The sequence below is a fragment of the Antedon mediterranea genome, chromosome 5 (assembly GCF_964355755.1).
Source record: "Antedon mediterranea chromosome 5, ecAntMedi1.1, whole genome shotgun sequence".
In the NCBI taxonomy this organism is placed as follows: Eukaryota; Metazoa; Echinodermata; class Crinoidea; order Comatulida; family Antedonidae; genus Antedon; species Antedon mediterranea.
Window position 1 is genome coordinate 25,778,143 of NC_092674.1, and position 136,727 is coordinate 25,914,869.

General features: G+C 33.3%; 5 protein-coding genes and 4 non-coding genes across 12 annotated transcripts; 7 read left to right on the top strand and 2 right to left on the bottom strand.

Annotated features, from left to right (window-relative positions):
- The first annotated feature begins 3,520 nt into the window (after positions 1-3,520).
- On the top strand, positions 3,521-19,802 carry LOC140050095 (uncharacterized). Its single transcript, XM_072095115.1, has 7 exons — positions 3,521-3,612; positions 14,137-14,320; positions 14,726-14,885; positions 15,433-15,583; positions 15,917-15,978; positions 16,319-16,387; positions 16,912-19,802. The coding sequence occupies exons 1-7, from the start codon at positions 3,606-3,608 to the stop codon at positions 17,014-17,016; spliced, it is 738 nt and encodes a 245-aa protein (XP_071951216.1). The 5' UTR covers positions 3,521-3,605; the 3' UTR covers positions 17,017-19,802.
- Positions 19,803-22,335: 2,533 nt separating this feature from the next.
- Positions 22,336-40,928, top strand: LOC140050096 (proteolipid protein DM beta-like). 2 transcript variants are annotated; one of them, XM_072095117.1, is made up of 7 exons: positions 22,336-22,682; positions 28,473-28,647; positions 32,299-32,458; positions 35,548-35,695; positions 35,978-36,048; positions 36,246-36,311; positions 38,354-40,928. In XM_072095117.1, exons 1-7 carry the CDS (start codon positions 22,676-22,678, stop codon positions 38,510-38,512), a joined length of 786 nt encoding a protein of 261 aa, XP_071951218.1. In that variant the 5' UTR covers positions 22,336-22,675; the 3' UTR covers positions 38,513-40,928. The 2 variants fall into 2 exon arrangements, with proteins under 2 accessions (XP_071951218.1, XP_071951217.1); XM_072095116.1 differs by lacking the exon at positions 22,336-22,682 and adding an exon at positions 26,848-27,138.
- A 1,859-nt stretch (positions 40,929-42,787) lies between these two features.
- LOC140050097 (centriole and centriolar satellite protein OFD1-like) lies at positions 42,788-60,392 on the bottom strand. Its single transcript, XM_072095118.1, has 25 exons — positions 60,243-60,392; positions 59,635-59,838; positions 59,453-59,521; positions 59,309-59,339; positions 59,072-59,170; positions 58,534-58,676; positions 58,129-58,218; positions 57,508-57,591; positions 56,789-56,895; positions 56,565-56,684; positions 55,447-55,520; positions 55,111-55,202; positions 53,897-54,042; positions 53,061-53,104; positions 52,525-52,688; positions 51,557-51,717; positions 50,662-50,911; positions 50,136-50,277; positions 49,615-49,771; positions 48,653-49,071; positions 48,039-48,356; positions 47,671-47,822; positions 47,210-47,377; positions 46,725-46,801; positions 42,788-44,116 (listed from the first exon to the last, which is right to left on the bottom strand). The coding sequence occupies exons 1-25, from the start codon at positions 60,327-60,329 to the stop codon at positions 44,071-44,073; spliced, it is 3,444 nt and encodes a 1,147-aa protein (XP_071951219.1). The 5' UTR covers positions 60,330-60,392; the 3' UTR covers positions 42,788-44,070.
- An 850-nt stretch (positions 60,393-61,242) lies between these two features.
- Positions 61,243-62,440, bottom strand: LOC140049227 (DNA-directed RNA polymerase III subunit RPC6-like). The gene has a single exon (XM_072094066.1). It carries the CDS (start codon positions 62,361-62,363, stop codon positions 61,419-61,421), a length of 945 nt encoding a protein of 314 aa, XP_071950167.1. The 5' UTR covers positions 62,364-62,440; the 3' UTR covers positions 61,243-61,418.
- Positions 62,441-63,255: 815 nt separating this feature from the next.
- Trnap-cgg (transfer RNA proline (anticodon CGG)) lies at positions 63,256-63,327 on the top strand. The gene has a single exon. It is a non-coding gene; the product is annotated as a tRNA-Pro (tRNA).
- Positions 63,328-63,675: 348 nt separating this feature from the next.
- Trnap-cgg (transfer RNA proline (anticodon CGG)) lies at positions 63,676-63,747 on the top strand. Its single transcript has one exon. It is a non-coding gene; the product is annotated as a tRNA-Pro (tRNA).
- A 3,749-nt stretch (positions 63,748-67,496) lies between these two features.
- Trnap-cgg (transfer RNA proline (anticodon CGG)) lies at positions 67,497-67,568 on the top strand. Its single transcript has one exon. It is a non-coding gene; the product is annotated as a tRNA-Pro (tRNA).
- A 4,969-nt stretch (positions 67,569-72,537) lies between these two features.
- Positions 72,538-72,609, top strand: Trnap-cgg (transfer RNA proline (anticodon CGG)). Its single transcript has one exon. It is a non-coding gene; the product is annotated as a tRNA-Pro (tRNA).
- Positions 72,610-102,784: 30,175 nt separating this feature from the next.
- LOC140050104 (prokineticin receptor 2-like) lies at positions 102,785-132,882 on the top strand. Of its 3 annotated transcripts, none has more exons than XM_072095137.1 (4): positions 102,785-102,860; positions 103,693-104,217; positions 123,811-123,831; positions 130,010-132,882. In XM_072095137.1, the coding sequence occupies exons 2-4, from the start codon at positions 103,736-103,738 to the stop codon at positions 130,767-130,769; spliced, it is 1,263 nt and encodes a 420-aa protein (XP_071951238.1). In that variant the 5' UTR covers positions 102,785-102,860; positions 103,693-103,735; the 3' UTR covers positions 130,770-132,882. The 3 variants fall into 3 exon arrangements, with proteins under 3 accessions (XP_071951238.1, XP_071951240.1, XP_071951239.1); XM_072095138.1 differs by having other exon boundaries at positions 102,846-102,864; XM_072095139.1 differs by lacking the exon at positions 123,811-123,831.
- The last annotated feature ends 3,845 nt before the right edge of the window (positions 132,883-136,727 follow it).

A 136,727-nucleotide genomic window follows, 5' to 3' on the forward strand; every position in this document is an offset into this window, starting at 1 on the left:
TATTATTTAAAGATATTGTCTACAAATGTGGAATACATAAATGTTTATGATTAAAAAAGAAATTAAATAGGTGCAAACTTGCAGACAGTACTGTATTGAATTAATACAATATAACAGGCAAATACCAAGATACAGGATCAAATATGAAACACATAGCTTAGGAAAATCAAAATGTGCACCATCATAAACGACGTGACTTTCGGTTATAAGGTTTTTGGAGTAGATATTTTCAAAGGTTGGTGAATATTAGAGGAATGCAGGGGCGCACTGGAATCCGGTTTAATCAATATCCATATAAAAATAACGTTAATTTTGCATTAACATTAATATTCATTGAGTGTGCAGTATACAACCAGTATTATTTTACTCTTTTCTATGAATATTCATGTCAATTATACCCTCTTTCATTGATCAAGCATCCTTGAATTTATATTGATATACCGACTAAACAGAATATTCATTCACTCGCGCACGCTTAGACACGGGGGATTCAATCCATGAGTTTTTTCAAAAACATTTTATTAAGCACCGGTGGTAAATAAAAATAATAATACAGTTGATCTCTCCTTTAGGACACCCTGTTTCGGAGCACCCCTAATAAGAAGGTACAGATACTTTCCGAACAAGGAAATATTATAAAATAACACTAAGTACTAGTCAACCATTAAGGGGACACCTTTTAGACCAAAATGTCTCTTTAATAAGAGTTCTACCATAACATTGGCTACTGCATGCAATAAGGCCTATACATTATATCCTATTCATTTAATAAATAATATAATACTTATATTGTCATTCTTCATGCATTAATAACAACGCATCCACGGAGCTGGAAAATCATCGTTTTTATTATGCATTTGTATACTATGACACTATTTATTACGGTGGTGATGTTGTGTCGTTGTTATTACTATTAGTCATGATAACTATACTCGGTTTGTTTTGATATACATGTTTCTTTCGAATAAAATAATTGAAACCTGCTGTGATGGAGCAGTTACAGGACTTTCACAAGAATCGTGCATTTTAGCTTACAAAGCATACAACCTGTACAGGCTTCACATGTGATACAGGTGTCACATATGACACTGTATTACAGAATTTGCCTATGATACTGGACAAATAATGCCATATACTCAGCCGCCACAAAATCGCCGTTTTTAATTCCATGATGGCTGCCCATAATCAATACGATACATACTAATGTTTTGGTATTGGTACTATAATGATCACTGTTTTATTATTTATTCGCTGATATACATAATTACACAGTTACAGAGACATCCATCATTACATATTAGGTCAAGTATCAAAGTTGAAGAAATATTGTCGTGTTTGGTATCAATTCAAAGCTTATTTCAAGAAGAATACAATTTCCAATACAATACGTCAATCGTCATAATATTTTAATCAACATGTTTGTATTTTTGTTAAATATTAGTCCTCTCCGATTCTGCAGCTGACACTAGATAATGTACATCTTAACTCAACATGTACACCATCTGGCGACAGAGGCAATATTATCTACTAAAATGATATAGGTATATTATACATCTATGCTTGTATCTTAATGAACTGCGATAGTCAGTTAAATTGTATCTAGTGACGGTTGAAGAATGGAGTGTATATTTATTCTTTTACCTTCGCATTACCAATCATTGACACTGGAAAATATTTAGGAAATAAACTGTATAAACATTATCATAACCGTAGCTTAGTTGTTGTTGTTGTTGTTGTTGTTGTAATTGATATTGGAGATGCAGGATGTAGGCGTACTTGTTACTTCTCATAAAGTGTCTATTACTGTTTCATCAAGGAACTTTACAATGAATTTGATAACATTAGGCATAATATTATAGTAACATTAATTAATAGTGAACAAGTTCAAAAATTGTACTTAGAATTAGCTCAAAACACAATGAGTATCATTGTTTTGTTATCATTTCATTCAGGCACAATTGCCATTATATAAAGTTATTATATTAAATTATGTAAAGTTTTTTTTCACTGGTGATAGGCCTAATCCATTCACATGACAAACATACGAAATTCATTACATAAAGCAAATTTTTAGAGTTGTTTTGTCATGAAAATAATAACATCTGACAACTTGAACCAAATTTTACTGCCTGCGATTGTGTTAAAATTTCCATTATTTCATGTAAAACAATGTGTGTACCAATGATATCAAAAATGTTGTTCTTTATGACGTATATGACGTATTGCTATATTATAATAAACATGGCCGTGCCATAGAATATCAAGAAATGAGAAAGAGCGAAATAATGAAATTTCTGAAAAATGTTCAATTGAATCAATAACAATGGCTTGAACAATATCTGATTCAAGCTTCCAAACTAAACTAGAAAAAAAAACATGATCGATCGACTGCGCCCATGATGGATAAATATCATATAATGATTGTTTTGATGCTGTTGTATCCATGGCAATTAAGAACGCTCCTTGTTGATACAGTTTCTATGGAAACGATATTGTAGCATTTTACCTTATTATTATTACTACACTAAATCCAGGAAATTTATTTAGTTTAGTTTTGTACGGTTCATTGTTACTGAGCTAAATATACATTTGAATATGATAATGCTGCAATGCCTGGTTTCAATAATCTATCAGGATAGTAACTCAGTGAATGTATTGATCTATGTAACAAATATATGCCTATCCGAAACTAAACACAATAAGACTCCTATTAGAGGACACCACCGGGACCAAAACAGTATCCCAGGTGTCCTTGATAGGGATTAGCTGTAAGTGTTTTTTTTCTCGTATATTTCGCCTCACTGGAAAATGTTCCCGAAGGAGAGTACCCTCAATACTATATTGTACCCTTAATAGGGGTGTAGGGGTGCGCTTAATAAGAGTGTACCCTTAATGAGATGTAGCCTTAATAGGGATGTACCCTTAATAGGGGTAGGCCTATAACCTTTATAGCGGTGTTCTACTTTAGTCTAGAAATATACGTCATTATTTTATGTACATCCAAACGATCAAATGGGCAGATCTAGGGATTTAATAAGGACCAAAGGGGAGGTCCGTGCCTGGAATTATTATTTTCAAGGTCTTACTAAAAGGAGGGTATCGGAAAGTGGGGATGGGGGTGGGGATGTAGGACGCTTTAGATTTGACGTTATTGCAATTATTTCATTAATTTTAATTAACGCCGAAATTTATTTAGACATTATTTGGATGGTTTTGATAATAATAATAATAATAATAAACGCAATACGCAGCGCTGACCTAATTTAACTACAATATGCGCGTTCGTAAACAAAATATGTATGACGATAATATATCCTGGTTCGATGTATATAATAGCAAAATAAGATATAACGCTGGGTGTGGTTTTAATATTATTATACCGTTTATAGATAATTTTCATTACAATAGAATGAGATTTCCATAAACAGAAAATGATTATTCGTTATGCGCAAACCAGTCTGAGTAGTTAAGTATTGCATGATGCGGGGTCGATGAAGCGTATAATGTATGCAACTGCGTCGCCGCACGGCCGATGCTTCCTACCCTCGCCTTTTACCTGTTGGTACCCGGATTGACCGTGCATACTATATCTAGCAGATAGAACCATGGGAGGTAAGTCTATAATTATTATTATTTTCTAGCGTTATAATTACTAAAATAATTTATACACACTATTATTCATTAGAGATCATGATTTGGATCAAAATATTAGTTTAGTACATCGAGTTGCATTTGGTCTTTAATCAATGTTATTGTTTAAACAGCGTTTCGTAGCAAGACTGTTTATGTTTGTTTTATATATTCTTTGGCAGCTCTATATGGCGTTGACATTTTGATCATTTCAGCGCGTCATTAAAATGATAAGTCATACATTAATGCGCTTTGTTTGCGTCTAAGTTTCTCCGCAATACCTTTCCGTGTATGCAGACTATCGGAATACTAGTTATTTATTATGCAGCGAAACGAATACACATCTGATGATTCACTTCACAATCGTAACTTTCAACTAAACCGATGTAAATGAAAGCATTTTAGTTTAAAGAGCCTCAGAGAATGTATAGGATTTGTTTATGTTTTTTAATAATTTCTTTTTTGATTCAAATAAATTCGTATAACCAAGGACTGATCTCTCTTGATATAACATTGCGTTCACTGCGTCTGTGTGCGATAGTAGGCCTATACGTACATTATTAGACATTGTGGTATATATAATACCGTATGCGAGTCAATTTGTTTTTCTATCATATATATAAGTTGAAACAAATTTGAAATTATGTGTAGGCCTACAAAGTTTACAAGGTCGAATTTTCGTTAGGTAGTGAGGAAGGGATGTTTAGGGTCATTACATTTTCTAACTAATTAATATTAATGAGTGCGAGTGACATCGTAACTTCAATACCATGACGTAGTACGCTAGGCGTTTGGGCATCTTAAGGTCTGTATTCACTATCAAACTTTATGCGACAAAAAAATGTGATGTGCCCATTATATGAACATGATGATTTCATATCACTACCATATTTGTGCATATCACTACCATATTTGTGCATATCACTATATTTGGCCACATCACACTTGCTTTTTGTCAAACTAGTTTGACAGAGCTTTACATATATTGTTATACAGTACGATATATATTGTACGTTCTTGGTTGCCAAAATAAATGTTAATGAAATGAATAATTATGAACGATCGATGGGGACTGTCAGCGCCAACACAACGCTGGCTCTGTAAGTCAGCTCTTTTAATTAAGGTATTTTATTTCCATTGGGTACGCATTCACTTAATGCAATAATGAAATGAGGTAACATTACAGAGGTGCCGATAACCAATGGCTCTCATGTAAATGCATGAAATGTAATTGGAACACGACTACTGTTAATTATCCGTTCAAATATCACGCCAGTCCGTGGCTTGTTGAGGGTTATCTGACAAGAGGCATAGGTGGAATCGAAGGGTCACTTCGTACCGTAGGCCTACAGTGTAGCCTACCAATGTTTTTAATTACTATACAAATTTTACAATAGTGTGACACAAAATTACTCTGGTAATATACTTATAATTTTCATATACTAAGCATATTAGAAAATAAAAATTCATATTATTAATAATATTCGTGATGATATGTGATAATATAACAACAGGAAATTATCGCTCATTATGCATAATCATACTTCAATTATGAAGAAACATTTAATTCATGTCAAAATACAATAAAAAAGAAGAATTATTATACAGTCCTTTTGGGAAGGGACGGGTCAACGAGCTAAATGACATACAATAATATAAATTCTCAGTTTAATACGATACATCTTGTAGGCCTCAATCATAGTTGTTATCAACGCTGGAACAAATACAAGCAACACTTCTACACATCGACATGATTGCTCCTGAATTAAAAAGAAAGTTTTACAGTATATTTAAATAAGCCTGTGGCATATTGGATGCTAATTGTTATTTTAATATTGAAAATCTGTATTCATAAAAGTCTATACTTATTGCGTTGAGTTATACTGTGTTCATACAGTGAATAATAATAATAATACATTACACATAAGTATACTACAAAACGTATAGTTTCCATTTATTTTTGTTGTTAGCCGAAACCGTTCAATTCATTTCAATGTAAATGTTTTTTATATAATTACAAATGACAATGAATTTATTTACTTACTGACTTACTTAAAACAATTCGCTTAATAATCTATTCAAATTCTACATCAATTGACATGGTATTTGTTCTAAACTAAAATTCAACTTAATTTACTCTTAAACAAACGATAACCGTCGCAATATTCAAATATGGTCTACGTACACCGTACGCTATTATAATAATTGTTATTATAATTATATTGATTCTGTTGTAGGTACTGTTATATTACAAGCATTATTCACACTTAGTACACAATGCATTATCAATAGCTTTCATTTGACAGTTTCCAAATAAAACCACCCGTCCGCTGGATCAAGGAGATTATAGTAAAAGTCCATTTATAACCATGATGAATTAGTTGGTAAACTAAACCTATGAGAGGCCAGTAACTAAATAAATATATTAACGCTATGATAACAATATGTTAATGTTTTATCAAATTGTTAACTGATTTGCAAGTTTTTTGTCAGTTTTTACGAAAAAAAATTGCCACTAAGAATTCTGAAATGCAAAGATATTTTATTTAGGCATATTAATTATTAATAGCATATGATAAATAGGCAAAAAGGCCTATGCATTATTTCGCCTGATTATAACCGACATGTAGGCCACTATATTGTTACGGTATTGTGAGACTAAAATATCATCTTTAAACCAGCCGAATGTCAGTACTGAATCTATTTCCGTATCATAGGAATATTTAGTAATACAACATCACATGTGTTTAACACCGCTGGATCAAGGAGATTATAGTAAAAGTCCATATATAACCATGATTAATTATTAATAGCATATCATGATAAATATGCAAAAAAGGCCTATGCATTATTTTGCCTGATTATAACCAACATGTAGGCCAATATATTGTTACGGTATTGTGATAGTTAAATATTCTCTTTTAACCAGCCGATTGTCAGTATCTAGTAGTAACTTAACTCTGAACTAACCGTACATGATACAGGAGGTCACATGTGATATAAATGAGATGCTGTATTACCAAATATTCCTTTTTGTTGTTATTTACATTAATTAATATAATAACTTTCGTATTCTCGTCTATGATATGTGAATGCATAGATTTAATGTGTCATTATTCTAAAGTTTGCGATCTCAAAAGACAGAATTAGCAGTGTAGCATTTTCATTACATAATCCTAAGACGCGGCCATTTTAGTAAGTAACGTCAATGCTGCCTTATGCAAAAACATCAATATGGACGGATACGATCGGTAATAGGTTTCTGCTGACGAAATGGTTTTGTATAAATAATTAAATAATGAATGAATAAAAAGATTAATTAATAACCACAACAAATAACTAACCATCATTTCGAGGCCACACTGTATGTATAATTTTTATGTGTTTGGTAATGCTCGTTAAACGTAAACGATACGATATTATGAGCATCGACCTACCAATGTTAGTCATAATATGCATACTTCAATCGAGCTATGTAATAATAATATATAATGTATTAATGTACTGATAAGTGCTATTATCTAGTATCGTATTTTATACATTATAGATAGCATATGCATCGTTGTCTACATCGGTTAGTGTTAAGTGTATTAAGAAGCTTTGCTACAGGGAACTGATGCAGTTGAGATGAGATTCCCTTGGGTGCGCACTGGGCCGGCTGGGGAAGATTAGAAATGTAACCCTGAAGCGTAGTTGGGTTTGGCCTATCATACCTATTTTTGGCCTATATAAGTAGGGGGCTCAGGTGAATTTAGTGTTAATGCGCTTGTTTTATGCCAAACGTTTTGTGTATGGGCATTTTGTATTATGGCGCAACACGTCTAAACTTCACCAAGCATTATTACATGCGTCAAAGCCGGTATCCCCAAAATGTTACCTATCTCTCAATGTGTAAATTACTACTAGGACTATGGTAATGTATGACCGACCAATATTCAGCTCAAAAGCTCAAAATGAAGGAGTAGAACCTATGACAATGTCAATACAAGTATTTATGACGGAACACGTCGATTTGACTCGCACCCATTATTGAAAAGGCATCATCAAACGATCCAGTCCTACGGAAAATACATAATTCAATTCCACAATTAACTTTCTGATGGCACAACAATTGCTGGCTTTCATGGTTGACATTTTGAATTTGCATTTCAATCTTTCGGAGCCTGATTGCTGGAATTTAATTAAGGAGTGCGTGTGTTTGTATTGAATTGATTTGCGTTTGGTTATAAGTTCAAACCTTAGTATTTGTATCAAACCGTTACTGTTGACTTATCATAATTAATTGGCGAGCTAATTTGCCCGTCTTTTGAACTCCAGTGATTATGAACATCACTTTAAACAACAACGACCATTATCGTGTATAAACATGTGGTACTATGTATTTATTTATTTTGTGCTATTTATCATGCCGTAAAAAATGTATAATCAACTTAAAGCAGTGGTATTGAATCCGCAACCATAAAATCACCACAGTTTCAATGCTCTCTTCGAATGGTGTTCGAACAAATCTTATCGGATATGGGGACTTCCCGGAGGTTCAGTACGCGTGCACTTTAAAGAACCTAGTGCAACTTTCGGATAGAAATGTACTGATCCATCTCACCTTCCGTCGTTTATAATAGGTGCTACCTTGTGGATCCGTGGGATCTATAGAGGACCAAATAAACCGCAAATGTCCTCAATTGATACAAGGCAACATCAACTGACTATTACGAGTCAAGGCGAGCTCAGTAAATGCAGTTCGGCATTCTCTCGGTTCTCTTACGTAGACTACTGTTTCTTAATTGTATTATTACGTATTTATTAGGATGGTTCTCTGATATAGTTTCTTTTTTATCTATTTGAAATATTAATTTTACCATTCCGTTTCGAAATTTTAACGAGTTATTATTATCCATACAACCCATTCACATGCACATTATAACCACTTCCAATTATGATCTTCGCATAATTTTATAAGCGTTATTAAATAGTTCATCGTCAAATAACTGAGAGATATACATACACACGGGTTCAACGTTTCTACAAATCGATTTATATTTTATTAGCTTCTACCAAGCTAGGCCTAGCCTATTGTTTTCTACCATTTGCAGTTCGTTGACAGGAAACGAGTTTTAAGTCGATCGTCAGGCCCGCCATGTTGTTTTTAACGCACAATTAGAAAATCGATGTGATTTCAAAGCTCACGGATTAGAACGATTGCAATTCAAACAAAACAATCATTTAGCTAAACCAAAAAAAAACAACACAATAATAAAACAGTTTAAATAATAGAACAGAAATTTTAAATGTAGATAAACTCAATCAGCGAAGCAATGACGTTTAAAAAAAAATTATAACAAATATACATTATAATAAGAAAAAAAAACCATAATTATAATACAACTATACATCAAAACAATCATGTTATGAATACAGTGTAATGGAATAGTGTGATTAAACTTCTTATTAATTACGTTGAAAATATTCATCGCCCTCCATGTAGTAGGCCTAGTCTTAAAGGCCAGTTGCGGGCAAAAAATTTCTATTGATCATACATTCCAATAATTATTGATCTATAGTTTCCCATATGTTTCATAATTTTTGAGATTTTGTTTGTGTTACACGAGCTTGTTGAAAATAAGCGCTTTCTTATCAGTGGAGGGATAGTTCAAATTACACAGTAAAATCTCTATTCTTTTATACACAAATTTTGTAAATAGAGAGGCATTTTAAAAAGCTATGAAAAATAAACGGTGTGGTAAAAAATGTTATCAGATGACTAACTATAGGTAATATAACTTGAATTTTACATTTCTAGTATTTTTATTCAACTTCAGATTTTTATTTTCATGCTAAAGCAAAATTATCCACCGTATATCCACCATCTTTTTTCACCTTCTAGGGAGTCACCAGACATGTTATTACATAGGTTAAACTACCTAACTACTGAAAAAAAGTCTTCTTGGTTCTTATGACAAATTTTTGCCAAATTTTGTATTTGACCATATTAAGGGAAATTCATGCTTTTTCGTCTTGATTTCTGTTACAAATATTTGATTTATGTACAATTAACCAGATATTATATTTAAAATTCATGCCTGTATCTGAGCTTTAAAGCTTGGTTTCTACTTGGAAGCAACACAATGACGTAGGCGCATGAAAGCAAGTGATATTGACCTATCACAAGCGACAGTTCGGATAATCCATCTCATCGTGATTGGTCAACTCACTTGCGTTGCGCTAACGCCATTGTGTTGCGTGGGAACCAAGCTTTAGCGCAGACAGCTGGGAAGATCTATCGCGTCGTGATTGGCCTAACGACATGCGTTTAGCTTACGTCGTTGTGTTGCGTGGGAACCAAGCTTTAGGGAGTAAACTGATCAATTTTATATAACAATATTATTCGATATGAGTATTATTGATGAAGATGTATAATATGACGGTGATGGATTATGATAGGCCTAGCAATGTTGATACAGATTGTTATTGATACCACATGCGTAGACAGACATTGTCTCTAAGTCGCGTCAACAACGAATTGCTAATATATAATCATAACAATGAATTTGGTAAATTATTGATATTTAACTGGCATACATTTCTAAATAATTTTTATATAAATTTCAATACAAATATTATATTACATTATAATTATTCCAAGGCAATTATTTCAATACTGTCATCTTTAAAAAATCAATTTACATTGCTTGTAATACAAATACAAATGCAAATATATGGTAGTGACTTAGAGTAAATAAGAAAGCATAAATCGATACTTTGTTGACTATACCACATATATCATCTGTTTGTTCCTACTATAGCTATACTGTTAAATGAAGTTAATGTTTTGTAATGTTATTTTGATGATCTGCTTTTTAAAATATATTTATATTTTACCTGTTTTTATTGTATATTTATATTTATAATGTACGACTACGGTTTCAGCCATCGGCTGTTTGTGTCATTTGACTTTTTTTGAATAAAGATATACCGATATATTGTCAATAGTACCTCAGAAATCAATACAACTTTGCTAAATAATGCATACGGTATTGCATATAATTATAGAGCACTTTGACATGAAGTGGCATGCGTTTTATAACAGGTAAGACCTATACACAATTATCGCATGTCATTACTTTCAACATTGGTGAAGCATAATCGTAATCGACTTGACTAAATCAAATTGAGTTATCGTTATTATTGTTATGATAAGTTTACAGAATTGCATTGGTAATTACTGTGCTGCCAACGACATAGCAATATGTACATACAAGATACAGTCGAGTCGGTACACCAATCGATCGAATATCTCGATCGTTGACGCTAAGAGAAAAACAGAATTGAACCAATAATGAATTCTAAACGGGAGACAGATCACTATGTCGGTCGGGTGATCGGTTGGTCGGTCGGTCAACACTAACTCAAATTTGAGCACGCGACTGCAGTCATGTATATGGCATTGGTAAAGACCGAAATCACCTCCTAATCAAATAGATCTGCAGGGCCTATCTAAGTAGTGGTTTCACTTATACTGAAGTCACGAGATAGAAAGTATTTGTTTTAAAACTAGTTCATTCTTATATAGGGCCTAAGCAAGCTCTCAATGCGCTGTACATAAATTAACATAGACGAGAAGTGGCAATAATCTAAATTATTAAAGATCTTGTTTGAAAATGGTCTTGAAGGAGTTTAGAGTTTTGAATGGAATCATTAATCAGTCATTCAATGGGGTATGCGGTACCTCGGGAACAATTTTATTTTTCGTACATAAGTTGGGGACTCAAATAAAGTAAAAAGAAGTTGCTCATGGGATTCAAACCCCATACATCGACATGTAAAGTCCATAGTCTCAATCCACTCGACTACACAGACGGCTCGACGGAAAGAGTTTGCATTAGCGAATTGTAGTTACGTCACACCTTATGGATATGAATAATGAATATTCATGTTTATTTTGTGACGTTTCATGAGGGGTCTCCAACTTATTACGAAAAGAAATATCGCACCCCGGGATTCGACAACACCCAATGGAAGACCCTCCCATCAATCCGAACCGATTCGCTGCTCACTTTTTAAAATCTAGCCCAGCTACATTCATCGCTGCGCGTCATTGTCACAGTCCTACAGGTTATAAAGACAACTCCCTGGTTAGAGCATCAATAACTCCATGCTTAAGTGATTTTTTGCGAATCCATTTCTAATTATTCATCATGCTCAAATAAATTACCCAAAATGAAATAATCAATAAGTACCGTGGAATTAAGACACGTTCCAGGTAAACAAAGGACTGCTCACGACGACCCGGGAGTTTAATGGTAAACACCAATCAAGTCCCTGCGCAAATCGCTAAGGTTATCAATATTCATAAGGTATTTAAGATTGAAGATAAATTACTGCGCAAAATCGTGTGCATGATACGACGACGATGAAAATCGCCCAGGGCTAGACAATTAGCGCGCATGCAATCTAACATACAATTTTGACAGAATACAATCGTGTTTTTACAAAATGAATTCTGTTTGAAGATGACGAAACTATATACGTTTTGAAGAAAAAATTGCAGACGGGCTCTGTGCTTAATTTTTACTAGTATTACAGCTCATAGAACTGAATAAATGAAAGAAATTTAAGTCATGGTCAATTTATTCTATCAACCGTTAACCTAGAGTCGTCTTATTATGAAACAGTATATTAAAAATATTTCTGTATCTCATTATTAATATTTCCATGGAACATATCTGCAACGTGATATACACGAACACATTATATTTCATTGTTTTATATTCCAATCGTAAGAGCAAAGCAAAATATAAATTGAAAATAAATTAAATAAAGAATTTGATTTTTACTTTGTATTCTTATAAACATTTGTTACTGAATAAATTGATTAAAAAATGATTCTGTAGGCCTGAATAAAATATGTTGTACTTGTATTAGCAAGTATTTACTATTTGTCATATCATCATTAGCATAATATAAACTAATTTTCGAAAATATAAACAGAGCATCATATTAGACAGCTGGAATTAAAATTAACTGTAATAATGGAAAAAGAAGCGCGTGTGCGTTTTTATTATTATCAGGTATGTCAGTTTACGAATCATCATGTAACTCGCTTCCCTCCCCTCCTATCCCACCATTATTAGGTTGGTCGGTCGGTTGGTCGTTCTGTTGGTCTGTAAACACTAGCTTGAGCACGCGACTGCAGCCATGTATATGGCCTTGTTATTATTATATACTTTTATTTTAAAAAATTGTAGCAACGTTACAACTTGTGGCCAATAGTCAGATTGCGTGTAACCTTTAATACAGGCTTTTAAAGATATAAAAAAAAACCACCAACATTTAAAATACATAAAAAGATGAAACTATAAATAAACTGATTCTATTAGTAATGCCACATCTAAGGTATTTTCAAAGAGTTTCCTCAAGTGTGAGTTACTCTCTAATAATATGCTGGGATATCAGTATGCATGTTTAGATTCAATCGATCCAATCCTAGTAATAATAACGATTGTGTTGTTGGTCTATGAAGAAGAACCTACAGATAAGAAGTGCATTTAATAGGCCTAATAAATCTGCTTGGCTCTCCCTTTATACATGCATCTGTCTCAGTTATCACGCAGGGAAGTACTCGTAAGATCTACTTCTAGATTTAAGTCTAATAGAATGGTACTATACCTCCTTGAAATAAGTGTGCTTTTACTGCACAAGTAGGCTTGTATAGAATAAGATAATTTCTTCCTGATAGAGAAGTGTTTATGCTTACCTAGTGATTTTACTTATTTTGAAAGAAGGAAATTCTTCACACAAACGATTTCCAAACAAAAGTACCACGTATGCCCTAATTCTGCAAACCAGAATTTATAATTGACATTTAAGTAAAACATGATATCAAGGCAAACCACATACCTCGTGATTTTACTTATTTATAAAAAAGGAAATACTTTACACGAATGATTTTGGCCTGCGTCGATTAGTCTGTTAAAGTAGGCCTTAATATAAATTTCTATAGAGTTGTCCGATCATTAATACACACGGCATTGCTAATATATTCCAGTTGAAAGGAGGCCAATGTTGTAAGATCTGCTGCAGGAGTTGCCAGAAAAGCATAAGAATGCCCGCTAAACTGCCTCACGGTCTGTGTAAACATGGTACCTAAACCTTCTCGAACTTAGTATCCTATGAGCCTGAAACTGTCCTGACTTTGTTTAACCTAGGCCAGTCTCTTAGGCCTTCTCTGTCGAGAGAAATTAAGATTTTGGATTTTTAGACCGAACTCACTATCCGATTCCCAGTGCTGTATCTCCATACTGTCTGTCTCCGAAGTAGCATAGGAATATTTTGTAAATACGTCAGCATCTCATTTATATCACATGTGGTGATAAGGGTTAGGTTACTACTAGATACACGTGAAACACATGTGGTGCTGTATTACCAAATATTCCTACGGAAATAGATACAGTTTCACTATATTTTACTTACTTTATTTTAATCTATATTGTTATCGTTATTTTACAGTTAACTGCGGTAGTTGTTGTCATTGTCTACGGAGGGTTCCGTACCTGTCGTTAATAGCTGGAATAATCTTTACTGCGGCTTCAATTTATCTTGGAATTAAAATCGACGGTGCGATTGATATTTACCGTAATGAGTTCAATATTTCAGACGATGAACCTGATTTGAAGGAGGATGTTACCAAAATGTAAGTAAAGATAAAGTCAGAGACAATTTAAACCATTGCTCATAAAGTTCACAAGACTTTGTAAAATCTAAAACAAGTCAATTAGAACAAGCGAAACAATCATCTTCACAAATAATTCCATATCTATTCATTTAAAACAGGACTATCTAAAAGTGTTTGACTTATACTTAGTTCATTGAGACTTTGATACTTTAATCCTGATTGTAATTGTAGGCTCTACCAGACATGTTTACCACTACGCTGAAAATAATATGTGCCACTATATTTTATGATTTTTAAACATTTTGTTTTTCCTATTGTGAAGTTTACACTGTTATTGTTTAATATTAAGTTTGAGTGATACACAAGGCAAATTGATGGTTACTTCCCTCATTGGTAACGTTTAAACTATTTTTACTACTACAGCCTTGATTACATCGAAGATGGAACATTATATCTAATCATTGTAACTGCCGTGTTTGTGGCAATTGGTATTGTTGTGGCGTTCCTTGAGACAGGACCTACCAGAATGAAGTATTGCATCGGCAAATGGAAAAAGTGCTGCGGATTATTCTGGACCGATGTGGTAATTAATTGGTTTTTTTATATTGAATAGAGATTTTAACTGGATAGTATTTGGCAGTTTCAATCCTAAAGAATATCAGTATCCCTTCAACTAATCTCTTCAATTATTCAATTATCAATCGAATCGACACAAATTAGAAACTTTACAAAAATAATTCAAAAAGACAGGTGCAAAAGGTCCTATAGTCCTTTTTGTCTTAATGTCTTTTTCTGAAAACAACACTTTCTAGTAAACCAAAACTTGTCTGGTTTAAGTGTATTTTAAATGTGTTTGGGGCGTTTCTTTTTTCTTTTGTGAGATGAATTTCATTTTATTTCCATTTCTATACATTTCATTACACTTCAAATCATTGTAATTGGAAGTTTCTATAGGAAACTGAAAACTTATTTGGCAATAAGAACACTATTGCCTTCATGTTGTATCAGTTTCTATATATTTCACCATACAAAAATAGCTAATCTTCTTTATTTCTATTCGAATTAATGTATAGGCTTAGTAATTACATTCACATTTCCTCCCTGATCACAGTATATGTTTTGATTTTTAGCTGATTGGAGCCACGTTTCTGATGTTTTTAATATGGCTGTGTGCGGCTGCATGTGGAACTTTTTATGCGGCTGGTGTTTACATGTTGGACCAGTATTGCCAATCGGAAAACGGAATGACTAAAGTAGCTGTTGTTGATCTAGATGTTTACGGTGAGTATAGTCGAATTTTCCACAACATTATACAATGAAATTAAGTATACTTGCCTAAAATGAATAGATTTTAACCATCTCTTTCCTTAGGATTTTCAATAAAGATAGAATAATTATAACCTTTTTCTAAAAGTTCCAAGTATGTTTTAATGTTGATAATCTTTCTGAGAAAAACTAAAACTTTAGTGTTCTACTAATCTAATGTAATTATTTTCTAATCTGTTCATTGTATTTGTTTGCTTTCTCTTTCATATACAACCTTCCTTCAACGTTTCTTGACAAACCTAGATATCTACCACAAACATTACCATTCTAAATACATTTATTTTGTAGGTGAAGTTATGGGATTTGCTCAAAATCCTGATGCCATGAGTGCTAGCAGACTCTGCGATTCGGTAACTATAATATTATAATCTAATTATGTATGTAAGTTGTGTTAAATTACAATTATTTCAAATGGGATTAAGATATTATAATAAGAAATTGTAATTATTGTGAAACGTTATGTTCATTTAAGTGTAGTACACTCATCATGTATTACAAAAGTAATTCTGAGCCCGGTCAAAAATATCGGAGGATACGCAGAATAGTTTCGTGTAGTCGCGTTGCGTTGCGTGAAAACAAAAGGTAGTAATAGTCTACCTCTAAGTGAAGAAGGTAGGATATTAGTGTTTACGCTATAAACAAAGAATTGTGTTACGTATTATTTTGTTTAATTTGTATTTTTCTTTAAAGATGAAAGATCTGTGGAATGATAACTTGATTTGTTGCTTGGTCTCAGCAGGTGCTATCGTTATTTCACAGGTAGGTTCCTACTCATTAAAGATTGTATACCGGTACACATCGTATGTGTGTGTATAGTCTAGGTCCTAGATCGAAATTACTAAAAGGATGAATAATTTGGCACATATATGGCGTTTCATACGTATAATACACGAGCTCGTATTTTCGTAGTATTCGGACAAAAATCGAAACGTCGACATAAAAAAGACAACCAAAACTACAGACTTGGGGCAATAGATGAGGTGTATAGTATGATGGAAGTTTTATTCGACGTAGACTTGCCATAAGTCTCGATTTATTGTTTCTTACCTAACGTTGAACACAAAAAAAGAAACCTGACAGACCGATCAACCGATTCTGTATTTCACTTGATACTGTTCTTGGGCAACATAACTTTTAAAGGAATTTGCAGAAATGACAAAACAGTGTTTTTAAACCAAACTATTTTAGCAGTAGAATTGGACACAGTGCCTGGGAGTATTATTGCAAATCTTTACTTTATTGTAATTTAATTAAAGTAATGTTTTTTTTATCAATGCTTCTAGGTGCTTTTCTTAGCAAGTCACGTGGCCAACCACAGCTACCTGAGACTTCTTAAGCCATCGGAAACACTAGAAGGTTTGGACGGTACTGCGATGTCTAAAATGTAAAGAAATGGTCAGAAGAAGCTCTACTTCAATCTTTATACGTTTCAAATTGTTTTTGCTGCTGTTGTAAATATTTTGTCGATTTACACAAGTGTGTTGTGCGCATGTGCACGGTTCGTTACGAATCTGTTTAAGATTGGTAGCTATGTTAGTAATTTGAAACACTTAAACTATTTTTTGGGATGAAACTCAGAAACATCGCAGAGTGGAAGAAAGTTTTTAAACTAAAACTTTGTAATGTTGGTAGAATCTATAATGAAGTATTACGAATTCGATTTAAAATATATTGATTCTATGTTGGTGGTATGCCTTAACTACCTTACCGGATCTTATAGCTTTGACTATTTGGTAAGATCTAGATAATTGAATTGAATTACGGTAGTTTTTCATTCAAGGTGCATGAATGCCACGGTTCATAAATTACGTCAATAGCAGGTCAACTGTTTTTATATTCGTATTTTCACTAAACGCTGGCCTCTGATAATGCTCTCGATGCTCAGTTGCTCAATTAAGGCCCAACAGCTTTAGACCTAACACACAGCAAACTTCTAATTCTAGCCCAACCCCATTCTAATGAGTTCTAATCGCCCAGTTCGCTTTAACATCCTGGTGGTGCTGCGATTATTATGCCTAGAGTGTATTTTAATGTTCACATTTATTGTTCATTAATTATTGCATGGATAGGCCTAAAACTTTACTCTTCGCTATAATCAATCTTTTAAAACTGTATTTACATTTTTACAATTTCTATATTGTTTATATTTAGATTTTTTAAGTGACAAGACGGTGATATTATTATTGATAAATATTCAGAATTTAATTGAAATTTCGAGCTTTAAAAAAAGTGCGCAATGACGGATTTCTATATATGAGATTGATTTTTTTAAATGCTGTTTTAATGTGCCAATTTTAAATGTTTGTTGCACTTATAATGAAAGTATAGCTTATTGTTTAGAAATCTGCACGGCAAAGTCAAAATGGAGCCAATTCTCTCGGTACTGTATGTATAATTTGTTATAGTATCAGGGCAAAATTCTGTATACAGCGTTGCATTTGTAACAGGATAACACACCTGTATCATACATAATACAGGCTCAACATGTAATATTGTGTACAGAATTTGCCCGTGATACTGGACATACAGTACAATAAGATAATCCCATGAAACTATATTAATTGTAAATATTAATGAATGTAGGCCTACTGTAAATCATGTAAGGGTCGTACTGATAAGTATATGTTAGTATCTCATTGGCTAACATCAGACAAAGAACAATCCACATCAGCAGCGCAATTAAGTATGCTACATGTTTTTCTTAACATCAATATGGTGTGTAATGAATAAATTATTGGCATACCAAATAAGGCTGTGCGTGTGCACGCACGCACTGTAACTCACTCATGCGCATCGGGCATTATCTTTAGCAAAATTTTGGCTATTTATACTTGCATCGTGTTAGTATTTGTAACGAGTATTGTACTACTGTCTTGGAATGAGAAGAATATTACAATTCAGGTTATATGTGACATAGTATTAAATTGCAGTATGTCTAATTTGAAAGGTGTGTGTTACACAATGTTGTATTAAATATTCAGCTATTTGCACGATTAGAATAATCCGTACATTACACTTTAATCGCATAAATATATATTATATATAACAATTAAATTTATAAATACAAAATCCTATATTGTTAGAATTATTGTATAATTAAATATTAACATTGTATTTGATTTAGCTAATCAATGACCACCCGGTAGTAGGGTAAAACTAAATTTAAATAGATTAATTAATCAAAATACATTAGTTATTAATAATTCTTATATTAGCACGTACGGGAAAAAAAAATTAGATTTATTATGCACTGTGGGTGTCCAGCGGGGTAGGGTGGAGGAAGATACAAACATAACAGGCGCTATATTGAAGTTGAATTTCTTCTGTTTTAAGATGTTACAAGCCTCGCATTTAAGATGATTTCCAAATTAAGGACCGTCCATAACAACTTATATAAATTAAAGTAATTCTGATGGGTCGAGTTGCTTCACAAACTACTTCATTGAAGTGTCTAGATATGACATTGAACTCGACTTTTAACTATTTTTTATCCTGCCAGTCACATCGTAGCCGAGATCTCTTCCACCTCTCCCTTGCTGGACACGCCTAGTATTTACAGTATTACAAATTGCTGGACAATGAAAACGGTTTTTAAAATGATAAATATTTTTGAATAAGGCAATACTAATTGTATTAGGGATTCTTTTATATTATAAGATAAACATTTTAATATCAAATTATATATTCATTCGACGAATCGAATTACACGGTACAATTTTTATAGGGAATTTATAGTAATAAACTTTTTAGGAAATGTAAAAGAAACAGATCGCCATGGAAATTCAGAAAACTAAAATAAAGTGTTTGTAAATATTTCATATAACAATGGCTGTATTCTTAATATTGTTATTAAAACTATTTATTGTTCAAAATGATGTTAGTTGCATGTATTTTGTTTGTTTTTTTGGTGACATCATGAAGATTAATGATTTGCCCGGTAATAAGCCGAACCTCTTTTTGTTTATTCATAAGGATATCAATTGAAATAGTTCACTATAATATATCTATGGTTTAAGACAATAATAGAGGTGTGATGGCGCTAGTTACAATCCGTTATGCGTGATCAATTAATAGAATTACGTACCCAGATATAAATACCGAAACGCGGGATTCATTGCAGGTACGGAAGACCAGTGTACGTTATGCTAATGGTAACAAGCCAGGTACTGTGTATGTTGTAAATAAAGTACGAATAAATTTAGCCAATTTTCGTTATTTTGTAGGCCTACTACTTGTCAGAAGCTTATTGATGCGATGGCTTCACTAACCATTGGTAAACGATCTTCCTATATCATTGTTTTGAGGATAGTGGCGAAAATTTTGAAATATAACTTGCGTTTGAAATATAAATAATTATACCTGGAAGAGCTTTTGCTATACATTGAGACGACACTGTTGCATAGGAAAAATGCAAGTTTTAACTCTGAGGTCTAAATTTGAAAGCACTATTTTGTGACGACGACGCCTATTCGATAGCGCGACCTATTTTGAAAGGGGGCGCTCGGTCGAAATTGTCTGTATTTTTGCAAACTGTTAGGAATAGCCTACTCGTAGAAATACTATGATACGATAATGATACTTTGTATTCTTGGTCTTAGTTTCCCTGTATAATTAGATACAGAGATCTACATTTGCATTTAGATTAAAAATGCAACATCAAGGTGCCTTCAGTCGACAGAAAATGACGTCAGTCAGAGTTAACGACTCGTTTCACAAAGAAAATCTGAATAGTTATAATTATTCATTAGATAAAAAAGCAATTAAACTATAATGACATTTCTTTGCATAATCTGTTTTAAATTGCTTGATTGTCGGCAAAATAACATAGGTGTAGGTCGATATAGGTAAGTCAACTCTTTGAACATTACATTGCGTCTATAAATATTATTATAATTATGAATATATATTATTCTTTTTTGACTTTAGAGAGGACAGTAGAACAAGGGGCCATCAATTCAAATTAAGAAAGCCAAGAGCCCGACTGAAAATCAGAAGCCACTCCTTTTCATGTAGAATCGTCAACACATGGAACAATCTATACCACACTACAGTACAAGCAGAAAACATAAATGCATTCAAGGATCAACTAAACAAAGACAGAGCAATGGGAGATAAATTTTGCTACCAATTCTAGATAAATACAGAAGAAATGGAGGACGTTTAAAAGGCATTTGCCTTAATCAAGAGCCCGAAGATTCAAGTAAGATTCAAGTAAGAAGATATTCCAATACGAGGGCCATGATTTTTTTATCCTTCGTTCATCTTATCATCATCTGTTTTTTTTTTAAATTCCCTTAATCCTACTTTTTACTGGGTTATGGAAGGGGAGTGGGTGGGTTTGGTGTTGGGGAACAATATGATAGTATATATCAATATGTTAGTGTTTACCGACCAACTGACCGACAGACCGACCAACCGATCGACCAACCGACCGACATAGTGAGCTGTAGAGTCGGGTTTGCACGCGAATAAAAAAAAACAAAAACAAATCGTTTTATTTTCTACTTTCACATCTAGGCCTAAATGCATATCCTCCAAATCTATATCCTATACCATTGCCACTGATAAATTCAACGAAATTATGTTCAAATATAGGCCTCTTCAAATGTAGAACGACGTGACATAAGATTCAAATCATCATATGTAATATTAAGTCCATGTAATTACTTTCGACTGCGATAATCAATCAACTAACCCTAGGCTAGTATTGAGATACGCTACTTTATGCTAAACTATATGCGCGTACATAATGAAAGATTCAACCTGGTAGAATCATGATTCTATCACGAAGAAACATTGAAGCTCTAGTGTCTCCACTATCAAACTAGTTTTGTGTGATGTGCTTAAATATGGTAGTGACGCATTTAGCCATTAGGGCATAACCTTTAACGCTGAACAGTGCATTACAGTATGATTAGCTGACAATCTAGAGTAGGGATGTTAACCACTTAATTAGCGAGTTTATTCAACTCAATTATTATATCACACCTAATAATACAGTTACCATGGGGATGGACAAATTATAACCTATTAATTAATAGGTAAACAAATTAATATGCACTATACCAATTCGTCAAGTCTTCCATATGACCTTATGCAAGACTATCATTAATGATAATGAATATTTCATTTTGATATAAATAATTATCATTGATAACTAAAATAGACTTATTGTTTGTAATTATTAATAGGCCTAAACATATGCTTTCTGTCAGTGTCAGACGAGCCGAATGACTCATTTCAAATTCTACATTGTGTTACGTATTAATATTTTATTCCATTTATTCCATTTATTCCATTCATTATTATTTATTCAATAAATATCGAAGATGAAGATACCAGCACGTTGGATTCTACCGCGCTTTTTCTCGTTGTCTGATTCGAAACATGCATATCGCAAAATATGGTTGTCACCAAATGGAAATGAATTATGCACTGCGTGATGGTGAATGTGCCACGGAGATAAAACGACACGATATTTCAGAGCACTGACAGTTGCCAGTGAATCTACACAATCCGACTCATTTAATATATATTGTGTATTCATTATACAGTTCGAGAACAATTTAGCAGAGTCGGATCAAATCGAACGGTTTAAGGTCACAAATGTATTATATATTTCCAAAAGGACTGATCATGCGCAAACAACAAGCAGACGACGTGTGCTGCAAAATTCATTGTTGATGTTCATTGAGCAGCTTCATCACCTACTGAATTTCTATTCAAGTATTACGATTAACAGATTGTACACAATAATATTATCGCATTATAAAATAGCGTTTGTAACGGGTTAAACATCAGACGCGGTTTGGGATGGATTACCCCTTCTGACAGCTCAGAAGATGACACAACCGCAAAATTATCCAAGCTGAACGGCTGTTATATTACCTTGGGATTTTACCGCATGACAATATAAGTTGACAGTGGTGGGACAAAAGTAGCCTATTTTACAGCACTCTACCGTATTAACTATACTATTTTAAATGTCAGGTCGTGTGCTTTCGGATTGAATATATTGTATAGTACCTAAACATTACACTAGCCAGAATGAGAGGTAAGTTTGCCACTTTTTACTACATTATTACTGACATTATTTTATATCGTGGATACAATTTACACCTCCTCGTTAGGTATGGGCCTCATCCCGTTTCCAGCAGTGTGTTATAGTTTGTGTGTAGGTCTTTTCGCAACATGGGGCATAGGCTACCCAGATCATAGGTGTTTGTATAAATTATGTTTTGGAACCACATGTGACTATTATGTATGGATACAGTGAATTGCATGACATGATAATAAAATAGGATAGAATATTGTAAATGGAAGAATGTTACTTTAATGAAGAAGTACTGTTATATTATACAACTTATGGTAAAATATAAATTATGAGTATACAACTCTAACAAAAACTTCCGTACACTAAATTGACTACTAGATGAATTATTTCAACTCACACACACCCCAGAAAGGAATACGGAAGCGCATATTATTATATGCAGGTTTTTAAACTATTTTAAAAGGTGATAAGACCATCACAATTCCTAAGTAGAATACTAAAGTGTGGTGGCCATGATTAGAAAATGTGACAATTGGAAAAAGCATGAGATAATATTAAAAAGGATGACAATCAGCTGTTAAGTGTGACATTCGCAGTGACCATGATATTATTCTCAGGACACAATCACAATATCCGAGTGACCATCATACAACGGAGTGACCATCAGAATGTATGTAAGAGTGACAATCTATACCGAAAATTGAATTGACTGAAATCGTTATAAATAGGAGTTTTAATCAAGATAAGAAGAAATTACAATAAGTACGTGTAATCATTTAAAAAATGAATGGATATTAATTAAAAAATATAATTAAATTGTCTTTTTCATTAGTTTACGTTTCTACGGGATTAATATAAAAAAAGATTAAATTGTATTCAATTAAGTGGCAGGATGGTAAAGGATGTAATTAATATTTTGGTAATAAAAGGTGTCTGTCAATGTGGGATCATTTCCTTCTGCATTTCCTGGATAGCCTACGAGACTCAATGAATAGTATACATTTGTCATAGTACGTTTTTATATTAATTATGAATCATTGTTGAGTTATTTCAGGTAGTTTCCCTTTCGAATTCCTCTTTTTACTATAAAGGTGTAATTCTTTAGTTTAAACGATGACGTAATGGTTGTTATCTCACTGATATACAACAATCAATTCTAAAGTTTCCATTGACCCGGTTTTATTAATAGGCCTACTTGCATCAGGACACCCATTAGGGCAATCTTTCCCATGAAACGAACGATTGGCGATATAAGCAATTAGTAGGCCTAATCAATGCCAGCCCCAAAACGACACTATTTTAAAGGTGTCCAGTGCCGGATCCAGGATTTTGAAATAGCTCGTGGGGAAAGGGCCTACAAATGGTGAAATTAAGTCCTTAAAAGGCCTCCTTGAATCCGCTCGTATGTCCCTTATTCTATTCTATACAGTATTAATTCTAAAGTTATTTAACAGATATGGAATGGGATTTAGAAATATACAATTTATATCCAATAGGCCTAATGATTCTAGAATTCGAAATAAGATGCGGTATTTTAAGATATCAAAATACAAATACACAATTTATTTGATAATATTCTAAAAAATTACTATCAAAAAAGTTAATTTTTAAATGAACATTTTTTACGCTAAAAATATGAATAATCTAAGTGGGAATCGTAAAGAGCAAATTATGCTCACTAATATTGACACATTCCCCGAGTATAGGCATCTTGTGTTATATTTACATTCCAATCCTCTCGTTACGGTGCTCCATGCCTACATAACCGATGAGATACACAGAAAACATTCATTTATAGCTCACCATGAAAGTGCATATTTATTATTTTGACCTTTTGTCACTTGAGACGTTTCATAGCAAGTTGTAGATTATTTTTATCGTGATATTTCTCAGTTTGCCACGCCTCCCATGTTTTATCGTATCTTAAAGGGTGACTCCGGGTTTAAACAATTTCACAACTCCCATTTAGCATATAGGCCTAGAAGATATTGATATATTTTGTAACAATAATTTGAATCGCCGTGCTCCATTAGCAAAACGATATTGTACCAATCGTCAGCATCTTGCGCGTAATAGGCCTATTAGGTTGGCCTAGGCCTATCTTAAAGCACTGAATGCATTGAAGCATTATTTGATGGCGAATTGCACATCACACAGCTGGATTTAAGTTTGCACCAGCTGCTATCTGACATTCTATAAAATTAGCGATATAAGACTCATTATAAATATTAATAATGAGACACCAGCTGGCTTTGTAAACATTATGGAAGGCGCGTCTATAGTAGGCCTACATCACATAAGTTATTATTTCGAGCACATTTCCACCAAGAAGAAATGTAAGGGCAATATAATGATCGTATAGACCCCCCTAATTAACGTTTAGGTTTTAAGTTTTATTTTATTTGTTGTCTTTTCATAAATAAATACAAAATTAGATAACATACGGTATTGACTTATGGCACGCCACGTGGGTAATAAGTACTGGCAACAAGGTTCACTTCTAGGAGCAAAAAGCAATCAGGATACTTTACCAATCAGGTTAGTTTTATTCATGACGTACTAAAAATGTAAAATAACAGAATTTTGAACATTTATTATCCCATCCCTGATTATAACAAAACACTTGTTTCCGATGGTTTCTATTCCTGTGTTTTCAATTATTATACCAGTTGGGAATATAGCAAATCTGCACTAGTCTGGTTCTGTTCTGATCATTGTCTGCAAACTCTCAAAAGGGCGGGATTAAGACGGTTAACATTGAGGATGAAAGGCCAAGTGCCCACATATTTCCGCCGTTGGGTTTAACGTCGGTAGATATAGACTTGAATCATTTTCAAACAAAACAAAGGGTACAGAACAGCAATAGTACTATAGGATGATCGTAGGTTAGTTTAGAAAAAAGGGGAACATATGCATTTTGGTTCCCTAGGTGGAAAAGGTGGAAAGCTCAGGTTGAAAACAATACCGTAGCAAACTTCATTTTCAAAATTAAAGCTCTCAGACAGACATAACAGGAAAAACAAGCCAAACTACGAAAAGCATAACTAGTAATTATATTGTAGGGGCCTACATAATTTGATGCGAATTGAACTTCTGTAAAGCTCTTTCCACACTTTATGTGACAACAACATAATGTGATATATTATATGGACGTGATTACGTCACTACTATATTTGGGCATATCACTCTACCATATTTGGCTGCATCATACTTTTTTGTCAGTGTAGACATGGGTTGTATGTAAACGGAATTTTAAACTATGTCTACACTGACAAAAAAGTCATCATCATTATTCATACGCCTAAATACCCATTAAATCGGTCATATAGTATGCCTATATAACCTGATCTAAACCTTACTAAATAAATACATTATAGTAAAACCCCTATTAAGGGGACATATTCAGTACCCCAAATCGTCTTCTTAATAAGGGTGTCCTCTAAAATAGGAATTTCCAAAACGAGGGGTTCTACTGTGTAATAATACATATACTGTATATATATTTCAAATTTATATATATAATTCAAAAATTCCATTTACAGAAACAGGCACTTAGCACTGAGCGTTAAGTGATGCGGTCGATGATAACACGTCGAGAGAACGACTTTTATACTTGATACCCATGATTTATGGATTGTTTTGACCTATATTGTATACAGTGTTTTAATTACTGCATAATATAACACTATACACAGATGTTGACATAAAAGCTATTAGCTTTAAACATTATATATTTTACGTTTTCCAACTGTAGTTTTCTCGGTGATACGATTTATATGAATATGAAATATTATGGTGAGTAACTCTATTAGCAGGATGTCGATTATGTGAGTAATTTAGAAATTATTATGATTTTAAACCAAATATGATATGATCTAGGTCATATATTAATATCTACGACGTGACGTAACTGTCAAGTAAACGCTACAAATGAACAAAAGAGACAGAAAACGGAACTAAATGCGTAATTCACAACCAGAAACGATACACTGAAAGTCGCAAAATACATATGTAGGCCCTCAATGATGCTTCACGTTCACACCGAAAGGTTTCCCTGAGGTCATGATGACTTTAAATAGAACGGCAGTATATGCTGTAATTAGATTATGAACGGCTTTCGGAATATTCAATATCTTCCCCCTGTTTTATGAATCGAATCAACCTTAGCTGCAGAGTACACACAAACGTGTTAGCTGACTCAACTGACTACTTTGCTTTGCAAACCGAAGGAAATAAGACTGTTGGTCGTCTGCAGAGCTCATTAACATATTAATTATTTACTAGTTTTTGGATATGACGAATTGAAGTTGTGGATTCTATTCTCTGAATTTTGACTGCGATTTGATTTTAGGATATTATTATTTGAAAAGTTGTGAGACTATTTAAGGGACTATAATGCCTCAAAAAGACAGTAGAAGATCGAAACATTACTATTATTATGATGCAGATGAAAAAGGTAAGAATCGATATCGGTTATTAGACAGGTCACATACAGAATGAGGTCAGGTGAAAAAGCACCCCCACTCTCATGAGTCTTCAGCACTTGTTACTTGTTATTGAAATACTCCAAAACAACCCCTCCCTTCACACAAACAACAACTCGCATGTGTATAAACTATCGTCATAATTGTAGGGCCTTATTAAGTTTTTAAATTTCTTACGACATGTGGTAGCATTGCATAAGAATTCACATGACAAAGGTACAATACTAATTTAGATAATAGGTCTAATGTCATTTCAATTACGGTAATGGCCGTTTTAACTGTTATTACAATACGTTAATGCGTTACGTTACGCTTATGATTTCGAACTTGAAATACGCTATTGGATGATCTTACGGTATCAAATGATATAGGCATAGGCCTATGTTTTTACAACATTGCAAACCGTGCAATTTGTAGTCTGTCGTCGTCGTTTATACAATACTGGTTTTCCGTTTATTACGTTACGTTACCGTCTACACTGGAATTATAACGTTTTACATTAATCTAACCTCACACATAACTTCAATTTAACGTTCTGTTAATTAAATAAGCGACGTATTCGATTCATATTGATTGTGTGTGATTTCTATACGATCGATGCGTCTGTTTCTTTGTCCTTTACCTAGGCCTATATAGTGACATGTGCTGGATCGTAGCCAGAGAGAACAACATGTTTGACAACAAACATAATAGACTGGCGTTTGTTTGTAATTTGATGAAATATATAATGTGAATAATATGAGTCAACAGTCTTCATGTTTCCTGCGTTTATGTTTTGTTTATTTTTAAATATCATGAATTTTTATATTGCAGTAAATATTTAACATTTGTTTTTGTTTTTATTTTGTTTTTGTTTCACGCCCCTCCCCACCCCTTTCTACGTCATGGAACAATCCCCCTTGGGCTTCACGAGGGTTCTTTTTGTATTGTTTTACCGAATAAACATTTTTTTTTAATTTGAACAAAATATTGAAATAATTGTAGTTTTGTTATCAAACGGTACCGTTATTGCATAGGAATGGGTTTTGGTCAAATAAAGAAATACTGTATTGTAGGCTTAATTGTTCTTTAATGTTTTAACTATACATTAGAAATATACGTCACATCAAGGCCTCAATATAAAAAGGACCTGCGGCCTCATTGACCGAACAACACATCTACAGCAATATTTAGAAACAAATAGTTGGTAGTAATTTGTGTATCAGATACTGTTATACATCAAATAAAAGATGTAGGGTTATCGTTTACGTTATATTTTTATATTTATGTTTAATGTATTTTAATTTAAATTATTTTTTGTTGGCAGGTTGTTCGAGTATTCGGTTCGCAAGATGTGTCCGTCGCATTCCGTTCGTCTCTGTGTTTGCCTTTTTATTGTACGTTGCTGGACTTGTTATATTTGTGAAAAGCTTACTTAACGTACTGGATGATTTCGAAGTAATGTTTAACGGAACAATAGCCAGTGAGGACATACAGACAGCGTAAGTATTAGCAGAAACACGTTTAGTTCTGCATGACTTTCTCAAGCAAAGAAGATTGGAAAATCCCAATCATTTCTGCTCCAAAGTAAAGACGCCAATTGGAGACTGGCTTTAAGCTGCACTCGATTCCCAGTGCTGTATCTCCACATACTATCTATATCAAAAGAATATTTTGTTAAGAGTTAGGTTACTACTAGATACATGTGGAACTCATGTGTATTACCAAATATTCCTATGATACTGGGGAAATAGATATAGTACCGAGAATCGGCTGGTTTAAGAAGACATTAATTGTGGAACTAATTACGTCTAGTTTATTGTGTTTACAATGATTCTAAAGAGAGACCGAAACTGATACAAGCAAAATAGTCAGATCCGGTTTTGATGAGTTATGTAAAACTGTAATTTTTCGGAAAATAGAGATTAATTGTTAATAGAGATATCGCTTTAAACTATCTTAATAGCGATATCCAAGATTTCCTACTTTAAAACTAAGATTATGTATGACAGATTGGCACGTCATAATAATAATAGACATAATATAATAATAATTACTGAATTAATGAGGATACAGGTATTATATTTATATGAACTGATCATCAATTGGAATAAGGTAATGTATTTGTTTTTGATGAATGGAAATTTTTGAAAACTTTTGATCTTTCCGTTAAACCGGACCTTTAAAGGTTATGCAATGTATGGTTTTAACATTACATTAATTAATCAATAGAAACATTATCGTAGAAGAGTGCAATATGAATAATTCACAATAGATTTGAATAGGAATTAGCAGTTTTTGATAAATTACTGTCCTTTTGACTCGACTCGCAGACACAGCGACAACGCTTGCTGTACTCTCTTCAATCAATAATGTTCTTACACGAATGCTACGCAGAAAGAAATTAATCAAAATAAATATAGGCATACACGTTAATGTGTTAAATAAGGATATATATTGTGAGAGTCTATTCTTCTAATGCTATAACATTTTGTACGATACAAATCAGCGCGCTCCTAATTTACATACGGTACACGCATGCGCACACAATTAACGATAGACTTTCCAAGAAAAGTTAAAATTATGATAATGTGTATACAGCATGTGTCTATACACTAGAAACTGAAACATTAATGTAGCCAATGTTCTTACATTATCCATGACGTCATTAGTTGACATACGCTGCTAATAAACTGAACAACAACTTTCAACAATGTCGATTAATTGCAATATTATTTATGACAAAAGATAAAAATTTGAACTGCAATAACAAGATTATTATCAAAACACACAATAAAACAAATCTAAACAAACACGAGCACACGACAATTAATCCTTATCACTACCAATTTTAAAATCTTCAGTTATTTTAAAGATTATCGTGTCTGTTTGCCGAGCGTTCAAAGAAAATATTGTTAATAAACTTTGTTGAAATGGTGCTATAAAAATGGACTATTGATTCATTCATGATGGATATTCCTTTGATTGTGGTGCTTTACTTAAACAATAAATCCTGTAAATTTCGGCAAGAATGGCATCTTAGAACAACATTGAGAGAGAGAGAAACATGTACAATGAGATAAAACAGGCATTAAGTCAATGCAGGTTATAGGTCTAAAGCAAAAAAAAAAGTTCGTTCACGTCCGGGATTTGATTTTTTTTTCTTTTGATTAGGGGATTTACTATTAACTACCGTGATTTACCAACATGAGTTAAAAGTTCAGCTGTCACTTTGAAGATCACAAACAGGACATTTTGATGAAAAATTAGTGATATCCTTCAATTTATTTTTTAACCATTAAAAAAGAATAGAAAATAGTTTTAAAAGGCCAACATTTAATCAGCTAAAATGTTTTACCTAATATCTTTTCTCCAGAATTTAATGAGGGAGGGGACGTTATCCTATTGTTTTTATTTGGCCTAATATCTTTTCCATTTTTGTACAAACATGCATTGGGTTTCTCCAAAATTTGACAAGAGACAGAATGTAGAACTTAACCCTTTCTTTAAAATCTGGCTAGATATCCTATCTTCTTTATACAAACCTACAATAGGGTTATTAGGAAAAATATTTACATTTTGTAGAGGAAGGGAACAAGGTTTTTTTTTAATTTAAATTAAAAATATTTTGTTCATTTCTTTACAAACATCCAAAAGGTTTCTACGAAAGCCGGTCGTGATACAAGTTGTCATTTTGATTTAATTAACATCACGTTCGTGACTGCAAATTCTGCAACTTTTTCCTGCAGACTTCCGTTACGATTTAAATGTTGATGGATAATAACTTAAATATGCCCATTTTGACTTCTAATATGTGATATTATAAGTACCATTAGACTACCGTATCAAAAGTAACATGGATATCATTAAACATGAAACTAATATTTTTTAATATAAACATCATGAAAGGAACAAAATATTTGTTTTTTTTTTCATTTAATTTAAAGTAAACGTTCATTTTCTTCTTTAGTATTAAACAGTACATAAGTAATTAATAATTAATACTTCAATAAGGCATACAGAAGGGACCAAAGGACCAAAACGGTGATGATGATAAGTTTGAGAATTTAAGCAATTGTTTCTAAAACTTGTAAATACTCCAGAAATATTTGAATAAAATACGATTACTTTTTATTATTCAATTCAATTCATTTTGCAAAGATAAAACACACACATCAAAAATTTACATTGAAATATCTGTAGAATAATATGTCTGGATTGTAGTAGAGTGTTCCAATCTTATTTGACATAATAGATTATAGAATATAGACAATTACTTCATTAATATCAATTTATGTTCCATAAAATTGAGTCGGCATTAGTCAAAAGAAAACCAAGTTATTGTTCGCCGTATTTTTAATTAAAAGCACATAAAAACCATTACAAGTTACTTTATTTGTACTATGCCGATTGAGGTCATGTACTCTTATATAGTGAAACTGTTCAAGCCAAATGTCTGTCTAATAGCATAATAACGGATGTTTAAGATACATTATCATGCAAAAACAGGAAAGAAATCAATATTTTTAGGAACTAAGTTTGTTATGCTGCAATGTTGGAAATTTCAAATGCAGTAAATGTAATGTATCGATGCAACTTACAGAGGTTAGAGTGGGGAGAGTAATCGGTGGGGAGGGTACGGTAGTCGGTGGGGAGGGTACGGTAGTCGGTGGGGAGGGTAATCTGTGGGGAGAGAAATCGGTGGGGAGGGTACGTTAATCGATGGGGAGGGTAATCAGTGGGGGAGAGTAATCAGTGGGGGAGAGTAATCAGTGGGGGAGGAGAGTAATCGGTGGGGGAGAGTAATCGATGGGGAAGGTACGGTAGTCGCTGAGGAGGGTAATCGGTGCAAAGGTTGAGATGTGATGATCATAGAAAATCCTGTCATCTTGTATTGTATTTAATATTGGTAAAGACTCATGGACATTTCCAAAAGAGTGCCTCAAGATTCGAACCCATGACCTCAAGAACATCAGGAACGATAATACTAAAATTGCACTTGTGCAGACATTCTTATTCTAAGTTATTACAACGTTTTTAATATATTCAAAAGGCTAGGCAGTTTCTATAAAATACAAACATTCTTCATGCCAATAAGTGCTATCCTTAATCCGAAACTGTCACGTATGTTTCTCTCTTTCTTTATCAAACAGAATTGATAGTGTAAATGACGTCATCATTTACGTCACAGCAGGAATGAGCGCATTTGGTTTGATACTGATAATAGTTTCAATCTTGGAAACAGGTCCGACAAGAAATCGAACGTGCAGGGGGAAGCTTTCAAGATACTGTGGCGTTGGAACAACAGGATTTGTAAGTTTTTAGTAAAACATGGATTGTTTCATTATTTGCGGAAAGTGGGATTAAACCATAAGGTGGATACAAAATGGAAAACTTTGGTGTAATTAAGAATTTAACTACAACTACCACTCAAATCTTATGATTGTCGGCAACGAAAGTGAACATTTTAAAATGAGCATGAGCAATTTCATTATCGATTAATATTTGGAAACAGAAAGTATTTAAACAGTTGAACAATTGCACGATTACAGAAAATGTTATGTCAAATAGCTATAATAAATCACATGACATTACATTTATATTTGCAGTCAATTCACGGTCACTTTTACAGTTACATTATTACATTTAGAGTCACATTATTACATTTTACAGTCACATTATTATATTTTACAGTCACCTTATTACATTTGACAGTCACATTATTACATTTTACAGTCACATTATTACATTTTACAGTCACATTATTACATTTAGAGTCACATATTACATTTTACAGTCACATTATTATATTTTACAGTCACCTTATTACATTTTACAGTCACCTTATTACATTTTACAGTCAAATAATTACATTTTACAGTCAAATAATTACATTTTACAGTCACATAATTACATTTTACAGTCACATAATTACATTTTACAGTCACATGATTACATTTTACAGTCACATGATTACATCTTACAGTCACATGATTACATTTTACAGTCACATGATTACATCTTACATTCACATTATTACATTTACAGTCACATGATTACATTTACAGTCACATTATTACATTTTACAGTCACATTATTACATTTACAGTCACATATTACATTTAGAGTCACATGATTACATTTACAGTTTATAATTACATTTACAGTTACATAATTTAATCACATTATTATTATTAAATTTACATTATTACATTTAAATTCACATTATTACATTTACATTATTACATTTAAAGTCACATTACTACATTTAAAGTCACATTATTAAATTTACATTATTACATGTAAAGTCACATTATTACAGTCACATTATTACATTTAAAGTCACATCATTACAGTCACATTATTACATTTACAGTCACATTACATTTACAGTCACATTATTACATTTACAGTCACATACATTTACAGTCACATTATTACATTTACAGTCACATTATTACATTTTACAGTCACATTATTACATATACAGTCACATTATTACATTTACAGTCACATTACATTTACAGTCACATTACATTTACAGTCACATACATTTACAGTCACATACATTTACAGTCACATACATTTACAGTCACATACATTTACAGTCACATTATTATATTTACAGTCACATTATTACATGTACAGTCACATTATTACATTTACAGTCACATATTACATTTACAGTCACATACACTTACAATCACATTATTACATTTACAGTCACATAGGCCTACAGCCTCACATATTTACAGTCGCATTTACAGTCACATTTGCAGTCTCAATCCCATTTACATTTAGGAACATATATTTACAATTAGAATCACATTTACATTACAGTCACATATCCAGACATATATATTGATAATTGGCTTATGTACTCATCTTTTAAAATCTCCTCGTGTCATTTACCTCAAATCTATGATTAGCATTCTCCAAATCAATAATGTTTAACTAGTACTTGGTTTTAATCTAGCCTATCATAATAACTTTACAGATTGCAAAGTCTAGTGAATATTTTCCTTAAAACGGCGGGAAAAATGTAACATAAATTAATGGTTACGCGTGCGGTTCATTGAAAAATCGAACTAATCTCTTTATCTTATTTATCATTTAGTAATAATGTTTATTTTAAACATAGTGTAAAGCTCTGTCTACACTATCAAACTAGTTAGACAAAAAAAAGTGGGATGTGCCTAAATATTGCAGTGATGTGCCCAAATATGGTAGTGGTATTACATCATTGTGTCCATATATGGGCACATTACATTGTGTTGATAGTGTAGACAGGGCTTTACATCGACTGTTTGTTACTTTGGTGAAAACGATATAATGTAGATTCCATCATTCGGGATACACCAACCCCCTCCTCCCCCTCCCCCCACATATTAAGAGGATACCTCCCCCCCACATATTAAGAGGATACTTTCCTTTGAAGCGAACTAACATGACCAACGCAATTCAGGCGAAACCCCTATTCAGGGAAACCCCCTATTTTAAGGGGACATTTATATTCGAACTCAATATAGTCGCATTACTAATAATATTCGATAAACCTTATTACAATTCAGTGTATGATTTTGATTGAAATTCATTATCGGAATCAAAGTTAATCCGTGTTATTACGCTATTCGTAATTTTCGTCTTTCGCCTTTCGTGTTGTTGTCCGGTAATTCATTATTTAAGCACATACTCGAGACACTTCGTGTCTAAAGCGATATAATTAATTGCGCTAATAAAAGTTGGTGTTTAATTCAATGCGACTTGCAGTACATGAACTTTTAAACATGAATCGCGTGCCTGGAAATGAATTATTGGCATACCCACAATGCATTTCATTAAACAAAAATATGGCATCGCTCGATGGCATTACAATCGACGCGCCGATAATTCGTTTGTCGATTTTGGCCTAGAACTTTAGCTAAAGTTACTCCCAATCCATGATCAAAGATTTAGGCACAATAATTCACCAGCCCAAACCACTCAATAGTGGTACAGTTTTAAGTAAGCAATTGTATTGTTCTAAATTTACAAATAGTATTATCAATTCAATCTAACAACATGAGTTCCAGAGATCAAAAGGTTTATCTGTGGCTGCGACATGATCAGTCTCCACGCCCCTTAACAGAATATAGTACAATAATGTTGGTATTTCTCGCAACCAGGTATAAGATCAAAAGAATATTACGAGTTTCTATCTTCGTAAGGCGAACTCAGTGTTAGATTGCAGTGGCATTATGAAAGGAGCCTCACAATAATAAACTAAAAGTACACTAAACCAAACATTTCTAAAGATATTATGTATTATTAAAGGTTAATTTCACTTTTACTTCGGAAAAAATAATTTATTTGAGGATCACGTTAAACATAACCTTGTTTGATAATTACATTATTTTTTTCAGCTTGCTTTTATAACATTCGTTTTATGCGTGGCATGGACCGTAATATCAGTCCTGTTTTGTTTCCCAACAACAATGGTTATTATGTTGAATGGATTTTGCAACAACGTTGAAACATTTCAGAATTCTTGCTTAGATCTTACGTCATATGGTAAGTTGCCTTTGTGCACCCTTTGTGGTAGACTACTTTATTTGTAATTTCGCAGTAAACATACTCAAACGGGTACGTATGTAACAATGGGGAAAAAAGACTATTAAAAAAAATGATCATTATAAACACTGCTAGTTTTGATGCTCCATATGAGGGACTGTGGGAAGCAGCGCATTATGTGTCTTACGACTACAGACAAACTTGACTCTGTAAAACTCGTGTAATGTAAATATCTATTGCTGAATATAGTTGTTTACTGGCAAAATGTACGCTTTTTTACAGGTTTTTCACAAGAAGAATCGAATGCGACAAGAGTGATCTGTGGACCACAGCTCGAGGACTTCTGTATGAGAGTAAGTTATTCAATAATCGTTAGACGAGTGTACGATTAAATTAATATTATAAGAACATTTTAAGAGAAGAACATGATTTGACAAGAAATGACGCTGATAGATATAGCATACGGCATATACGCATTCCCGCATCGCGGTGTAACTCTGAAAATGTTATATTATTATTAATATTATTTATTGTGCATTTTATTTTTAAGGCCGATGAAGTATTTGACTCAACCGCTCTATCAATTGCATCTTGTGTAGGAATAACCATCTCATTAGTAAGTTTATAGTTACATGCTTTGTATCAATTAATTAAGTTAGTTAAAACGGTTCGATAAGTAGATATGTCTAATTCAATTACACTGGTTGGTTTATAATAGAATCATGCCGTTGGTGAAGAATTAAAGGGCAAGGTAGATAATATTGATGTGGAATAAAAGTCAGTTTATGCTACAACGTATATTATAATTTTTTTGCTAATGATAAGGTTGATGGAAATGATGAAGATGAAATTTTATGCTGATCACACCTTTGATTTAGAATGTAGCGTGATGATAATATGTTTGTATTTTATTTTATTTATTACATTTCTGCCATATACAATACAAAAAAAAGATAAAACAAAATACAAAAGGCAAGGAAAGTCCAAACAGGTGTTAAATACCTATGCTATGCTGGTCAACCCTGAACGGTGCACAGAAAAAAAGAAACATTCAGGATTTCTAGTTAAAGATCAACTAGACATAATGATTTCTAGTTGAAGATAATGATAATTATAAAATATAATATTTTGTATTTAAAGACAATGTTCTCTAACGTGAATTTTCTGTACTTAGTACATACATACATTTTGTTAAAAATATACTTATCATTTTAACTTTCCACAAAAAGTGGGTCAATACAACAAGTACCATTTTTTCGTTCACACTAATAGCTTTTAGCTGAGACATTTGATCTCATCTTAAATTCACCTAATGGATTGATATGTTGAAACTATTTATACACGTCCACCCAGACAAACTGGTCGATATTGTCATTTTAATTAAGATCTACATGGCTTATATATAAAACGGTTCATCAGCTTCCCTCCATTTTAATACAATTTAAATATCAAAAATTTCTTTTATTTGCCATTTTAATCAATATACACTGTTTCATCAATTGCTCTCTATTTTGATACGATTTTACGTCGTTCATTGAAATTTATGTGATATCTAATTAATTTCTATAACATATTTGGTTGACAAAGTTTCTTTCTTCTTTCCATTTGATACGATTTAAATATTATTAATATTAATATTATTTTATTAGCCGTTTTAATTATTATTGCACTGTTTTATCAATTGCTCTTCATTGTTATACGAGTTTACGGACATTGATGGTACATGTGGTATCTAATCAATTTCTTTGAAACATTTGGTTGACAAAGTTTCATCAATATTTCTCAATTTTTACGGACATTTACGGTTTAATTTGGTATTGAATATCAATGTCTATGAACCATTTGGCTTATATGACAAAGTTTATTCAAGTCATTTAATCTCGATTTTGTTACAGCCCTTAATTTTAATTACTCTCTTCCAATTACGCTATAAAACTTTTTGATGACGACGTTTCATCAACTTCTCTCCATTTTGATACGATTTTACATACTTCATTGAATTTGTTCATCACACTATTATTAATTTTCGATATTAATAACGTTTAGGTGTGTTTAATCAACTCCTTTCCATTTATTGAGGAAATATCAACATTATTTGTCCTTAAGGTGTTTTCCATCACACTCATTTTAATGAAAGTTTATTGAAACCTTTCTTTTATATCTTAGCTTATTTATATTACAAATGTGACAGATAATGATTGTTTATTAACATCTCTCAATTCTAATGTTCATTGACGATAAGATCGATATTTTCACTCTAAGTTTCTTTCGATTTGAATTAGTGAGATTATAGAAAGATTTACTATATGCCATGAAATGGTTTTAGCTGATACGCTTTTCCCACTATGTATTTCAATGTCTTCTTTTTTTCGTTAATAGTATCACTGATATAATATATATATTTACCAAAATAGTGTCATTTAAAAAATGAAACGTCTTTCAGTTTTGTTTTTCTTTTTTTTCTGTCAATCATTTCTCTGTTTTATCAAAGTCACGTGTCATTTAAAGATATTTTTGAACAAAATAATGTGATTAACTTTCCTTAGGTATCTGTTTGATATAAATCTTCTTTTTGTTGTATCATGGCGGAATGGTTTCCTCCAGGTTGAATGCTACATTATTGGATTACTGAATTTACATTTTTTACTGAATTCCCAGGTTATATTTTTGATTGCGTTAGCCGCAAACTATGCGTACGTACGGACTTACGGAAAATTGCAAGGAATACGGAAAACTGGCAACACAAACGAAAACCACGGAACGTACACGAATGAAGATTTATTTATGAATCCCGAAACAAGAACGACTGATTTGTAGAAAAAGAAAAAAAAAACATTTTAAAAAAACAATGTAAATACTCTTTGGAAATTTCTTACAAAAGTACTTAACCGCAATATGGCTGAATGAACGATTGGCAATTTTTAAATATCCCAAGAATATTGCACAACTTTATTTCTGACGTGGCACAAATTAGCATTTTGGCTTGCGATTCGACTGACTACGTCATTTTATGGACACGAATTTGTGAAGAACTTTATTATCTACAACAAATATTGCTGAGATCGCATTTACCCACCAAGGGAACACTATGGATTAGATTTGTAACTGACGGTAAGGGAATCGATCTTCTCTACTCAACTGACATATGACGTTTTGCTGCAAATGATAAGCAGATACGCCATCTTGAATCGATTATTTAAACACAAGAGTATTAATGTTCATAAAACGAATTATGTTACCGAAGACAAAGAAACTTCACCGATTTATACTCGAGTCTACTTAGGACAAGGGATAAATGATCTAGAATCATCCTTTTAGATTCAAATTATACTAATTCTTAATGAAATTGCTTTAATATAATGCTTGGTTCCCACTAGAGGCACAACACAAGCGCGTATCGCAACGTAAGTGAGTTGACCAATAACAAGCTATGGATTATTCGCACTGTCGCTTGTCATTGGTCAAACACGCTTGCGTTGCGCTTACGTCCTTGCGTTGCGTTGGGAACCAAGCCCTACATACGTAATACTGCACTGTTCTATTTTCCATAATGGTTTAACCCAATTTCAAAATACACAGGGCGTATTCATCACTTTGTAATTACTAATAACCTATAATTAATGTACCTTAGATTAGATTTAGATTTGCTAACATGTTAATTCCTTCTAATTTCAGTATCGGAACGAGTTGGCTTTTAAAAGTTTAATTACATAACTTACAATAGAAAGATATTTATGTTTTAATTATGATTTATTGACGATTATAGATGTTTATTAAAATATTTAAGTTTTTCTTTCAATCCTATGTGTTATTTTTTACAATATGTATTTACAATTCAAAATCTTGCCAATTTAATTAACTACTAAAAAGTCCTGTATTAAATATAGAGACGAGGGGACAAGTTCGAGACTCAACAAAGTTTCCCCTTAATAGAGGTGTCCCAACGAAGGGGTGCCACTGTATCATATACTTGCCATTGGGGATTTTTTTTAATGTATTTATTCTGACACAAGTCATTTTTATATAAAATTGTTTTACATAATGTAACATAACTTTTATTCTTAAAATGCTGTTTTATTAAGTTATTTAAAAACACGAAGAGACTGTATGTTTTGATTATTTATTAAGAAATGTAATATTGTACTAAAGTGAAATTAACTTGATAGGTAGATTTTTACAATTTATGCGCGCATGATTTTTCAAGCCATTTTTTAGTAGTTGGAAATGACCTGGGTGACCTTTACTATTACTTCCGTTATTGCCTAAAAGTTCTTCCAGCAACATTCTCCACGAATACTTATTTTATAATCGTCTCGATAAATATTATCAGGCAACGGCCAAAAAGAAATGACAGACAAATGAAAACAGAATTTCCTTTCTTAATCAAAATGTCTTCCTTTGAAGGATGACGTCACAAGTCCTGGTCATAGTGACGTATGTTAATTGAATGAACAGGCCAATGTTTGTATCGGTGTTTTTGCACATTTGTCATTAGAGACATTACCCCAGTGTCTTGGGTTTTTCTTCCCATTTGCAAACTTATTGGCCACAAATAGTTCTACTCATAGACTTAAGAATATTTTTGGATCGTCATCATATTTTAAACGCGTTCAACCCCAAACAAATTAAAAGCAAAACATTGTCAGCGCACAACTAAAAAAAACGTGTGAGTTGTGTAGGCCTAAACGAACGCATTCGTATGGAATGCCACTGGTGCAACTATTTACACTATCCGTAACAATATATTTTGTATAAAGTAATATATAGCCGTGCTGGTGTGGACTTCCGATTCTGAACTTATTTTAAGCACAACTCTAAAGTCGACTTTGGCCTGTTGTGTCACTCGCATGCGGTCGACTAGACAACTTCATGTCCATAAAGTTTAAATAGACATTTCCGTGCACGCCTTTGCCACGTTTTCATTTTCCGTTTTTCGGTTATAATTTCTTCATGTAAAATATGTACAATATTTAGTTTTACTTTTTTTATGAATAGATAAAAAGTGCATGTTGAATCTCAAAAATACGTAACAACTGCAACTGTACAAACTTTCCCACCTCTTAGAATGTTCAAGTTTAAACTATATGTATACATTCATGTAAGTTATAATTATTTTACCTCGTTTTTTTTGTGGATATATTGAATTTCTACGTACGAGCAGATTTTGTGCATGACTGACTGCTTTTCTTGCAGTTGGTAAGCTATTTACACGGCAATAAACATTTGACTATAGGCAAGCATTTCAAGTGTGATTTATTAAAGCGTTTATTATTACTACGTAAAACGCGTTGGTATTCCAGGCACGTCAAACGCTTTCTCGTATATAACTATGCATTAAGTATCGTAAATGATCGAATAAAGCGCCTGTGTCGAATAAATACCGCGTCGAATTTGTCTTTTTTTACGCGTCTCTGCAGATTTTGTTTAGAGTTGTTGAGAAAATATAGCAGTATGAATAGTCGAACGTGTAGACGGTTCAAATAGATCATGGACCTACTGTGGCTACTAAACCTAAATTGCACACAATGTTTATAGTTAGAACTGTTATAGGCCACATATAAATATAATATTGAATGGGTCTTTAAGTGGAAGGGACCTTTACTTAGCCTTAATTAAATCTAAACATACCTGATGTTAATTATTGATGGTTCAGAATTACCAAGAGGCAAATGCATAACATATTAATGATGAAATCACGGTCCGTTGCGCATCAGCTGCTGCGTATGCGGCCGGCTGTATCAACATTTCTTAGTTTTGTTGAAACTGTATCCATTGCATTTACATGCACCTGGGAACGCCAGTTTCATAAATTTTCATCTAAAGGCACTATGTACCATGCATTACGTCCACGGTAAATCTAGAAACTTTGCGTAGACGTGACGTCATTTATAGGTCTATACAGTACAATTTATTTCAAACAGTATATTAGACATTTAAACAAAACAATACGATTTAGCCCTACCAAAAGTATGAGCTAGCTATTCTCATTGAGAAAAATCAATCCCTCTCTCATCACTCTCACAGAAGGCTATATACGTATCGACGTCATCATCATTACGTCACTATCACCATCAGTCCACTGTCACTCTTTATCGTCTTCATTCTTATTATCGATGTAATTTTCATAAGAAACGGCTGTACCTATCAACGTAATCATCATTACGTCACTATCACCATCAGTCCACTGTCTTTATTCTCATTATATGTCTTTTTCATCAGGAACGTCTATACTTATCAACGTCATCATCATTACGTCACTATCACCATCAGTCCACTGTCTTTATTTTATTTTATTTAATCGAAACCAACAGCGATAATTACCGCCACTAACAGGTTTGATACAAACAAAGCCAGGACTGTTTAAAGCACCTTGATTGGTCCTAACATTGATCAAGGGCTTCTCTCGTCCAGTGCCCACCTTGACCAGAGGTCTGAGGCAGATACTAGATGCAGGGGCTGCCATAAGAGTCAGCAGTGCTGATTTCAAATGCCTAACGGGACCCCAGCTCCGTATACAGCACTCGTTATTGCCAGATGGTCTCCCATCCAAGCTCTAACCAGGCCCAACGTCTCTTAACTTCGTTGATCTGACGAGAACCGGTGTTTCAACGTGGTAAATCTTCTTCATTCTCATCATCGATGTCATTTTTATCAGAAACGGCTAGACTCACAACGTCATCATTATTACGTCACTATCACCATCAGTCCACTGTCTTTATCTTCTTCATTCTCATCATCGATTTCATTTTCATCAGGAACGGCTAGACTTATCAACGTCATCATCATTACGTCACTATCACCATCATTCCACTGTCTTTATCGTCTTCATTCCCATCATCGATGTCATTTTCATCAGAAACGGATATACTTATCAACGTCATCATTATCAACATCAGTCCATCGTCTTCATTCTCATCATCGATATCATTTCGACAACAATACCCGTATGATAACGCGGGAAAATTAAAACGAAGGTAGATCATGCGCACATTTCGATAACGCCACTTTCCGAAATGTCATAATCGCGGAAGTTACATCAACTGCACGGACAAAATAAAATGTTTTAAAACTATTGTTTATTTACAAAGCGTTCAAAATGTACATAACGGCTACTAGTACTATTTCTGTTCTGTGTTTATCTATAATAAGCACACGCTGTTTTTATTTACAGTTGTCCACATTTTAAATAATAAAATAGTACTGCTGTCATTTTACGATGAAATATTATAAACAATGTATGTGAGATATCTGAATATGGGATATTAAATTACAGATAAATATTGCCAATACTTGTGTATAATCATCCTTTTCCGCGTTAAATTACAGAAACTAGAAATAATATACACGAAACAGATCAGGGTTACACATATTTCGTGCACAATTCACGTGAAATATTATTTATCCAGTCAATTATGTCGGTGATGACGTGCCGAAGGTGATAGATATGGAAGGCAAGAAGTACATATAACATAGTTAAATATTAAAAACTTGAGAAATAATATACACGAAACAGATCAGTAGGAAGGTTTACACATATTTCGTGCACAAATCACGTGGCGCAAACCCTAAGAATGATTAATATATCCAGTCATATTTTCGTAGCAATTATATCGGTGATGACGTGCCATAGGTGAAGAAGTCAAGAAGGCAAGAAGTAAAAGAGAATTTTGTAGAATTTGGAATATAGTTTAAAATGTTTCAAACAATATTATAAACTGTATAACATAGTTAAATATTAAATCTGTTACAGAAAAGATATTACGATTATTAAAATATATTACACTCGAACATAAACTAAATTCCGGGCCTTCTGCATCTAGCCTACAATAGCACATACATAAAATACTAATTTTCTGAGATGTATAATAACCACTGGCATTATTAAACGTAAAATGTGTTTTATTTTCAAGGTGCACTTATGACCAGTATTAAAATAATAATTTACGATTATGACTATTAAAAAAAATGAAAATGGAATCAAGAATATTTCAGGAATGTTTACTTGGGAATGTTAGTAAAACTGTGAATAAATTAACATGAATTGACACATTTTAATTTTGAATTTACATTCACAAAATATTACATTATACTATTACAGATAAAATATACAAAACAGGTTTAGGTTAGGTTTTTACTAATAATTATGGTAATGTTCTTTTTTAAAGGTAATCTTCTTGCATATAAACTGATGTTAAACATATTGTAACCATTTTATAATAAAGTTAAACATTATTATTAATTGCATATTAGTACTTGCACTTGACCGTATGTTTAATCTATTTATATCATCCTTTGTATGACTGACTGTCCATTTAAGTTGACCATTGATGGTACACCATTTCTGATTGGTTAATCTGACTATAATTAGATACATCCTACCAATCAGCAAAAGGGTCACTTGTATCCGATACACCTCCAATACTATAAAAATAAATAACTACAAATGTAAAGAATTAATATTAATATTTATAGAACAGTATATCAGGGAGAGTTAACCGAGACTTGAACTTTTACTTTATATGCAGGTACACAACCATTAGACCACTGACACAGGCACATCCAGATGTAGACCCACCCACCCCCGCCTCCCACCAAAAAAAAAAATAAAATTGGAATGCAACATATAGGAAATAAGCTAAGTTTCATCACTTCATTTTACAATTTTTAGACACTCAAATAATTTACTCTTTCCTCATCCTTCGGATGGGAGATACAGATTTGGTTACATACACTGTGTCTTGTACCGAAGAGGTCACCCAGCAGTATTAAAACCTCAAAGTTTATACTATAACTTTGAGGTTTTAATACTTCATATGAATATGACCATGAAGAAGTATTTATTAAAAAATTTAATTAAGTAGCGGGAAATTATCAATAAAATCAAAATGAACTGACAACAGACTTTTACAAAGGGTGTGTTTTCCTGGATGGGGATTGGGTTGTACTGTCTAATACTTTGATGTGTTTCCCATGATACTACATGAGTAATACACCACCATTAGTTACTCTAGACAATTACAACAGACAATGCCCTATTCAAAAGATCGTTTCCTCAATTATGAAACACTTGTCGATCTATTAATAGTTCATTACTACATCTCACATTAATGCTGAAAGGACTTCAACATAATATTATTGCTCTAATAGTACTTCACAATTGAGTTTATGAAAAGTATTTTCATGTTGCTTTCCCACGAAGTTTTTTAAAGCTTTAATTTATAAATTTACACATTTTTTTTCACCCCTCATTAGAAAAATGTAGTGATAATCAGTGAGTGGCCACAAAAAGTTTAACACAATTCTATTTTGAGAATTGAGGGGGCATGGTACAATCAATCTTTGACCGTACGCTGCAATCGCGTCTAAAATAAAAACACTAATTAAAACACGTTTGTAATCTTAATTAATTTTTATCACTAACAATTAACTTCTAACAATATTTACATCATTTTAAATCTGTAGTTTCCCCTTTAAGTTCTGACTATTAATAGTTCATTACCACTTGCACTCAATTCTTAATAGGACTTTAATATTTAATGTAATCGACATTAATGTTTCATGAAACCTAAAAAAAGCACATATTATTAATGAAGCTGATATTAAAAATTTAATATCTAGAACAACAACATTTTGTAGTCCCAGTTTTTAGCCAATGTATCGTATGGTTCATAAACAGAAGCATGCTTCTCTTAAATACAAAACACTTGTATGTCAACGCAAGCACTAAGATGATGTTTGATATTATAAATGTTCTACCTTCTAATTTCCGTTCTAGACTGAAATTAGTAAAAAGATAATAGTGTGGCACATATGGCGTTTCATACGTATAATGCACTTGTCAATTGTATGACCCACTATACGACCCCCGGGAGAGGTGCGTCATTTGTCCGATGTGCGTCATACTTTTGAATACCATGACGCACCCGTGCGTCAAAAAGGTGACTTACCTTTAGGTGACCATGACGCACCCATTTTGACGCACTGTGACCATGTTGTTTATGATATGGTGGGTGGTAAAGTGACGGACATTGACACACCTTGTTCATTGATGTGACGTACCATCTAGGTTTTTTGACGCACCCCTGCGTCAGTAATTATTTGTAAATGACGCACCCATGACGCACCTCTCCCGGGGGTCGTATAGTGGGTCATACAATTGACAAGTGCATAATACTTTACTCTCACAAAAGTCGAAACACGGCCTGGTGGACTAACAAAAATACTTGGGGAAAGTCCAGAATTTGTTTCATATGGCATTTCGCAAGACAAAATTCGAAACGAAGAATGGTTAACTAACATAAAAAAGATAATACAGACATGTGGCAAGTCTAGAATTTGTTTTGTTTGTTTTTGGTTAATTAAATCTCTCTGAAAGCAAAAAATGGGGTATATTAACTGACTGAATTGTATTGTACTTGGAATTAAATAAAATAATAAATATATAACTAAATAGTTAATCCCACTCGAACCCAGAAATGAGAAATTGCAACCAAGTATGTAAACAACCAATCTACAATACCTAATAATGTCAATATTTCAACTGACCATATTTAAGCACATGACTACCATATTTGGGTACATCACTTTTTTTCAAACTAGTTTGATAGTGTAGAGAGAACTTTAGAAATCATAACAGGAAATTAAAAAATAAATGAATCAAATCATGCAGTAACCGATTAGGCGTAGTCGTTTGGTTTGAAACCAATGACTAGATAAAAAGATGAATTGTAATGTAGAAACAATTACAAGGAAGCTGTTAAAAGTTGTAATTAATTAATTAATTATGTACTGCTGGTAATTAATATCCAACATCCTCAAAAACCAATTAACAGATGAGAAAAATAAAGTCTACAAAATTACATGTTTTATGTTAAATAATAAGTATTAATGTTTGGGCATCAGCAAATCCTAGTAATGTGGCCGAGAAAGGACTCGAACAAATGACCATGGGATAGCATTTTTAACAAAACTACGAGAATAGATTAGACACAGCCAAAAGTAATAAAATAGAGAGAAAAAAACATCTTACCTCTTGACATCAGCAACCTCAACATAATCAGGACTGCCTAAATCAAATGTTCCAAGTTTTTGAAGTGATGTTTTATTCTTAAAAAATTAAATAAATTAAAATAGCAAATGTTAGTGAAGATTAATGATATTGTAAAAGATGGACATTTTTCTTTACCTTTTATTGGTGCAAGTTGACAATATTTTTTCTACTTTTTTTTATTAGCCATTTTAGGCACAAAAATCATTTTTTCAACCTTTTATAGGCATTTCTGTTAATAGTGGTTTAAAAAAAAATCTTAACAAATAATAACGAGAGGCAAGCATGATTTAACGTTTTGATCACGAATGATGATCATCAAATAAAGATCGCAAAACGTTGGATCATGGCTTGTCTCTCGTTATTTGATGTCAGTTTTATACTATGTTATTAAAACATAATCAGTTCATCTATTGGTTCTTAACAACAAATGCTTGGATTTGCTTTAACAAACAACAACAACATACCTGCTTGCTGTCTTGTTTTTCTTGTACCATCTTCATATACTTCTGCATTATTGGATCTATTTTACCATCATCTTCGTTTTCTTCTTTTACATCACTCTCTTTTCCATCTAATCTATCCTTCTTATCATTATCAACTTCTCTGCTTTGTTCACCAGCTTTCTGTGATGCCTACGAAATGTGATACATCTATAAAGCTCTGTCTACACTATCTAACTAGTTTGACAAAAGAGTGTGATGTGCCCAAATATGGTAGTGATATGACATCATCATGTCCATATATGGGCACATCACATTGTTTTATCACATAAAGTTTGATAGTGTAGATAAGGCTTTAGAGAATACATTTTGTTGAAAGGAAAATAATTTAATATCTCATAATTATATGCATTTGGTTTTGTTTTCCTATTTGACAAGGTGCTTTTTAGTGACCTCTGTGACCAAGCCCTCTGATTTTCTCATACCTCTTGTTTCTCAAGTTCTTCCAGCATTTTCTTCTCTCGTTCCCTTGCTTCTTGTTCTTTTTTCTGTCGCTCTTCCATTCTTTGTATCCGACGTTCCTCCCATTCTTTTTCATCTTGTTTTCTTTTCTCTTCATCTTTTGCAAGTTGTTCAGCTAATACAAAAAAAAGCATATTGTTAATATTTATAACACAATAAATGTCAGTGTTGGTTTTTAACATGAACAAAGATCAAATAGGGTAATGATATGCCAAAAGGTGGTATTGATATGCCCAAATATGGTAGTGGTATGACATCATCATGTCCATATATGGGCACATCACACTTTTGTTGCCAAATAAACGTTGATAGCAAGCTCTTCTGTAGTTACATTTCTTCCATGAAGAATCCAAAGAGATTGACTGATCAAAAGAAGGTGTTTTCCAAGCCCCATCTAGAGATGGTACACTGACTTCAGCTACTGGTTGGTGATTCGAAGGTTTATTCCAGGCACCATCCAAAGATGGCATATTGACATCTGATGATTGGCCAATAAAGTTGCTAGCTCCATCCAACAGAGGAATAGTGCCATTTGCAACATCTTCTGGATTCGTCATAGCTCTGTCTAGAGATGGCATGGTGACTTCTGCTGCAGAATGCTGATCAGAAGATTTTTTCCAAGCTCTATCCAGAGATGGTGAATGTAATGCTATAGACAACAAAAATAAAGTATGCAATTACTGTAAGAATATTATCAGTATAATAGAACTTGGATAAGGACTATAAACTGTAGGTCCAGTGTACACATCTAGCTCGTGTGCACTTTAAAGAACCTAGTACATCTTTCGAGATGAGTAAAGGTTTACCCCGGTGTACTAGTACATCACAGCCACTGATCATAACTGGGCCCTCTGGGAGACTAGTCTTTGACTGAAGACGTCACCCTGTTCTGAATATTGTACTAAGATTTACCAAGAGTCCTCAACATTTCTTTAGAAAACTTACCATTGATTGGATCAGAATATTCTTCAACATTAGACAGATGACTTCCAGGATCGCTGTGTCTAGTATCTTCCCTTCTTAGAGCATTGCCATTCTGTACGAATCCAGATGAAACTGGTGCATGGTCATCCTCAACTTCTCCATTAATGGTTGGAAGACTTTGAATGTCATGAACTTGAGGAGTGTCTTGAGCAGCCCGATACACTTGATGAAAATCTTCAGTGACCCTGCGACCTTGTGGTAAATTTGGGATGCTGTTGCGGCCTTGTAACAGGCCTGTTGTGATCTGGTCAAGCGGTTGAGAAGTAATGCCAAGATCCACACCAGATGATGGCATTTCTGGCATCCTTTGATTCCGGTAGCTTGTACCAGTTGATGACTGATGTTGTGATGGTATACCACTGTTTGAAGGATCAGTTCTACTGCAGAAACAAACAAAAATAACTAATCCTTAATTAAAAATAGAAAATAATTGATGATGCAATTTGATACCCCAACATGTAATTTGACATCACAACATGCAATTTGACATCACAACATGCAATTTGACATCACAACATTCAATTTGATATCCCAACATGTAATTTGATATCCCAACATGCAATTTGATATCCCAACATGCAATTGATATCCCAATATGTAATTTGATATCCCAACATGCAATTTGATATCCCAACATGCAATTTGACATCCCAAAATGCAATTTGATATCCTAAAATGCAATTCGGATCAGATCCTGCAATTCTACATACCAACATTTAATTTGACCAATCCAGATATGCAATTTGACATGCCAACATGCAATTTGACATCCCAAAATGCAATTTGACATCCCAACATGCAATTTGCAATCCCAACATGCAATGTGACATCCCAACATGCAATGTGACATCCCAACATGCAATGTGACATCCCAACAACATGCAATCAAACGCTCTATCATCTACACCACTACAAGCACTCACCCAACAGGGTAGATGCCACTGTGACCACCTGCATTCCAACGGAGATCACTAATACTGTATGTATTAGAAGACACTGCTGGCAGTTGAGAGGTAGAAGTTACAACTCCAGATCTTCGCTGACGGCCTCCAAAGGTAGTCAGGTTATCATTTGATAATTCTGTGATGTTAAAGCATGATTATTTATTGGAAAAGTATACAAACATTATCAAAAGCTATCTATATTTTAGGCACACTGGCAATGACTTCAAACTCACTCCCCTCAAGAAGCGCACAAGATAATTGTTTGTTAGGAGAGGAGTTGAATATGAGGAGTTTATGAGAAAACATATGACATGATTTGAACCCCAGGACTGAAGTATCAGTAGCGAAGCACCCAAACCCTCAAGTTACAACTTGACATTAACAGGAAGAACATGCAATTCCTCTATAATCTAATTAAAGCATTTAGTGGACCCTGGGGAAAATACGGTGTTCTATACCAAAGGGCCCGTCATATCTTGCATAGTACGATAAACACATACCTGTTTTAAGTTCTGGTCTATGCCTTGATGTCATTGAACCTCGTGTTGGAGACAGGATGCTACTTATAATGCGTTTTGGAGAGTTTAAAGCATTTGGATTTGACAGTTTGTGTTGAAAGTTTTTGTATGACTGTTCTAAATTCTATATCAAATAATAAAAATAATATGATAAAAGTTATTATTACAAATCGTCCATAAATTACCTTAACAGGTCAAAGTTTACAATAAAACATTGAATTTAACATTTACGTTACATTTCTGGGGAGAACACATCATAAAAATAGACATTTTCTTAAGCTCTGTCTACATTATCAAACTAGTTTTTAAATAAAAGTGTGATGTGCCCAAATATGGTTTTGATACGCCCAAATATGGTAGTAATATGACATCATCATGTCCATATATGGGAACACCACAATTTTTGTCACATAAAGTTTGATAGTGTGGACAGAGCTTTAATGTTAAAATATGTAAAGAAAATTATGATTGAATTTTATATGTAATGAAAATTGAACATATGACTTACCTCTGCTTCCCGATCCAACGAGCGGAAGCGTTCTCTGGTGTTTTCCAGGAACGCCAACGATGTATCTGGTGTTGGACTTTGTTCCCAAGCTAAAGAGGTTTCAAATTGATCAAGGTGTTCTAGTATTGGTTCATGTCCAGCTGAGGCTGTTCTGATTGGTAAATAAACATCTTCATCGTGATGGCCAGAGGTCAATGAATTTGAATGTATATTGGGGCCAGTTGATGCAATGTCATGTACAGGGACATCCCTATTTAGAAAAAGAATATTTTTTTTTTGTTGTATACCATTTTGATCAATAGTTCTATTTGAAAACCTGCATGTCACAACGATCTCTAGAAGGAATCGAACCAGTGACTTTTAGCCTACAGGTTTAGAGCTTTAACCATCCATCCAGCTATTGCTGATCATTAGGGACCTTCAGACAAACATATACACAAAATACTCTACATAAACAAAGTCTTATTACAAGTCTTTGAGAGAGGAGTAATTTGGTCCTTAGAAAAAATCCTGACATTTGATGGGACTTCAACCCAGGACCCTTGGAGTGGTAGCCAAGCATCATAACCACCAAGCCACAACTCCATTCTTGATAGAATACAATATACAATATACTGTCTATATCATCATGAGATTGTTAATGTAATTATTGACTGTAATAGTATTATTATAACACTATTTAATATAATTTCAATGAAATCTCAATTCATTTGGAAAAAACCAAGTAGAAATCCTCATTTGTATTGGGAAACCCTAGCAAGGAGACACTCTCCTATGAATCGATGTTTTAACATTACGACCAACTTTATATATATATATATATATATATCTATACAGCTCCATTAAGAAGGCATTTTGCTGGGTCCTGATGATGTTCTAATTGAGTTTAACTTACTTGAAATGGCTACTTTTATTTGGTTTTCTGTAAACTTCATTACTTAGAGCAGTTCGCGTTTCCTGTAGAGCAGTTCTGACTTCTTGCAATTCACGATTCATCTCCTTCATTTGGAGAGTTTGCTCATCCAACTGTCTTTGAAGTTCACGACTTCTATTAACCTGTTCAAAATAATATCAATGCCCAAGAATTCTGTTAATGAAAATAACATTCTGTACCTAAAGCCAGGCTTATTTGACACAGAACTCAACTAAAAGGAAATGGTTGCTCAAGAACGGTTACTGTATGTCGATTTTTTGAGCTACTGAAAGGAACTTGTGTGCAAGTGCTTATGTCGACACTGGTACCGATTGTAACTAGACGTGGATATGATACTGCATACGGACGCAATACATTTGTATAGGAACCAGTGTGTGCGCAAGCATTTGTATGGTTACGTGGTTATATCAAAATGATTGCTATAGTTCTGTGTAGACATAATCCCGGCTCAACCAATGCTAAAAGTTTAAATTTGTTATCATAGCAAGCTTTTCAGTACCACGCAAGTTTTATATGGCAAATAAACATTACACCATGTGTTTTCCAAAAAGGAAATAACATACAGTTAAGAAAGACTATGTTGTTACACCTCACTAGTCTTTACTTCCTTTTATGGAAACACATGTTGTACTGTAAACTTTACTATACTTTTGTTAAGTTGCCTTTCATATTATTCAGAGTAAGGACGCATACCAACTGCTTTGCAAGATTTAAAAGGTGGATGGATACAAAACTCCTATTTAAACTACCCTGTTTATTTTAATATGATTTTCTATAACATTATAAATACATAGAGAAAGATGATATTGTGTTTAAATATAAAATGATGTGTGTATCATCATCATGTTTTTATGGTCACATCACATTATTTTATCAGATAAAGTTTCATAAAAAGTTTACCCAGAAAGAAAATAAACATCTTACTTTACCTCAGACTGAAGTTTTGAATTAAGCTGAGCTTCTCTGCTTTCCATAAGTGCCTTCTCCTGTTTTATTCTATCCCTAGCCCGATGCAGTTCTGCTTTCATACTAACAACTTCATGCGAAGGTTGCGAGGCTTGCATCGATAGTAGCTGCATTCGTTCATCTTGTCCTTTTATACACGGTAAATAAAATGTTAAGAAAAAAACATAATGCTTGATAATTGAAAGTAATTATCGCTATGGAAACTAAGTAAACAAATTAATTTTCCTTTTCAATCTTCAACAAGAACATTTTTGTTAAATAATGAAACTACAATTATTTCACAATGCGTGTATTAAAACTTAATTTAATTTCTCCATTTGGCTTATTTTGAATGACCTCAGTATAAGTACCTGTATGTATTTCTTGGTAATTAAGCATACGAATGGGTATAAATTGGCCATCGCAATTCTATAACCTTATGCAATGAGTTTATTCTAAAGACATTATTAAATGAATTTAAATGGAAAATTTAAGAGAAAATCATCAAAAATAAACTTACGAGCTAATTCTGTTTTGTATTCATTGCTGCTTTCTGCAAGACGCCTTTAAAATTGAAAATAATAGATCAGTTACCATGAAATAAAGGTCAACTTTATAAAACTTTGTCAAGTCGATAATTTTGCTTAAGTCAGTTTTCAAAATAACTTAAGCAAATAAAAAAAAAAGAAGATATTTAATAAAAAAAAAACGATTAAATACTAATAATGTATTTGAAACACAAAAAATGAAGGTTAAAATATTCTAAATTTAAATTGGCCATATCAAAGTAATATTAAAGTTATTCACTTTAAGTCGAAAATTTGAGCCAAAAACAACAAGTTTACGTAATTAACAGGTAAATTAATTTGATTAGATTTCGTCTGGAAAATCGTCGCGAGCAAAAGTAAACAAAGATTTCAAACCACGAATATGCATTATGCATGATGCTAATTAGGATTGTTCACAACTCGTCATGGTTGAGAAGGTGTTTTCACACAGATCGCGAGAAAGTTTTATGATTATGCATACAAAGTGGCCAAACAAGCGCGTTGCATTATGAAATATTTTTTGATCAAAAACTTAGATTTTTTTTTTCAACTAATTTTTGGTGAAAGTACTATTATGATACTTCAAAATGACCCACTTTTTTTTCGAAATATTAAAAAAAATAATTTGGGGAATTAGTCAAAGGGACAATACATCTACTTAAGCTTCTTCTTAACTATATTTACGTATAAAGTAAAATGAATGTTCTACAAATACCTGCCAGTCCTTTTTTTACTCAGACTTGCTAAGTTTTTAACTTTTAAAATAATTTAAATATTAAAAAAACACATTAAGACTAAGAATGATTACATTTTAGTGTTTTCTAATTCCCTCCTCATCACTGCATTATTTTCCTTTAATTGCTGGTAGTCTACCATATCTCTCAGTTTCTCTTGCAATAATTCATTGTTTTTATTTGATGAAATCAATTCATTCTTTGCACCTTGGTAGTTGTTCTAGAAATGAATTAAAAATATTTGATAAAGTTAGCTAAATGACAAACAATTTCATGCTAAAATGTATCATTTGTGATGCTGGTCAGTGGGAATAAAAACAAAAAGCTAACACAGTTACAGTTTAGAACCACTTATTTGGGAACCCCTATTTAGTGGACACTTCTACAGTACTACTAAATATATGTTTTAACACTTAAGCTCTGTCTACACTATCAAACTAGTTTGACAAAAAAAGTGAGATGTGCCTAAATATGGTAGTGATATGATGTCAACTTGTCCATATATGGGCGCATTTTTTGTCACATAAAGTTTGACAGTGCAGGTCAACTCTATTTTAAAACTCTAATATCGAACATAGAGTCTTTTAATCTAAAACCATACAACGACAAGACATCCACTGGTTCAGTTCAAAACCATTTTAAGGTAAAATTTTTAATTAATTATTTTCTATCCACTCTACCATTTTCATATAAAGATACCATGGAACCACGTCAGGTCAAGTTCAATATTGAATATCGAAACGTGGCAGGCTATAGGCACTTGACCTTTGACAAGATCGCCTAAAATTTATAATTTAAAACTACGATACTTAGTATTGTATATTCAGGAATAGCTGCTCCATAGTCTCTTTGCTTTTCTTCCTTATATCTTATTCTTATTAACTCAAAATTATTTTTACTATTACATTACTATTTAAATGCCTAGTGTGTAAACATTATTGACATAATTTCAATAAACATCCACATACAGTACAACTCTTCTTAACAAAATTTTTTCAATCTTCTATCAACTAAAAGTCGTAGTTAGTCATGTCTCGGGTCACATTCTATGGTCACCGTACAGATAGGCTACTACATCAGTACTTCTATGAATGGATGACTAGTTGGTGACAATAATGCTAGTTGGTCATACCCAGTACCGTTTTGATTTTACGATCATTCGGGAAACCGCCTCACAACGTTTAAAGCGGACCTTAGTTGGGTCCTAAAGTGTCCCCTAATTAGGGGTTCTACTACATTTACAATATATTTAGATTTATTGGAGTGATAAAATAAGTAATTTTCAGACCTGTATTTCTTCAATTCTTTGCTGTTTGTCTTTCAACTGCTGTTTAATTTCTTTGTTCATCTCGCTTTCTTCGTTTAATTTTCTCGCCTCGTCTACAAATTAAATTAAAATATTGTCAAGGTCAGGGCTTAGCTGTTTCAAATTATTTTCTTCAATATCAATCACTTATTATTATCACGGAATATTATAGATTTTAAATTTGTATTACCATTACTGCTCGTCTATGTAAATTGGCCCTTAGGGTGTGAAATAAGTGTTGAACTACAGTATCTTTTGCATTGTAATTTTAGGTAGAAAGGGCATGACCCATCTATGGTAATAATAGACTAGTCTTACCTCGTACATGTCTCTCACGTCTCTCTACATCTTCAAGTCGATCCATGTACTCTTTCCTCTTTTTTAAATCATATCTGAAATGATTTGATTTATAATATAAAAGCTCTATAAATAATAATAAGGTATTTCTTATTTTGTAAATTTACATTACTAGATGGTACGCTCGCTTCGCTCGCGTACCATCTAGGTCGTGCCCACAGATGGTTCTCGAATACACAGTAATTTCTCCAAATTTTTGAATTTGTGTTTTGTATGTAACATTAGGGTTGAGGGATGGGAAAGCGGATAGGTACAAAGAGGAACAATTTTTAAATATATTTTTTTCATGTTTTATAGGCCTATAAATAATATACCTCTAAATACAGTAAAACATTTGCGATTTAATACTTTGTTAAAACTGTCACTGTCATAATCGATTGAAATATTAAAGTAGGAAAATGCGAAGCCTCCTCGCATTTTTGTGGCGGGTATTTTTCAAGATGGACATCCATTAGACAGTGTATACCACGATCGGAAAACACCCCTATTTGGGGCAAATCGTTGAACCTAAATTCGTTTTAATCGTCAATAACTAATTATCTAACTTAATTTAATTAGTAAACAGGGTTACATCAGGTGGTTAAAATCAGTACCGAAAGTACGAACCAACTTTATATACCATCGAGTAAAAATTCTAGAAGTAAGGCGCGATTTACCGAATGTTGCCCTTACGTAAATTTATATATAGATACTATATAAATTATATTAGTATAATGACAAAATACTGGAGATACTTATTATTATTATTATTTATAAAGCTCTTATATAGTGTATAAGAATATGTAAATTTACAGTGTTATAACTGTAACCACTATGACGCATATTTAACACGACAGATTTTGTAAGGAAGAGAGGACCTTAAGAGAAAGATGGAGTTCGATCCAGAAGCAACAAAGAAAAAGTGAAACAAGGATGCCGAAGATTGATGTATTTTGACCCATCCATTTACTGTATTTTTGCCATTCTTTATTGAACTACTTTAATATGTGTACAGTAGTTACAACACACACATTTAAGTAGAAAGTGTTATATAAACATTGACACATTAAAGTACAAATAATTTGGAAAACAAAGCTTACTGAGTTAATTGTTCTTTTAAACGTTGTTTGTAAGTTTCTTCTATGTTATGTACTGCCGTTTCCCGCAACTTTAAATTCTCCTCAACTGCAATTCGTTTGTCTTCTTCCAACTTGGCAGCTCTGCATAATAAAAGAAATAAGTTACGAAAACAAAAGTTACATTTGCCAACGTAAACTGAAACCGTTTTTCAACAAATAGTTTTTTTTAAAGTTTATTTTGTAACCTTTTATTGATCTCCGACTCTCTTCTGACCTCTGCTTCCTTTGACCTTAACATCTGAAGTTCCTCAAGTAAGCTTTGTCTTTGTGAATGCATTTCTTTCTGAACAATCTAAACATCAAAACGATTTGTAATCAATTTTCGAGGCAGTATGGTATATAAAGTACATACCACCAATTAAGTCTATATGGCCTTATTACGTTGAAACACTGGTTTTCGTTTCACCGAAGTTAACCAACTTTGGGCCTGTTTAGAGCTTCAATTGGAATAGCGTGTGCTGTATATGGGGAGCAGGGGCATTTGAAATCAGCACTTCTGACTCATATGGCAGCCCCCCCATCTAGTATCTACCTTGGACGTATTGGCTCATCCCTTTCCTCTGGTCAAGGTGGGCACTGCATGAGAGAAGCCATTGATCAATGATAGGACCAACCAAGGAAGCGTTCCACTGAACTACAAAACCACAGGACCAAAAAAAAAGTGTCCCTTTAATATTGGTTGGGTGCAGTGTTAAGACATATATACACTACAGTATTGTTTCTCATTTGTTTTACAGGAAAGTGTTGCCCTGAACCTCTAAAAGGGATCTTTATCTTTAATGCAATGCTAAGACATATACAGTATTGGTTCTCGTTCGTTTTAAAGGAAGTTTCCACTTAATAGAATTCTCTTCCTGAATAGAGGTCTCCTGATGGAGGGGTTACACTGTAATGGATCTTATACCTGCTGTTGCTGCTGAAGTCTTTCTGTTGCATTGCGTTCCCTTTCTTCTAGTGCTTTGCATTTCATTCCGTACAACTGTTCAAGCTACAAAGAAACCACTTTTTATTATTAATAATAATAATGGTAGTATATATATATATATATATATATATACAATGTTTCTAAACCGCTTTACACACAAAAATCATCCATAAAAAGTAAACAAACAAAAAGAAGATAAACAGAGGAACCATATCCACTTGAGTGAAAATGCATCTGTCTATTAATTATATTTGGTTGAAATTTAGTGCAGGACAAAAGTATATTAATTAGGGGTGGGGCATGATAGGGGCGGCACGCTCTCTCTTTTGACAGCTAAAATCAAATTATGAACTACTTTTGTTTTTTTATCAAGAATAATATTATAGCCTATTAGCTCTCCAGTAGCGTATCCAGGATTTTTCCAAGGGCTAAATATTGTGAAAAGAAGTGCTGAGCTTAATTTTATGTCCCATCTTTTGAATTACAATTTGCAAAATGCAGGGGGCCCGGGCCGGCTGTCCGCAAACCCCCTGGATCCACCCCCTCCCCTCTGTTTATTTCTTTCTGGTATCAGTCATAAAAAGACAATTGGGATCTTACTTCTTTTCTTGATGAATCTAGCTTCACTCTAAACTTCTCACGTTCTTCCATTTCAATGTTACGACATTCATTTTCCTTGAATCTTGTAATCTGAAAATTTACAATATCTGATTATTAATTATTATTGATATTATTATTACATTATGGTTTATATATTTTATTGGAAAATAAAAACTGAAACTGAATATCTGCATTTGATAATAAAACAAATTCAGGTTTTAAAAAAAATGTTGTAATCTGAAAATTTGATTCTTAATTAATTATTAATAATATTATATTTATTGATTGATATTATCATTACATTATGGTTTATATCTGTATTTGAATATAAAGCAAATTCAGATTAAAAAAATTAATTTTTAATAAATATACAACATTTTTGCAAATCCCTGCATTTTAGCTGACCTCAAGGTTAAGTTGTTCCTTTGACCTTGTTTCAATTTCTCGTTGGAATGACAGCATCTTCTCAGTGATGACATTTGACCCTTGGAAATCTTCTCCTTGGGCTCGGCTCCGGAACTCTCTGTCAACATCTTCAAGTTTATCAACTGAAAAAAAATAATTTTATTCAACATTTAGTTGGCTTACCTAATGAAGAATGTGAAGAAGGAACAGCTTGTACACCTTTTTGCTCTCTGACCCTCCAGAGTGGCTATTGACTATTTCATTATTCAAAATGTGCTGTTTCATTGTGTCACTTATATCATTTTTATAGATACTGTACAGTAAATCCATAAAAGGTAATAATATGTCCATATTTAGTTTGCTTACCTAATGAAGAATGTGAAGAAAGGTCAGCTGTACACCTTTGCACTCTGACCCTAAACAGTGGCTATTGGGTATTTCATTAAAATGTGCTGTTTACATTGTGTCAATTATATCAACACATACTGTACAGTAAATCCGTAAAAGGTAATAACATGTCCATATTTAGTTGGCTTACCTAATGAAGAATGTGAAGAAAGGTCAGCTTGTACACCTTTGCACTCTGACCCTCCAGAGTGGCTATTGGCTATTTCACATAATAGTTCCCAAAGAAAACCTGTGCAGTAAACAAAGCCACATTGAATAACAATAACTAATAAGGAATTAATGAAAATAAAAAGGATGAACTGATTATTGAATCCCATTATGCATTGCTTTTTTAATTAAGTCTTGAAATAACATTAAAAAAACAAACCTTTTGAATGGTAAGTTGGCTGTGATGAGGCCTGCAACAAAATAATAATGAATAATTGTTGCATTGCCATACGTAGTGCACTATGTATTAGGAAACAAAATTTGACTATCAAATATTGGTAAATAGAGCTAAAATATGACTTACTATTTTTCTGTACAACTTAGAATCTGGATTTATTTTAAGTAACTGAAGAAGATCTTTTGTAGAAAAAAGCTGTAAAGAAAAAACTTTATTTATTTATTTTTTAAAATTTATTATTTACACTATGTATTATGTCGGTGATTTTACATTTAATAATTAAATTAACAAATTCTAACAATGCTCACCTTGTCAGAAGCGGCACAACTCTCAGGCAAGAACACTGCTAATGAATATTCATACTGGCACCTTCGAAGGTGATCAGCAACAAGACTGTTAGATGCCCGATGAAGAAGTGAATTTTCTTCTTGAAGAGGCACTGTAGATTTAGAGAAATCTTGATTGAGGGCCGAGTTCCTGAGCTCAACTACTAACTTGCTTCTCAGTTGTGACTGAAAAGAAAGTTATTAAAGATCAAAGTTGAAAAGGAGGTCAAGGGTGAAAAGGAGGTTAAAGTTGAAATGGACGTCAAAGAAGCTACTCAAGAGTAGATGGTAACCACTTGTCACTTTTGTGATTTAAAGTTACTGTCATATTAGGGTCTAGGTCTAATACATTTATGAATCAGTATAGAACTGGCACAAAGTTCTGTTTTAATTTATTTTTTCAATTTTTTATCTGACAAGAGGACCAATTAAAGTGTGTTAGACAGCGGTTCTTTTTCAAATGATATTCTAGCTTGGCAGGGGGAGCTAAAGGATTCAAAAGTTGCGGGAATTAGGCAAATCACATGATTATGATAATGCATAATTATGAATTTATTTACTTTGACTTTTAAAAAAAGCATATTATTTACCTTTAGATTTTGAATCACACCTCTTTCCTTGAATGATTGATAAAGCTTAGTTTTAAACTCATCTGAAGTAAATTCAGCTTCCTCCATTTTAGGTAATAATATACTGTAAATTCAAAGCATTAAATAGTTACTGGATAGGCCTACTGACACTTACTTAATTTTTCTCTTAAAAAAGTAAAAAGAATTGTCATTGAAATCAACAAGATTTCATACTTTAAAAAAAGTTGACAACCTTGTTTTATCCTTATTTAACAGTCTGACCAGTGTACCAGTTTTTCTACCAAATTTATATTAAAATACTAGACTAGGCCCAGTAGGGGCCTATCAGCTAGATCGGGCCCAGGAAGGTAGGGTATTGGGCAGCCTCGTCGGCGTGTTCGGATTGATAGGCCTAGCCTAGGCTAGGTTCGTCAATTCATCCTATAATACAGTCTAATTCTTATGACGGCTCTAATTGAATATATTTCCGGATCTAATATCCTTACCTTTTAGATCACAACTATACTTTGCATTTTCTCTATTATCAAAGAAGCGAAGAAACAACAACAGGGAGGCACAGAGATAATATCAAAGATATATTTTTCAAAACAATGTTTACGGAAAACGAATCTCCCCAATAGGCGGCGCTATTCAAAATATCAAAAGATGTTATTTTTAGTGCGACTCTATAGTTCACTATGTCGGTCTGTCTGTCTGTCGGTCCGGTATCACTATGCGTTTTAGCACGCGACTTATGGCTGTTGGCCTTGTTGTTTGTACACCGTGCTTTTTTTTTTATTTTTGGTGGATGCACTCAATTATTTTTATAATAAATACACACAGCAGTATTTTAAATAGAAAATAATAGATTAATTTAAATAATAGAAACATTTAATTTATAACACAAATTCAGAATGTATAAAAAAAGAAAAAAAAAACAGTACTAAAGTTCAATAAAACAATTTATTTTCACATTTTATGTAAACTGTTACCCAGTTGAAGTATAGTACTAAAATTATTATAAAGTTAGCAAAATTGTACTTTCTTTGTTTTTATTTTTGAGCAGTCTTTTGTTTTTAAAGCGAACACAGCAACTTTAAATATAACAAGTCTGTTGGATATCTAGATCTTCTTCAATAAACAATTGTATTTGGTTTTCATTTTTTATTATTCTTTTAAAACTGTGAAAGTTTTACTTTAGAATTCTAACCATTCATTCATGTAAACACAGTTTGATGGGGAAATAGCGCCACCTTCATGGCATTGATCAAATACGGGGCAAACTCCGCATGGTACACGCACAAGTCCAGTCGGTTCTATTAGCTTCCCAACGGCCCGATACAACTTGACCTCACCAGCGTCGGATGACCCTCCTTGCCCGGCCATTATTGTCATTTCGACACTTCCATCGAAGATTAAAGTGTTTAAAATTGTCTCTATATCATCTACAGAAAGTTCTACTTTACTTATTCCCAACTCGGAAATGTACTTCCAAACTTCTTTTGACGATGCAAATGATTTTAGTTGAACACTTAGAGGTTCCAGTTGCATTTTTTTTGCAAGTTCAACTTTTTGACTCAAAAATTTCAAACACTGCTGGTTTAAAACATCGACAAATTCTGCTTCAAAGTCTTGATCACTGTACCACGCGCCACCCGTTACGCTGCGGTCAGGCTGTATGTTATACAACATGTAAACTTTCTTCTTTGAGGCGCCAACTGATTTCACCGCTTTGATTAGTTTTCGTGTTTCTAAGTTTTTCAGGATTTTATTCACTTGAGTTTGAAGAATATTACTGCGATATCGGATGTCGCGTATCCAAATTCCTTTATTTCCAGATTCTTCAATTATTTGATATACCAGTTTTTCTTGGTTATCTGCACCTTTAATTTTAGCAGACGATGTTGGATCTTTAGCCCTGTACATTAACTCTGTACTTGTCTTGACTAGGTCGATTTTACCCGTGGAAAGCAGCCTGTTGATGGCCGAAACACGTTGCTGAGCACCCACGTCTGGTAGGTGCTTCTGAATAACGGAGTCGGCTACACCTTTTGAGTTTTGCCTACAAAGTTCCATAATTCTAACTTCAAGCTCCATGACGTCAGTAGGTTCTTGTTTTACTGAAGTACTTGAAGAAGCCATTTTAAGGTCTCTTAAATTGATAATGGTTATTTTACAGAAGATACTGTAAATGAGCTAGCTGCTCTCTAATCTATCCTCATGTTTATAATTTTGGTCAAAGTTCATTCATTCATAAATAATCTTAGGTTGAGGGCGCTAGACATGAACACGTACTTTTAGGTTCAATGTCTAGCGCCATCACCTTAAACAAAGACAAAATTACTGAAAAATATTATTCCCCTTCACTAGGTTCTGTTTCCACGGACCAGCTTCTTAACTCGGTAGTATAACTGAATATAAAAAGTTCAAATAACGTTCAAAAGTCAGCCATAACAAATATTATCCTTTTATTTAGATTTAAATATAGTTGTCAGACCTTTTTTGTTGTAATAAAATGAATTCTCAGACGCATGGAGAAAGCGGATGTAAACAAGTTATATTGCTCAATAAAGGTACCCATACAGTTACCGTTAGCTTTTACCTTACGCCAAAAAAAGAATGCAGTCATTCCATAGAGCTGGAATTATGTCCCCAATAAAACATTTAAAATAGTACGTTTTAGTCTGATGAAGTGTTTGTGAGTGTGCCATTTGAATTTAAGAATAGCCTACAAAGGAAGTATTTAGGTTGTGAAAAACTTCAATCTGGAATGGCGCCAGTCCCCTTTAACAACAAATTCAATAATTCCATATGGATTCGTGATAGAAAACATTTTTATACTCGAACAAACTTAAAAATATTAAATAAGATTTATGAATAATTATTATACATTGACAACTCCATAGGTTCAAACATTGTTTTATTCTACCAAATCACAACAAATCAGATACAAAGTTGGAACAATGTGAATTCTGATTAATTATTGTCCTTTAGACGACCGGCCATTCTGTAGGCTCTCTACATCGGTATGTTTGGCTCGTTGGTCTAGTGGTATGATTCTCGCTTCGGGTGCGAGAGGTCCCGGGTTCAACTCCCGGACGAGCCCATTTTGTATCCTTTTGTTCTGTTGAAAGAGAACATATTGTAAGTATTTTTTCCTTAATCTATAGCGTCACTGCAACTAACGGATCAGATTGTTGTAAATGGTATTATGAGAGAACTTTCTTCCTGTTTTAAAGTATTTGATGGTCTTTTCCATCTTATTTTCTTCCTTTGTTATCGTTTTATACTTATATGAGTTTATGAGTTTGCCACTGTTTGGGAGAAATTTGTAATTTCTGTCTAAACAGTTACTGAAGGCAGGACGCAGGAGGTCATATTGTCTATCTGGACGGTCACATTACTTCAAAGCATCCACATAGATTGGCGTGATGTAGGCACCTTTAGTATATATGGCTCGTTGGTCTAGTGGTATGATTCTCGCTTCGGGTGCGAGAGGTCCCGGGTTCAACTCCCGGACAAGCCCTTTTTTGTTCCGTTAACATTGACCATTATTGTAGGCCTACCAATGTGTTATCTTGGATTGATTCCAACACCCACATTATAATTCGGGTAAAAGAAAAGTGTTGGTTATTGTAAAACAAGTTAGTGGATGATCAGATGACGCACTAAAAATATCAATTTTACAAGCCTATCTATTAATTTTTTTTATTTCGTTTTCTAAATAAATAAGATTGAAAAATAACAACTCGAAACTACAACTTTGTAACGACGCTACTCCAGTATATTATTGAGTTATTTCTTTCGTTTAATCGTCTTTTTTTACAGAACACTTAACGTCTTCCTTAAGCCTCATTTTTCTTTCTTTTGTGGAAAAACGAATTACAAATAGCATATATAACATAACATAATAACACACGCAAAGAAGTCACTTACTTTAGATGTTTTAATAATAACAGCTTCTTATCTTAAAACATAGATATAGGTAATATTCTATCGAATCAAAGACATAGCAATGTCCAAAAGCTCGTGAAAAGTAAGTAAACTTGATTTAATGTTATACAGAAAATTAATGTCATTTCATCTGATACATTATGATGTGAAATCTACTGTATCAAATCTACTATGCTATCATACGCCTATTTATTACTAATTAGTTGTATTGGTTTGATAAAACGAAAAGTTCTGCGTAGTTCAATATTCGTCAAAACGTTACTGAAAAAAAATATAAGAATCAGAATAAAATTAGAGGCTAAATAGTATCGAAAGTTTTGGATACGAATTTTTTTATTCATATTATTTTAACAGTAATATAGCATGTCAACTAACTTACCATACGCTTCTTTCGTGACATTACCAATTTCTATAACAAAAATATCGAATAAATATAATTATGTTATATAATATTGTTTGATTATTTAATTAACTCATTGTGTACCTTGGATGAGTCGTCTACAAGAAAATAATTAAAGTCATGTGATTTGTCAATTACGTCACGTTCGTCTATCATGGCAAAATAGAGATTTTTCTTAGTATAAATATGTATCCTGCATTAGTTTAATTGTGTACTTTCTTTTAACAGTATAATAAGATTCTGAATCTTCTGATTAAAGACTTACCTTTTCATATAGTCATCTTTTTTTCCAACGTTACCAAAATCTGTAACAAATGCATCGAAAGATGTTAATAATAAATTTTCTTTTTTTGTGATTTTAATACATGACACCTTTTCTTCAATAAATTCTAAATCAAGTTAATCGACGTAAACAACTTACCAATGGCTTCTTCTCTAATTTTACCAGAAGCTGTTGACAAAATAAAACAATTACAATATCAATTCTAGTCTAGATTCAGACAGCCTAGACAATATGTCGGTCGGTTGGTTGGTTAGTTGGTCGGTCGGTAAAAACTAAAACTAAAATTTACGCACGCGGATGCAGTCATGTATATGACCTTGTTACAGCAATATTATTCATATTAGTTAATTAGTTATTTTATGAGACTTACCTTTAGCTTCTCTCTCCATTCTACCAGAAGCTGATGACAAATGAAATGTATTAATAGATTAAGTTTAGTCGACGGTGTTTAAAAGTTGTTTTCGTATTATATAAAGAAAATACTTTAAGTTAAATCTGCAGAGTCATGAGTTTGTATTGCACGATGACCTAAAGTATGAAATAATATTCAAAGATTTGCATCGCGAATTAAAAATATTATAGTAAGAGTCAGGTTTGCTGTACACCTTTGTTGCTGAAACGGAAATAATACAGTTTGAGGATGTCTCAACTTCACTACCTTTTCGAGAACATGGTGTAGTACTTCAAACTTAATAGTTTAATTTCAAATTACAAACATACCATGAAGCATGTTCCCCTTGTTTATCTGCGGAGTGTTATCTATGAATTTAATGAAAATAATATAATTATACGGATACGATACTGATACGATACAAAATTATAAAGGGGTTAAAATTAAACTACAACAGCTTTTCATTGTGGCCACCTCAGCACTCTCTGTACATGTACTTTTGCCATGAACATGTTCACTAACCCCATCCATTGCTGTGTCGTGTGATTATTATAACTAACAATGAAAGAAATTCCTCTTTTTGAATTTAACTATTATTATTATTATTGTATAACAATGTCTGGCTCATTTGAGTTACAGAAAAATACTTTGCTTAAGCTTCCTCCGCCCAGCATTTTTGATGAATATTGTTTGGATTGTAATAATGATTTTGATTAAACAAACGAAACGATATAGATAGATATTCTGATTGTTGTAACAAAGAGGCCACTTTATGGTAGAATGGTTTATCGGTATTCAAAAAAATAGTTTGAACTTTCGGCTCCAACTGCTGATTTTTTTTAATGAGTTTGGCTTTCATTGCGTGAGATTCACTAAAGAGTAACTTATTCAGAGATAGTTTTATATTTATACTTACCTACTTTTCCCATAAGCAAGGCGTCAGTGGTTAAGGTGCCGACTGTAAAGTCTGGTGTTAAACGAAAGAAATGAGACAGAGAGACAACCATGTAAGTTACGATTAGTACAAGTGTTTAATGGCAAAACAACACGTCCTTTATATACAGTAATACCTAGCACGCCACCACTCAGGTGTGTATGCAAATTGGGGTCTAGCGCCACCATATTACATCCCTCTTATCGACAAAAATAGAAAGTTTTTTTTTAGATTTTTTAGAATATAAACATTTAGAATATATAACAACATCCCCTTCACAGCAAACTTGAAACTACTAGCAAAATATCATACAGTCAAAAAAAAAACCAGAATTACCACGAGGACTTGCAGACTAAAATTGATAGAGGTCTATTTTATAAATATTTATTTATTAACTAAACATAAAAACAATAGTCCATATATGCCTATACTTTACACGCCTTTAATCAGAATTAATTGAACTTTACTTACCGCCGAGAAGAGATCATAATGCCAACTAAGTGTGTACAAGTTAATACAACTAAATCTGAAGTAATATTTAAACAAATGCGTCACAAATGTAACTGTTAGTATAGTCTATATAAAGTTAATATACAGAATATTCTATTTTAAAATAAGGGGTTAGAATATCTATATATATATATAGCCATTTAAGATTCAGTTTTGGTGTTTAAAGCTCAATTGTAAGTTATATTATCTTGCAATTGCCCAGAGGCGATGGAGGTATAATTTACGACACTTGTACCTTTTCAATTATGGTATATTAAATGATAACGTTACTTTCCATTTCTTCTTTCTGAATTTGTTATGGACTAATCTATTCAGATAATTTTCACAATTGCATTTTCTCTCCATTAAATAAAATAATCAATCGCATCTACTGAATGCAGTGCTTTTATTCATTCTTTTATTCAGCTTAGCCTACCGTGTCCATGGCTCTTCTTTAAGATTTTAAGAGAAACAATAAACAAATATCAAAAGGGAATTATTTGTCCAATGCTACTGGATCTAAAATAAAAACCATACCATCAACTTGTTGTAAGCTATATATTCTACACTAGCAAAGTAGAACAAACTGTTGTTTGCCATTATGATAATGTGCATGTTTTGTGTTTGATAGGCCTATATTTAAGTAAATTACTAGTTGTCTATTTGGAGGAAACTCAAGCAAACTCGAGCAAACTTTGTCATTAACACGTTTCCCAAAGTTTGCTAGTGTAGACCAGTTGTACACTACAGTATACAATCAAATAGTCTCGAAACTCTAGCATGATTGTTAGATGGACATTGTGTAGGCTACCCATGATATAATTGGCTCGTTGGTCTAGTGGTATGATTCTCGCTTCGGGTGCGAGAGGTCCCGGGTTCAACTCCCGGACGAGCCCCTTTTTTTTTGTCCTTCTTGTTTTGTTAAAAGAGAATATATTGTAACAAAGTATTTTTGCCTTAACCTAACAGCGTCATTGCAACTAACGGAATAGAAGTATGTCGACTTGTAAGCGGTATTATGAGAGGACTCTTGTTCCTGTTTTAAAGTATTTTATGGTCTTTTCCATCTTATTTACTTCATTTGTTTTCGTTTTATACAGTACATTACCGTCATTTTCACGCTAGCTTTTCTTCCTCCGTGTGAGGCTACTTTGGGAAACGATAATAACTATACCCGACTGTTTGTAGCCTAGATATGACACAGGACACTAACACGATAAATCGCGGTTCCCAATTGGACGCATGACGCAACGACAGGTACGACGAAAGTAAGTTAACTAATTACAAACAGTATTTTGGATGATCTATCGCGTCGTGATTGGTCAAATTACTTTTTCCCTGCGCTGCAAAATAGGAGGACAAAATAACACAGAAGCAAAGAAGTCACTTACTATAGATGTTTAATAAAATAAAAGCTTCTGAGCTTAAAACATAGAATATTAATAATTATCTATGAAATAAAGTGTCCGAAAGCATGTCAAAAATAATTTTTTTTCAGTATAATTCAGTTTTAAAATTCATTACATAGCTTGATAATCTATAGAGTACACTTTACTAAAACAAATCCATACATAATAATCATACGCCTATTTCTATTACTAATTCAATGTTATTATATTGGTTGGATAAAAGGAAAGTTCTGCGGAGTTCAATATTCGTCAGAATAATCACTGAAAAAAAAAGAAGAAAAGAAATAGAGGTTAAATTTATAATATCGAAAGTTATCAAAATTGTTTCTATTCATTAATCGTTTAACATTAACAGCGAGTCATATGGCCGAGCGGTTAAGGCAGGGGCGCCGTTTACCGTATCTAAAGAGCCAACAACAACATCGGCAAGGGTTCGAGGCCGACTCGCTCCTAGTTCTGGTGGTGGAACAAGTCTTCTCGGATAAGGACTATAAACCGTAGGTCCAGTGTACACAGTTATAACCTGTGTGTACTTTAAAGAACCCAGTTCATTATTCGAAAAAGAGTAGGGGGTTACCCCGGTGAACTGGTTCACACAATAGCCCCTGTATCAGGAGGATTACCACCTATCTGATAGGACAGTGATTAATTCACTATTGGTAATCCTTGGCCACATTGCCTAAAGACATAAAATAAAATAAAAATAAATAAATAACAGTAGGCCTATAACATATTATGTGAAGCAACCATAGAAGAGGAAAAAATAGGCACAGCCTACCCGCTTTTCTTTTGCGACGTTACCAATATCTGTAAAACACATTTAAATAACATGTTATCACAATAACTGTTTGTAAACTTTGTATTGTATACATTAGACGACTTGTCTACAAGAAATTAATTGAGTATTGTGATTTGTCAATTACATCACGTGACTCAATTCCCAGTAAATCGTCTACCTGCCTATTGTGTAGTATTTAGTTAGTTGCTGAAGAAGATTTTTATCATTTCATTATTTATATATTCGGTCTATTTCAGTATAAACATAACAAAAAAAAACCTGAAATTGGGGAGACCAGGGTCAACCTAAGTGAATTAATCACTGTAGCTGAGCCGGTTAACCCAACACCAAAGTCAGGTCTTAGAGCTGCAGCATCAGCATCAGATAAGGATCGAAAATTTCACATGGAATTATTGGTAGTTTGAGGTAATAAACATCATTTAAAATGATGTCTTTCTTGAATTGATTCTGAATCTTATGGTTTATAAGACTTACCCGTCAGCTTCTTTCGCAACGTTACCAAAATCTGTAACAAAACATCGAAAGATGTTAATGTCAATAATAACTGCAGTGCATGAATCTCATGTTCATTGTGATTTTTTTATTTAACAGATTCTGAAATATATATATATATTATTCGGCGTATAAAACTTACCATTGGCTTCTTTCTCAACTCTACCAAGAGGAGCTGCAGGTGGTAAAAATGATATTTTTGGCCATTAAAAAAACCCCTGTACTAAATACAATCATTATTGGTATAACGAATTTAAAATACTAAAACCTAAAAAAGACTATTACTACAGACTTTGAGCAAGTATACACCGGTGGTATAAAATAATAATCTGAATATTATATTAGGCACTCTTCACCAAAAAAAAGTCTCATAAAAATCAAAGTTGGTCGATTCCTTACTATAGAGACTATGCTCTACTAATGCATTATAATAGATAGATTAGGCCTTATCTATATTTTTTTCCAAATTATCATCAATATATTTTCGTCAGTGATTAATATTTCATAAGTTTTAAAGATTATTATTAGTTTAGACGAGACTTACATTTAGCTTCTCTCTCAATTCTACCAGAAGCTGATGACAAAATGAACACAGAATAATTAGTTTAGTAGCCCTATTTTCACTGCGGTGTTTAAGTATATCGTAGGCCTACACAAAATATTGCTTTAGATACATTTATGGTAAATCTGCATATTCATGAATCTGTATTGACGGCCTATATATTTTTGTAAGATTAACTAGTTCTTCCCACTTTATTTATATTTCTGGCTCTTTAATTTTGAATCAATTAGATACTATAGTATTGTTAACTCTTCCTCTCTGTCAACTTATCGCAAAAAAAAAAAATTAAAAATCATTTTTATCATTGTACTCAAACTAGACCTTCAAACTGTTTTTGTCATGACATTTTTTATTTTATATATATAATTATTTACAAATGTACTTGCGTGACAAGAAATCTCTTCTTGGAAGATCCTCTATTAATGGTATTTTTGTATTTTCTCATTATAAATTATCATTTTTTTTTATTGTATTGCTTTTAATAGAAACTAATAAATGTTGAGAAACAAAGATTTAGCAGAAGAAGAATTTTAATTAATTAATTTAAGTTTGCGGTACACAATTGTTGCTAAAACGGAAATAATGACGTTCAAGAGAGGATGTCTCAACTTTACTATGATCCTTTCGGAAACATCTTATACTTTATAGATTATAAATTTCTAATTTCCAAAAGTATTCAAACATACCATGAAGCATATTCCCCTTGTTTATTTGTGGTCTGTTATCTGTGAAGGTAATACAATAAAAACAATATTTATACAGATACGATACTGATTTTAAAATAAAACCCGTAAAATCAAAATTACTAAAAGTGTTAACATTAAAATAAAACGTTAGTTTGGATCAGGGAAGAGTGAAATTACTCTAAAGGGTCGTTCACACCTGTTCCGGCACGGTTCCGGTCCGGCGAATCGAACATCAATGTTTCATTTTTACGCGGCTATGCGCCAATCGATATGTGCGTAGCCGCGTGAAAACGAAACATTGACGTTCGATTAAATTTTCCGGCGCCGGACCGGAACCGTGCCGGAACAGGTGTGAAAGACCCTTAATTCTAATTCTATTTTCAGTCTTCCCTGGTTTTATTTGGACAATTAGACAACAACGACCTCTCAGCACCCTCTGTACTTCTGTTGTTCACCAATACCATCCATTGCTGTGTTGCGTGATTTAGTCAACAATGAAAGAAATTCCTCTTTTTGAATTTAACCATGGAGCTATACAATTTTATAGCTCCATGATTTAACTATTATCGAGGTATTATTATTATTGTATGACAATGGCTCGTTTGATTTACAGCAAAATACTCTGCCCAGCATTTTTCATTGTGTGTTTTGATTGTAATTATGATTTTTAGAATAAATAAACGAAACGATATAGATTATATAATGGGGTTGCTTTCACATCGCGGCCCGGATTCGGTCCGGTGCCTTGAGAAAAATATCGTGGAAAATGGATTCAGTGGTAAAACGTATAAAGCAAGATTCACTCAAAATCCTTACGATTTGAATCAGTACCTGATTCGGACTCCGAATTCGGTCTAAACAAATAGTCTGACCTTTTGGCTCCGACTACTGATTTTTAACTGAGCTATATCGTTCGTAAGTTTCGTGAAATTCACAAAAAGACGTTAACAGAATAGGCCCAATTTATACTTACCTACTTTTCCAAAAAGCAAGGCGTCAGTGGTTAAGGTTCCGACCACCAGGATTACCACGAGGATTTGCATACTATAACGATAATTGATAGTTAGGTCTATTTTAGAGATATCTAGTTTCTGCTAGGTTATGGCTTGATTAATGATATGAACCATAAACAATATAGGCTATAAGACCCATAATTTACGTACCTTTAATCATAATTAATTTAACTTATAGATAGCTACTTACCGAGAAGAAATCATAATGCCAAGAGTGTACAAATTAATATAACTAAATCTGAAGTAATACTAAAAACGAATGCGTCACAAACTGTAACTGTTAGTTTATATACAGTTAATATACAGAATATTCAATTTTCAAATAAGGGGCGTTGTGTTAAAATATAATAGTTTTCCCCTTTTATTATCCATTTAAGTTCACTTTTGGTGCTTAAAGCTTCATTGTAAGATACAGTATATATTATCTTGCAATTGCCAAGTTAGAATGTTGTCAAGAACACAAATGTTTGTTACTTTGTTTTTCTTCTCATTTTGGTATGGATATTCCATTCAGATATTCCATTCATTCAGATAATTTCCACCATTGTATTTTCTTATAATAAATCAACCAACTCTACAGTGTATCCTTTCATCATCATCATCATCATCATCATCATCATCATCATCATCATCATCATCATCAGTCGGCTGCGATGCAGGCGACTACAAGCTTTCTCCAGTGTATCCTTTATTCATCCTTTTAATCACCTTACCGTGTCTTCTCGGCTCTAAATTTCTCAAGGATTTTAAAAGAACCATTGAACAACCAACAAAGGAGAAAGATAGTCATTTGTTCAATGATACTAGATCTAAAATTAACAGTTATTGGAGGCATGTTGTCTATCTGTAGGGTCATATTCGAAGCACCCACATAGATGGCCTTGGGCGCACCCTCAGTATATTTGGCTCGTTGGTCTAGTGGTATGATTCTCGCTTCGGGTGCGAGAGGTCCCGGGTTCAACTCCCGGACGAGCCCATTTTGTATTGTTGGTATTTTGTTAAACATATAATTGTAAAATAAAATATTACGGAAGTAAGTATTTTATTTTTCTGTCTAATTTTCTTCCTTTGTTATCGTTTTATACGGTACATTGACGTCATTTCTTAACGCTCCTTTTTCCCTCCATGTGAGGTCCTACTGCATACGGGCAATGCATACGACCTATAACCACATTTTCATAGCCTAAGCTATGGCGTATGACACGAGTCTTTTTGATATTCGTCGCTGCAGAACAGAATCTTCTTTTCAATCATATATCCCACGTGTTACCAGAATTTGAAACAACTTATCCGTTGAAATTCGCAACTTAGATATTTCTGTTAGTTCTTTTAAAACCAAATTATTTAAATCATCTCAACATTTATTTTTTAAAGAATTTTTATAATGAAAATGTGTGTAGTTGGTCGCTTTCTTGTAGATGCTTTAATTGTAGAACGTAATTTTTTTTTCTGTCCTCTGTTCTGGGTTGACCAACTAGCATAGGGGTTTAGCACCTGATTGGTCTTTCCTTGACTTTTATACTTGTTTTGTCTTGTCTGTGTATGGCAGAAATTGAATTTAAAAAAAATTAAGTTTGGTTTCCACTTGGACGCATGACATAACGATATTATGTAAGTGAGTTCACCAATCACAAGCAGCAGTTTGGATCAGGGTGGAAGCAGCTAGCGAGATAGTCCTAATTGACAAATTCTCGATTCCGTGTAGGCCTACCTTTTTAGTAATGCAATAATCCAACCTGTTTTCTGCAGAGGATTTTTAATTCTCTTTTATTTTCTATTTGCATTGACCTTATCATATATTGACCTTCCTATTCACTAATTCTCTGTGAACACGGCGATTTTGTTTTACCATTTTATTCACTCCAGGACGGATTATTCACCATTCAATGTAAATTATTATATTGTGTGAGGTCACTGTGACGAGCTAAAATAACAAGATTATTATCAAGGGCTAGTCAGGAATTCAAACGTGGACTCTTGGACCTTTGTTCATGCTTAGACCACACAATGTCATGTCTTATTTATGGATTTCATTACAATGAAATAATCTCTAATAATTTCAGTTCATTTGTAGAGCCTTAAGGACAACTCCGACAACGTCGTACTACGAGGCCCAGCGAGTCGTCTCATCGGTAGAAATTAAAAATGTTTAAAGTTCTCGCGACGACCTAAAAACTACGCTCGGCGCTATCGCTGGGCCTCGATCGTCGGTACGATGCTGTCTGAGTTGGCATTTAAGTGTTCACAATGAACGTGAAAAGTTCCTTGAGATTCGATTCGAACCTGGACTTTTCACCATCATATTATTACTAGATAGACAAACACCCGCCATAGCATTGCTTATACCAGGGCAGAGCGCCATCACTCTTTCCTGCCTATGAACTTCTACAAATAGTGCGAACGATCATAAGGCAGATGTTAAATCAAGGAATTATTCTATTGGTCGAAAATAATAAACTTGATTGAATATTGGCGCTATCAGTGGAGCGTCAACATAGAAACTACAAAAACGAAACAGTCCAGAGCAGGACTGCCACGATAATATAATTTAAACATAGAATGGTAAATGTTAAGAATCATTAAAACATATTAAAATAAAAAATATACAGCCAAGATATGAAAACAATAACACAAGAGAAAAATTAAAATAAGTTAGTAATAAATATATGTAAAAAATAAAAATACTCTTTTTTAAAAATGTTTATAGTTTCTTCCAAGCTGCGTCTGAGTAGCAAATACTGAATATGGTGAGATAATAAGCGTTTCGATTGCCTTTATTTGTATTGTATCATGAGAACTTGACAAGCGTGAGTGAAACACCTGTCAATATTGGCGCTTTGAGCATTTCATATGTAGCATTCTGGATTTAACCAATCAGAGACGAGAGAGGTCATAATATTAAATTATTCACAGAAGAAACATGGCATCAACCTTTGATGACGGATGATAGGCTAATAATAATAGGCCTATACTTTTGAGTAATACATATGAAGTGTGCAAAATAGAAGATGGTGAAATGAATCAGAAATTATAACCGTTCATCATTAGTTCTAGGCATTCCACGAGTAAAGTACCGCGTAGAGGCCTACCTACAAAGGCCTAGCCTAGGCTACTAGTACTACACTAACCTAGCCTAGGTTAGGTAGAACCCTCGGCGCGAGAGGAAATTGAAGCCTGGTCCATTTGGCAGTGGTGGTGTTGGCCTAGAGACTAGAGAAGCCTAGCAAACTCGCGGATGATGTGTGGCTCACATTATCTAATAATTAGCCTATGATATGGCAGAAACTAGGTTTACCTAGCCTACTGGTAAGTTATTTATACAAATAGTAAGTAAGTTATTTATTTATCAATCGGTAATTAAATTATTTTAATGACTGGAGTTTGACATTGATTTTATTTTATACTATTAATTGTCTGTTCTTGAGACTGTCGGTCATCTTAAATCTAATCTTTCTCCGTACATTCTGTTTTTTTTTCATATATATTCTTTGATTATAAATATAATAGTGATATTACTGTAGGCCTAGTAGTAGTAGGCCTACGGGAACACAGCCTTATTGCTTGATTTATTTTAAAAAGGTTAGATCCGGGTTTAAATGTATACAATTATTGGACGTTCTCGTAATAAATAATTAGCGCCTTTTAAAAGGGTGGTGCGCCCTCTGTAACACATTTGTAATGTTTCTAAAGACGTTATATAAGATAATAATCATCATACATGGAGGAATTACAATATGATCTGTCTTGCTTTCGCCTAGTTCGCCCTCTAGTTCTTTTTTTAGGTGTAGGCCCACATAAGTTTAAGGGCGACAATTATACCTATGCATTTTCTACCCCATTCTATTGCATAATCCAGAAAAAGAACTCACTCGTCTTGAAAACATTATCAAAATGTTGAGCCTACAACATTGTACACTGGAAAATTGCTAGTAGGCGTAGTAGTAGCCTTAAGTAAGAATCATTGCAATGAAATAATTGTAATCAAATCGTGGTCCTTCGCCGTAGCTAACGCAAGCTGTACAAAAGATACACTCATGTGCAGTACGATATATTTTGTTTTATTCGACAAAATGTAGAGGATGGCATGAACAGGCCCATGTATATCTGACACTTCGACGGACACGAGTTATCGTGCGCCGACGAGCATTAAGCTTGGTTCCCACTAGAACGTAACGCAAGGCAAGCGTTTTAACCAATGACAAGCGAAGTTATAGACAGTTAGCAATCACAAGCGAATACGCCATCGCTTGTGATTGGTCAATTCACTTGCGTTGCGTTACGTCCTTGCGTTGCGTTGCTAGTGGGAACCACGCTTTAGTTGTTGATAGATACACACTGGCGCATGATCATTACTAATATTAATGTAATAAATAAACCCTCTTTATCCAATTTACATCCATTGACTTTAATAGGTCTCCGAAGATATTAATGGACATGTTTTTTTCTATCATCATCAGCGGCGAGTTTTGACACAAGATTCTTGTTAAAAAAACACAGCATTGATTAAAAAAACATAACATGTTCTATCATAAAAGGGCCGCTGCTTTCAGTCTATGTCGTGTCGAGACCTAGTTATTCTAATTATTATCCACTCATCACATTATCAGTATGCAGGCCTATGATACGTATGTTTTCATTAGGCCCATCCTACGAAGAGACAGCTAACGTATTTGAAGTAAACTTGAATTATTTTGTCTATTTCTAAATGATCAATAATGTCATTTGTTAAATAATACGAACCAAAGTGACTGTTTCTTTTCGTAGAATTAAAATACGGGTCGATTATTATAAATTTTTTTCAAAAACATCGAGGTCGATACATTTATTATTGATTTTCAACCAAATTGCCGAAGGATATCCACAGTAATAACGCCGCTCTATAATTGCATGTCAGTTTATTATTGCCTGTTTTGGTACTAGAACGATGCCCGTGTGTTGCGGTCACTTCGTGGTGTCAAAGGTGTGGGTATAGTTGGTAGGCTATAGTGTTCATTTTGTATGAATTGGTGGCGGCCAGAAGTCTCATACTTCAGTAAAAATCAAGTCCAGGATTGAACCAAGCCCAGGATTGTGATCTAAAATCGGCCTTCACTTTGCTTTGATCCATTTCCCACTGCTTTGCCACATGTCCAAAATGTTGATCCGATGGTTACTAGGGTGCGGCTGCTCCACCAGGGCTGTGACACAATATCCAGAGATGTTAACATTCAATACGACCAGAAATGTCTGTACTTTAAGGTTAATTCTCCTTCGTAAAAGTTCATTATGATTAATACATAATAATACAGGATTGTTATTATTTTTAATTAATGATTTAATGATGATTTTATTTTATTCGGAAAATCATTAAAATACACGAAAACAATACAACGTTATAACATTAACTCTGACAGTGACATAAATGGATTTTTTAGGATTTTAGTTATTTTTCCCAGTTTGGTCATTAATTTTTTAAAGCAGATTGTTAAATAATACGAACCAAAGTGACGGTTTCTTTTCGTAGAACAAATACGGGTCGATTTTTTTTACCTTTATTATTAATTTTTAAAAAGCATCGAGATTGATACATTTATTATTGAGTTTCAAACAAATTGCCGAAGGGTATCCACAGTAATAACGCCGCTCTATAATTGCATGTCAGGTTATTATTGCCTGTTTTGGTACTAGAACGATACCCGTGTGTTGCGGTCATTTCGTGGTGTCGAAGGTGTGGGTTGAGTTGGTAGGCTATAGCGTTTTGTATGGATTGGTGGCAGATTAAAAACTCAATTATGAAATTATATGTATATTGAAATTTGGGGCTGAAACGTCAGCGCAATGAAAAAAAACATCTTCATAGAAAAATGATTATAATTATACGGATTAAAAGTTGTACAATGACACATGTGATCTATTTTGTATAAAAGGTTGTCGTAATATTGCCAAAGGTTATAATATGTTATTGTAATATAAAATGTATACTTTTAAAAATCCATGTCAGGTTCATTAATTTCAAAATAATTTATAAGACCTCATTGCGTGTATTTTCAAGTTTCAAGTTTATTGTTTCACAAAATACAATACAATACAATATGAACAGAAGCATAAATTAATAAATACAATTGTGTGAGGAGGACGCATTAAGCCAAGGCTTTAAGTTTGGTCCTCCAGATTTTCATCCCAAATGAATAATTCTAATCTTCTTATGAAAACAATAATAGTAATTAGTAAAGTCAGGTTTACGGCACACATCATGTTTTCAAAAGGAAACACAGTTAAGTACATGAGTGGAAAATAGTCGTATACCGTATTTATTTGAATAAACGCCTTTTCCAATAAACGCCTCCCATAGAACATCGTTTGGAATTACCCTTTAATAAACGCCCCGGGACCTTTATTATTTTCCCTTAAGCGTGGTTCCCACTAGAACGCAGAGCAACGTAACGCAGCGACGTATCGACGCAAAGTGATGCATTGCGTAATCGCAAGTGGAACCGACGACGCAATTAGTGCTGTAAAAATCGCAGGTATGATTTCACGCAGGTGGGAGCAAACACAATGATTGGAAGGGCATTTTCTTACGTTGCGTAGATTGCGTTACGTTGCGTGGCCAGTGAGAACCAAGCTTTAAATACACCCCGCCATAATAACACACAATATTGTATTATAATACATTTCTATTTGTATATTGTAGTTGAATTCAATGACTTCAATGATCTACAATTGACCAAGGAATCACTACAGTACCAAAAAAACTTTTATATAACCACGCCGAGAATGTTAAAGAGTCACTATCCAATCGAGCTTGAACTATATCATGAAATGAAAGCCCCAATGGTATAATGGTTAGGACATCTAGCATATCAAGCAGAAGGTCTGGGTTCGAATCTCGATTGGGGCGACTTTTTCTCTCATTCTCACAGATTTTCCCATCTTAGTGTTTCATATTAATTAATTAAATTTCAGTATATCACCAGGCGGTTTAGAATTAATGTGCTATGCCTAATGTGTTTATATATACGGATGTAAAACTAAATTCAGATGAGGTGAGGGGAACTCGTATACGATACCCATCAAAGCTTTAATTATTACATTTTGATGTACATTTATCCTCTATCTTAATTTTACTGTACTGTATATTGTTTACCGGTTGATGCACCATTACACACATGTTTATATTCCTTCAAGCCTATTCCTTCAAGAATTGTTCATCAAAAATTATAATTAACATTGGTAATTATTCGGGTGAAAGTTGTTAACTTTTTCCAACTAATTAGATATATGAAAATTGGATCTAGATATGATTTAAATTACCCATGCGTGACCTCACTCATAAATCTCCCTAAAAGAGTAGTTTTACCAAAGTGGTTGGTAATCATCAACGGCGTGAGGTAAAAATAATAACAATCAAAATATACAGTATTTTTTATTGGCAGCAGAAAAGGGTACCCAAAATACGGTATACATTTATAAATGCCGTATTTTATCCACATATTTGGTGGGGAAAATACGGTATACAAAATACGGTATATTTTTTATGAGCGCCGTTTCCGCTGCCAAGAATATACCGTATATATACGGTATTTTAAAAAAAATACTGTATTTCCTTGGCAGCCAAAACTTAAATTAGGGATTTTCTAACTCAAATTCATGAGGATTTTCAGGTTGGACGGTCCATCAATAGGCAGCCTTAAATGGGCTTTTTTGTTTTTCGGTTAAATGGTTTTAAATTAAAGCACCAGACGAAGAAAGACAGTAAATATTTTGTATACTGTTTATAAACAATTATTGGTTGGTAGACATCATGGCAAACGTCGACATTTTTGGGAAAAGTATGTCAAATTGAAGGCGCTTTTATTTGGCAAAATAGGAGACTTACTGTATGGCATAGCGCCCTCAATTTATTAATTAATATTTTGCACAAATGTCTGCATAATTATATTTAGTTGTACTATAGAGGAAACATGTATTATTAGGTTATAGTTTTATTCTTAATGAATTTTCTAGGTTTTAGTTTGCGCATTTTATGCGTAACAATAGCACACAGTGGGCCTGCTATACGGAATCTAGTGTAATCTATAAAGTGTACGATTACAAAACACATTTAATTATGAAATCGATGTCATGTATCATGTTTAATTTTAATCATGTAAACCGTTCCATCATGTAGATTATGTCTACTTCATGTGCTTATATTATCAACTTATTAGATGCTCATGTCGCAGAACTAGGCTTACCTCAGCCTCAGCCCATGACAACCACTACAGGCACATCAGAATAGAACATCTACCGTGATCCGAGAGACGATTCCTTACAAAAAAAAGCGTAGGCCTAACTGTAGATCGTTTTCGTGCGTATTTTCATGTAGATTTTGTTTTTACCGACAGAAAGTGCTCAACGTCTCCTGCGAAAGATAAAAGAATGCTAATGCCCACGTAAGCAAATATTGGTCCGAAGAAGAAAAAAATCTCGTCCGGATAAAACCGAGTGTGACCCAAAACACTTTAAGAAAACGGAAAATAAATGTCTCTTTCACATATTAATTATAGTTTAGCTCTAGTGCGTGTTTATGCTTGGTTCCCACTAGATACAAAGCGCAAGTACGTAAGCGCAAAGTAAGTGATTTGACCAATCACAAGGAATATTCGAATTGGCGTAATTTTTCAACTCGCTTGCGCTGTGTCTCTTATGTCCCTGCGTTGCATTTCTAGTGTGAATTGAGCTTTAAAGGTAGACAACATCGGTAAATTATACAAGCAAGTATAGGCTAGTATCATTTAAATGTACAAAAATATTGGATAGAAGAAATGTTGTTTCCATTAATGGATATACTTGTTATTACTAATACAGTGTGACCCTACCCACTAAGCATGCTGACATCATTTTACTTCATCTTTAGCTCCATTTGAAATGAACCGACCATGATATAGGTCAACTTATAGTTCCATAAATATTATTAAAATAATTGACTGTCAGTTTTATTATATATTAGAAATAAGACATTTCGTGTACAATTATGCAAATGAATTTTTTTCTTTGTAATCTAGTGTTCATGCGCTAACCATTGGACACAATCATTTTCTAAATTGCGTTTTAACTTTTTCAATCAGAAAGCTTGTCGTCGGTGCACGGTGAAAATGATTGTAAAATAATAGCAGTGTTAGGAATATTGCAAAAATAATAATCGCAGGAAATTTTACAGGAGCCTATATTATCTTCAATATTAATATTCTTTCCAGTAAGAGTTTTTGTTAGACACGGCGTTTACTGCTATTGCGGTGATATGACTGTGGTGGTTATTCTATTGCGGCGCTTAATCGCACTCTGATGCTTATTTGATTGCGGCGCTTAGTATACTGCGGTCCTTAAATCTGTGATGCTTATTTTACCGGCGGAGCTTTTTTTTATATTTTATTTTATTCAATCGAAGCCAACAGCGATAATTACCGCCACTAACAGGTTTGATACAAACAAAGCCAGGACTGTTTAAAGCACCTTGATTGGTCCATTGATCAAGGGCTTCTCTCGTCCAGTGCCCACCTTGACCAGAGGTCTGAGGAAGATTCTAGATGCAGGGGCTGCCATAAGAGTCAGCAGTGCTGATTTCAATTTCAATTTCAATTTCAAAAGACATTTATTTTCCTCCATAGCAATACAATACAAAATAATAAACAGAAATGGTAAGGTATATTAAAAATGAAATAGATGATTGTTGGATATACAAAAGAAAAGTGAATTTAAAAAAATTGGCTATGGAGGAGGCATAATCCAGAGAAGATGATGAAATCTTGTGCTGGGTATGCCTATGCAAATAAAATGGATAATTGAATAAGAGTGAAAATTAAGAGAAACAAACAAGACAAAAAAACGCACACAAAATGAAAAAAAATAAATAAAAAAAACTCAAAAACCACAGTAGATCAATATTCAGCAGCATAAATCAAATTGCGACATTCGATCGTTGTCTTTTAATAGTTTGACATTAGGTGTTGTTTTAATTTTTTGGAAAATAAAGAAATTGAAACAGCATTTGTAATTGGGGGTGGTAAACTGTTCATCATTGATGGACCGGAGTATCCAATACTGTTTTGAAAATAATTGGTGTTGTGGATAGGTTTGTGTATATCAGTTCTAGAACGTGTAGGGTAATTGTGAATAGAAAAATTCGGAATAAACATATTGTTTAAATGATTTGGAGAAGTGGAATGCAGGGCAGAGAATACAAATTTGCCTTGTTGCATTAAGTTTATATCAATGAGTTTGAGGAGATTAAGTTTGGAAAATAAATGGGAAGAATGGGACCGCGGTAGAGCGCCAGATATAATCCTGATAGCCTCCTTTTGTATAATTTGCAGTTTACTGAGGTTGGATACGTAAGTATTGGCCCAGACAATGTTACAGTAGCTCAAATAGGGAAGAATGAGGGAGCAGTAAATGGTTCGAAGAATATTAAGGGGTACAAATGAGGATAACCTAGATATGATACCAACGCTTTTGGAAGTCTTATTCTCTACTTCTTTAATATGATTGTTCCACGTTAGATTGCTGTCCATAACTACACCTAAAAACTTAGCTGATTGTACACAAGGTATATCCTGGTTGTCAATGGTAATTTTGTTGGCTGATAAGTCAATAGATTTTAATAGTTGTGGGGTCCCAAAGAGGATAAAGCTACATTTTTTATGATTAAGAGAAAGTTTATTAGCTGCAAAATATTGGGACAAATTGATCAAATTAGAGTTGACAGTATTGAATAAGGATTGGACATTTTTGTTAGAATAAAGTACTGTAGTGTCGTCAGCATAAAGGAAAACATTTAGGAGCTTTGAAGAGAAGTGAATAACATTGATGTATAGAATAAATAAGAGGGGGCCAAGTAGAGATCCTTGAGCTCGCTTAACTTCGGTGATCTGACAAGAACCGGTGTTTCAACGTGGTAAAGCCGTATATTTTTTAAATATTAGGATTTAAAAAAGCTCCGCCGGTAAAATAAGCATCACAGTTTTAAGGACCGCAGTGACCTACGCCGCTTTATCCGTTGGTGCTTATTGAATGCTGCGCTTATTTTATATTTTCGATTATCGATGCACGTGATATTTTCATCGAGCTTATGTCTTTTTTTTTGCACAATTCTTAGTAAATCCCTACGCCATGTCATTAATTATATTCTTATTCTTTTGTCTGAAGTGAGATGTGATTAAGATAAGCTGATCAACATACAATAACAAAAAAAATCATCGAATAATGGAAAATGTAATTTATTATAATAACGAAAGTTATTAGCAAATAGGCCTATAAAACAACGCAACACAAATTACATCATAATTTTCATTTGTAGGCCAGAACTGTATGTGTGACCTTAATAATAAAATTTGTATCAAAATAATTATTAATTCATCTTTATTTAGTGAAATCAGTACCGGTATACAAAAACATTGTACTATCATTGTTATCCCACCATATAATCAATATCTTTTAAAATCTTAAATGTATTGTCCCCCGAAAAACATGAAAAATGAAGATTAATAAAATCAGACTTTGAATAGGCCATCTTGTAGTTTTAACAAACCTCGAAATATAATGTTTTCACAAAAATAACAAAATAAATAATTAACTTAAAACCCATTGACTGGCAGCCAATTTTTTTTGCTTTAAATTACAGTTTCTTTCAGTTAATTAATGTTTTTCCGATCCATTTTTTTTTGTCAAAGTGAATACCTGTTATGTGACATTAAAATGGCATATTCAACAACAAAAATGTAGAAATATATATTTATTTTGTCATCTTTAATCACGATTATTTATATGAATCGTTATATCATCGATAACTCATGTTATTAATACCGTCTCTTTACACATCATCTTTCTTCTTTCGTGTCAGCATCTTCCCTCTCTCCTCCCAACACTTTTCATCACTTCCATCATTATATCGTCACCCGGTTAACTTTTTTTTCATCATCATTTGATTGTCGTATATAATCACGATCGACATCCTATTGAAATACGATTGCCTTTTCGGTAAAACCATCAATAGCGTGCATCCTGAACCAAATTCTCAGAATGAATAATGCTATCAGAATGATTACCTCTCCATGGTTATTGTAAAAACCATTATTTAATGAGAAATTAGTAAAATATTAGTGCAAAGTGGATGTGAAAGTGTCATTAACCGTGGTATTGGCCAGCGATCGGAAAGGGCAGCGTTTTGAAGTTTTCCGTCGTTAAGTCCCGTGTGTTAATAATAAACTAGTGCTGTATGTTAAGCTTATTATTAATGGGTAAACCATAGACCCATTAGCAAAATTAGAAAGTTGGTGTTAATAAATATATGCGTGTATATGACATATGTCATTTTGGATGCATATTTTATTATCAAGTTGATATGGTTGTAGATGCGGTTGTCGTTAATATACCACTCAGTGTGCAAAGTAATTTAAGTGAATCAAATTACAGTTTTAATATACAATGTTTAACCTTCGTAAATTTTAAGCAGAATGAAAACAATGACATAATATATCGTAAACAATTTGATTTTGTATTTATTTGATATATGTAGAAACAAACAACAAACACACCAGCAAACAAACACACATGAAAGTCGCGTGCACAAATTTGAGTTAGTGTTGTTTTTTTGTCTTGTGTGGGTTCGTCCCACTTTTATTATCATACTCTGTTATAAATATTATATTTTTTAAGCGTATTTTTTTCCTCTCGTTTAATGTTTATATGTTACACTGTTAAAAGTAATTGTAATAAAAACATTGCATTCGTTAATTTACATTTAAAAAAAGTAATGTAAATATATAAAATAAGTAACAAAATGCCAATAAAAAACGATAAAAACTGATTAAAAACGGACTTTTGACAGTTTTCATTATTCTATAAATCTCGTGTTCGTGTTGAGTTAGTGTTTACCGACCGACCAACACAGTGAGCTGTAGAGTCGTGTTTGCACACAAATAAAAACCACCCCTGGAATTATCTGTAAATTTCTAAATCCCCAAAGAAGGATGGTTCCCAACAATTATAATTATTACCCAAGGACTCCAATGGTAATAAACCAGAGTTTGTTTTGTGGTTTTTTAACCATTCTGATCAAAATATGTCTCTTTCCGTTTCATATAAAACGGTTTAAAATATTGTGAAGAAATTAGCAGCATTGTTCATCAAATGAATAAATGAATGAACAATATTTTGAGATACTGTTGTATCATGATATTAGAGCTACCGACATGTTAGAACATTTCTAGCGTCAATATTTCTTATTTGTGTAGGCCTAATGTAGGCCTACCCGCGCCTTTTATTTATTGACCGCATAGACCACCGAGCATTCGTTGTTTCTGACCGTTATAATGCTGCAGGCGTTGGTTGAGAAATAGGAAACTTTCGATGCAACGATGCTACTTGTTACGCATGCGGTGAAATCGGTATCAACCTAAAGCCTATGAATACACATATTGTGTATAAGCTGAACAACTTCATCTAGTAGAAAATCGACTAATCGAAATAGTACCGTACTTTGTTTGACTAGATTACGTAAAATGCACATGGGTTGGAACCGCGAATTTAAGTTTTTCTGGTAGACGACACTTCGCGAATAAGTTATATTTTGACATGACAGTCTCTAAAGACCCCATGGTATAGTGCAGGTTGTTCTGTATCTCCTATCCAATAATATTTTCGGTAGAAATTAGGTTATATGACAACTTGCGCCTTCGAAACATTATTTAGTGTGATATGCGCTATAAACAATTCCTTTTAATTTAAATAACTATAATTGGAGTTTAAAGATGATTGTCCCCCAAAAACATGAAAAATTAAGATTAATTAAATCAAAAAAAATAAAAAAAATAATGTTTTCACTAGTAAAATGACAAAATAAATGGTTAAATTCAACCAAAAATCCATTGGCTGGCAGCCAATTTGACAATTTTTTGCATTAAATTACTTTTTTTTTTCAGGTAAATACACTTTTTTAGACCCATTTTTTGGTCAAAGTGGATAACTGTTACGTTACATTAAAATTGAATATTCAACACATTTTTTTTAAAGAATTATTTTTTCAGGGGGACAATACATCTTTAACAATCATTCTCTCTTTTGTGCTCTGTGCTGCACTAGCCTAAACAATTTACAAAACCCTATTACATCAAACACAGGGGTAAAACAATTGTTCTTTGAGACCAAACAGGTTTCTCCTTAATAGAGATACAAAGGTGAAGTGAACATAAACTTAATGAACACTTTTATGTTTTATATTTAACAATTGTTAAAAGATTATTACAATTGTATTCTTATGTTCACGGCCTTAGTGAAGAACAGCCCTGAATGGTCTGGGCCCCGTCGTTAAATAAAGTTGAATTAAATTTGCTGTATAGTATTAAAAACTATTTTGACACATGAAACTAGTAAGTAAGAAATAAGTTATTTAATATGAATGGAAAGTCATCGTTGCAACATGCACGTAAAAGGAGAACATTGGGATGCTCTGAAAGGGCCAAATACACATGTCTCAAAATCGTAACTGAAAGCAAAATAGAGAAGCAGAGAAAGGAGGGAAGTTAAAATTGTTTTACTTGGCCAAAACTGGCGTGGTAATCTGTTGACAGCGTGAGGTGAATAGAATGAGATGCTCACGCTGTCATTACGCTGTCGTTCGTTTCACAATGAAAGTGTCCCCTGAATAGAAGTGTTCCAAATGAGGGCTTCTCAATCTGGTCACTAAATATGTCATCTTCAATCAAATTGATTAAGTGTATGTGACCTACATTTTTTTAACGGAAAAACAAGTGTATGAATTGCATGCATTGATGTGTTAGTACATTGCACGTCTAGGAATGCTAATAATTATATAGTATCTAGATTGTACATTAGCATGGTTATTTGTAGGCCAATTTACAGATACAGTAAATATGTTCGTAGAATTAGCATTTCCGAATGGAATGAGTTCACAAATATTTCTCAATATCTCATCTGTATTGGTCGGGCGATTCTCGTATACGGTGTCATGAATACAGACAATAAACTGCGAGATTGTTTATGTCAAGTGACGGTAAAACGCCTAGTATCCACGTAGTTCCTAACACCTAAGGCATCTTTCTATTAAAAAATCTCGAAAGAACGGTTAAAAGGTGACTTTAAAAAAAAGGTACAGCTAAAACTTGCTCCACAAAACCCCCTTTTAAACTGACACTTAAAAAAAGGTACAGCTAAAATTTGCTCCACAAAACCCCTTTTAAACTAACTTTTAAAAAAAGGTACATCTAAAATTTGCTCCACAAAACCCCCTTTTAAAATGACTTTTAAAAAAAGGTACAGCTAAAATTTGCTCCACAAAACCCCCTTTTAAACTGACTTTTAAAAAAAAGCTGTAGCTAAAACTCGCTCCACAAAACCCCCTTTTAAACTGACTTTTAAAAAAGAGGTACAGCTCAAATTTGCTCCAAAAAACCCCTTTAAAAACGGTATTGACGATCGAGAACGGAATCGGGGGTTTAAACCCATATTTAAAATGGATTGTATTCATGGTGACACTTTCCTGTTGCAAAGTAAATACAGTTCTTTCAAAATGCAGTATTTAAATCAGCATTCAGACATCATATCATTTTTTCTATTCATTTGTATCTTTTTATCCTTTATGTCAGAGTATGTAAATAAACGTTATGCAACTTGAATTCTCTTGGTCATTTTGGAACGCACATATCTCGCACGCCGAAAACTCAGACATCACAATTTGAATCTTTGAATCTAAAATATGATGCTGCAAAAATTCACATAAAATAAAAATGCCGATAGGCGCCGTTCGTTCATCAACTTTCATCTGTTAATTGAAATGAATTTTATGTTAATATTGATGATGTGTTTACTGGCGAAGACGGGCTAGTTATTGTGACGTTTATGGACACTGTCTGCACTATGCCGTCGAACATTCTTCTTATCTGCATTTTTCCTAATTAGTTTCTGAATTATAGACAACATAATTACGGTGGTATATGGAATTGGCAAATGTGCTTGTTGATTACGTCATTCCTATGGGGGCTTAATATGAAGAATTGTCAATTATGTTTGTGCGTTTCTAAAACAGCTATTCATTTAAAGATTTAATTCAAAAGTTATGTTCATGAAGTTAGTAAAACTGAAATCCTGGGGAAATGGTACTCACTTCTATTGCTTGATTTAATTTAATTTAATTTTGGAGGTTCAAAGAATAATTCAACGTGAAAATATTCCAATAACAAAGTTAAATGTATAGTAAGATAAGAAGTTGAAATGTAACTTGTAGGCCTACCAGAAATGGCAGAAACAATTTGTATTGTTGTCATTTTAACCTAAAATAAAATTATTTAAACTTCTTAGTTCATTAAAGATATATTGTCCCCCTAAAAAAATATTTTTTTTTAAATTTTTTTGTTGAATATGTTATTTTAATGTCACATAATAGTTATTCACTCTCACAAAAAATTGGGTCTGAAAAAAATTTATTTACCTGAGAAAAATGTAATTTAAAGCAAAAAATGGTCAAATTGTCTGGAAGACAATGAGTTTTTGGGTAATTTAACTGTTTATTTTGTCTTTTTATAGGTGAAATAATTTCCCCCCCCCCCCGTTTTTTTTCTTATGGAAGTGAACAACTTCATTAAAACTGCAAAATGGCCTATTCAAAGTCCGATTTTAAAAATCTTTATTTTTCGTGATTTTGGGGGACAATACATCTTTAATCATTCACAAATTTGTAACACTTCATTGCGCGATAGGCGTTCCATAATTCAAAAGTACTGTGTATTAGCCATTGAGTTGTATTACGCATTTGGCGTTCCGTATAAATCACTTTAAAGTAGGCCTATATTCTACCTTTTATACGTATGTCAGTCAACATGACTGTGTTAACGAAAACTCGTTAGCCTAGCTTTCGAGTTACTAGAGGGTATGTTCTATTACATGACATTAAATAGGTTTGATGCTAGTTATTAGAATAATGTGTTGTCCACAACCGATGCTTAAATTATAGCAATAACAAATGAACTTATTGTAATTTTGCAAGATTTACACTGACAAGTAGACGCCAATAAATTGTTTTTACAATACATTGTGGCGTACAATATCTATTCTTAGGTTGTGTTACTTTGTTGTAAAAAATACTGTTCTCTAATGCACATTATACTAGCCTAAACGCCGTGCATTGAACGAAAGGACGTAGGCATTTACATCGTTTGGCCATGTAAGCTTTGTGTATTTTTTAAAATTATAGTACACACTGAATAGGCCTAACATAAAGTGAGAATTTTTTTAACTATGCTTATTTTTATTTTGTAATTATAGATGTTTCCTTAAAAGAGGTGTTATGCTTGGCTAAACAGTTTCATAAGTAGTTTGACGACGTTATCCATAATCACAGTTCAATTGCATAAATGCAACAAAGATAAAAACACATTTTAATTTGTATTTATTTTCAAGCAAAGCAAGAATTAAAAAGAGAAAAACATTTTTGTTAATTGATAATGTATTTATAAAAAACATATAAGTATAGTTAATGTATAAGATTATAAATGAAATGAATTAATGATGACATGTATAAAAATTAATTAATGATAAAAACTGTTAATTGATAACGCAGGTATAAAGAAAGGTATATAAGATTATAAAATAAAGATAAAAACGCAGTTAAGTTGTATTTTTTTTCAAGAATTAAAAAGATAACAATTGTTAAAAAGAGAAAAAAAGTTTGTTAATTGATAATGTTTTATATTTATACTAACAAATATCTTTTTGAATATAATAATAATAATAACAATAAAAATATATCAAAACAAATTATTAATAATATTTATCGCATAATATACAATCTACGATAATTTAATTAATTGATATAAAAAAATGTATTAAATAAATAATATCATTTGAGTAAAAGAACAAATCACACATCTACACATAATCAAACATCGTATACTCTATCTCTAACAATTTTTTCAATCTTCTACCGACTAAAGCCGAAGTATAGTCGTTATCTCGGAACCGTTCTATGGTTACCACCAGGTAGGCTTACTTCATCAAGGCTTCTATGAATGGATGTACTGGTTGGGAGCAGAAAAACTAGTAGACCATACCCAGTACCGTTTTGATTACGATCAATCGGGAAATTACCTCACGTAAGAATATAAGTATAATTAGATTTTAAAAGAAGTGAAATGCATTGATGATGACATGTATAAAAAATCGAAAATAACTATGGTGAATAATGATAATTGGTATAGAAACAAATACAAAAATCATTAGTAATCAAACAAATAACAAAATTGCAATTGTATAAATATATATTACTGTTTTTATATGATGTTTGTTTGAAATAAAAGTGGGATGATCCCACAAAAAGAAAAAAATAAATAAATAAATGCAATTTGAAATATGTTTAGACTTCTTTAGTACAGTATCCTGGCTTCTAACCCTTCAGGGTCCAAATATTCTAATATCTACAATAGGCCAATATGCTAGTAGAAAAATGTCATCAAGCCATAGACCAATTCATCCCATCCAGCCTACAATATGTCTCACTGCTGTCAAAATTTGAATGTCAGAAAAAATACGTTGTTTTTATTTTCGTATTGAGGCGACTGATGGGTGGTGTTATTTTGTCCTACTACTATAGAAAGTAATCCACGATTCAATTCTTAATATAAATAGGATAAGATAAACAGAGAAAAAATAATTACAGTTAGTTAATACTAAATTAATAACTAAATAGCATCACAGTGCATACAGAACTTACAAAGTTATAAAGGGAAAATTGAGATATATAGATACGCTAACTTTTGGGTTAATGATGTCCCCATGAGTATTTCTCAACTCTATTTAACGTAATTATTCAAAAAATAATTCTATATTTTTTTTTTAGAATGCACAGCACAGTACGAAAGTCATGGTAGGTCATGTTTGAAGCCTGTATATTGTTATAAACTACGTTTACAAGGCCTAAGGGAAAATATTGTTATTAAAAAACTGAATAAAAATGAAATGACCTTGTGTTTCTTATTTAATTAATTATGATAGTTTAGTTACGAGAATCTATCTACCGACTATTATTTTGCGTAAGCCAGGCCAGCGAGTCAGATTCTTTGGACAAAGTATTTAATAAAATAATCAAAAACGATGAACAATATTAACGAAAGTGATAATTTAATTAACGAGTGTATGTTATCTAATTTGTTTCATTTCCTACGACAACCGCCACAATTCATTTGATTCACTATACAAAATGATGTGAAAATATAGCATATGTATGACATATTAAATTAAAAGTATTTAATCTACCAACAACGTGTGGATCACAGATCCACTTGTCGTGACCTGTCACGTACAAAGACTTAACATAATGCTTAATATGTGTTAAGATGTATGGTTTATATAAGTCAAGAATCTATCAGGAAGCTGTTGCTTGCTGTGATGGAGTTAAGCAAGCTGAAACACTGTGCTTAAATGTATTATCTTATCGTGCTATAGGCCATTCCTACAAGCACGATTATATGCTTCTCTTTAAGCACAAACTTCAGAAAGTAAGAACGCAACTAGAACATCCGATACGATTTTATTGGCTATTTCGATCAAATAACGCTGTTGTCTGTCCTATATCTTGTTGAACTTGTTAATTGTCGAAGCTTTAGAAATACAAGAATGTAACAAAGTATTACAGCGTTTGGAAACTGAAAGAAATACTTTTCTGCAAAATGCAGATACCGGAAGTGGGCGTGCTATTTAATATGTCTGCCTATATTGAAGATGCAAATAACTCGAGTTTTTGTGACCGCCCTAATATATCGATTTTAAATTTTTAAAATTTAAAAATTGGTTGGTGTTTTGTATGATATATAAAAAAAAATCAGGGAGATAACTTTAACTCGAAGATTGTGGACATTGGACGCAAAGATTCATACAAGGCCTAAAACAAACGCACATATTTTACCAATGTCTAAGGGGGAACAAAGCCAAGAGAATGTCGTATTCCATAAAATGAAGGTTTAATGAAATAAAGCAATTCTCGGTAAAAATGAGTGCCCGCGAAAGCATGAGTGCACGCGAAATATGAGAAATGGATATGTAGATTATCTTTAAAAGGGATTAATATCATTCAGTGTGAAACAGTGGAAGAGTGAAATGGATTTGATATTTCTATTTACAAAATGATTTTTTAAAACGAAATCAAACAGACGTAAATTCATTCACCAATATAGAATCGACGTCTTTAAACAAAATTCAAAGAACATTGACATGTCTATGGGCATCCGATGTGAAGTTTGATTTCGCGGAACGCCGAGGTTACGTGTGAAGCTCCGACAAAAGCCTATGGTATGTGATAATGACATGCGCAACGCCTTCCATAAATTAATTCGACTGCGCACCTGCCGAAGCAAAGACAGAAAGAAGGATAAAATATGTACTACAAAATTATTTATGAAGACAGTTTTGTCTTTTAAGTCGCTATACAGCTCGGTCGGTCGGTTATACATTATAGCGATTCGAGCGTAATGGGGGTGATGAGGGGTGGGGGTTTGTTGATTAGCAATAATTAGCCTACTATCGATATGTAAAGTAAACTTTGTTTTGTTGTTTTGTTTTTTTTTGCTTTTAAAAAGGTGTGAAATAGCGTACCGTATTTATTCGAATAACCCACTTTATATAGCCATATTTTCATTAATTGTTTTTTAAATGTTTGTTTTTCATATCGAGAGGGAGTTTAATTTCGCATCCCTCCCCTTTAAATAAAATGCCTCCATCGAATAACACGCCCGCACCTTCTGAACAGCAAACTCCATACTACATTGACGATGCTTATGTCAATGTATTGTGGTCACGCCCAATCGTGCACACTTAAAAAATGGGTGTGTCAGGTACACGATAATTGTCTGAAAACTTTAATCTGTATTAATATTATTACTGTGGATTACAATTTTAACGAGTATACGATTATCGCGGCCTTCTTTATGTCTTCACATTTTACGAGTTGTAGCTAGTATAATAATTAAAAATAATATAATGTACTTACTGAACATGGAATGACCTTCTCCAGAAAAATCGTGTTCTTTGTTTGAAATTTTAAATAGTCCATTAATTGTATACTACGCCAAATTAATGTTTTCTTTTGTTAACCGACCGGATGAATAATTAAGCGGTAGTAACATACATATTGTATTTTCTTAGGTTACGTCAAGGATATTGACAGGTTTTAACATTGCCATTAATTAACATCACTGTAATTTATAATACGCGGTTTCATTACTTTTGTTAATGAAAAGATAAAATTTGAAATTGGAGATATAATGATGAATAAAACAGGTCAATATGTTGCCACAAACCTATTAAATGCATTTGTGTCACAGGTAGCTAAATCGACTTATGAACTAAATCCATTGAGGTAAGGTTGTCCTGGAGGAGAATTTTCCTGATAGTTATCCTGCATGAGGAGTTTTCCGAAATAGTTGTCCCGGATGCGATTTTTTTTTCGTACATAAGTTGGGGACCCCCTCATGAAACGTCACAAAATAAACATGAATAATTCATCAGTTAAATTTTCTTGTTCCGTGTGCACCCAAGCGTATAGCAACAAGAAGTGATTACAGTAGTTTACACAAGTGCGGTACGATTCTAGGCCTATCTCCGCTGTGGTTGCCGCGTGCGATTTTATAATAGAATAGCGGCGTTTTGTGTGGATTGTCGAAATAATCAGCCTTTAGTTTATGGTGTGTTTAATATAATTTATTACTAAAGAATTACGTGTTAAAATTATAGTTTCTATTGATACTATTAGGCCTAATTACTATTCTCTAAACCCGTGTCTATTCTAGTAGTAGCTGTGTTGGTGTGTGTGACGTGTGTGTTAGAGTCAGCAAAATTAAACAATAAACATTACACAAAAATACATTTTTTATTCTCGTGGGTCTAACCTTCCCATCTCATGTGTTCATATACGCGCAGTTCCTTTGATTACATGCATATTGTTTGATAATAAAATAGCAGAATTAAAAAAATACAGTACACAAATTATACACATTCTTTATTCTTGTGGGTTTAAGCTTTCTTTGGGCTATGTCCAATGAATTACTACTTAGTGTAATGTCTTGCCTAGCTGTCGATTAGCCTCGGCTCGACACATTTTGCATAGTGGTGTGTGTGTGTGTGTGAAGAAGAGTGCGCGAAGGCAATCACGTTGACTTAGAATCCTAGGCCTACTGTAAAAGTATCGTATCGCAGTTGTGTAATCACTTCTTGTTGCTATACGCTTGGGTGCACACGGAACAAGAAAATTTAACTGATGAATTATTCATGTTTATTTTGTGACGTTTCATGAGGGGGTCCCCAACTTATGTACGAAAAAAAAAATCGCGTCCCGGATGTGTTTTCATGGAGTTTTCCTGGATGTAGTTGTCCTGGAGGAGAGTTTTCCTGGTGGTAGTTATCATGCGTGAGGAGTTTTCCGAAGTAATTGTCCCGGATGTGTTGTCATGGAGTTCTCCTGGATGTAGTTGTTTTGAATGTAGTTCTCCTAGAGGTAGTTGTCCTGGAGGTAGTTGTCCTGGAGGTAGTTGTCCTGGAGGTAGTTGTCCTGGAGGTAGTTGTCCTGGAGGTAGTTGTCCTGGATGTAGTTGTTTTGAATGTAGTTGTTTTGAATGTAGTTGTCCTGGAGGTAGTTGTACTGGAGGTAGTTGTCCTGGAGGTAGTTGTCCTGGAGGTAGTTGTCCTGGATGTAGTTTTGAATATAGTTGTTTTGATTGTAGTTATCTCGGAGGTAGTTGTCATGGAGTTGTCCTGGATGTAGTTGTCCTGGAGGTAGTCGTCCTAGAAGTTGTTGTTTTGAATGTAGTTATCCTGTGATAGTTGTCCTGGAGGTAGTTGTCCCGGATGTAGTTGTTTTGAATGTATAGTTATCCTGGAGGTGGTTATCCTGGAGGTAGTTGTCCTGGATGTAGTTATCATGCAGGAGTTGTCCTGCATGTAGTTATCCTGGAGAGGTGGTTAACCTGGAGGTGGTTATCCTGGAGGTAGTTATCCTGGAGGTAGTTAACCTGGAGGTGGTTATCCTGGAGGTGGTTATCCTGGAGGTAGTTGTCCCGGATGTAGTTGTTTTGAATGTAGTTATCCTGGAGGTAGTTATCCTGGGGATAGTTATCCTGCAGGAGTTGTCCTGCATGTAGTTGTCCTGGAGTTAGTTGTCGTGTGGGTAGTTTTCCTTGAGGTATAGTTAGGCGTGGAGGTATAGTTTTCCTGAATGTATAGTTGTCCTGGAGGTACTGTAGTTTCCCTGGAGGTAATTGTTCTGAATGGAGTTTTCCTGCATTATTGTCTTGGAGTTATAGTTGTATTGAATGCAGTTGTCATGGAGGTAGTGTAGTTACTTTGGGATTATAATTTGTCCTGGAAGTAGTTGTTGTACTTAATGTAGTTATCCTGGGTAGTTTTTCTGTAAGTTGTCCGAGAGGTAATTGTCCTTGGCGTTGGGGTAATTCTAAACTGTACCTACATTACAGAAACGTATTAAACCTAATTGGAAGAAGTAATTACAAATAATGTGTTGTCTCAATTAAAAATATATCATTTTACCCACAATAGTCTTTCACCGAAAAGATGAACAGTTTAATAATTGCAGTTGGTAATTATTACGTTATTTATTTAATTTGATACGCTACAATTAACGCAATGATCATAAACAACAAACGAATCGATATGTCAGTAATAAGCACCTCACTATCATCGTCAACCGGTTAATTTGTTTGGCAGCGGGAATTGCAAAACAAATTAGATTTATGGAATAATCCCAAACGGTTGTCGTTATTTTATGATGAATTACCTGATCGTAGGTAGGCATATTTCAGTAAGTGCTTTAAAAAATACTAAGCATTAATCAACTTCCCGGGATGGCCTCTTCTGTGTGATTTTGGCACGCGCCTTCGAATTTCCACAAATTATGATATTATCGAGTAGATAAACAAGTGTAAGCTCATGGCATCAGCCGAAAGGGGATACTTTAGTCACAAGTCATAATAAAAACAATATATATATATATATATATACTACTGATACCCACAGCAGTCATTTTTTCAGTAAATTGCCTTTCGATATAATATATCGAAAGGCAATTTACTGAAAAAATGACTGCTGTGGGTATCAGTAGTATCATCACCGACTTGATCTCAATGTACACATTTTCAAGCTTGCGGAAAGCACTATTACTTTGGCAAGACTATAGAGATTAATATAACATAATTAGTTACATACTATACTTATAACTTTAAAGTGTGTAGGGTTGGTACATTAATTATGAACTACTGTGTCCGATATCTCGTCCTGGAGGTAGTCATTTATTTGGAGAAATCTGTTTTCGGAAAAAACATTTCTATTGATCATACATTCCAATCATTATCTATCTATAGTTTCCCCTATGTTTCATAATTGTTGGGATTTTATTTGTGTTACATGAGCTTGTTGAAACTAAGCACCTTCTTATCAGCGGAGTGGGGGAGGATATTTGATCATTTTAAGGAAAATTCATGTTTTGTCGTTTTGATTTCTATTACAAATATTTGATTTATGTACAATCAACCAGATATTATATTTAAAATTCATGCTATACATGAGCTTTAAAAGAATTATATCTATGTTTCCGAATAAATGGTATTTCACCTACCGCTCTTTTGGTGGTAATCAGAATTGTGACGATTGTCGTTATAGAACTACTTTTTACAAAAAAACTCATGTGAGTAATGTTATGAATTATGTGAAGTGGAGCGATAGTTTGGACAACTTTGTTGCAAGCGCTCCTGTAATTCTCCGCGTCAGCGGTAGATTTTCAGACAACTTTTAAAATTATTTTGTACATTTCTCTATTCACCTAATGAATGCAAATGGCTGGAATTTAAATTTATTTAGTTGAAAAAATAATTCTGGAAAAACATAACCCACTTATTTGTTAAAAAAGGTGTATGAATGACTTTTTACCGTAAACAGAATTTTAAAATGTACAGATCTAACGTGGTTTGGTTCCAATATTGAATTGGTAACATTCTTTTTTTTGTCTGATGTTATCCTTTTGAAGTTGACAAAACTCAAATATCTTTTAAAGACCATTACTTACATCAAAATCATATCCATACAATGTTGAAGCCGATATATAAGCACAAATTATTATTTTATGGCGCCTATTTTGAAAATCCAAAATGGCGGCTTTCCCAGGGCCAGATGACCTGGGAATTTTTTTTTGGTGGATATATTATAGACCCCATATAACACAAATCAGTTGAGAAACACTTGTTTCTATTTTTCCAAGACTAGCCCTTATTAGACTTCAAATAGGGATACTATACATCACAACAACATCTGTGCGTAAGACAACCAATTATTAAAGTCTATTTTGGGTTTTCAGTTAATTGATAATTACTACAATTAATCATTTTGCAATAGTGACACAAACACAGTTAGTTGACAGACAATGTGCTGCTGTTATTTTGAAGGTCTAGTTCGTAAATAAGACTTTGTTTCCCGCTCAGATGACGTAACGTGTTTAATTGAGTAAATGCGTCAATTTTAGTGAAAAAAAATCCTTTTGGCTATTTAGTTACCATCAACCGTTTTTAAATTAACACATCCATGCGTTTTGCTCATTGCGTCTGACTTAAACACCTTATTGTACATTATGTAATATGCAGTTACCATTAACCCTCTCATATATCAACCGTTTTTTAATAAACGCATCGATGCGTTTTGCTCATTGTGTCTAACCTAAACACGTTATTGTACATTTTGTAATATGTAGTTACCATTAACCCTCTCGTACATCAACCGTTTAAAATTAACTCATCGATGCGTTTTGCTCATTGCGTCTAACTTAAACACGTTAGGATACTTTTTTTTTTTACCATTTAGGTAAATCTTCTGGTACATAAATCGTTTTTAAATTAACGCATCGATGCGTTTTGCTCCTTTGCGTCAACGTAAACACGTTAAGACAGTTACCATTAGCTATAACAGTAACACGCGAATAACGCAGAACTGCGTTTACATGAACCAATACACATGACGTAAACGCATTGATCAGATTTTATGTTTATGACAGTAGTGGACATTCTCGTTAGTCGATTAGAACGTTTACGCATAACAGCCACATCAAAGTTTTATCAACTAGAAAGTAGTACGTTTTTATTATATATTCCATATAAAATATTGCTAAACATTCACAATGTTCTCATTCTCTGCCTGTCGCTAGAACAGTGCGTAACCGTATATGCTCGCCGAGCATTAAACATAAAGTGACTGATTCTCGTTACGGACAATGATCGTATGTTTTATTTATTATTATGTGTCGAGCATCATATCATATGCGGCCGACATTTTAAGGTGCGCATTCATCAATGCCTGTTGAAGTATAATGTTTTACATTGTAAATAAACTCTACTTTAATTATTGCCAAGTACATTACCAGACATTGCTATTAAGATTCAGTATTATTTTATTGAATAATGTCATTGTGGTAGACAGTCACATTATTCAGTATTCGTATCAGCATCCCTGAAGCGAAATATACCGAATTCATTGTAATGTTCATGTCTACACTGTCAAAACTGTAAAAAAAAAGTGTGATGTGTCCAAATATGCTGGTGATATGCCCAAATATGGTAGTGATATGACATCACCATGTCCATATATGGGCATATCACTTTTTTTTGTCACATAAAGTTTGAAAGTGTAGACAAGGTTTAAGAAGAATACAAGTTCCAAGAACAAGTATGTACGCGCAAAGCACGTAATGTCCACCAATCACAAGCAACAGTTCGGATAGAACATCGCTTGTGATTGGTCAATTTTTACTTGCTTCGTATGTACATCGTAGCGTCCTTAATGCGAACCAAGCATTAGTTTTAAGTAACGCCAATATACAATACAGTAGTACGCATGTTTACATGCATTTTACACGTAAAAAGAAAGCACTGAGAAAAAAGCGCATCAATTGAAATTTCCCAGTCCCCGGCCGGGTGGCGGCTATGTGTTTATATACGTAACACATTGATATACTTTCCAGTTGAAAAATAATGTTTTCCTGTCTGGTAAAAGTGAATCAGCCATTAATTTAGCCTTATATATGCGTCATGTGTATATTGTGTTACAAACATGTTGTTTAAATCATATTTTACGATAACACAATTTTGATAAGCGATTGCATCCTGGGTAGTACATCACATTGTATTTTGCGAATCACATGCACGAAAGTTTGCGGATTATTACCCATCTCGTTCCATTTAAGTACTGAAAACAGGAGCTTAATGGTTTGTGAAACTAATGGAAGCGAACATGACGATGATGCAGATATTTTGTGCGCTGTATCAGGCAACATCGCTTCGCGCACACGGTGGATTAACGAGCAACAAATCAATTACATAGCCCGTGTGTTTACGATCCCATAAGCGCATACTCAAATGCACTACCATATAAATATAAGTCAAGATTTAGACAAACCGCTAATCCGCAGTTATTGGAAGCACTTTATTGGCTTAGCGATGGCTATACTCTGACAGTTTACAACGCATCTTACCAGGTGTCCTGTGACAGGCAGAGAGAGAAGACAATTGCAATTAACCTGGCTGCTATGAAATATAAATAAGAAAACAGAGTTAAACGTTACATTGAAATTCAATATTATTTTTAAGCTATTAGGACATTAGATTAATATCCGTGTTTCAATTATTGTATCATTGACATAAGATGAGACACAGACTAATGATAGTAATACAATAGGAGCTGAAGATTAAAGCTTGGTTCCCACTAGCGACGCAACGTAACGCAACCTACGCAACGTATGAAACTGTGTTTTTCCCCGCCTGCTTGAAATCAAACCTGCGATGTTTGCAGCATTGTTGCGTCGTCGGTTCCCACTTGTGATTACGCAATACAGGACTTTGCGTCAATACGTCGTAGCGTTGCGTTACGTTGCGTCGTATACGTTAATCAACACCGTTTTCTGCTTTGCGTACATCGTGACAATGATGATTCAATTTCTCGTAAAGCTTGATTCCCACTAGGACGCAACGCAAGGACGTAAGCGCAACGCAACTGAATTGACCAATGACAAGCGACAGTTGGGATAACCCATAGCCTTTGATTGGTCTAGTTACTTTCTTTGCACTATCCTTACGTCAAAGCTTTTGAAAAATGATAACCCAGTAATGGAACGCGATGGTGGTTTGTGTCGTGGTACATCTGGGCAAGTAAGACAAATAAAAGAATAAAAAAGAACGGGAAAAAAATGTATTCCTTGTTATTAGTCTGTAGTGGAATTTGCATATAGTCCAGTTTTGTTTTTGCTACGTAGCAGCTATTTAGATTCTGGACAGCATTTTGACTTAACGTCACGCTTCATTGCCTGTCGGATCCAAAAGTTCATTGTTTGTCTGCAAAACATTGGCCTAAGACGGCCTAGGCTAAGTTTACGGCGTTCGCTCTCTGCGGGTGAAATCAATTATTACCCAGGCGATGATTGTAAACTGCATGGTCCAATGAGAAGCGTTCTAATAAAGACATTTGCCTTTAGAAGGGCCCTGTGTCATCTGATCTACGTTATGCTATGCATAAGGTCAATTTTTAGTTGTATATGTGTCTTAGCTTGGTAATAATAGTTTTTAGTTTTGTATGAGTGGAACCTCTCGTTGTGAGAGAGTTCATCTGTTTTGAGGAGAGAACCAATGATTGATTGATTGAAATATATATTTATACTGGGTAACCTCTTCAGTCTTTGACTGGTCTCCCAGAGGGCCCAGTTGGTGATCAGTGATTGTGATGAACTTATACACCGGGGTAACCCCCTACTCGTCTCGAAAGATGTACTAGGTTCTTTAAAGTGCACACGAGCTAGATGTGTACACTGGACCTACTGTTTATAGTCCTTATCCGAGAAGACTCGTTCTACCACCAGAACCATGGAGTGAGTGAGTCTCAAACCCTGCCGATGTTATGGCTACGTAATTACGGTTCCACTGTCTTAACCGCTCGGCCACTCACTCACTCACCAATAAATGGAATAAAATAAAATAAATTGCATTATAGCTTAATGTTCACATCACATTCAGACACAAAAATATATATGTGCTTATAGTAATAACAACACAATGTTCTATAGTACTGCACCTAAGCACGTTGACCGTCTTTTGGAGACTTTAAGACAATTCTTGAAATTCAAATTGGATTAGGCGTATGTCTTTGCTTCCCATTACTATCAAAGTGAAAACCAAACATTGAGAATGTTGTAGATAAATGAAGAAAAGTTTGTTGACCATTACTATTTTTTTTGGGCGTAGATTAATGTTTTTCAACACAGTCAGTGGTATTAATACATATTCAAAGATAGGACCCCTTAAGTTTGGTTCCTACTAAAGCGTGGTTCCCACTAGCAACGCAGTGACGTATTGACGCAAAGCTGTATTGCGTAATCACAAGGTGGGAACCGACGACGCAATAGTGCTGCGAACATCGCGGGTTTGATTTCAGGCAGGCGGGGCAAACAAAATTATTGGAAGGGCATTTTCTTATGTTGCGTAGGTTGCGTTACGTTGCGTCGCTAGTGGGAACCAAGCTTTAAAGCGTGGTTCCCACTAACGACGCAACACAAGGACGTAACGCAACGCAAGTGAATTGACCAATCACAAGCGATGGCTTGCTAACTGTCTATAACTAGCTTCGCTTGTCATTGGTTAAACGCTTGCGTTGCGTTTACGTCCTTGCGTTACGTTCTAGTGGGAACCAAGCTTTAAAGAGTAACCTTCCGTACCAAAGTGTCCTTCTAATATAGGGCTTGGCTGTAATGTGAAAATATATTTTCCCTTTGCAGTTTGTTTCGCTTGATAGTTTCCCCGTAAGCTTGGTCCCTACCAGGACTCAGCGCAAGATGGTCGTAAAGGCAACGAATAAAAAAAAAACCAATGACAAGCTACAGTTCGAATAATCCATCGTTTGTGATTTGTCAAATTACGTCAAGCGGGAACCAAGCTTACCTTAGTGTCTCCAAAGGAGGAGTTACTGTAATTAGGAAAATCATATCTTAAGGCAGTCAAATAATTTAGCTATTGAAATACATTTTAAAGCAACTTCTGAACGTTAACTTTACTTTTTGTTTGTTTACAGATGCGCATCTAATTCAGCTAACAAGGAAATGATGTGTTCCGATATTTAGGTTTAGAAAGTGATACGACTAAAACCCGTGTCACAAAGTACTTAAAGCGACATCTGGGTAAGTAAATTAACATAATGACGTCATTGTTTATAACACTCGCTGTCTTAATTAGTACTCATAATGATGATTCCTGTTGATATTTATTATTATTCTTAATGATATTATATAATATCAATCGACTTTATTTCGAATACTATAGTTCAATTATGATACTTGAAACCTATATTACAGACATCTCAGGCAGAAATCATTAATAAGGCATGATATCTATACTGTACTAAATACTACTTCCTAAATATACTTAACCTAACCTGCTATATAATCTTTCTTAACCCACAAGTTGTCCCCTTAATGAGGGTGTCTTCGAATTGCTGTTGGCCGTATAGGCCTATAGTTCTAAAACAATAATGTGTCAGCACTCGTTCGTTCATGGGAAAGTGTGCCCTAAAAAAGAGGTTCTACATTCGAAAACATTATTTTCATTTATTCATTACGTCATGAAAGTTTGGTTACAACAGGAAGCATGCATGCAAGCTATCAATCAAGTTATCAATACGGTTTTTAATAACAAATTACTAATTGTCGGCAGTAGCAATATTTTTATAGTCTAAATTAGTATTTTATTACTTTTTATCTGATCTTGAATCAATCTAATCTTTTAAAGACACTATCGACAGAGCCAGCCAACTTTCATTATATCGGAAACTTATTACGGTACGATACTCGGTATTTTAATCTCTCAAGACTATTTTGCGAAAAAAAAAAATTTTAAATATTAAAGTTGGCAATGAAAGAACTTGCGGTTAAAATGAATGGTTTTAACAAATTGTTATTGGGCCTAAACTTACAGCGCGCGGTCAACAATTAAGATTAGATTAGTTGATTGGTTAAAACTATGCGCATGCGTACATTACTTTATACCGTGATGATGTTTAAATACTACGGACATTCACAACGTGCAAGCATTGTTGATGTCGTTAGGTTTCAAGCGTGTATTGCTTGTTTCACTGCCCTTGTAATGGAATAATATTGGATTTACCCGAAGCTTTGTAAGTATGTGATTATTTAAAAAAAAATATTATTAGTATCGTATTAGTTATTTCAGGGAGTTGTAAAATATTTTACAACTCCCTGGTTATTTGTAGTGTACTCTAAAAGATACAGTATTACTATATATTACTTCATTATGAAAAATAATTGTTTATGTCTATAATTGATATCAATATTGATAATTGATATACAGTGGTACTACAGTATTTTTGCAATTAATATTGTAGTTATATTTAGTTTTCCAATTTCTGATTGAATGATTGTTTAGACAAAGCGATAGTTGTCTAATTATAATGCTCGATACTTAATGTATAATTATACTTTAGCTTGTAGAAAGAATAACGCGTGTGAACAGATACAGCGTAACACCATTTTTAAATACAAAACTAATAACACAACAAAGGGAGAAGATTTGTTTTACACACATCTCTAATAATACGGTAGACTGACATTTCTAATTATTATTTTTAATGTTTAAGGTATAGGAAATGTGATATAGGAAATTGTTTAATTTTTGTTGTTTTTTTTTTCAAATCTTAATTTTGATAAAATCAATTTTTTTCCCCTAGAGTAAATAATATAATAACGGATGGGTTTTGATTTCACATTCCTTGCATTTTAATTTAGTTTTTTACACATTTTCAATTATTTTTACATACCATGTAACAATATCAAATTGATCATGTAGATATTGAGTTTGTTTAAAAGGTGTTGTTATATGCTGTATAAAGTATTATTACCAAGGAAGAGAAATTTTACTCTTCCCTGGTAAAACTAATTCGTGCCTGGTGGTGTCTATGACTTAGTGCTTCAATTATTCTTATCACTTAGGTCTCTGCATATTCAAAGGTTGCATAAAGCAGAATACATCTCAATGTCTTTGACTCAAGAGAGCATTGACTATAACTTGCAGGATATGGAGAGCAGTATGTCTCACGGGTACCCTTCGTTTCCAGATTCCGATGGGTCTACTTACCCATTCAACGATTCGTACCTTAACAATTATTTCCATGAGGATATGCCATGCCACTCTCTTTTTGGGAAACAGAATTTGATTATAAAACTCATCATTGTCACTCTCTACGTTTTGATAATTTTTGTTTGTGGAATTGGAAACAGTTTTTTGATCATTATTATCCTTTCGAGACGTCGTTTACGGAGTGTGACGAACCTACTGATTGCGAATTTAGCATTCTCGGATCTTCTGCTCGCCATCTGGTGCGCGCCTTTTAACTTCCATTTCAAACTCACAGAAAACTGGATATTTGGAACGGTTCTTTGTAAAATCATGAACACTGTGATGATGATATCGATGTTCGCATCTGTCAACACGTTGCTGGTTATCTCTATAGACAGGTAAGACTCGCTTATACTACTACATTCTACTTTAATTTTTTGTTGCCCTAAACGATATTTCTTTCATCTTGATAGTAATTCATTTCCGCCTAAGAACGTCTTCCTAATGAAGACCATATATATCCGACTTTAGCTAGACCTAGCTTGTCGCCTTTTGCGTAAGAGCGTTAACAGCTATGATAAACAAGTAGATTCCACTCTGAGTAATTACTGAAAGAAAAGGACGACTACGTGTTCAGTTCTTTGATCATCCTTGATTAATATAATCCACGATGCACTCTTTTGAAGGTGTTCTCCAATATAGTATTTAAAGGATGGATTCATAACCTTGCCTCCAATTTGATACCACTTTCAGTAAACCAGATAAACACGGAAGGTGGTCTTTTATCATGAACACTGAAGAAGCACACATTTCACACACATGCCCAATTATCAACTTATGCTTGCATGTCCCATTATTTATTATCAACGTATTAACGCGTGGACATTATTATCAACGTATTAACGCGCGCCCATTAATATCAACGTAATAACGCGCGCCAATTTTTATCAACGCATTAACGCGCGCCCATTATAAGCAACGTATGCAGGCATACGCGTTATTATCAGCGTATCTACGCGCACCGCATTATCAACGTATTTATGCACGCCCATTGTATCAATGGATACACGCGCGCCCCTTTATTATCAACGTATGCACACGCACCCCATTTAGCAACCTATACACATGCGTCCAATTCTTATAAACGTATGAATGCGCACTTCATCATTACCGACGTATGGACGCGCGCGTAAACTACATGACACTTCGTCACTAATGTTTTGTGAAATCACATGTTTAAATACTATTTCAAATTGCACTTTGAATCATTGTAACTCCCGGCATACTATTATAGTCACGATTCATAAAAGCAAATATGTGTCAATTAGTTAGAATGGATGTACTATTAGTTTTAGAATTTATCTTTGATGTTATTTGATACTCATAATATTAGAATGTTTCTCTTGTTTATGACTAAATAAACTCACGGTTGCCTGCTTCGATCTCTCTTATTTAAACTATCAGTTTAAAGATGCCGTCTCGGAATTGCCTGTCTCAATACCGTTATGTATATATCCTTTTTATTAAGATTCAATTCCGAGAACACTTGGAGTATGTAGTATTGGTACTGCCTTTTTAACTGTACAGTGACGCTGTATCTTGTCTTGTCGACTACCAGTCTCAGTACTGGGTTCCTATCCGCGCGGTACCGATACCAGCCCTCTTGCTTTTGCTCTCATTAGTATTAATGAAATGATAAAAACATTATGCGCGTGATCGTTGTTATATTCTTACAAACTAATTTAGAACAGAATTCAGACAGATATCATCAAAATATGACACTCATTGACAGTCTTTTAATTATACAATTAGTGTGAAATTAGGCGGCTTACAAACTCATATACAGCAATCGATAAAACAGAGTATCTGATGCAGAGTGGATAATTCCATCACGTAAAGTACAATCAAGTTATAATGAAACAATCAAGGAGAAAAGGATTGAACAATCTTGAATAGGTGCTTTTCATGTTATGTACATAGCCGGATTCACTTGAGATATAGCATTAATGTTGATTAAAGTTTGTTTGTTTTTTTTTGGTTAACGTTGGCTAACCGTTAGAAGTATAAGTGTGCGAACGTTTCTTACTATATCTCGTTTATACTAGGATCTTGCTGTTATGGATTAACCCAATTTGTATAATTTTAGCAGCCGATTCTCGGTACTGTATATATTTTCGAAGTATTAAATAACAATAATCATAATAACAATAATTACAATAATTAAAAATAAGTAGTAGTAACAGTAGTAATGACTACAATTTTTATGCGTTTAAATTGTTAATGTAAATATGTATATGTTTGTATGATGTAGTAGGCCTATGTTTAAGCGGATATTAGCCCTTGATGGCATTTTCAGCAATAAAGAAATTGAATTGAATTGAATTGAATTTGTGTATACAGAAATAATTATATAACCCTTAACATAACCTTACATTATACAGGCACCACATGTGATATAAATGAGATGCTGTATTACCAAACATTCCTATGATAAGTCCTACATCGGAAATAGATAGTTGTGGAGATACAGCACTGGGAATAGGGTGTTTTTAGACACGTGTAAAGCTCTGTGTGTGATGTGCCTAAATATGGTAGTAATATGTTCAAATATGGTAGTGATATGACATCATCATGTCCATATATGGGCACATCACATTTAGTTTGATAGTGTAGAAAGAGCTTTAGCATTCGGTTTACGTCTTGTTCACACTGCTCTAATAAGGACTTTCATATAATCTAACGGTTGCCGTGTACGTGAGAAAATAATACACTAAATGGGTATACTTATCACGTGGTACTACTATCCTAACGTTTAGACGTATGTCTTAGGTCTCGTTCACACTAGGAAAAAGTTAAGATTATGTGATAACCGTAGCTAAAATTCGTACTAATCTTCGTCTGGTCACACTAGGATGTTCCTACCCGATTTCACTTTCAGAGACTCATGGTAATCTTAATTAAAGGTATTGGCATTGTTTTCCTGATGACGTTGAGAAAATGAGTGTAGGTTAGGAGTAAGCAGTTTGTTGGCTGAGCTTATCTAATCGTTTTGTTCATCGGTTATATCATAGCCAGGCTCCTATCATCAGTTTAGTAATAAAGAATTTAAAACAATAAAGCATACAATGACAGTTTAATCATCTTATAAAAATACTCAGCTGTCTACCATCCTTTACAGCAGCTGTACTATTACCTTGGCATATCCATTCATGTTCTGGATGATGATGCTGTCACCCGTAAACAGTCCTTCCCAATAATTTCAAAACTCTGAGCGATAATGTAGCCTACTACTGGAAACCATGCATGTCACCCATAAATCAGGACATTATGTGGTAGGCCTACTTCGTTATTAATCATTGAAATAGTAATGTTAATTGGAATCAATATAGGCCCAGGATGCAATTGTTTTGTCCGTTCTTGAATCCGAGCGTTCTCGTACTCGGGGCCCAGGGTAGGAGAGCCCCGACCTAAAGACAAAGCTATATATAATAAATGTGAATTGTGTTTTTTCAATTTCGTGACATGTCTTCAACTATATTCACGCGAATCTAACGGTCCTCGGTTACTTTTGGTGCATTACGCAACAACGCAACGACGTAGGCGCACCGCAAGTGAGTTGACCAATCACACGCGACAGTTTGGATGATCCATCGCATTGTTGATTGGTCAAATTGTTTGCGGAGCGCTTATGTCCTTGCGTTCCAATGGGAACGGTTTACCGGTACATTTACGACGCTTATGAATCTCTATCTCAGTACAGTACTTCTTTCCTTACAAATTAATTCCCCTTTGCCAGCACCATGCTAAATACTTCACCTTTACACCTTAGCATTCACTCATACTGATGAACACAAAGTGCATCGGATTCCCTTGTTTACTTTAATAAATAACCGCTTATGCACACAATAGTACAGCTGATGCTCTACGCCATTAACGGTATTACTGGTTACTTTTGCCTGACCCCCAAAAGACTTGAATGAGGATTCCATATATCTACAAAAACAATCTGTTAAATGAGTTTCAATGTGAAACGAATGCAATAATAGCTTATGGATAAACTATTGACACACTCACAGTATCATATGTTAATCAAACAAAATATATAATGATCCTCTGTTCATCGTTAAAATGTAAACATCGTCTAATTTAAATAAATTATACTCTTACCCCAAAATATTAAAAATAAACAAAAATCGTACTTTTAATATGCCATCTTGTAATTTTAATCAAGTTATTTACTTTTCTTCTCGCCGAAAAAAAAAAATATTTTGCTTATAAAAAAACCCAATAAATTAGCAGCCTATTTAATTTTCAGATATTGGGCTTCTTAGGCTCTATCTACACTACTAAAAATGTGACAAAAAATGTGATGTGCCCATATATTGATATGATGATGATGTCACTACCATAATGAGTGACATCATCATTACCATATTTGGGCACATTTTTTTTGTCAAACTAGTTTTATAGTTTAGACAGGGCTTTATAAGTAGACTATTCTTATTTACTGTTGTATCAGGTAAATAATTGCTATGAGTGAAAATAAGTCTCTATGGTTACAAACAACATTGGTTTTCAGATATTAATTTCTCAAAAATATTGAATTTCAAACTAAATCCAACCGGATTATTGATTTATAATTTTAGTTATTAAAAGTAAATCCGTGCTAGATTGAATCATGTTAATACAGCATAATTAAAACGTTGGAAATCAAAGAACACGGAATACATAATGTAGGGTCGTTTGACGCAGTGAGTTGGACGTTGGATTACTGGTCGTGAGATCGTGGTTCGAATCCTCATGCCGCATTGCTTGTATCCTTAGGCAAAACACTTTACTTGCATTTGCCTCTCTCCACCCAGGTGTATAAGTGGGTACCGGTTAGATAAAGACACAATTTTGCGCTGATTACCAGCTACATTATGGGAGTATGTTTTTTTATACGTGTTTTATCAAAAAAATGACCGTGGGAATAATGTACAGCGCATTAAAAGCTTACTTATATGCGCTATAAAGGCATATTTGTTAAGCGTCTCTTTGAGCATGCTTAATCATGAAAAGGGCGCTATATAAATGTAGTATATTATTATTATGATAATACAATTATGAAAAATGTTTACGTAAGTATTATACTCAACAATTGTATTGAAATATTACTATTATTTAATAATTCAATAACTGTTGGCATACATGCAGTTACTGGTAACTGTGTATTGTGTTTAGTAACGCCACAGTACATGCTACCTGTTATTGTTTTTCATTATAATCTTTATGTAAATTAACAATGAATATATACATAAATTACAATAAAATAATTATCAATTCAATAGAGGGACTAAAATTAAGTATCTTCTTAACAATGGAATATTTTGCTTTATAATTCAGAACTAATACAATAAAACCATAGTAAGAGGACCCGACATAGTGTCATTTTAATAGAGGTGTCTTCTGAATAGGACTTTGACGAAATGTTAATACCATATTTCCCCTTTATTTTTTCACGGGAATGTGTCCCTGAATAGGGATCTCCCAAATGAGGGCTACTGCTGGCCTATAGACCTAAACGGTGGAACAATTCAGAACCAATACAATAGAACCATAATAATATTATTAGGATGACCCGACAAAGTGTCCCTTTAATAGAGGTGTCTTCTGAATATCTGGGTTTGCCGGAATGTTAATACCATATTCCCCGGGAATGTGTCCCTGAATATAGATCTCCGAAATGAGGGCTACTGCTGGCCTATAGGCCTAAAAGGTGGAACAATTCAAAACCAATACAATAGAACCATAATAATATTATTAGGATGACCCGACAAAGTGTCCTTTAATAGAGGAGTCTTCTGAATATATATGGGTTTGCCGAAATGTTGATACCATTTTTCTTCACGGAAATGTATCCCTGGATAGGAATCTCCCAAAGGATAGTAGGCCCAATATGCTTAAACTCATTTTAGCAATTTGAACGAGAAATAAAATAAAGAATAATAACATAAACAAAACTGATAAATTACTTAACCATAAAAAGAATATTTCATATTGTATATGTGAAGCTTGTGGATTTTCTTTTTGATTAGGAGACAAGATATTTTATTTAATCATATGATATTGTAATTCTAGTTTCACGTCTGTGATGACATCATATCACTGTCATATTTGAGCACATCACTACCATATTTGGACATTTCACTACCATATTTGGGCACATCACACTTTTTTTTGTCAAACTAGTTTGAAAGTGTATACAGAGCTTTATAGTGACAAAATATATGTGGCACATCACATTTATTTGTCGTCAAACTAGTGTAGACAGAGCTTAAAGATTTATTTTCCCCCTGAAAAAATAATGCTTAAAACATTTTTTTTTTTAATATTTCATTTTAATGTAACATAATAGTTATCTACTTTGACCAAAAATTGGATCGGAAAAAAAAGTATTTACCTGAAAAAAATGTAATTTAGAGCAAAAAATAGTCAAATTGGCTGCCAGCCAATGGATTTTTGGTTGAATTTAACCATTTATGTTGTCATTTTATTAGTGAAAACATTATTTGTTTTCATTTTTTCTCTATGGAAGTGATTAACTTCATTAAAACTACAAATTAACATATTAAATGTCTGATTTAATTAATCTTCATTTTTCATGTTTTTGGGGGACAATACATCTTTAACATCAGTAAAGTTGATTTTTGAGACGTAAAGACAGTCACAGTTCTAAGGTTGTTGCTCCAGTATATTCACAAAGTATTTGCTCACGGTATTAAAAACATCAATGCATATAATATAGGCAAACAAACAATTACGATACAGCTGTTAAATTTGAAAAACTAACGTGCTTGATGGTCAGTTTCTGCGTCTGATGGTGACGCGATGATGACGCAAGTTATGGAGAAATGCCTCAACCACGTATGGCCGCCGAAAGCGTAATTTAATCAGAATTTTTACATTAAATTCTGTCATGTTGAAATTATGATTATTAGAAAAGCATTTGATCTTTTAAAAAAATATTAATATTATAGCAAACTATAAGCCGTGGCCACTTAGCAGATTGTGGTATTATTGAATTTTATTTTCACAGTGCACATTAACAAAATATACAGAACAATTTCAGAATAAAAATAAAATCCTTATAACTTCATGTAGGTAAACTCATAGCGATAATAATTTGTAGTAGTTCAAAGTAGGTCTATGTAATTGCTCCAGGGAATTACGTATATAGAAACATGACGTAATGTTGCCGAATAATTTTGAAAAAAAATATTGGATTCGAGGAATCACGTATAGAAATATGATGTAAATGTAAATGTTATCGAATATCGGTAGGGTACATTAAACAAATCGGATTCGAACCTATCAGTTCTAACTCACCAAGCTACTATAACTGTGTCGGGGAATTGGGTATAGAAATATGATGTAAATGTAAGTTTTACCGAATATCACTACATTAAACAAATCGGATTCGAACCTTCAGTTCCAACTTACCAATGTAGTAACTGCGTCGGGGAATCACGTATAGAAATATGATGTAAATGTAAATTTTACCGAATATCGGTACTTCTAAATAAAATCGGATTCGAACCTACAGTATCAATTCCAACTTACCAAGGTAGTAACTGCGTCGGGGAATCAGATATAAGAATATATAGCCTAAATGTAAATTTTACCGAATAATGATACATTAAAAAAAAAACAACGGCAAGAAGTGTCCGTTTATATATTTTGTCTGAAAAACTTTCAGCCAATCAGAGCTGAGGAAAGCCGCTAGTTTGGATTTACATAAACAGCCATTTCACTTATAACTTAGGCCTATACCTAACTAGTTTTACCTTCTGGTTTTAAGTGTTTTTGTTTTCTTGTTTTGCCCTGCATATGTTTGGTCCTCCAAGCTGTGACCTGGGATGATTGTAATGTTATATTGTTATGTTTGTTTGAAATAAAGGATGATTTTACTATACTTATTGTTTACATTATTGCTGTTTAGAGTATGTGCTCATAACATTTTGTATGTTTTATTACGATTGTATGGTTTTCCCTGGTGGATGCGAAGTATATTTTTTTTTTTTTTTTTCTCTTTTGTGGCGTTAACCACTATTTATTCATTTCATTTCATCAACAGATTAATACAATTATTTCTCATAATAATAATAACTATTCATTGTTATTCTTACTTTTGTTTGGTTTGGTGTATTTATATATATATATATATTTTTTTTTTTATTTTTTTATTTTATCAACGTTACTGTTCTTGGAATCAGAGCATTATTTCTTTTCTGTTATCCACCTTTTTTCATAATTTTCTAGTATTTTTTTGTTCTATAATTCTCAACATCTAACATTGTGAACACTTAACTAATAAATGTACTGTAGGAGATACATTTACTAATGTTGTATAGTTATTTTCGGTAGTATTTTTGACATACAATTCATTTATACCCTATATACAGATTATATACATTATTTTAAAATACGAATAAAAAAAACAAAAACAAAAATATTAAAAATGCTTTTCTTACTCCTGTGTCTAGTTTTATGTCTCATGGTTATATTTGTTTGCTTATCTTCTCGTGCGTTACTTATGTTGCGTTACGTTTCTTTTTTGTTTTCAATATTAATTTATACAATTTTTTTTTTTTTTATTTATATTTCATATAAGATAAAATGAAACTGCCTATGTGTATTATACAACATTATTATGTAATATATTTTAAATAATCAGATTCACATCAATATATGCGAAGTATATTACAACATGATTGAAGAAATTGCATTATTTTTATTGACCGTTTTCCATGAAATTCGGTCATCATGGACGAGTTAATAATTTGAAACGCTCCATCCGGGGATTAAATCCCGGGAGAATTTGTGACCAATTACTGCTAATCAAAGATTTATCTTTTACAGAAATGACCTAAATTGTGATTAGCTAGTAAATCTATCCCTGAATATGTAGTGATATTTTTTTAGCATTTTGAATAAAAATAAAACTAAAATTTGCCGATTTTGAAGTAATATATAATTCAAATGTTAAGGCTCTGTCTACACTACTATCAAACATTATGTGACAATAAACTGTGATGTTCCCATATATGGACATGTTGATGTCATATCACTACCATATTTGAGCACATCACTGCCATATATGGGCACATCACTACCATATGTGGGCACATCAAACTAGTTTGACAGTGTAGACAGAGCTTTATAGTGACAACAAAATTGATGTGCCCATATATGGACACGATGACGTCATATCACTAACAAATTGGGACACATCACAGCTTTTTTTTGTGTCTAGTTTGATAGTGTAGACAGAGCTTTGTGCATTCTTTTTCAACATAGATACAATTTAGTTTTTATCTACCTCTCCCTTTGAATTATACCTCTCTAATTGCAACTATTTTCCTATGGATGGAAAAAAATATTGATATTTTTGTTGACTGCTTAATGAAACCTCACAAAATTATGATAATATAATATTGGAAATATGTATAATTGATGGCAGCAGATAACATGATTGTTTAGGCCTAAGCTTCGACTAACTAAATGTAATTACCTTATATGGGACTGTTTCAACTACATATCATTAAACATTGTATACAAAATACGATATTAAATAATTATCCTTATAATATGCTATAACTATCGAACCGCCTTTATATTTGTTTTTGTTTTCTGGTCATTTGACCCACACACATACATACAATAGTAGATGTTTTTGTAGGCGTTACATATTGGAAAGTGCTTGAGGAGACAGTTAATTGTGTGATGAACCTATGCTATGATATATGATGGTGAATTATCCATAATTTACGTATTATATTATGTTATTATATTACCAAACTTCGCGCGAATGAAGCAAGAGTGCCTGAGTACTGTAATTACACCGACCCTTTTAAATTAAAAAGCCATTATATTTTCTTGGACCTATCGATAATCCTGACCTAATCAAAATCATTGAATTAAGAAAAAAGTTGTGAGTACTATTTATCTATTTGTTGGTCCATTGTGTTTAGTTTTGTTCTTCGTTTACGAGAAAGTGTCCACTTAATACCGTAAGGTGTAGGCCTATTCAGTCTTATCCTAAATACAATCGGCATACACCAATTCATGTGACCAATAGTTGGATACGGTACGCTTAGAGAATCGTATGTTCCCGTCAAGTCAATACTAAATCAATCAATCACTAAGTCCAACGATTATGATAATTATAATAATCATAATGATTCTACTACAGTACTTGTAAGCACCTACTCGTAAATACATAGAAGAATCACATGATAAAATGTACGTTATATTAATCATACGAACGTTGAATGCTACTTGAATTAACGTAATATGGTTTAGGAGATATGTTATTTGATGCCCTAAACATGTGTCACTTAAAGGTATGGAAGGCTTACATCTTAACTAAACTACATTCAACACATTGAAATGGAACACATCGCCGTTCAATTCTGTATATTTTGCTTTTACATTATTTACCAACACGACACCGTCTTCCATTTCGTCTTAAGCCCTGTCTGCACTATAAGAATGTTAAGATAATCTCTCAGATCTTTCAATAAGGGATACCAATGCATGAATTGCGGTATGGTATATTAATTTTAATTAGATCCATTACACCACTCCCTACATGTTTTAGAGATACCTTGGAGTGAATCCTGTTATTATCGATTATATAAACCCAACGGTTGGATTTAAATTAAAATTTTTTTAAATTTTATATAAATAAAACGATTTGCATTCTTGGCCGATGTTAGGGAAACCCTACCGTTTATTTCGTCCACAAAACAAGTGGACATATTGTGCTTGTCTCATACAAAGTTAAAACATTAACTGAAAAAACAAATAACACAGCAATTCTAATCCTAAAGTTATCGACATCGATATCATGAAAAAAGTCAAATCATTGACAAAATAGAAAATAAATTATCCACCTCCCTTGCGGTTGTACTGTATGATACTGGAGGGAACAAAGGAGCGAATATATTATTATAACTTGATGAAGAGGGTGGGAAACATCCAGAACAATGCGACTATGACAAAAAATGCGATGTGCCAATGTATGGACATGATGATGTCATCACTACCATATGTGGGCTTATCACTACCATATTTGGGCTTATCACTATCATATTTTGGCACATCACATTTTTATTTGCCAAACTACTTAGTTACTTAGATAGTGTAGACATAGCTATACGGAGTGTGAATTTGTAACTTATAACTATACTACGTTGTCTTTTTAAAGTTTTGGAACATCTCGAGCGGTGAAAATACATCTTAGTAGTATCTTTTTAATTAGTGACGTAATCAGTTATGATGTAAAATGTCTGTTGGTAACGACAGTGATAAATCGCAAAAGATTAATCAAAAACTCTAGAAAGACCCAGCCCATCCCGTTATTATTCTTGCTGGTTCCGCCCTAGACTTGCCCCAAGTCTGTATTTATTGTCTTTTTTATGTTTGTCCACCAGTCGACGTTTCGATTTTTGTCTGAAGCTCAAGTAGTATACGTATGAAACGCCATATTTGCCAAAATATTTATCACAAATAAGAACACAAAGAAGATTTAATCATGTATTTTACCGCCATTTTTCATTTTTTAATTTTAATTAACATCGTATCTAAAATTCTAAATGAAATCAAATATGGTTAATACTGAATTCAAGCATCTATGTATATACCTGTATTTTAACTACTTTAAACACTTACTTTTAATTGTCACAAATGTACTTATATGTATATAATATATTCATCACTGAGAATTTAAATGAACGTGAGAAGAACTCACACAAGACAAAAACAAATCTTTTTACTAATTAAGTCAAAATCCAGGCTAGTTCCGCCCCAACTTGCTTGTCCAGATCTCCTACCATGTTATGGTTTCTAGTCGGGTATATGTTTCTTTTCAGATATGTATCATTTGCTATCTTGTATGCCTATATTTATTAGTGGTAATTAAATATCTATATCTTTACTAAAATGTGTAGTTACCACTGAAACTGCACGATTTATCGGGAATCAAAAATACATAAAGAATAACATTGACCTAATTTTTCCATTTTTTTCTTTCAAAATTTTTAGTACGTGATCACAAATTTTATTGAACAAATTTTTTTATGTATAAAATGTTATATTACATTGATTTTTTATTCGCATTTTATAATTATCTAAACTCTACGATAAAACAGTAGATGGCCATTTTATTCACTGGTTTTTTTTAATGTATTATTGAACCAAATTTGTAAATGTGATGGCAATTCTTGCTTTGTTCGGGTTGATTTTTACAGTCGTTTTATGGGCCATGGATTTTTCCCTTACATCAGTATCATCACGCAACATTGATTAATATTGTGTATATTAACCACAACAGTGAGTACTGTGAATAAAAAAATATCAAAAAAAATAGGTATTGATACATATTAAACATGATTGACAAGATAGTAGAGCACCCGTATCAGTGCTGTCCCAACATTCGGTCATTCATGTCATTGGCAAATTCTGTAATACAGCATCACATGTGTTTATCACATATGGCGCCTGTATCGTCAAAGCTGTCGTTAAAGGTTGGTTAGAATCTATGATACAGACGTTATAATAGTAAACACATGTGATCCTGTATCACGGAATTTGCCTATGAAACAGATACAGTACCGAGAATAGTTATAGGTTTGAACTAAGTCATATAAGATTATGTAATTTATTATTTACAATGTCCGCATTAGTAGGCCTATATAATATATAGTTTTAATAATATATTTTCAATAGTTGTGGAACCAGAATCATTCAATGTTGTTGTTGTTGTTGTTGTTGTTTTTGTTACATACACAAAGAGGTGCGAGGTATAATATTTAGTTTGCCCCAATAGTTGTCGATAAGTTTCCGATTAATAATTGTTGAGGTTATCCGACATGAAGGTCAGGAAATTTCACATAAAAATGGATTAAATATGTTATTTAGATTTTCAGCATAGCACTCAACGGCTTACCCGCGAACTGAGTCGTGCCTGTGGTGGAGCATACCATTTTGTTTGATTTATCACCGGTAACTGTTAACATAAAACTCACTACATGAAAATGAAGAGTTTAAAAGCTATTTCATAATTAGAAGTAAGTTAGATGAGGCAATTTGATGAGAAGCGCTTGCATTATTATAAATGTGAATGACAATTATTATCGGATAATATACTGGGTGTATCAAGATATATCATGTGATAGACAGACCCCCAGGGAAGATCAAAACTGAAATAATGATGTTTAGAATATTATTTCCATATTATTATGTTATGTCTTCTTTGCTTCAAATGTCGAATGATTCTTCTCGTCGTCTTTTGGATAAGTTTGTTGTCGCGCGTCAAAAATGCTCGCTTCGTGTCCGGGTTAAACTGCTGCCGGCTAGCCCCTTTCAGCCCAGACAAGCTTCGTTGAATACGTCTCAGTTCTAAGAATGTATTCTTAACGTGAGACCGCCAAATTGTTGTCGCCTCAAAGAGACAATAACAAATGATCAAGGAATCGGACAAAATCGTGTAAAGCTCTGTCTTCACTATAAAATTGGTTTGACAAAACAAGTGCGATGTGCCCATGGTAGTGATATGCCCAAATATGGTAGTGATATGACATCATCATGTCCATATGGGCACATTTTGTTCACACAAAGTTGTATAGTGTATTCATTCAAGATACAATCGAATTGGCGCAATATGTTATCCTTATTATTACAATTTCCCTATATTTGTTTGGCTGCCAGGCAATGGGTTTTTGGTTGAATTTAACCGTTTATTTGTCATTTTACAAGTGAAAATCATTAATTGTGATAAAGAGATTAACTTTAAACTTTATTAAAAATACAAAATAATATATTCAAAGAATGATTTTATTAATATTTATTTTATGTTTTTGGGAGACAATACCTCTTTAAGGCATAATATTCTCCAAAAAGTTCGTTTAACGGAAAGTGTCCTTTTCAACCAATTCAATTATTTTTATTATCATTTTCAAGACTAGTTATCTCGCCAGTTATCTCTCGCCAGTTAATTGTCCCAAACCAAATACAACCATCAAACCTCTCATCAAAGACAATTAACACTAACAACCTTGGTAGCAAGTATGGTTTCGTGTTTTGTTTAACCCTTCTTCATGTATGCTTATTAGTAATGCACCAATTAAGTACAGGCCTATTAAAGATGTATTGTGCCCCAAAATCATGATTTATAAGTCATTTTAATAGTCCATTTTACAGTTTTAATAAAGTTATTCTGTTCCATAGATAAAAAAAAACCAATGATTTTTCAATCCAATTTTTGTTCAAAGTGAATAACTATTATGTGACATTAAAATAGCATATTCATTTTTTTTTTCAGGGGGAGAATATACTATACACCTTTAAAACGTTTTTTTTTCTCTAACGCCATGATAGAATCATCTTTGATACAACTCTCTTTAAAGCTGTTTCTACTTTTAGGTGTATTCGCTTTCTTCCCCAGTCCTCACTTTCGTTTATTTGGCCGTTCCAATATTGTAACTAAACTTTCTTCTCAAATAATTAATATCCTCTTCTTATGTGTTTCCCTGAATAGATGTATTGCCCCCCTGGAAAAATTTCTTACAATTTTTTTTTTGAATATGCAATTTTAATGTCACCTAATATTTATCCACTTTGACCAAAAATTGGATTGAAGAAAAATGTATTTACCTTAAAAACTGTAATTTAAAGCAAAACATAGTCAAATTGGCTGCCAGCCAATGGGTTTTTGGTTGAATTTAACCGTTTATTTGTCATTTTACAAGTGAAAATCATTAATTGTGATAAAGAGATTAACTTTAAACTTTATTAAAAATACAAAATAATATATTCAAAGAATGATTTTATTAATATTTATTTTATGTTTTTGGGAGACAATACCTCTTTAAGGCATAATATTCCCCAAGAAGTTCGTTTAACGGAAAGTGTCCTTTTCAACCAATTCAATTATTTTTAATATCATTTTCAAGACACCGCGTCCAAGTTATCTCGCCAGTTATCTCTCGCCAGTTAATTGTCCCAAACCAAATACAGTACAACCATCAAACCTCTCATCAAAGTACTTCATGTTTCTGTTTTATTTTTATGTACTGAATTTAATTTGATATGAATGGAAACATCGCTTGTTAAATTTTTTTCTAATTTGTATACCCAATACATTGTCCCATTAACTTTAATCACCGCATTATTACCATTTTTACATTAATTCAACAATACTTGTTCAAACAAAAGAATTACAAAACATTATGATATCAATATAAATATGATTATTTATAAATTCTAGTCTATAATTATATAACAATAGAACTTGCATACATTAAAATAATTAATCTGGATTTGCAATACATTTTGAATTTAACAATTTGACAAAAGCAATAATAATTTAAGTAGACAATAACAACACCATCATCATAATAATACTGGTTTATCGTGAAATATCATATCACCCAGATCGTCCTCTGCGTGAGATGTAAAGAGGTAAAAGTTGGTTAGAAATAGACACAAATTATTTTTTTTTTTATTTATTTATTTCGGTATATAAAACATTACAAAAAGCAGAACAAGTCTGAAAATATTGTAGCACATTATATAAAAAAATTACATTACAGATAAAAAATACAAAACAATTACAGAATAGAACTTCATTTTTTCACCAAATACGAAAAAGGGGGTCTCATCAAAATGTTATTTTCATTGATTTATACTTGTAATTTCTTTAAAATACATAGATTTATGGAATCTACGGTAAATTTTCTGTAAGATTATTTAAAAAACTAAAAATGGTCAAGATATAGGTTTTACACATTCAGAAGCATTTTACAGAAATCCCTTGCTGCCGACAAACGCCTGGTTTTGGTTTGGCGGTACACCTTTTATAGTCGTTCTGGTTTTGCCAGTTATTAGTATGTTTCTACCTCGTTTGACCAGCCAGAACAACTGGATTGGTAGGCTAAGCATGCAATAATAAGTTACAATATGTAAGGTCGAGAAAACCCGTGTTTTATCAAAGTTTGATTTGAACCAAAGCTCCTGTGAAAATTAGGGCAGTCATATTAACCAAGAACCGTAATCATAGGATTGGGTGAGTCTTGTGTTCCAAAATTCCTCTTCACCATTCCTCATTCTTCTATCCTGAACCTAACACTTTGTTTGGGATACATTTATGAAGTCATTGTACTAATATTAATACGCCACTACATCAGACATGCCCGAAGTATGTAGTTTATTGTCTTTTATGTAGTCTAGAACTCGACCTTTCTATTTTCTTTTAGTATTAAACGTATGGAACGCATTATGTGCCAAAATATATATCTTTTACTAATATGAAGTAAAGTAAAATTCTATAGACTATGTGTTATTATATAAGAACTATTTAATAAAATGTTAAAGCCATATAATTTCATTGAAACTGTATACCCCCATGAGCCTATTAAACACAATTATAAACTGTCAATTAAAGTTCAAACTCGAATAGTATAACATTAGGGAATATGACATTTAACATGATTAGGGATAAATGTATTTTAAAAATGTTTAGTATAATATTCAAATGCAATTTATTGTCAATAGACGTGATATTCTACTAATTATAAGGCTGAGTCTACTAATCTGTTACCTTCAACAGAAATAATATATTTTAATATAAAGCTCGGATCCCTATTGGACGTAAGCGCGTCGCAAGTAATTTGGACCAATCACGACGCGATGGATCATCCGAACTGTCGCCTGTGATTGGTCAACTCATTTGCACTGTGTCGACGTCGTTGAACCATTATTATCCGGAACAGATATATAATACACTGAATACTGTAATAATTCACATACATGATAATGTCTTTTCATTTCAAACAATTTGCAAAGGACTCGTTTCTCTTTTTACAATATATAGGTCGAGGAAAACTCGTGTTAAATTAATTAATTTGGACCTAGGCTCCTGTGAAAATTAGAAGGCAGTCATATTAACCATACATACACTAAGAACCCAACCATAGCATAAATCTATTGCGCTGCAAAATTTCTATTCACGTGTTTTTTTTTAAACAGGGAAGTTCGCTTAAAATGAATTTAGATGTTTGTGTAGGACGTCATCAAATTGTTGAGATTGAAAAATGACTCGCTTATCCTTGTTTTTTAAAGAGCCACTTCCCATAATGATTTGATTAATGTAATGGACTACTGTAAAACACTAACGGACATGTCTGATTGATTTTACGATAATAATACCCAAGTTTCTGCTTAAGCTTCTGGTTTAAAAAAAACATCTCTGTCCAATTCAATATGTAATCGATGATAATCAATAGAACGACACAAGGAGCAATGATCTAAAACATAGCTCATCTTTTTCTAAGGAAAAAATGTGATAAAATGGACAATGGCAGGATATTAACAACTCACTTGATTTCGATGTTTTGGTCTCAAGCAAGGATTTTATTTCCAGATACTCTCATCCATCTGTGTTGTATTTAATTGAAGTTTATTTTAATAAATGACAAAGAAATCCAAGTCTCCGCCTTGGAATGTTTGCCAAATCCCGTTGATAAATTACGTTGTCGGTGTTCATGAAGACATTTATTAGAATGTTTTAATCCAGGTCGTGTTCAATTATAGAGAGATGTAAGGGGGGGGGGGGGGAATGATGTTAGCCTTTGGTCAGACGATCTGTCGTACTGCTGTAATATTATTACATATCACACGCACCAGAGTTAAGCGTGTATAGAACGGAGTTACTGTACGCAATCAGAATCGTATTAGAGTTACAAAATAAGTGCTCATTAGTAAACTCTCTTATCTTCGTCCGATGTCATTAACTACGATATAACTTCCCTTTCGTTAAGTACGATATAACTCTGATATTGTTAAATACGATATAACTTACGATATAACATCGATGTCGTTAAATATGATAAAATTGATGTCGGTAACTACGATAACACCGATGTCGGTAACTACGATAACACCGATGTCGTCAACTACGATAACACTGATGTCGTTAACTACGATATAACTCCGATGTCGTTAACTCGATATAACACCGATGTCGTTAACCACAATATAACTCCGATGTCGTTAACTACGATATAACATCGATTCCGTTAAATACGATATTCCGTTAAATACGATAACACCGATGTCAGTAACTACGATAACTCCGATGTCGTTAACTGATATAACTCCGATGTCGTTAACTACGATATAACACCGATGTCATTAACTACGATATAACTCCGATCGTTAACTACGATATAACTCCGATGTTATTAACTACGATATAACTCCGATGTCATTAACTACCGGTACGATATAACTACGATATAACTCCGATGTCATTAACTACGATATGACTACGATAAACACCGATGTCATTAACTACGATAAACACCGATGTCATTAACTACGATATAACACCGATGTCGTTAACTACGATATAACACCGATGTCGTTAACTACGATATAACACCGATATCGTTAACTTCGATATGTTTCACTGTATATCAAGAAGCAGAACGTTTTAAGAACTACTGTAATCAGTTTTCTTTATCTACTGAATTACCACAATTTTATTTCCATTTCCATATCATTAGATTCCAGAAACGAGTTTCTTGTAAAACTTTTGACTGCAGAAAGTTGAGATCATGATGTAGTTAAATTACTTACACTCGCTCGTATAAAATATTGCTTATATCTTGTCATCTGTGATTGAAAAGTATACAATTAATGGCACTACATGTTGAGAAGACTGATGTTATAAAACATGTATAAGTAACAGTTAAAATGGAAGTCTATTATCTTTAATACCTTTTCTACGGTTTAACACGTTTAATTGTTATTTACACTTACTACGACACGTAATATCGTATAACATCGTAGGTTTAGTATCAGATATTCATTAGGAAAATAAATAAAATCAGAAAGAAATGAATTTGTCTGGCTTATAAGTAATGAATAGTCTTTAAGGTATCAAAATGACATGTTTGAATTAAAGTTAAACGAGATATATAAATGCACGTAAGGCTGAGTCTTTTACCAAGAGAGTTTGTATTTTAAACCTTTGTATAATCTCTTGTTTTTGTATTTTTGCTGCGTTCGTTCTTTTTTTTTTTAGCCCAAAGCTTGTTAGTCTGAAGTCTTCTAGATCATCAGTTATGTATTTTGTTTTTCTTATTAGCTGTCTTCTTGTTAAGACAAATTCAAAACTGCTCATAGGCACAGTTTGGTTGTTAGTCTTGTTATGTCTATGTTGCTTGTGTCACTGAACCCATGCGCATTAAGCTTGGTTCCAACTATAAAAAAAATCCTGCGTAATAGGAGGATGTGAAATGTGAACATCATTTTTCTTACGTTTGTGTTCTTTGCGTTATGTTGTCGTTGCGATGCTGAAGCTTTAAGCGTGGTTCCCACTATAGACGCAACGCAAGAACGTAGTCGCAACGCAAGCGAGTTGACCAATTGCAAGTGAAAATTTGAATAACCCATCGCTTGTGATTGGTCAAATCGCTTACATTACGCAGCGCTTACGTTCTTGCGTTGCGTCCTAATGTGAACCAAGCTTTAGTTTCCTTTTTTTTTTATTATCTGGACATTCTTATTGTTCTTAAGAAATTAGAACTTCTCTTAACAGTTATTGTATTTTTTTTATATCATTTTATATCATAATCATGACAGTTTAATTCACATAAAGCTTGGTTCCCACTAGAACGAACGCAGCGACGTATTGACGCAAAGTGCTGTATTGCGTAATCACAAGCGGGAACCGACGACGCAACAGTGCTGCGAAGATCACAGGTTTGATTTCACGCAGGCGTTGGGCAAACACAATTATTGGAACGGCATTTGCTTATTTTGCGTAGGTTGCCTTACATTGCGTCACTAGTGGGAACCAGGCTTTATATCTGTTTATCCTGTTAACGTATCATAATCATGGCAGTTTAATTCACATTATCCATTGTTATATTTTCAATTATAAGCCTACATTTGGAAAACTACCAGTAAGTATAATATTGTATTTTTGCATTGTACATTGATTAAGCTTGGTTCCCACTAGCGGCGCAACGTAACGTAACGCAATCTACGCAACGTAAGAAAATGCCCTTCCAACCATTGTGTTTTCCCCCCGCCTGCGTGAAATCAAACCTTGCGTCGATACGTCGCTGCGTTGCGTTGCGTTCTAGTGGAAACCACGCCTAACTAAAACATCTTCACTATACGCTATTGGATTATATTGTACACATTGCAGTGTAACGGATATGTCATATATGTTCGTTTTTAAGTTATTATCAATATCGTTCAATCATAATGTCGTGTATGGGGCGCAATATATTGTTGTACGCATAAATAATACTGACTGAAATACTGTACTGTAATTCCTGTTTACTGTTGTTATGGGGTCTAGAAAGTAGGTCTCCGCCCCATACTATCATTGCCAAGTGTGTGTAGAGTAGAACTCCTGCTTTGGGACACCCTGTTTGTAGATTTTCAACATTTGTTCTTCTACGTCATGATGACCCCATTGTAAACTAGAAAGCCACTCCGAGAGTGCATACCTCCGCCTACTGTAAAATTGTTCTACATCAGATTTAGTCACCGGAAAGTGTGTGTCTTAATGCTGCATGTGAATTATATAAGCATGTGTATGCGAGTTTGGTGTAAAGGTTATGTAACCCGCCTTTCAACTAACAAAAGCTTCAGCCGACTTACAATAGAACAGAAACGCGAAAATCAAACGAGTGAATTTGAAAAGAAATAGGGGTTTTAAACTACTCGTATCAAAAAACTTGTACATTAAATCTAATTATGTTTTAATATTACAAATCACAAAATTTAACTCTTACCTCTTGTACAAAAATGAAGTTTTTTAGACAAGTAGTTCTCGAGAAAATACAATTTTAGTTTACTAAAACGGGTGAATTTGAAAAGAAATAGGTTTTTTAAAACTACTCGTATGAAAAAGCCGGTACATTTAATCAACTTTTGTTTTAAAATTACAAATCACAAATTATAACCCTTGCCTCTTGTCCAAAAATGAGGTTTTTTGGACTAGTAGTTATCGAGAAAATGTAATTTCAGTTTACGTGTTACTTTGAGACTGCTCACCGACTTTTGAAAATGGTCTCCTATCTTTTAACACTAGCCGGTCTGAAAATAATATAATTTTTGTTATTTGTGAAGTTATTAATAAACCAATTTTGTTGATTTTCAATAGGCATGGTCCGAAAGTATATTCCTATCTACCCCCAAAAATCAGAATAATAACTTGAAAATTGTAGGCGCTATCGTGCTAACAAACAAACATACAAACAAACAAACAAAGTGAATACTATACTTGGCAAAATTCTTTTTGTCAAGTAACAAACAAACATACAAACATACATACATACATACATACATACAAACAAAGTGAATACTATACTTGGAAAAATTCTTTTTTGCCAAGTAACAAACGCACACACGCTACCGATTACATATACCTCCTTGGCGGAGGTAAATAAGTCGCATATCTGGACTTTCATGAGCTATCGTCCATCTCTTTTTTGCTTGTCTATATACATACTGGGCTAGTGTTGCCCGAAAGCTCTGCTAATTTTTTGGCTGTTTTACTTTATCGTTTTGATTTAGCTTTTCGATTTTTTATATCTCCGCCATTGAGATCCAACCACTGATACCCACAGCATTGTCATTTTTTCAGTAGGTTGCCTTTGGATTTATATACTGTATTATTATGTATAAACACACAATTATAAAAAAAAAAAAAAATAAATAAAACAAAACGTCGATGTAACGTCTTCGTTTCATCTCACATTTCAAATTTGATATAATACAACTAATCCGAAATATTTACACTAATATCAAGAACTTGATGTGTTATTCTTGTCATGACTAACGTACTTGAAATGGATTTGTTGAAGAGACTTTATTGCAAAGTTAATATCAATATTTTGACGTGTAAATTAATTTAGAAAAGACATTTACTATCAACATTAGCCTTAAAGAACGCAACTGTTGTACGATGTGATCTTAAAACACAAGTGTGTTTTTGTTTTGACGTTTCAATACATTTTGCATACGTCACAAAGCTAGAAATTAGACGTATCCGGCCAAAATTATGTCCAGATAATAATTGGCTAAGTGACAGCGCCCTCTATTTGTCAATGTTTGTAGATTCACCAAGTTGGTGTCATAGCACCCTAAAATGACGAACATTCACCATCATGCCCTCTCAATTTGACGCATTTGAATCAAATTTTGACATGTTCACCATCGATATAATATTAATTACAAAACTACCTATTCTCTACTTATTATTAATCCGTCGAATTATGCATGTGAAATGAAATCGTAAATAAATCAGTTAATATATTGTTGCTGATCACTAGTTGTGTATGGAAATCCCGTCAGCATACTTACATTTTATTTTGCTGTTGGTTGGGTTTGGAAATAAAATAAATAAAAAAAAAAAATGTTGCACAATGTTGTGGCGGCATTCGCGTACCATAATTACAAGTGTCGGCACTAAGTATTTTTTATATTTCAGTACTAGGAACCGAACGGGAAAGATAGTACATTAAAATTTAAAATAGAATATCTTTACGTGGGCAAACTTAACGAACGCAGTTTCAGAAAGACTTCAGGACGCAAACTGTGCAATATAGTGTTAATTTGTTTAAACCTTACTTTCATACGTATTATAAACACTTATCAATTAAAAGGAAACCTGTAACTTTTCAGATATTAACTTCTGTTTCACACAATTTCCATTTTTTAGAAGTCAGCCGAAAGACTGAATAATACTTTTTTTTCTCATTTGTCATTCAGTGTTTGTGCAAGATTATTATTAGGAATTAAGTATCTAGACACGAGTGACAATATCTTTAAGTGTGCAATCTTACAACGAACCACATCTCCACCGCCCTAAAGTCTTTCGTTAACACCTTACTTACTTTTATACGTATTATACATAATATAATAATTTATTCGGAAAACGCTTTTTGAACAGCGGCACACATAATAATGGTGCATCCTTAAAACAATTAAACATACAATATATAAAAATATGAGTATAACAATATAATAACGGAAGTTCGATAAAACAATTAAAGTTAAAAATAAACTGTAATACTAATACCAATTAAATGCAACCCACATACATAACCTAAATTAGCATATCAATTAGTATAATATGAACAAAGGAATATACAGTACTTAGAAACTATGTAAATATATACACACAAAAAAAATAAGGAACAATAGTTAAAACCATAGATGACCATGTTGCAGATGCATACACTTTGGATTGGTTAAATAATATAAGCCAAAAGTTATCCCTTGAAGATTACTCCAAACTAAAAAAAAGTCATAGCCTTGAGAGGTGCAAGCTTAAAATTTAAATTAAGATCCAACACTTTACCTCTAGATGGACGAACCTGTAAATGGTCTAAAGAAGTATCTGGCCACTGCACTATATGTCAGAGTGGTGAAATAGAAAATTTACAGCATTTTTTATTTAATTGCCAAGCTTTTAATGCTATAAGGGAGATCCAATTAGTGAAGCTAAATAATGACCTTGAAAATTTGGATGAGTCTGCAACATGGGAACATTTTATAAATGCTGATGTTAATGAAAAAACTACTATAGTTTTAGGGGGGATATTAACTTGGATCCTAGTAAAGTTGTCTTGACAGCATTTGACAAATACTGTAAGAATTTTCTTAAAGTTGCCTGGAAAAAAAGATCCGAGTTAAAAAAGAGCTAATTTGCATTGTTGCTTTATAATTTTGTTTATTAATTTTCACTATATATTGTATTTAATGTTGCAGAGAAAGACTGGTGTACATCTCTGTAAATCTTTTAAAATTACTATTTGTGTTTACTGTATTCGTTGATTTTAAAGTTTATTTTCATACTTTAATTTGTAAATTATTATTTTTTTTTTTTTTACAAATGCTAAGTTTGGTTTATTTTAGGCCTTTCATATTATTAATTATTTTATCACTGTAAACAACACTTAACTGTTACATGGAGGTTTCTTCTTAAAAATTTATATTCATTATAACTCTCAAAACATAAATCATGATTGTTCTAAGATAAAAATGTTAATAAAATACAAACATAAATAATAAAAAAATAGTATCACTGTAAATAAATTACAAACCACGATTAACTTTCATAATAATACAGTCGTGAGGTGGTTTCCCGATTAATCGTACGATCAAAACGGTACTGGGTATGAACATAAATAATAAAATAATAATAAATAATATAAAAGATTATAAATTTAATAATATCCTCAATAATAGCCTAATAAAATTTCTTTAAACAATAAGATATTAATAATGTTGATAATAATAATAATAATAAATAAATATACTTATATAGGCCTATAACTCCATCAAAAGTTAAGTGTTGTACTTTTTCACTATTGTATAATTCATTTCCTTTTCTTTTTCTTTAAACTTATGAACGCACCGTCATAAAACGTGTGCCGCTGTTCTAAAAGCGTCTGTTCAATAAAGTTATATTTATATAGGTTAGGTTAATTCAGCTGAAAAGAATTATTCGATGACTGTAAACAGAATTTATAAAAATACAGTAAGATAACTAAATCAAATTACATACAATATAAAATAAAAAAATCATTCAATAATGTTAGACTTGATACGTATTATACACCATATCAATTAACCGTAAACATGTAAGTTTCAGATATTAACTTCTGTCACAAAATATCCATTTCTTTAGAAGATAGCCAACAGACTAAATGATACTATTTTTTTTTTCCTCATTTGTCATTTATTTTCTGCGTAAGAAGGCAATTAAGTATCTAGACACCAGTGACAATACTTTCAATCATCTCATTTTATTTCATAATTTCCTGCTGACCTCCTAAGGCGTTTTCAAATAGGTTAAAGATGTACTGTCATCATTGTTTATTCTAGTTAAAACAAAAATGAAAATGTATAGTAAATACAACTTTTCCACAAGCGATTTAAGATTTTACCACTGTATAGGATGTCTAGAAAACTCATCAAATTAATCATTCTATTACTAATTATAGGGTGTCTTTTAAAAATTAGGGACTTAGATTTTCACGTCGACTATGTCGACTGCTACCCTATTACGTTATTTTTATGATATGCGCATGGGCTAGACGACTGGTACGTCGACTGGCAAATTTGAGCGTTTGTTCACTGGCATTTTGACGTTCTTTCTGTGACATACGAGTATGATTAGCATGAGTACCAGTGGACTATGACGTCATAACACTGCAAAATGTTTACCAAAATCCATGGCCAAGAATCTCGCGAAGATTTTCTGCGAATGTAGTAAAGTGATTTTCAGTCAAATTATATTTCCGAACTGTGAATTATTGATATGTATTGGTTATTGTAAATAAAGCTCTTAATAATGCGGGTTATGATCTGGGTCTTATCACTACGACGCCAGCCGGCAAATGTTCATTTATCTGTCGACGACAACAGTCGACTACGACCCATGTGGACGTGACCGTCGTGGACGTTCACTCAATCAAAAAGTCCATATTAGTGTATGTAATTCAGAGCAATACCATACCTTCTCTGATAACCATGACTCAATTCAATTCAAAATTGTCAATCAATATTGTATGTACAATTAAATTATATAAAACAAAGTACCATTTGATCAAGGGACAACATATTTATAAGGGGTCAGGGGTCATGGAGACTCACACCCGTCACTGTCTCCCCTCCTTATACACATACAAACAAAAGAATGTATGCAGTGGTGTTAACGTGCGTGCCTTTCATTCCCAATGTCCAGGGTTCAATCCTGACCTTGTGCCAGGACTCAAGCCTCTTTTAACTCCACTCCCTAGCCTCAAATGAGACTTAGTTTATAAGCATGATACATTATAACATCATACAATAGTTTGGCCACGAGTCTGTGCTCGCTGTTGGATGCGTATGAAAAACAAAATAATTGTACATTAGAATTAGTAGGCCTACTGAATCGTGATCTTATAGTTATACTAGGATTTTAAGACCTGCGGTTTGTAGATCTAGAAAATCAAGATATCGGTCGAGAAAAGTCGGATATCATTTTGATACAATCGTATGTTATGGCATTTTTTTCCGTTCTTATAAAGTTCATCACAGTATTGTAATGTGTTTTTTTCTATATTGTTCTTTCAGATATCATGGCATCTTTCATCCACTGAGGCCTCGGATGAGAAAGTCAACTCTTACGATTATCATAATCCTTATTTGGGTAGTCTCGTTCCTCGTTTGTATCCCAACACTTCTTTATGCCAACGTTAGTGAAGCATACGATTGCAACGTAGAACGAGATGTCGCAACATGTGCCGAGTTATGGGGCGACATACATCCCAATATCATGCCGTTTTACTTTGTCTTCATCACCTTTTTTGAGTTCCTGGTTCCTATGTTGGTCATGTCATTCATATACGTGCGTATTGCGCTTCAGTTGTGGTTGCATAGGGCGCCACCTGGTTACGTCACTTCCGAGCGGCAGCGAGAGATTACGTCGATCCGAAAACAAAAAACCATACCCATGCTGATAACGGTTGTGGTAGCGTTTGGTATATGCTGGTCACCATGGCACGCATACAACCTTGCTCAAGTCTTTCATTTTAAATATAATGTTGACAAGTTTCAAAGCCAGGTTTCTGTTTATTCTATTGTGGAAGGAATAGCAATATTTAACTGTGTTTTTAACACGATTGTTTACTTCGCTTTAAGTCCAGTTTTCAGGAAGGAACTAAGAAGCATCTTCCTAAAGAAATGCCCAATGTCAAGACGGCGTCCGGACCCGGGGTCTGTCCCGAAGACGTCCAACGCCACGGGGGCAACAAGGACGCCTAGCCAGATGTCGCAGTTGCGAAACGGGTACAACATGATTAAAAAGACTGAAACGAATGAATCAAAAGTTTGAACTGCTGGCGAGTGTATACATCTATTCTATACCCAATGTTGTTAAACGTGTAAAATATTGTGACAACGACGCTTAGATCAGCAACACACGACAATTTTAAAATTGTCATTGACACCATAAGAAACATCAGTGGCAGCTGAGTAGCGGTTATATGGTGTATTGTACATTTGAACGCACGCCATACGAACAGTATGATCTGTGCATGTCTACACACCAATAGACATGATTGTGACGGTTACCCTGATTTCAAAATGTGGAGTAACGTCACGGAGGAGGAAGAGATTAAATACTGTATTTGTAGATTTGGTCGCATAGGTAAATCTGTGACTAAGCTGTATTTTGCTGATTTTATTTCTGGTTTTAGGAAACAAACTTATCCTACTTATTTTAGAACAATTTTAAGTACCTGTGCCTTTATTAAATATCATTGTAAAAAAAAATAACTATATTATACGGTCATGTTAAGAGTTTATGTTTCAACCACTGTATGTCTTTATTATTTCTATTTCAACGATAAACTAGCCATCATACGGTATACTATTAATATATATATTTGTAGGCCTACATGCGAAGGCTTAGAACTGTATAACATTTTCACTATCATTGTAAATTAAACATCTTTTTTATCAATCAATTTGGTTGAAACGTACAGCTGAGTGATAGGCGTTAAGCTTTTTGTTCACTGTTTTTAAAATGATAATGATAGTATTCTCAATCATTTTTTACGCTTTTGGATATGCACGATTTTGCTACATTGTATAAAATATGTTTGTGCTGAACAACAACAAACATACATTTCTTGTCACATTTTCTATAAAAAAACACTGATGACATAAGTCATGGCTTTCGATTTGCTTAAAGCATAATACGTAGGCAGCTTATACATATGAATTGCCTTGTACGTTAATAATGTTAACGTATTTTGTGGCGTGTAAAACATTGGTCACCGCTCAATAGATGCCGATTTTTGTGTCAGTATCATGTAGACAACGAGGAAATGCGTGGCTGTTTCATGTCACACGTACATATATACTTAAAAAACCACTCTAATGTCTCTCACTATAAAAAAAATAAATAAATAAACAGCATCGACAGAGTTCGAACCATTGCCTTCCGATTAGGAAGTCTAGACAACTGGGCTTGTAGAAAAGCAATTCAATTCAATGTGCGCATGTCTGTTAAATCACCGTCTCCTTCGTCTATCTATCCCGTAACGTTCGCTGTTACCGTACATTTGGGAGCTTGTTTTTGTGATGTGATTAGAAGGTCTGCCTCAAATCCAACGACGTTACTAACCCACTATCTAGTCATTAGAAGATCCTTACGTCCAACCAATATATAACATGTTTTCGTGTTCATATAATAGTACTGTGTTTAACCTTGACACCTAAAATCATAAGTGCATTATGTAGTATAAATCTAAAATTATAATGTAATATTACTTAATATTGTTTAATATCTGAAATTATTATGTAATATTAAATAGAATACAGTACAGTATAATCTCTACATTTATTATTCAATATTATATAAATAATAATAATATTGTGCAGTGACTCTAAGATCAGTCTGTAATACTGTATTACAATGTATACTTTACTATGAGGATCATTATACACATGGCATGTTATGGGTAATAAATTAATGATTTGAATTTATGATAAAAGTGATCGATATCGACTTGTAATCGATGCATTTATTGTACCGTGTGAACATAACCGAGCAGAAAGTTAATTAAATGCTTTAATACAAAATTGTGTTTATCTATCTTGATTTTAAAATTAGGGAAAAAAGGTTTAGCATAAATTCATTTTCTAAAAGGTGTTTTGATTATTTGCTTCTTGAAACACATTTTACTTTCAAATCCAACAGTATTTATAATATTCGATCTCATTTCCGACGTTTTCAATTAACTTTAACCCACAATATTATCTAAGGTAAATTCAGTCTGAGAGCAAACGACAATTGCCAAACGTACTGTGTATAAAAAGTAACTTAATATGTTAAAATGTTACGATAGCATAAATGTAATGCTTAGTGAAAACCTTGAGTGTAAGTGTACTTTGTTAAATTCGACTTAGATGCATTAAACTTAAATAAATGTATGAATGAATATCTCGGACCATCTTGATTTTTGTAATGTTACAAAAAAAAACAAAAAAAAACGGTTTCACCGACAAAAGCACCGTTATCTAATTAACATTACTTTACCAATTTTAGAGTAGAGTAATATAGCAGGTAAGGCCACTTGGATCACTGTCCTTTATGGAAAGCCTTTATTGTTGAAAACGTCGCCCTCAGTTGTCCCTATTCTGGACAGAAAAACAAATCTTATAATATTGTACAAGGCTGCAGTCGCGTGCTCAAATTTTAGTCAGTGTTTACCGACCGACCAACCGAACGACATAATGAGCTGTCGAGTCGCATTGCACGTGAAATGAAGCCCCTAAATGGACAAATTTCACCAATCCCGATCGAAAAGAGTAATACTTATCTGCTGTACATGTAAAACACATGATTGTATATAATATAATAATAAGGTAAGATTTCTGACGAATTGTGTAACCCCACTTCAGCTTCGGTACCATATGGCGCTTCTGTTCTCCTATTTGTACATATAAAGCTGATTTTCCACTAGGCGAATTTGTTCGCGCGAATCGAAAGCGTCATGCTCTGCGCATGCGTATTCGAGTTTCTGTCTGTCATACTCCCTTCTGCGACGAATTCTAGTTCCTTGAATTTTCGCTGTAGCGAAATTTACTAGTTCGAATTGTTTCTACTTTTTGCGAAGCGAAATATTGCGCAACCAATCAGAGCTCAGGAAATGAGCTATGACGCTTTCATGAGCAGTCATGAAAATCGAAATGCTCAGCAACCACGCGAGGAACATGAACGTCGCAGCTATTCGCTCATGTAGTGGAAAGAGAGTAGGCGATTTTTGTCTCTTCGAAACGTTTGATTCGCGCGAACAAATTCGCCTAGTGGAAAATCGGCTTTAATCACGTGTACAGCATACCGCACTTGACGCGCGCGTTTATAAACGCCAATTTACTCTGACAAGCAGTAACGATAATAAAAATATAGAGTCTATGTTATTCCTTCTGACCAACGCGGAGCGGACGGGAGGTTTCCGCTCAGGATAGATACAGACTCTACGTGGTACTCTACGGTTTCCGCTAGCCGTTACCGCTCGTCTGTGTAAATTAGCCTTATAGGAACTATGTTGCATCGGAAAATATGTTGCATCTGAAACTCATTTAACCTTAAAACTAACTCCATGATAGATCTACCTTAATTCATGTTAAGCTACATTACCAAGAATTAGTATGTGTAATATGAATAACATATTTTAATATGTTAAAACAATTTTAAATGGCCTAATATTAAATCACAATCTATATGGGAACCACGGAGGCATTAAAACTGTATTAATAATGCACTCGTAGATATTTGAGATTTATTGACGAATTCCTGATTGTTTACACATATTATTTGAATATAAAAACGTGCACGTGTCGGCACGCACTGACCAATCGAAGTTAAAACTGCAAAAGATAAAATATTTATTATAAATTGTGAACTTTAATACTCACATGAGGAGTTTTAAAAGGCCGATGCCCGTTAGGTCAAAGGAAAATAGATGGATTTGTGCCCATGAGACCAAGTCTCTTTGATATCCTAAGTGCAGCTCTTTCACATTCGGTACCGTATTTCATAGAATTTTAAAAATCACTATTTACTATGACCCATGACCCTCCCTAGTTAATTTTATCAATATAACATATAATCTGTTTAAGCCAAGTATTTAATCACAGTAAGTTGTGTAGGCCTATACTATTTAATGACTACTACCCTAAAGATTTCCTGTGACGTTTCTATTGGGTTTTTTTTACTCAATTTTTACAGATGGAAATTGAGGGCGCCGGGCAAGTAAAGAACATTCGAAAGAAAGGTGAAACACCCATACATTATTTTTAGAAATAACTTTATGATTTATTTAATCAGTCTTAGTCGTTGCCTTCACATTGATGGTATATTCTTTTCAAATATCACTGCCCATTCGTTATTTTGCCAAATAAATTCTAATAACAGGATCAATAATAAGTACACAGAATAAAAAGATATGTATCGAGTTGTGCAGGCTGTAAACAAGCGGATCTCGCTTTATTTTTTATTTTTGGTAGAGTTAAAGATGTAAAAAATGTGTAAAACAATTTTTGAACATTTTAACTTGAAATATTATTTTTAAAATACAGAAGAAATAATAATAATAATTATTATTATTAAAATATTAGCTTTACAACATACATTTTGAGAAGATACTGTGCTCTCTGTAAGCCCATGGAAATTAACGCCCCCAAACGATTATTATGATTGATACCCATTTCAGTTTTGAGGATCTGTTGGTCTGCAGTTCTCTGTATACTACTAATATTATACGTGGTACAGCAAAATTCATTTTGTTGACTCTCTTTTCTGTAAACTATTCTTTATTCGTCTCTTTTAGCAATAACGCCCTCTATTTTAAATCAAAATTGAAATACTATAGAGGGCATACTCAACATAAATAAATGTATATGTTAAAAAGAAAAAAAAAAGAAGAATATATTAAAAACTAATTTTTTATATCCAATACTTGACTATCAGAGTTGAATCTTAGAGTTCATACAGGCCTACTACGGATTAAAAAAAACAATAAAAATTAAACTTTTTAATTGTATATAGTAAGAAATTTAAAATTAAAACGTCTGTACTCGAATGATCACTGTACTCGAATGATAACCCCTAGTACTGTAGTCTTATTTACGATAATGTAAATTCATAATAAATTCAGCGAATACTTTGGATGATTAGATGTTTGACAGAGACAATCATGTTTCTTATGTAAAGTCGATTAGAAGATCTGATTTGTGTGTTGGGAAACTCGAGGGAAATTCCTGTTTTAATATTAGTTATTAATATTCAGTTTAGAAATTAAAAGCTCTTTCAAAATTTTAAAATTGAATCATAAATTAAATTAAAAAATGTACAAATGTATATTTTTGCATTATTTTTTTTAAATGGATGGATACACAACATGTTTTTATTTGCGGTTTTAAAGGGATTTTTTTCATGGCATGACGAGAAACTTGGATCTCGTGTCGATGCAATGCAAGGACGTAACCCCAACGCAAGTGATTTGACGAATCATCCGAACTCTTGCTTGTGGTTGGTCAACTCACTTGCGTCGTCGTTGCGCCGCGATCAAGTGGAAACGGAGCTCAATGTCTACGAATCAACAGAGCCTGCGAATGTCAGCATAATAATAGGTATAACCACTTTCGCGGTCGAACGCTGTCTACCCTATCAAACTAGTTTGATAAAATAAATTGTGATGTCCCCAAATATGGTAGTGATATACCCAAATATGGTAGTGATATGAGATCATCATGTCCATATATAGGCACATCACATTTCTTTGTCACATGAAGTTTGATAGTGTAGACAGCTTAACAGATTGATGTGGTTGCGCAACACATCATGTGCGCACATTAACTATCAAACGACGCGATGTTAAGGCTGCGACAACTACATGACGTAATGAAATCGCGTATTTGTAGAATATCCGATTGTTTTATATACATGCGCAACTTGTTCAGTGATTTGTTATAGTATTTGATCAGCGTAATTTCCTTATTATGATGAATGAGAGACGGACGTTTTTCTGACACCACGATCACAAATTAGGTTCTTAATTCTGAAAATTTAGCATTTCTCTTTATGAAAAAATAGGTCAAAACATCGAGTAGAAATCCTCATTCAATTTATGATCAATTTTATTAAGACACGAGTCAAATGCTTTGGGAAAAATAAAACAGTGTTTGACACACATCACGTTTATTGGAATATGACAGGTGGAACTCAGTGAAATCACTTGTGGGCATTACACTCGTGACAATGAAAACACATGTTTAGCAA

Coding starts and splice junctions, on each gene's coding strand:
- LOC140050095 (XM_072095115.1), top strand. Junction 14,321..14,725: donor AAGGAGGATGTTACCAAAAT/GTAAGTAAAGAT, acceptor TTACTACTACAG/CCTTGATTACATCGAAGATG. Junction 16,388..16,911: donor GTGCTATCGTTATTTCACAG/GTAGGTTCCTAC, acceptor CAATGCTTCTAG/GTGCTTTTCTTAGCAAGTCA.
- LOC140050096 (XM_072095116.1), top strand. CDS start 27,078: ATGCCTCAAAAAGACAGTAGAAGATCGAAACATTACTATTATTATGAT. Junction 27,139..28,472: donor TTATGATGCAGATGAAAAAG/GTAAGAATCGAT, acceptor TTTTGTTGGCAG/GTTGTTCGAGTATTCGGTTC. Junction 32,459..35,547: donor GCGTTGGAACAACAGGATTT/GTAAGTTTTTAG, acceptor TATTTTTTTCAG/CTTGCTTTTATAACATTCGT.
- LOC140050097 (XM_072095118.1), bottom strand. CDS start 60,329: ATGGAGGAAGCTGAATTTACTTCAGATGAGTTTAAAACTAAGCTTTAT. Junction 58,677..59,071: donor TTCTTCACATTCTTCATTAG/GTAAGCCAACTA, acceptor ATTTTTTTTCAG/TTGATAAACTTGAAGATGTT. Junction 47,378..47,670: donor AAGAACTTGAGAAACAAGAG/GTATGAGAAAAT, acceptor CACATTTCGTAG/GCATCACAGAAAGCTGGTGA.
- LOC140049227 (XM_072094066.1), bottom strand. CDS start 62,363: ATGGCTTCTTCAAGTACTTCAGTAAAACAAGAACCTACTGACGTCATG.
- LOC140050104 (XM_072095137.1), top strand. CDS start 103,736: ATGTCTTTGACTCAAGAGAGCATTGACTATAACTTGCAGGATATGGAG. Junction 104,218..123,810: donor CTGGTTATCTCTATAGACAG/GTAAGACTCGCT, acceptor TTCAATTATAAG/CCTACATTTGGAAAACTACC. Junction 123,832..130,009: donor CTACATTTGGAAAACTACCA/GTAAGTATAATA, acceptor TTGTTCTTTCAG/ATATCATGGCATCTTTCATC.